We start from the raw sequence: 139,917 nt of genomic DNA on the forward strand, positions 1-139,917 counted from the left end.
CTGTGTACTTATGTTAAAATCTCTCTTCATTTTAAACCTCCGAATTGAGGTCTTCTTCAAATCAAGTTCAGAGTTGTGAGTTCACCTCAGGGCTTAGTAATTCCCTTTCCCAACTTTACTGTCTGTCTGAAGATAGATTACTCAATATGGCACAGAATAAACAATCATGCACCCTGTGAGAGAGTACAATCAAGGATTAAATGCACCAGAGGCTTCCTCTCATTTATTCGATCTATGACTTATGTAGCTGACTATTGAAGAGTCAGTAATCATTCCTCTGGGCTGAGCATTAAACACTGAATCAAGAATCCATCTGACAAACTACAATTATAACTATAAATGATGTCAATACTTAAAATTTAACAATGCATTTTCTACTGAATTAGTGTCCTGATTAAAGGTCTTGGCCAGAAATACTGACTGTTCATTTCCTGACTCTTTTGAGTTCCTCCAGCACTTTGTGTCTGTTGTTCCACATTTCCAGCATCTGCAGAACTGCAAAGATGCTTCCAAATCATATCATATAACCATATAACAATTACAGCATGGAACAGGCCATCTCGGCCCTTCTAGTCCGTGTCGAACGCTTACTCTCACCTAGTCCCACTGACCCGCACTCAGCCCATAACCCTCCATTCCCTTCCTGTCCATATGCCTATCCAATTTTACTTTAAATGACAATACCGAACCTGCCTCTACCACTTTACTGGAAGCTCGTTCCACACAGTTACCACTCTCTGAGTAAAGAAATTCCCTCTCGTGTTACCCTTAAACTTTTGCCCCCTAACTCTCAATTCATGTCCTCTTGTTTGAATCTCCCCTACTCTCAATGGAAAAAGCCTATCCACGTCAACTCTATCTATCCCCCTCATAATTTTAAATACCTCTATCAAGTCCCCCCTCAACCTTCTACGCTCCAAAGAATAAAGACCTAACTTGTTCAATCTTTCCCTATAACTTAGGTGCTGAAACCCAGGTAACATTCTAATAAATCTTCTCTGTACTCTATTTTGTTGACATCTTTCCTATAATTCGGTGACCAGAACTGTACACAATACTCCAAATTCGGCCTTATCAATGCCTTGTACAATTTTAACATTACATCCCAACTCCTATACTCAACGCTCTGATTTATAAAGGCCAACATACCAAAAGCTTTCTTCACTACCCTATCCACATGAGATTCCACCTTCAGGGAACTATGCACCATTATTCCTAGATCATTCTGTTCTACTGCATTCTTCAATGCCCTACCATTTACCATGTATGTCCTATTTGGATTATTCCTACCAAAATGTAGCACCTCACACTTATCAGCATTAAACTCCATCTGCCATTGCTCAGCCCACTCTTCGAACTGGCCTAAATCTCTCTGCAAACTTTGAAAACCTACTTCATTATCCACAACGCCACCTACCTTAGTATCATCTGCATACTTACTAATCCAATTTACCACCCCATCATCCAGATCATTAATGTATATAACAAACAACATTGGACCCAGTACAGATCCCTGAGGCACACCACTAGTCACCGGCCTCCAACCTGACAAACAGTTATCCACCACTACTCTCTGACATCTTCCATCTAGCCACTGGTGAATCCATTTTACTACTTCAATATTAATACCTAACGATTGAACCTTCCTAACTAACCCTCCATGCGGAACCTTGTCAAAGGCCTTACTGAAGTCCATATAGACAACATCCACTGCTTTATCCTCGTCAACTTTCCTTGTAACCTCTTCAAAAAATTCAATAAGATTTGTCAAACATGACCTTCCACGCACAAATCCATGTTGACTGTTCCTAATCAGACCCTGTCTATCCAGATACTTATATATACCATCTCTAAGAATACTTTCCATTAATTTACCCACCACTGACATCAAACTGACAGGCCTATAATTGCTAGGTTTATTCTTAGAACCCTTTTTAAACAATGAAACCACATGAGCAATATGCCAATTCTCCGGCACCATCCCTGTTCCTAATGACATTTGAAATATTTCTGTCAGAGCCCCTGCTATTTCTACATTAACCTCCCTCAAGGTCCTAGGGAATATCCTGTCAGGACCTGGAGATTTATCCACTTTTATATTCCTTAAAAGCGGCAGTACTTCCTCCTCTTTAATCGCCATAGTTTCCATAACTTCCCTACTTGTTTCCTTTACCTGACACAATTCAATATCCTTCTCCTTAGTGAATACCGAAGAAATCGTTCAATATCTCTCCCATCTCTTTCGGCTCCACACATAGCCGTCCACTCTGATTCTCTAAGGGGCCAATTTTATCCCTCACTATCCTTTTGCTATTAATATAACTGTAGAAACCCTTCCGATTTATTTTCACCTTACTTGCCAAAACAACCTCTTCTTTTAGCTTTTCTAATTTCTTTCTTAAGATTCTTCTTACATTCTTTATATTCCTCGAGCACCTCATTTACTCCATGATGCCTATATTTTTTGTAGATACCTCTCTTTTTCCTAACCAAGTTTCCAATATCCCTTGAAAACCATGGATCTCAAACTTTTAACCTTTCCTTTCAACCTAACAGGAACATAAAGATTCTGTACCCTCAAAATTTCACCTTTAAATGACCACCATTTCTCTATTACATCCTTCCCAGAAAACAACTTGTCCCAATCCACTCCTTCTAAATCCTTTCGCATCTCCTCAAACTTAGCCTTTCTCCAATCAAAAATCTCAACCCTGGGTCCAGTCCTACCCTTCTCCATAATTATATTGAAACTAATGGTATTGTTATCACTGGACCCGAAGTGCTCCCCAACAGATACCTCCGTCACCTGACCTATTTCATTCCCTAACAGGAGATCCAACACTGCCCCTTCTCTAGTTGGTACCTCTATGTATTGCTGCAAAAAACTATCCTGCACACATGTTACAAACTCCAAACCATCCATCCCTTTTACAGTATGGGCTTCCCAGTCTGTGTGTGGAAAATTAAAATCTCCCACAATCACAACCCTGTGCTTACTACAAATATCTGCTATCTCCTTGCAAATTTGCTCCTCCAATTCTCGCTCCCCATTAGGTGGTCTATAATACACTCCTATAAGTGTTACTACCTTTCCCATTCCTCAATTCCACCCAAATAGCCTCCCTAGACCTCTAATTTATCCTGCCAGACCACTGCTGTAATATTTTCTCTGACAAGTAATGCAACACCTCCCCCTCTTGTCCCTCTGATTCTATCACACCTGACGCAACAAAATCCAAGAATATTTAGTTGCCAATCACACCCCTCCTGCAACCATGTTTCACTAATAGCTAAACATCATATTTCCAGGTATCAATCCATGCTGTAAGCTCACTCACCTCCTTATGATGCTGGAGCCTCTCTAGCAAACATACCTGCAAGAATATTTGTCCCCCTTCAGTTCAGATGTAAACTGTCCCGCCAGAACATGTCCTACCTTCCCTGGAAAACTGCCCAATTATCTATTTATTTATTTATTTTTCTATTTGCACAGTTTGTTGTATTTTACACACTGGTCGAATACCCAAGTTAGTGCAATCTTTCATTGATTCTACTATGGTAATTATTCTATGGCGTTATTGAGATGCACACATGAAAATGCATATGGTGCCATACATGTTCTTTGATAATGTTTACTTTTGACTTCCAGAACACGTTGACAAAACACAGAAACCTGTACCTGTATCACAATGGCCAACTTCTACTAATTACATGATTCTCCCCGTGTCCCTTGATCCCTTTGTCATTAAGAAATACAGTGGCCACTGAGTGTATGTTCATGGTCTTCTGCTGCTGTAGCCCGTCCACTTCAAGGTTTGATGTGCTGTGCATTCAGACACGCTCTGATGCACAGCATTGTTGTAGCACGTGGTTATTTGAGTTACAGTCAGGTTGAACCAGTCTTGCCATTCGCTTCTGACCTCTCTCATTAGCAAGGCATTTTTGCCCACAGAACTGGCGCTCACCAGCTGTTTTTGTTTTTCACACCATTCTCTGTGAACTCCAGCGACGTATGTGTGAGTTCTCCCCACAACCACATGGGTTTGCTCCCTTTTCCTCCTACATTCCAAAGCTGTACGGGTTGGGCTAGTGCCAGGGCAGCAAGTACTGGCTTTGCTTTGTTGATGTTGGAAGCATGGCACCACTTGTGGTCTGTCCTCAGAACAATCCTCACTGATTTGATTACACATTTCACTGTACTTGTGCCAAATAAGCTGATCTTTATATTTTTCATAAACCTTTACTCCTGATCTCACTTCTAAATAACTAGCAGAGGATATGTGTTTCAGACTCCCCAGAATCAAGACTGTTCTCCCTGTACGTTGTCCTGATAAAATTTTCTAGGTTGCTTTGAGATCTCTTAACATCCTGCACTCCAGTGTATTTACCCAACTCAGGACTGATGATGGGTCTCAGCCCGATACGTTGACTGCTTGTTCATTTCCATAGATGCTGCTGGACTTGTTGAGTTCCTCCAGCATTTTGTGTGTGTGTGTGTGGGGGGGGGGGGGTACTCTGAATTTCCAGCTTCTCGTGAATCTCGTTTTTATTTATTGCCCGTTACTGTCGTGGTTTTTCGTGCCTCACAAATGACCAGGAGACGCAGAAGGTTCTTCAAGAAGGGTTAAACTTTAATTTGCAAATCAAAGCTGAGACAGTCAGTGAGCTAGTCACCGATTGCCCACCGATCCTTGTAGATAGCATTTTTATAGCAATCTCCTGGTTTAGTTGCATTAGCATATCCAATCAGTCTATAGGTGCATATCACAAGTACATCCGCCACTATTGTTTCTACCTATTGACTTATTCATGTTCTAGTCTACATCTCTTAGCTACCTCTCATTAACACACCATTGTCTCCTACATTCTTAAGATTTCAAATAGCAAGTTCAAACTACATAATCTACATCAAGGCTGACTACATAGTTTTGGTTACACAGCAGACAAGTTCAAAGCAAAACATCTCTTAGCTACCTCTCATTACCACACCATTGTCTTCTACATTGAATTGGATACATGCATAGCACATAGCAAACTTCAAAGCTGACTACATCTCTTAGCTACCTCTCATTAACATATATTAACACACCATTGTCTTCTACATTCCTAGCATTTCACATAGTTTTGGTTACACAGCAAATAATACAAGTTTTATACTCCATAATATTTTATACTCCAATATATCCCCCCTTTGAGACACAGAGAAAGAAGACTAAGAGTCCACGCACAAAAACCCCAATAAACTCAAGCACTTATTCCCAAATTTCGGGTTAAACTATAATTTTCTGCGCCAAGACCTCAAAGTATTCTCTCCCTGTTACCCTGGGTCGCTGAGCCAAAAACCTGTCCCTTTGTACCTGAGACAGGGAAAAAGACTCAAAAGCCCTTACAATCTACTCCCACACTGTCATTTTGCTCTTGTTCATCCTGCAGGTGTTGTAGGCTGTAACGATACATTTTCGGTGTTTCTTTCTCCACTAAGCTAGCTTCAGTAATTGCCACGAGCATCGGATATTGTTTGGTTGCAGCATGCACTACAAGAGATTTGAGACAAGGAAGAAAACAGCACAGCACAAGCACACAGCTCAACAACACAATACTGACAGTTATTGCTACTTTAGTCATCCATGCTCCCCATCCTCCGAGTCTACTTTCTAACCAATCAAAAAACTGATGTTCAAATCCTGCATTCTGTCTGACCTCCGTCCGCAGATTCTTTAATTTATTCATTGCTCTGGTGAAAGACCTGTCTGGGCTAGTATTGTTCGGTATGAAAGTGCAGCATTGTTCTCCAAACATTACACACACACCCCCTTTTTTTGCCAAAAGCCAATCCAGTACCTGTCTGTTTTGCCACACCATCCTGCTAGTTGCATCTAGCTGTTGCCCTAAGGCCTCCAGTGCATCATCGGTGTAGTTGATGAATCTCTGCTGATTATAGTATATATAATTTATCCATTCAACATTTTTGCTCACCCCTATCACAGGTATGATAGCTTCCCAGCCTGCAGCAATCTCATTTCATGCCTTGAATTCGTTAGGTATACCTCTCGGCTGCCCTATACTGTCAATCCGGATCCTGAGGATCTTGAGGCCTGTCCTCAGAATCAAAAATTTCCCTTACTAATTGATCAAACTCCTGCGGTGCAGTGTCAGCTTCTTGTTCCCCCTGTCTGTCTCCCGCTAACTGCTCTTCCGCATCACTTACCTCGGACACTTCACCTGATTGCCTTTGCAGGACTGCCCTCGTGCAATGGTTCAGATGGTACCAGGTGGAGCGGCCTTCTACCTGAACTGCGGTGGGTGATGCCTTGGTTACCGTAAAGGGTCCTTCCCTTCTTGGCTCTTTCCACTTTCTCCAAAAAACTCGCACGTAAACCTGGTCTCCTGTTTTAATCGGTCCTTCCCCTTGTATAGTCTCCGGTTCTTTCTGTTTTTCCTGGGCATAAATAGACCTATGTAACATAGTTAGCTGCTGCATGTATTGTTTCAATTCTATTTCCAATTGTTCCAAATTAGGTCCCTTATACGGCCCTCTCCAATGGGGCACTGGCATGGGCCTCCCAGTGAGCATCTCATGCGGTGTCAGGCATGTGATTTGATTAGTTTGCATGTGGTAACTCATCAATGCTAACGGTAAAGCATCGACCCAATTAAGTTTAGTGTCTGCACTAATTTTGTTTAGTTTGACTTTTAGGGTTCCATTAATTCTCTCTATCATGCCCTGCGACTGAGGGTGGTATACACATCCAAATCTTTGCTTTATCCTCAGCGCCTGTAGTACCAGTTTGACCACTTTCTGGATAAAAGCTGAACCATTGTCTGAGCTAACTTCTGTAGGTATTCCAAACCTTGGGATCACTTCATTTGTCAGAAATTTTACCACTGTCTTTGCCCCGTGATCTCCTTTGCCCATAGCTCCTCTGCCCCCCGCCTTGGGATTTCCAGTCCTGTCTGGGCTGTTTGAATTTAGTTTGTTCCTGATGGAACATTTGTGAGGATGCTCCCTCAAAGTCAATTATTGGCATGGGGTTTTCCAGCCCTTGTCTTACAGTATGATCGGTCCCTCCATATAGTAGTGCTTTGTCCAGTTCGATGGCTGTACTCGAACTGGTGGCTGTTGGCAGCATCTTTTTGTTTTTCTCTTTTTCCTTCTTTTTGAGTTCTTCGAGCTGCATTTGTATTAACTTTCTTTGCACCGCTTCCTGCTGCTCAGCCAACCTTTGTTTGTCTTTCCGGTATTTCTCAACCGCATGGACTACGTGGTCTCTAAATTCTTGTGGGGGTCTTTGACGTTAGCCCAACCACTTCCTCCAGTTTGGATTTTACTTTTGGCGGCATTGCATCCAAAATGCTATGTCGGAACAGTGAGGTCATAAATAAGCTATTCTCCACCTCTTGCTCAGTCTCCAGTCTCCACCTTTTCAACTGGTTTTCTACGTAGGCTGCTGGGTTTTCAGTGTCTCCCAGTGGATTCCCTTTTAAGGCTTTGGGGTCCACTTTGGGTGGATAAAGCTTTCTGAGGGCCTGCCATACCCTCTGCCTCACTCTGTCAAACCCATCTCCATCCGTTCTTGGGTCATTCGAGTTTACTATGCCAGCCATTTCCATTAGTTCGTTAAATTTGGAGGTTCCCATCAACCTTATCAACAGTGCCTTCAAATCTCCCATAGCCAATAATCATCCCGCTGTTTCTTCTTCAAAGGCTCTAATCCATTTCCCTGCTCCTTCATGTAAATTGGGCAGAGTGTTTTTCAGCCCTTCTAGGTCCTGGGATCCCCAAGGGATATACTGCACTTGTCCTGATCCTTTAGCTAACAACGGCATCATTCTTCCTCCTCCTTCCCACCTGCCCTGGCTTTCCTCCTCACCTGACTCCCCATCTGTCTCAGGGTATGTCTTTACTGCCTCCCACACAAATGTCTCCGGGGTCCTCTTCTTCCCTCGGTCTCCCTGTGGAGTCCTTCCTTTCTGTCTTGATTCAATACTTGGTTGGCCCCTGGAGTATTTTTCGCATCTCTCCTGGCAATCCCCTCTCAGTAACTTATCTGGCTCTCTCTCTACTTCCGCAAGTCGCTCACCTATCGCCTCCTTCTGTTCTTCTAGGCTTCTGCCTCCTACCTCTTCCCCACAAATTCTCACATCCTCTCTCTCTCCACTTAACTCTTGCTCCTCCAATGAGTCACCTTCTTTTCTAGTCTGTCTATTTCTATGGTATAATCGATACTCCTCATATTCCTTTTCCTCTCTCAAGTATTTCATCCGTTCAATCTGTTCTTGCATTTCTCTCTGTACCTGTTCTATCTTTATCCTTTCTGCCTGTATCTCCTGCCATATCGCCGCTTTTTCCTTCTCATATTGTTTTTTTTCCTCCTCATTATCCCAAACTTGGACTTCTCCCTGCATGTTTACTGTTCCTGTCAGCAGGGGGCACTGCTTAGGGGTTCCTTCCTCATTATAGGGAGGGGGTTTTTCTGTTTCTTTCGCATCCGGGTACGGAGCCGAAGCCAGCTTCTCACCGTACCCTCCTCTCTCTCTAACAGGCTGTTTCTCCAGCACCTTAGTGTCTTCCTCGCTTGTAATCAATATTCTACCTGTCCTCCTCAGCCTTTCTCCCTCCGTTCTAAAGAGTTTTAGCACTTCCATTTCTCGTTCTCTTTTTTGCTCTCTTTTCTTAGATTTATCTTTTGATTTGTAATTTTTAATTAGTCCTTCCATTTCTTCGCACAAACTTACATCAAACGTTCCTTCTCTTGGCCACTTTGTGACCAGGTTTTTGGTTCTTTTTTTTCCCATTTTTCTGAAGTTTTTGTGATCTCATTTTTAATTAACGGGAATTTTTTGCTCAGAATCTCTACTGCCGTTCCTTTACCTGTCATGTTGTTCTCTCTTAAGGTATTTCAGAGATTCACAGTTTGTTTACTGGATAATATTATTTACTCTAATTCTACACCTAGTCCTAGTCTAACACCACGTGGACTTTTTCTTCACTAAACTTACTCTAATTCTACGCCTAGTCTAACACCTCGCCCGTTCAGACCCTTATCTCTTAAGGCGGTATCCACGAGGATTTTCTACTCTAATTCTATTCTATTTTCCTTTCCCTGCCCGTTCAGCCCTTTGTTTCATACGAAGCGATACCCACAGGGATTTACCAACACCACGTGGACTTTTTCTTAACTTAACTTCTTATTAACTTATTTGTACTTACCTTCACTGCAGTGTTCTTGATCAATCCTCTGAGCCTCCTCTGTTAACCCCCAATTCTGCCAGATTCTTTGGACCGGAGAGACCCTTCGGCAGTGGTTCCACACTTCTGAGACTCCCAGACCTCCCCAAAGCCAACAGAATTCTTAGTCCAAATTGTCGCAGAAGCGCTTACCTTTTGTTTGGGTGCACCGTTAATTCTGTTAGCCTTGTGGGGTCCCGGAGGACTGGGAAGCGTCCCCAATCTGCCGTTTCCTTTCCGCGGGTCTCTTTCCGGTCCTGCCGCGGTCGCCAATTATGTCGTGGTTTTTCGTGCCTCACAAATGACCAGGAGACGCAGAAGATTCTTCAAGAAGGGTTAAACTTTAATTTGCAAATCAAAGCTGAGACAGTCAGTGAGCTAGTCGCTGATTGTCCACCGATCCTTGTACATAGCATTTTTTATAGCAATCTCCTGGTTTAGTTGCATTAGCATATCCAATCGGTCTATAGGTACATCCACCACTATTGTTTCTACCTATTGACTTATTCATGTTCTAATCTACATCTCTTAGCTACCTCATTAACACACCATTGTCTTCTACATTCAATTGGATTCATGCATAGCAAACTTCAAAGCTGACTACATCTCCTTAGCTACCTCTCATTAACATATATTAACACACCATTGTCTTCTACATTCCTAGCATTTCACATAGTTTTGGTTACACAGCAAATAATACAAGTTTTATACTCCATAATATTTTATACTCCAATATTACTTGTCCTTGGGAAGCTTGTTCTTGAGCTGCCTCTGGGGAGCTGCTGCGGCCCTTCCAGTGACAGTACTTTCTCAGACTGTTAGGTGCAGAGTGCCAGGATTTATATTCCCATTTCAGGATTACGTGCAACCTGCAGAGGAACCTTCTGTTGCTGGGACTCCCACACATCTGTTGTCTCCGTCTTTCTGAGCAGTAGAAGCAAATAGCCTCAGTGATGCTAGACACCACATCCCCTGTGCCAATGGCTGAATGAAGGCTTAGGGGGCCAATCCTTAACGCGAGTTGTTGGCACTGCCCTCATCCATGTTAGCAGGAAGTTTTACTTCACGCTGAGGACGGTGGAAAGGCACTGAGGCATCCAGGAAGAGTCACTCACAGTTGGATTTCAGGTTCAGCCATGGTGCAGCAGAGATTGTGGTCAATGGTGACTCCCAAAATACTAATGGTGGGTGACTCATCAATGGTAATTCCATCAAACATCAGAGTTAGTGGTTAGATTCTTTTCAGCTGGTGATGGACATTGCCTGACACTTTGTGGCATGGGCATTACTAGCTATCAGCTAATTCCCCAAATTCTCCCTTCATTCAGGTGCAGCCAGCATCGTTCACTGAGTTGTGAGTTGTTTCACCATCAGTAAACATCTCCACATTTGAGAGCTCATGATGGAAGGAAGGTCGGTGAACAAGTAGCTGCAGGTTGGCCCTAGGACGTGACCCTGAGAAACCCCTACAGTGATGTTTGGGAGCTGGGATGATGGATCTCCTTCAACCACACCCATTTTTGTTTCTGTGGGGTTGGAGTCTGGTCATTGGAATATCTTTCTCGATGTTCGTCGGTTTCAATTTGATCACACTCAGTAAAATGTTGCCAAGGTGTCACGGGCAGTCACTCTCACCTCATCTCTGGACTTCTGCTCGTTGGGCAATGTTTGGCCCATCAAACAGTGCAGCACACTCTCATTGTTGTGCCAGAACCTCTGGAAACAAACTTGAATTTAGTCTCCTGATACAGGAGAGAGTACATTACTTTTAAGTCAGGACTGACACCCAGTGGAACATGACTGGGCAGGCAGAGGCTTAAAGTGATGCAAAAATATTTTGCATAAAATTTGCAGGCACACAGAACCACAAAGAAATGGAGATACTTCCTGTGATTGGTATCAGATTTGTTTCCATCTACATTATGAATAACTCTCAAGTTCAGGCAACACGGTAGCATGATGCCATTACACTGCCAATGACTCGGTTCAATTTTACTGTTGTCTGTAAGGAGTTTGTACATTCTTCCCGTGACCAAGTTTCCTCACACATTCCAAAGATATACGGTTGGAGTTAGTGAGATTTGGGCACACTCTCGTGGTGACCCTTGATGGCAGCCCGGAACAATCATCACTGATTTGATTTGATGCAAACGATGCTTTTCACTGTTCATGCTGTATCTCTGCATACTGAGTAAATAGCTCACTTCTTTCAGTCCTGGATTGTTTCTGACCAACCGCAAGGTAGACCAGTGTGCACCCTGTTGCACTTGCCAGAGAATGTGGTCTAACAAGGCAGGGCTATCTGACGATGTGCCCACAATGATTTCAGCCAGAGCAGACCCTTCCTCACCCATCCAATATTCCCATTCCTCACGAGTCAGCTGAACTCACCAGGGTCAGGATGTGCAGGATAGCCCGTTCCATTTACCCATCGTCTCCTTTCACTGTGACTTCACAGACAGGGCAGTTGTTTCATCCACCAGCTCAGAGGAGACATCACAAACTCCAGCTCCAATGATTCACCCATTACACTTCACCATGATCGCCTCAGACTGAGTTCATTCAGAGAAACAAATCCCGCTGGAAGCTGGAGGTTTTGACAAAGAAAACTCAAGAAGAGTCCACATAATATTTGTCTTGTTGATGATAAGCACACTTAATGAGTGTAGTCAACCAACTGTTGAGGGTCAGTTTGTTGCTAGGCACTGCATGAGGTCACAAGAGGCATTCCAAATCATTGGTCGAGCATTATGACATCAGCCACGGTATAAAAAATCTGCAACGTGTGTACCAGTGCAGTGATGTCAAGCACCTGAGCCTCTCATGTAATGAAGAGGTTAAAATGAATGGAAATGTGGAGACCTGAAGCCTAACAATAAAATTATCAGTTAAAAGTGAACATACTTGTTAAAACAGAGGGTCATCTGAGAGGTTTCCAGTTGTGGGGAAAGACCCAAACAATCGGCCACAAATACAAGAACATAGAACAGTAGACCCTTCAGCCCACGGTGTTGTGCTAACCCCTTGACCTACTCTAAGATCAACCTAACACTTCCCTCCTGCATAGCACTCCATTTTTCTTTCATCCATGTGACTAAGAGTCTCTTCACTGTCCCTAATGTCTCAGCCTCCACTACCGCATTCCACTCACCGTGTAAAAAACCTGCTTCTGACCTTCTCCCCTATACTTTTCTCCAATCACCTTGAAATTATATCCTCTCGTATTCACCTTCCATCCTGGGAAAAGCAGGGCATTGACTGTCCACCTTATCAAATCACCTCATACTCTTCTTTGAGCCAAACAGAAAAGCCCTAGCTTAGTCAATATTTCCTCATAAAACATCTTCTCTAATCCAGGCATCATCCTGGCAAATCCCCTCTGATCCTCTCTAAAACCTTTAATACTTCTGATATTCCCCCCCACTATACTTTCCTCCAACCACCTTAAAATTATGCTCCCTTGTATTAGTCGAAACTGAATAATAACTTCAAAGGAAACTGGAACGTCATCCTCAGCCAAAGATCAGCTAGAATATGGCATATGCTGCAACAAGAAGTAACTGAAACAATGAATCAGCCCAGATAACACTCAGTAAGCATGAAAAAGGATGTGGACTCCGGGGCACGTCCCTTTGGGGAGAGATAAACTAGACTGTGGTTAAATATTTTGAAATGTTAACCTTACAGATAAATACAGACTCAAATTCTTAAAGATCTCGAAATGGTAAACATAAATGTTTCCTAAAGAGGTGCCATCTAGAACCAGTGATCTCAAAAGGGGGTTAGCCATCCAGGGATGAGACTGTCATCAGAAGGTAGTGAAACTTTGCAATTCTCTACCCAAAAGGGCTGTGAGGACTCCACTGCACGGGATCACAAGAAGCTGCAAACTCAGCTAACTCCATCACAGGCACAACAATCCAACATCTTCAAGAGCCGATGCCGGGCAGCAGGATCCAACATTACAGCATCTAGCAGATGCCCTCTTCTTGTTATCACGATCAGGGAGGAACGACCCACACAATGAACTAGGAACAGCTCTGCAAGCAGATTTCTGAACTGGCTGTGAAGATGTGAACACTATCTCAATACTCCTTTATCTGCACTATTTATTTTGGAATTTATATTGCGTCTTTACATGAGATTGCCGACACAAAACATACACACCTCACACATACAAGTCAGTGATAATAATCCTGATTCTCATTCTGAACTCAATAAAGAGCGGTACAGAGGCAAATGTTCAAATTTCAAAGTATGTTTATTATCAATTTATGTAAACTGCATACAACCTTCTTGCAGGTTGTCTTCTTGCAGCCACTAAACAAACACAACTCATTTAAAAGAAAAAAAATCACACAAGACTGTCAAACACCCAATGTTGGTAAAACAAAGAACAAGCCGCACAATCAATAAAAAAGTAGACAAATAACACACAGAACATTAACCACGGTGTCCCTGAGAGTCCACGGTCACAGAGCTAGTTCAGCGCTGAGGTGAGTGCCAGTGGCTGCAGGCCACCGCTGCAGAGAAGGGTCAGTGCTGAAGCAGCTTGATCAATGGCATAAAAAAAGGTAAACAAAAACACATGGAACATGAATGAACAGCAGAGTCTTTGAAAGCGAGTCCACATCTGCCAAGTTGGTTCAGCACTGAGGTGAATGAAGCCCGTCTAGGAGCCCAATGGCTGCAGACAACAACTGCTCCCAAACCTGGCGGCATGGCACGCGAGATTCCTGCATCTCCAGTCCAAGTCGTAGCAAGAAGAGAGAGAGACCGGCCAAACGCAGGCAGAGCGTGCTTAACACCTGCTCTCATCCTCGCTGCACACCTGCTCGACACTTCAACTAGCGCGAAGTAATGGAGCTGATCACGGCTGCAACTTCCGCTATCAGACATCGACACAGCCACCCCCTGTGATGGCCGCCTTGCTCTCTGTACCTGCACTTCCGCCATCATCCTCGCCAAGTCCCCCAGAAGACCACAAAAGCGCCAGGTAACTTAGTCGGCTCAAAAGTACATCCTTAAAAGGGAAATTATAGGCCGCACTCGACTGTAGTTCAGAAGAAGAAAAAAAGAAGAGGACCTTCTGGTTTTGTGAGCTGTCTGCAACATGTCATCATTGTCACGGGTACCAACTTGCAATGCTCCTACTGAATGGCAGAAAATACCGTGTGGCTCACCCCAGCTTCTTAAACTAAAAAGTTGCAGTACACTCTTATAAAAGAACACAAACTCTTTGTAGCCATACTGAAAATTTATTTTCCAAAATAACTTGAAAATTCTGTAGACTCACTTAAAAAAATAAAAACAGCATAATTTTGTGCATTGCAACCTTTTGTTAAAGCAGAGCAATAATATTCAAGTCACTGACACATTTCTGAAGACTCAAGTGCGGGGCAACAGAATTATAACCGATATTCCCTGAGGACAAGTTCTTTGACCAAAGATTCAGTCCTGTCCTGAGGTAGCTCAACTAACAAGAGAACTTACGTTTTCTTTGGTTAAAGACTTTAACGTGAAATACCAGACCATAAACCTGTAATTTGCAAAGCACAGCTAGCCCATATTGGACAGCTGATCTTCCCCTTATTCTGTACACCATGAAGCAATACCAGAATCTAATCCTAAACAAATGCACCATCATCAAAACTATTTTATTTCTAAGAAATATGTTAAAACAATTTACAGTGGAAAGTTTGAGTTTAGAGAAATAGATTACACAGTCAGACTGACTTAAGTTTAAGCCCATCCGTAAGACATCCAATCTCCTCTCACAGGAGGTGTATTGCCAAGTTGCTCCAAGGGAGAGGGGGAGGGTGGTGTTAAATAGCTTGACTAGCATTAACCCACAGATGTTCATCTCTTTAATCCTTCCAGATCATAGCTTCTTGCCTGAGAAAACAAGCAAAAAGGCAGAGGTAAGTTCTAAATATATGATGGCATCATACGATTATCATAAAAAGATTCCTAAAATCTCATAAGCCACATTTTGTCTCCAAGGCCCACGGAGACAGGGTCTAACTTGACCAAAACTCTTCAAATTCTTTCAAATTCACAATTCTTTCCTCTCCAAACCTGAGGTGCAAAACCAAGTTGCTGTGGGCAAGAAAGGTCATGGGGGCCAAACCTCCAAAGCATGTAATACGAAAACTGATTTCAAAAGGCAGCATTTTCATCTGTACAAACCACAAAGACAGTATTTATGATCATGACTTTTATTAACATTTTTATATATAGTTAGTTTATGGCCTTAGCTCAGTTTTGAGAGTTCTAAATCAATCATATCTTTTTCCTTTAAAACACAAGTATGAGTTGCAGCAGTTTGCTGCTTTAGAAATCCTTTAATTGGAAATTCTATCACCCTGCACTACTTAACACAAGAGACAGTATAAATACAAGAGACAGGTAGTGAATACTCCATTTTCCATAAACAAAACAAAGTACTTAATACTCTCCAGTGACAATTAGTAATCTTATAAATTGTCTATAAATCAAAATTCTTTCATTTGCATCCCTTAAAGAAGGGTGGCAGATATAAATTTACAACTTATTCATAAATTAAGGGCTAGATAAAGGAGTTGCAAAGCAAAAACACAGCCAAGGTTCAAGTGATAAATAAAAACACAATTGAGACATTTCTCCTAAAGTTTGAGATTGAAGAACCAGGTGGTGTGTTAATGCCAGATAACTCACTTTACTAGCCTTTTATTCTATACAATGTATAAATTAATGGCGGGAATGGCTGTTTCACACAACAACAATCATCTTAGCACAAACTAGTGCAAACAGCCAAAAAAAATTTTTTTGGAGAGGATAGAAGAAAAAAAATTGAAAAATCCTAACCATACTTGATCACTGTAAAATGTAAGCTGATGCTACATGCTACTATTTAAAACTGTGGTAAGAATGGTGAAAGAGATATATGCAACTCAATTAATACAATTAATTTAAAGACTCCGCAAAGAGAGAAAGGCAGCTTCAGTACACGTATGATCTTCAGAGTACTAAGTCAGAGAATTCATTGAATCTTTCATGAGAAACTGTCCATTTAATTGGTATTTGATTTTCAAATGGCATAAAGAAATAAAAAGATACTTCCAAGTTGAACATTTCAAAAGTTCAATTGATACAAATACCAAAGTTCAATAAAATTGAGAACATTACAAAAGGGGGTAAACTTTTATGTACAGCGATAAAATTGATACTACAAAACACTGTAAATGTGGCTGCACTTACATAAATAAACTCATCTCTAACATTATCACAAAATATTTTTGATACATCTTTTGATACAGAGCTAAAATATCAAAAACATTAACTTCTATAACAAAAACTACAAGTTACACCAGACCACATGTAATTTCATGTGCAAGAGTAGGAACCCTGACAGAAACTCATTCAAGTCTGAACATTTATAACCAAAGGAAAGCTTTATAAATCATAAAAAGACATTATATAAATTTTACTAAGCAAGGTCCAAATCTTTATCACCAATAGAAAATTCTTGAACTGTTTAGTGTTCCATTTCCTCATCAATAATGCGTGACTGACTGGGGTGATTCAGACCTTCACACAAGGGTTCCCAATAATCGTGAAGTTTTCCCTAAAGAAATATTATACAAAATGTCAGAAACAGAGGGACTTACAAAATGTTAACATTTTCACTTATACAGCATTGCTAATCTAAAACTGCATGGACTGTCTATATTCTATTTGTCATGGCAAAGCAGCCAACGTAGTCAAAGATCCCACTCACCACAGACATTCTCTCCTCTCCCACCCTCACCCTCGGGCAGAATGAACAGAATCATGTAATCCTACACTCAAGGACAACTTTTATCCTACTGTTAAAAGATTATTGAATGGCTTTGCAATATATTAAGATGGACTCTTAACATCACAATCTATCTCTTTGTGGCACGGCACTGTCTGCCTGCACTACACTTTCTCTGTTACCAAAACAGATTCTGCATGTTTTACCTCAATGCATTACTGAAATGAATGGATTCTGTATGAATGGTATGCAACACAAGATTTTCACTGACATTACGCTACCGTGTGCTGCCCTTATCTGACTCTAGTAATGAATCACCCAGTGGGTGGGTGTGAAGAAGTTATCCACGGCCAGCAGTGTAGAAACTTGAAAGAAAACCATAGGCTCTGGTTGGTCATATTTTGTACACATACAAATGTAATTTTAATTACATCACTCCAGCGCAGTCTTAGTCTTTCCTCTTCTTCAAAGTTTCCCCAAAAGGGGCTAGATTTGCTTGCAAATTTGGTCAAGTTGCCAGCTTTGTTCTTGTGCTATGCTTCGTAACATGTGTAGGTAAATGGTGCAAAACCAACAATGATGAACAAGTTTGCTAAAGCTCCCCCTAGGAGTCCATGGTTTTGGTTGGCCTTGATGGTTGGCAGCTGGTAGTACTACACGCCCATTAAGAAGTGGCATACCATTCTGGTGCATTTCTCCATCAGGGATAACATCGGGTAAAGGCAGAGCCTGCGCCCTGTTACTTAGTTCTTATGCCCGTTGCTTTTCTTTTATTTCCTCCACTAAATCTGGGAAGAGCTCACAAAACACTTTAGATTAAAGGCGCTGCTTTGGGCAGCAAGTTGTCTTTTTGTATATTCTGAAGTTTCAATACTGCCCAGTGTAGGGCCTTTCTCCACCATGAAGATAAGGAGACCCGTCAGGACTGTGGAAACAGACCAGGCTGGGTTCTAAGTATCTGGATGGAAATCAGTGATTGAAAGACATAACCGGGTACTACACTTGAATCTTCCATTAGGTGTAATCATATAAATACTAGGTGGTTTGAATGGAAATTCTCTTGGGAAAACTAGCTTCCCATGATAAAGACCACCCTCATACAGTGTTTTCTCAGGGCCTTGAGGATCAATCTCTCTTCTTTTTTGATTTGGCTTCACCAACTCTCCATGCCACAGACACTTCTCCAGGCTCAAGGTTGGTTGCTGGTCATTGAACCTTCTCCTGGAGAGATCAATGCAAACTGATCCGTGTTTCCAGGGATGTACCATGGATCGAATTGTTGGGAAATGGTAAGGAATCAATCCGTGTCCTTACACAAGGTTGCACCCGAATTGTCAAAAATTCCTTCCTCTCCCCACACATGTCTGACTGAGCTCCTCTGTTTGATGGAAAGCATCTGCCGCCTGTTGCAGAATAGTCTTGCTCAGTGGTAACAGATTCATTGATGAGGGAACTGTGGTATATGTGCAATTCAAAAAAGTTGTGCAACCATTTTGGTAACTATTCTGATGAAGGACCTTAGTCTAAAGCAGTCCTTCATCATTTAGTTCACTGAAATGCTTTCAGTTCAGCTTTAAGGTTTGCACAAATAACTAAGGGTAAAGTATTTTGGTTTTACAATGTCCTACCAATTAACTCCACTCCTTGCTGGAGGTGGGGTATTGCATTAAAGAAAAACAGACTGATGCAACAAATCTAACAGACCAAAGAACCAATTGTGGACTTCAGAAAGGGTAAGATGAGGGAACACTCTGCATAGAGGAGTGAGCAACTTCAAATTCCTGGGTGGCAAGATCTCGGAGGATCTAAACTGAACCCAACATATCAATGCAGCCATAAAGAAGACAAAACGGCCGCTATATTTCATTAGGAGTTTGAGGAGATTTGGTATGTCACCAAAAGCACTTGCAAATTTCTACAGATGTACCATTCTAACTGGCTGCATCACCGTCTGGTATGGCGGGGGATGCTACTTCACAAGATGGAAGTAAGCTGCAGAGAGTTGTAAAATTAGTCAACTCCATCATGGGCACCAGCCTCCAGAGTATCCAGGACACCTTCAAGGAATGATGCCTCAGAAAGGTGGCATCTGTCATTAAGGACCTCCATCACCCAGGACATGCCCTCTTCTCATTGCTACCATCAGGAAGGAAGTACAGAAGCCTGAAGGCACACACTCAGCAATTCAGAAACAGCTTCTTCCCCTCTGCCATCCGATTCCTAAATGGACATCGAACCCATGAACACTACCTCACTACCTTTTTTTATTTCAATTTTTTTTCAAGATTTGCACATCAGATGCGTGGAGGGGTTGTAGGGGGAAAAGCTTGCTGCATGAGCAATATCTTGCTTTCCATATCCAACTGCCCAGACCTGTGTATCTAGACAGCTAGGACGCAATATCCATTGTCAACTCTGACCGACGGAGGCCCTCACCTCACTTAATTTAACAATTTTATTTATATATACTACTTTAATTCAGTTGTTTTCCCTCTTTTGTATTGCATTGTCTACTGTTGCAAAATTAACAAATTTCATGACATACATTGGTGATATTAAACCTGATCTGATATAATTATTATGCCAACATATCCATTTATTGGGCTTCCCAGTTCTTCAGCTTAATTGAAATATGAATCATTATTGTTATTAAGTGGTAACTAACAATCCACAGCTTTTTTGAACCATTGGTCATCACACAAAGGAGATGAATATCATGTTGCCAGGTTAATTACAAGTTCTGAAATCAAATCCCAATCATAACTTAAGTTTTCAATGCCCACCTAAAACTCAAACGGCATTATCAGAGCTGACTTTTCCTGCACCACATTACCTGAATTGGCCGAGAACGCTGCAGCAACTCTTGCCATTTTGCATGTGTTCTTGCTTCTAAATCTTTCACCTAGAAAAAAAACAAAACAATTAGTTTGGTATAGATATATTTTTTTCAATATATCTGATGCAGTCTCACTTCTACTTTGAAAAAGGACCACTCGACAACTTCATGTCCAAAGGAACAACTTTATCTGGGACGGCAAAACCGATATTTACATACCGAGGCTTTCACTGAACCGTACTGCATGGCAGAGACGCTATACACATGCACACCGGACAAGAAAACGGAAGAGAAACACCCCCAACCCTGGATCCAGCCCCTCTTTACAAACAGCTTCCCCTCGCAGGAGTATTGCTATATTACCACTATCCTGTTGGCGCGTGGCCTAGTGGATAAGGCATCGAACTAGTAACCTGAAGGTCACTGGTTCAAGCCTCAGCTGAGGCAGCATGTTTGTGTCCTTGAGCAAGGCACTTAACAACACATCGCTCTGCAACGTCACCGATGCCAAGCTGCTTGGGTCCTAGTGCCCTTCCCTTGGACAACATCGGTGACGTGGAGAGGGTAAGGCTTGCAGCTTGTGCAACTGCCGGTCTCCCATACAACCCTGCTCAGGCCTGCGCACTGGAAACCTTCCATGGTCTCACGAGACTAACAGATGCCTATCACTATCATTAACTTATCTTTATAATGCTCACATTACAACAGTCTCCATAAAAAAAGCAAGATTGAAACAATTGGCATGTGAACATGCAGAAACTACCCTCCAGAAAACTTTCACTGGATACTTGAACACTAAGGAGAACATTTTCATTTGATACGTCAACCCTGAAGACTTTCTGAAGTCTGATAGTTTTCACTAATATTGGCTCGGGCTGGGTTTTTGCTTCCCCTGAAGCGTCAGCATCATTTAGAGCCTTTAAATTTCAGGAGTTCATAGAATCACAGTACTTGTGACAAATTCAATGTTCTGGAATTCCAAGTTTGCTGGTGGCTAACATTTATACAACATTTTGTATTTTCCTAGCAGCACACACACTAAGAACCTACATTAATTTAGAAACCACACTGTGGCACTGTTTAGGAGTGCTAACAAGATTAGGTAACGTACTCTAAGTCAGAACCACAGAAGGATACAGCACAGAAACAGGACATGATCTACATTATTTTCCCCACAGATCTTACCACTCACAGTGACCCATTCACTTACTGACTCACACAGCTTTCAGAGGTCACTGGAAACTAGAGTACATGCAGAGGTCACAGGTAGGAGATGCAAACTCCACCAGACAGCAGAGGTGAGGATTGAACTTGGGGCTGCGAGGCAGCGGTTCTACCAGGAAGTAATTCCACCTTCTCCCTTCACAACACCAAGCATTCATTTAGGCTCAACTTAAATTCAGAAACTTCCCAGTGAACTTCCCAGGCCTAATGCCCGATCACTCAAATTTACACTTGAATGCTACACTTGACGTTACAGTCAAGAAACTTTAAGAATAATTCAGAGATCAACTCTTCGCAGTTTTACACCAGAGAACAGCATTACCCTTTAGGACAGTGGTGAGGAAGCATTTCTTTAGTCAGAGGGTGGTGAATCAATTGCCATAGACGGCATTGGGTATATTTAAAGCGGAGGTTGATGTTCTCGATTAGCAAGCCATCAAAAGTTTATGGGGAGAAAATGAGAGGATGGGATTGAGAGGGATAATAAATCAGTCCTGGTGGAATGGTGGAGGACCCGATCAGCCAAATGGCCCAATTCTGCTCCCGTGTCTTATGATTGATTGCTGTCTTCTCAGTTTTACACAAGCCTCCTCCACATCCTTAATGATTGAAGTACAGCCAATGTGCTTTAGCAGAGGCACCAGACACAACACAAGGATACAAACTGCACTGTATCTTAGCTGCTGACACACAATAAAGCTCGCTGGTTTCAATAGATTTAAGCTACAAGGCAGGCAGCCTGAATACGTCAGAATTAAGCACCTTGCTTCGGTAAAGTAGTTTGGGGTCCTCCCTTATGTCACATTTGATGTACTTTTCTATTTCAGCGCAGAGCTGTATAAGATGGCCCTAAAATAAAACAAAATGCCACCATCAGTAAGTACAGGCAACAAAAATGAGAGTGAAATATGTCTTTGAAATGAACCCACAAAAGTACAATCACCCAGAAGTGTCTGTAGACAGAAGGGAGAGACTTACCCGTTGACTGGGAGGAACATCTTCTGTATGTAGCACCTCATTTGCCAAAACCAGTAGGTTGTAGCACAGGTAATATGCCTAGTGAATAAAATTCAAAAATAGTTAAGTACTACAAAACTCTATCAATTACCTTTCTTTTTTTAAAATAAAGCCTGTTTCCCTATTGGCATCAAGTTGGTAAACATGGAATTAATCCAAAACAAGAGTTAGGTGGGGTGGCGAGGCGGAATTTTGCATCAGAGTTAATATCAAAACCAAGTCATCAGTTAGAGGCACTTCTACTGCCTCTAACTTTGCGTAATGTGTTTCAACCCCAATTCAGAAGGGGATTAACTACACAGACACAACATTTCCATTTCCCCATCCGGCACTGCAGTAGAGTTACTCCACCAAATGAGTGCTAAATTAAGCAATATAATTCTTTTCCGCATTCTTGTACCAACAGGGAATGGAATTAAGGTTAGGAAAACAAATTTCACACAGGATCAACTGGATCTGATGAGCATGGAGCAGTCAGCTGCCAGTTCATTCGAGCAGTGCTACTTTGACGTGAACTATTACACGAGTGTGAATGGGCAGGCGGGAGGGAAGAAAGGGTTTTGTTTTGCTGGTGCTGTTGATGATTGTGTTGCTCTGCTGAAAAGTGTGAACGTGCTATGTTGGCAACACTTATGGGCTGCCCCTATTTTTAAATGGAAATACAGCATAGTAACAAGTCCTACTGGCCCAGATGAGCCCCATGTGACTATTAACCTACTCATCTGTAAATCTTTGGAACGTGGGAGGAAACCAAAGCAGCTGAAAGAGGAAACTCACACAGTCACAGGGAAAATGTATAAGCTGCTCATAGACAGCGGCGGGAGCTGACCCCAGGCAGCTGGTGCTGTATTAGTGATACACAAGCCACTACACCACAGTGCTACCCCTTTGTGTTGGTTGTGAATGCAAACAACGCAATTCACTGTGTGACAGATAAACAAATTTGAATAGTTATTATTATAAATGCAATAAAATTTCCCAATAGAGCACATATAACAGTAAAACATAGTCACAGCTACCTAGGCTATTCCTCTTCCCACCCTGTTACTTGTAAAAATGCCATCCCCTTCTCTCAATTCCTCCGTCTCCGCCGCATCTGCTCTCAGGATGAGGCTTTTCATTCCAGGATGAAGATGTCGTCTTCCTTTTTTAAACAAAGGGGCTTCCCTTCCCCCACCATCAACTCTGCCCTCAAATGCATCTCTCCCATTTCACGCACATGCTTTCACCCCATCCACCCGCCACCCCACTAGGGAGAGGGTTCCTCTTGTCCTCACCTACCATCCCACCAGCCTCCGTGTCCAACATATAATTCTTCGTAACTTCCGTCATCTCCAACAAGAACCCACCACCAAGCACATCTTTCCCTCCCCACCTTTCTGCTTTCTGCGGGGATCGTTCCCTACGCGACTCCCTTGTCCATTCGTCCCCCCATCCCTTCCCACCGATCTCCCTCCCGGCACTTATCCTCGTAAACGGAATAAGTGCTACACCTGCCCGTACACTTTCTCCCTCACCACCATTCAGGGCCCCAGACAGTCCTTCCAGGTGAGGCGACACCTCACCTGTGAGTCTGCTGGTGTGATAAACTGTGTCTGGAGCTCCCAGTGTGGCTTTTATATATTGGTGAGACCCGACGCAGACTGGGAGACCGTTTTGCTGAACACCTACGCTCTGTCTGCCAGAGAAAGCAGGATCTCCCAGTGGCCACACATTTTAATTACACGTCCCATTCCTATTTCAATATGTCAATCCATGGCCTCCTCTACTGTTGAGATGAAGCCACACTCAGGGTGGAGGAACAACACCTTATATTCGGTCTGGGTAGCCTCCAACCTGATGGCATGAACATTGATTTCTCTGACTTCTGTTAATGCCCCTCCTCCCCTTCTTATCCCATCCCTAATTTTTTTTTCTTTCTCTCTGTCCCTCTCACAATCACTCCTTGCCTGCTCTCCATCTCCCGCTGGTGCTCCCCTCCCCCTTTCTTTCTTCCAAGGCCTTCCGTCCTATGATATTCCCCCTTCTCTAGTCTTCTATCCCTTTTGCCAATCACCTTTCCAGCTCTTAGCTTCATCCCTCCCCCTCCCGTCTTCTCCTATCATTTCGGATCTCCCCCTCCGACTTTCAAATCTCTTACTTTCTCTTTTTTCTGTTAGTCCTGACAAAGGGTCTCGGCCTGAAAAGTCGACTGTACTTCTTCCTACAGATGCTGCTTGGCCTGCTGTGTTCCACCAGCATTTTGTGTGTGTTGCTCACACTAAAAAATATATTATAGCCCAAGTCACTGAGTAACATGTCCTGTAAACTGTTGGTGCATGGGTGTTATAAGCAAGGACATGCAGCTCTCAATAGTCTACCAATGAATGTGCACAATCCAGCCTGTCATTCTACCGATCATACACTAGAGGGCAGCACCGAGAGGGCCAGTCCAAACCAGCATGGATACCACACTGCACAACCCTGGACTGCAGTAACAGGCTTAAGCCCTAGTCCTTGCTACGACCAAGGCCACGCAGCTTCCTCGCCATCCATCTCATCAGTAATCAAGGGAAACGGACTTGCAGCATTTTACATTATCGATGTCCAACAGGGTGCCGTCATCACAAGAGAAACGTTCAAGACAATCACTTGCAGTTAGACTGGACGATGCCTTCACGTACCGACCCCAATGCCTTCCTGTAGGAGGCAGTTACATGGTCTACACCAAAGCCAGTTCCACCGTCAACGGGCAGCTCACTGATGGGGTAAACCTGTAGCACCTGAAGCTCTTAATGTCCAGCATCGTCTTGTGATCGTAAAAAAGACATTTAAAAAATACAAAAACACCCTGGGTTGTCCCCTGAAAGGCTGCTGCATCCAAAGATGCCGCCATCTTGCCCCTGTATACCTGCCTATTAATACAAATATCTATTCAATCATGTGGCAACTCAATGCATAAAAGCATGCAAACACGGTCAAGAGGTTCAGTTGTTCAGACTGAACATCGGAATAGGGAGGAAATGTGATCTGTGTGTTGGTGCCAGACAGGGTGGTTTGAGTATCTCAGAAACTGCTGATCTCCTGGGAATTTCACACACAACAGTTTACAGATAATGGTGGGAGAAACAAGAAACAACCAACGAGCAGCAGCTCTGTGAGCGAAGATGCCTTGTTATTGAGAGAGATCAGGGGAAAACGGCCAGACTGGTTCAAGCTGACAGAAGCAGTGGTGTGAAGAGCATCACAGAACACATTGAAACTTGAAGTGGATGGGCTACAGAAGCAAAAAACCATGAGCCTAAAAATACATCAGCATTAAAAAGTAAGATTCCTGCTTGACTGAACAGAATGAGGTCTCACAGCCTCTCAGGCCTGCTTCAACGCTCAACCTCAGTGCCAATCCTGCACTTCAAATCCTCTTTGCTGTCAGATTTCCCTGCCCTCTTTCTCTTTAGTGTCCAAAAAGCTATTAACCCCTTCAATCAACAGGTGCTATGTCCGAGCTGAGAACTAATTGCTGGTTATGGGTAATTAAATATAACTTTAAAAACTAAATGGAAATCATTTTTAAAAATTACATTCCTAATCTTCAGCTATTAAACAGTATCAAACAACTCAAAATAGTTACTTCTCCCAAGCCATCAGGCTGATCAATATCTCCATCCATTAACTCACCTCACCTCTACGTTCTACATCCAGAAGAGACACTTTATCATTTTCTGTCAGTCATTTTATACTCCGATATTCTTGCACCTAGTGTCACTTAATTCACATAACGGACACACAGAACATTCAGCACCAACACCACATACTGGTCATGCACAAACAGGTTGTCAACTTTGTACAATATTGTACTTGGGCCTTCTGAAGAACACCACATTTTCCGGCATGTTAAGACATTAACTGTAATCAAAGGCATGGATTTTACAAGTATTTCCAGAATATTTTTTGAACAATCTACATTCTGTGGTGCGACCACTCAAGTTGAGTATGATGTTCTCCGATCATGAACTTAACGTGGAAAGGCTTAAACAAGGGCAGTCACTGCAAAGTCCTCTTCCGATTGGCATAGCATCCAAGATGCCCGGGGACCTTTCACTGCTACAGCCTTCACTATTGTTGTAATGTGTTATTATCTTCTGCCAGCTTCGCTGTTGAGGTCTTGGCTGGACTGTTCTTTGTCTGCAACCTCCCCCTTGACCTTACCGCTATGGGCGATGACCCCCATCAGCAGCCAAGCTTCAGACTGTATTGCTTGCTGGATAGCAGGTATTCAAGCCTATCCACCACGACAAGGTGGCAATCCCCAGAGAAATTACATTCTATAATCACTTTCCCGGTCCTGAACTGCCCCCAGCGAGGACTTGCTGTGGAACTCAGCACTCCAGTTCATTGCGAATAAAGCAATACCTGCTGATCCAGCTCTGTAAGTGGAATTGCCTGATGCTCCTCCCCCTGTCTGGATTTACTTTCCTCTTCAATAGTTTTTAACAAAGAAGATGGCTTCATCATGTACAAGAATCGACACAGATTAGAGATCTGCAGAGAACAAAAGTGAAACTTTATTAAATCACAACAGAAATTATATCTGCTCCTACTTGACAACTTTCTCTGTAGACCAGGCTCATGCAGCTGAACAGAATAATTCTAAAATATCCCTTCAGTTAGGGATGCAAAGCACTGGTCAGACCACATTTGGAGCACTGTGAGCAGTTTTAAGCCCTTCTCTAAGAAAGGGTGGTATTGGAGACAGTCGAGATGAGGTTCATGAGAATGATCCCAGGAACGTAAAGATTAATGTATGGGGGAGTGTTTGATATCTCTACGCCTGTATTCACTGAATGAGGGGGATCTCATTGAAACCTATCACATATTGAAAGGCCTAGATGGGAGTGGACATGGAGATGATGTTTCCTATAGTGGGAGAATCTAGGACCAGAGAGCACAGCCTCAGAATACAAGGATGTCTATCTAGAGATGAAGAGGAACTCCTTTAACCAAAAGTTCATGAATCTGCGGAATTCACTGCCACAGACAGGCGTGGAAGCCAAATCATTAGGTGTATTTAAAGTGGAGGTTGATGGGTTCTTAACTAGAAAAGGTATCAAAGGTTAAGGGGAGAAGAGGGTTGAGAAGGATAATAGATCCGACATGATCAAATGATGGAGTAGATTTGATGTGCCAAATGACCTTATTCTGCTCCTACAATTATTGTTATGGCCTATGGTCTAATTGCAGTGGGAAGTGCTTCCAGCGTCATGATGACATTTTACTGCACTCCACTCGTGCAAAACATAACCGATGGTTCTGCTATCTACTCAAAATCGGAGAATATTATTCCAAAATAATCAATATGAGAATGGATTACTTAATCTTTAATTGAAAATAAAATGGTTCTTAGAAATAAATCTGTATCAATGGCATACATTAGTTTTTTTTTAATCTTTGACATCTCTTTTTTTCCCCTTTCAAGGTCCTTTTGAAGACCCTGACCTGGAGCTACACGCTGACTTCAGTTCTTTGCGGGAATGGGACCTGCTTTCAGGGCCTCACGACTGGTCACTTTTCTATATGCCAAGGACGCGTCCTGGAAAACTAGCTCACCTTCAGGGTGCCGGATTTTCGTGGCTCTGGAGGCGGGTGCCACCGCCTGATGTATTATGAGAGTACACAGAAGATCGAAAGCAGTGAGCTGGCTGCTGGCTGTGTGCCCAGAGACCCGAGTTCTTTGGGCACAGAGCTCGGAAAAAGCAACACAACAGATTTTTAACATCATTAATCAATGAGATGTTTTGTTATGTCTTCCCTCCCACTGTGAAATGGGGACACCTCTTTTTCCCTTATTAGGGAGAGAGAGCGCCTATGGTATGTCAAATTACCGGGTGAATAAGTAGTCTTTGGGATACTGCAAGTCCATGTCTTTGCTGATGCTTTGCTGCACGTTTGACTGCTTGGTGGGGGGAGGGGGGGAGCACTGATGCTTTTTTTGCTGGTGGGGGTTCATGGGAGGGGGAAGTTGAGGGGTGGGGTTTTGGGGTTCTAACATTTAACTGTCATTCATTCTTTGGGGCACTCCTCTGTTTTTGTGGATGGTTACAAAGAAAAAATTTCAGGATGTATAGTGTATACATTTCTCTGACATTAAATGTACTTATTGATACAAATGATAAAGCATACACTGTGGTGTAATTTTTTTCCAGTATCTATTGAGTAAGCTTACTTATAATTTTCATGAACAATTCTAATTTACACCCTGCAGTTACATATTGATATATTCCTTTATATGACAATAAGCTATGTTTTAGATGTAACCATAATTGCAGAGCAGATACAAGGAAGACAAAAGAACTTTTATCATCAATCATAATGATGTTAATACTCATTCATCTAAGCTTAAGAAATCACTTTCTTATGCCCATGACGAATGGCTACAGTCGTAGAGCTTATACAGTTCTACAGGCCCAGCATGGTTATGCCAACCAAGTTCGCTAACTAAGATGGTCCCATCTGTTTGCCTTTAGCCCATATTCCTCTAAACCAGGAGCTCCCAACCTGGGTTCCATGGACCACTTGCTTAATTGTATTGAACCAAGGCATAAAAAAAGGTTGGGAACCCCTGCTCTAAACTTTTCCTGAGCCTTTTAGACCATAAGACTTAGGAGCAGAATTAGGCCATTCAGTCCATTGAGACTGCTCAGCCATTCCATCATGACTGATTTATTATCCCTCTCATCTCCATTCTCCTGTCTTCTCCCCATAACCTTTGACACCCTGACTAATCAAGAATCTATCAACCTCTGCTTTAAATTTACCCAATGATTTGTCCTCCAGAGAAATCGGTGGCAATGAATTCCACAGTCACACAGACATTGTAATCATACCTGCTTCTACTGCTTCCTGAAAGCTCCACTTGCTTACAGTGCTCATCAAAACATTTCAATTATTTGGTTGTAAAGGTCATTATCAAATACTTGCTTGTAAAGGTCATCATAGATTCTGCACTCACTGCTGATTGCAATGAAGCTTTCTACACCATGATTACCTCTGTAAGCGAATAATTTAAGCTCACATTTTACCAAATTATAAATCAATGGTTTTAATCATTAAAATTATATCCTTCCAAAATTGTGGAGAGCCTCTGTCAAGTTTTGCTTTATCCTCAACTTGTAACTCATGGTCCTCCTGTTCTTGTGATACCAACTTTCTGCACTGATGGAACATCCTTTCTAGAGAAATGCAGCCAAAACTGGGAATAATATTTTGTTGGCAGTGACATAGATTTTTATCCCCTCAAGGACAAAAGACCAGAGATGATGGCAGCAGGTGTAGACCATTCTGCCCCTTTCCTGCTCTGATATTCATGACTATGGTTGACCACTTGCCTCGGTGCCATTTGCACTGATCCCGTATCTCTTCACAGCCTCATATCTAAAAGTTATTTATCCCTGGCGTTGAACATACTTGGTCACTGAACCTCCACATCTGACCGGGCAGGAGAATTCCAAAGATTCACCATACGCTAACAGAAGAAGTTTCTTTTTTGTTTGGGATAGATGTACTGTTGATTTGAGACTATGCCCTCTGGTCCTAGACACCCCAGCTGGTGCAAACATCAACATTGCATCTATCCTGTCAAGTCCCAAAAGGATCACGTAAAATTCCTGAGAGCATAGACTCAGTCTGTTTTCTCTCATGGGGAAAATTACTCCCACAAGTCAATTTAATGAACCTTCATTGTACTCCCTCAGAAGCAGGTACATTCTTCCTGAAATACTTAGACCAGACCTGACAAAATATTCTAAATATGGTCTCACCTGGGCTCCATCCAACTGGAGAAAAATTTCTATTCTTGTACTGAAAACCATATTAAATAAGAGCCAACGAACCCTTTCCCTTGTTGTTTTCAGTAATAGGATATCATGACACTCTGAACACCAACTTTTAATCTCTCCCTCTCACATTTCCCCATATTACATTCCGTATGCCACCAAGTTTAAACGCATGAACTATTTTGCATTCAAGTCTGCTCTATACAAAATCCGCTAGATTTAATTTCCCTATCATAAAGTTATGGCGACTCTGCCCAATTATATATGCCCCATTACCACTTAATAATAGATTATTGTGCTTTCTCTACTATGAAGTTAGGTTAATTGGTCTGTAGTTTGTGTATTTCTCTCCTACACCCTCCTTTTTTTATACTTTTTAAAAGAAACATTGTGGTGTCACATCTATTAGTTTTCAATCTGTGGCAACCATTCTAGAATGGATGGAATTTTGGAAGATGACAATATATTTGACCTATGGTTAAAATGGCTACACACTGTATTGGTGCGCGTCTTTTATTAACATCTTTATCAGCTAATTTAAAAAGTAATGGTCCCCTATCTGCTGAATTATTATTTAACATACAAGTAACTCATTCTTCCTACTAAAATTATCCTCAAAACTTTTTTGCATAAATCTCATCTTTCTGCCCAAACTCTATCTGACATTACGACCTGTTTCAATATTCAATATACTTAACACTATATGGAATACAATGATTAATTGCAATTGAGCATACTAGAACTGTGACCTGCAAGCATGCAACTGGTGTCACAACGAAACTGTACCCCATACCTTCAAATCTGTATCCTTTGGTATATACATATGTTCTTTGTCAAGAAGCTTTGAAATGATCACCAAACTAAGGTGCCTTCTGAGTTGCCTAGAAGCATAATAGTATGTTAATTTATAACACTGTTCCTGTACAATTAGATAACTAATGCCTTGTCAATGAGTAAAAAAACAAAAGTGCAAACAAAGAGTAAAGCTATTATTCTTAGTATTCAATATGTGGAGCAAGATAAGCCAGGTAATTACAAGCCAGCAAGCTTGAGCTGAGTCACAAAAAATTACTGGGTAAAAGTCCGGAAGAGCAAGATTAATCTGCATTCGGAGAAGCAGAGGTTAGTGAAGGACTGAATAAGATTCTAAAGTGTGGGTTGGCATTGAAGGACTAATTTGACTGCATTTTTCAGAGGTAACTGATAATGTCAATAAAGTTAGTGCAATTGATGCGGTCTTCATGTTAAGCTGCTCCAAATGGCATGTGACATTGGGACCTAGGACAAGTTAAAATCCAAAAGTGGCTTGATAATAGGAGGCAGAGAATGAGAGATGAAGCCTGTAACTAATTGAGCATGACAAGTATTCATGCCAAGACTGTTTCACATCATGGAGGTGTGATTACTAAATTTGCAGATGACATGAAAACTGATGATGTTGTCAATAGTAACAAAGAGGTAGTATTCACTTGGCACATGTACATCAAAGCATTCAGTGAAATATGTCATTTTGATCCAATTAGTGAGGATTGTGCCAAGTAGCCCACAACTTACTGACTTACTGTATGCCTTTGGAATGTAGGGGGAAACTGGAGCACCCAGTGGAAATCCACATGGTCACGAAGAGAAGGTACAAACTCCTTACAGAGAGTGGTGGGAATTGAACCTGGCTCATAAACACTGCTCTAACTGCTGCTCTACTGGACTGCCCGGAAAATGTGAGATAACTAGGAATGTTGGGTGGAATATTAAGGCAAGGACATGCATAATGAATGGTTGGGCCATTAATGAATAGCAGAACTCTTGGATCAGAATCCATAGAGCCATAGAACACCACAGCACAGTACAGGCCCTTCAGCCCTCCATGTTGTGCTGACCCATATAATCCTTAAAAAAAAGTACTAAACCCACACTACCCCATAACCCTCCATTTTTCTTTCATCCATGTGCCTGTCCAAGAGGCTCTTAAATACCCCTAATGTTTTAGCCTCCACCACCATCCCTGGCAGATCATTCCAGGCACTCACAACCCCCTGTGTAAAAAAAACTTACCCCTGATGTCTCCCCTAAACTTCCCTCCCTTAATTTTGTACATATGCCCTCTGGTGTTTGCATTTAATATTTAATATTTTTAACTTAATGGCACAGTACAATGAAATACAAGATAAATAGCTATAGAGAAAAAATGAGTTACATTAAGTATATGTGTCTATTAAATAGTTAAGTTTAAATAAGTAGTGCAAAATAACAGAAGTTAAAAAGCAGTGAGGTAGTGTTCATGGGTTCAATGTTCATTTAGGAATCGGATGGTAGAGGGAAAGAAGCAGTTCCTGAATTGCTGAGTGTGTGCCTTCAGGCTTCTGTACCTCCCTCCCGATGGTAACAGTGTCAAGACGGGCATGTCCTGGGTGGTGGGGATCCTTAATGATGAATGCTGCCTTCCTCCTTGGATACTATCATGGAACCCATGATAGAGCTGACTAATTTTTGATGTACACATTCAAGGATAAAGATTGTAACACTCTTAACATATCTGACCAATGAGTGACAACAGAAACATCCAGTGGAAGTAAGTCATTAAAACATTCTGACTTCCATTTCCCTCTTCATGGTTAGACCAAGTAGAGAGCATGGCATACACTGCGGCGCTGCCATACACCCAACACCTTAGCTCAAGATGCCCCGAAAGCCAGGGACACAAACATATTGAGTTTGAGCTTGAATGGGTACGAGGTCAAAAAAATGAAGTTAAAATACAGATCTTGTTCTCAGAGCAGACTTTTGTGTCTGAGTGACATACCTGTGCTCCTAAGAGTTGTGGAATCACTGTGGCATAGGACATATGAGAAAATATTAATTCCACTTTATAGTAAGTAATCAGCATTAGTTTAACCCTTACTATACTGGAATCTGACTAATTCTTTGATAGAATGGATTGAAGAGACTGGTTTTATTGAGAAACAGGAGATAAATTGCTGCAGCTTTAAAAGAGAATCAACAATGTTCAAATTGAGCACAACGTATTACCTTCCTCGCGTACAGAAATCAGGCAGCAGCTGAACTAGGTACAGAAGATTATGATGGTGATCTGATAAGTCACTTATTATCTTGCAGAGTTCGAACATCTGTTTGAAACAAAGATAGCTTGTATTTGCATGTGGGTTTGACAAATTCAAGCAAAAAAAACAACTGTAACGTTTGCAAATATCTGGTTCCCTGACAAACAACACAGAACCTAGAACAACACAGCAGAAGAGGCCCTTTGGCCAACCTTTTAACCCACCCCAAAGTCAATTTAACCTTTCCTTTGTGTGTTTACTCCTTTTCTGCTTGTTATCTTCAAAAGCTTAAAGGATCCAAATAATTGAGTATGAATAAATCTGAAAATGAAAATGGATCCTGAACCCGGAAAATGAAACCCAGGGTAATGTATAATGACATATGCATACTTTGATAATAAATTTACTTTGAAATACACATGAAATTTATAACCAATTAAAAGGTAAGTGTTCACAAACATGCTGAACCACTTAAATTCACACTCCCATGGAATGGGAACGATTAATATTTCAAAGCTTCTGCTCCTCAGCATTCTCTTTATTCCAGATCACTGATGTTTCCTGCTTGGTCACTCCCTGAGGTACTAGTTTGAAGCAACTGTAGAACTTTTTAGATGGCTTGACAAAACTGTAATGTATTTGATTATAATAACTAATTGTACTCAAGGTTTTAAAAAAATATACAGAAACACAAAATTGTTGGTATAATGAAAAATAATTCTTGATAACCAGAAAATACTATTTGGCTGAGAGATCCCCATTGAAATACGGTGATTAATTTATATATAAAGTTGTTTAACACAAATTTACTAGTGATTCAGTGGAGAACAGATGACATAATCAGTTTAATTGATACCTCTGTGTAATCACTTACGATGTCACCTTATCAAATCACTTTAAGAAGCAAACAAGATCATCTGACTAACACACAGATGATTGTTTACAACACTGGTTCAGCTTTTATATGCACCAGTCCAGGACAACAGGCAGAGGTTAGGCAACAGTCAGCAATTTAAACAAAAGGCTTATTCTGTAGTTCTTTCTTCCAAACCAAGTTTGTGGTGATTATTTCATTATTATTCCCATGGCTTTAACAACAATACTTCAGTGAATGAATGAAGCTCAGGATGATACTGATATACCATGAAAGAAAAATCATACTGTGCTGTTCGAGTGACCTCCTTTCGCCAAAAGCACCAACTTGGAGCCACCTGTTACATTGCCGAACACTCAGAGGGAAGTGAAGCAAGGATTTGGCTGGGAATACCACTTGCAGTATTTGGGGTAAAATGACAGAATGTTAACAGGGCCTTTGGCCTAACTCACCCATGGAGACCATCAAGCTAATCCTATTTGCTCACGTTTGACCAATAGCCCTCTATACCACTCCTATCCATATACTTACCCAAATATCTATAAAGAGAATGATAATTGATTTGTCATATGTATATCAAAAGATACGTCAATGACCAACACAGCCCTAAGATGTGCTGAGGGAAACCTGCTAGTGTCACCAAGCTTCCAGCACCAAAATAGGACCTGAACCCCAGTTGTCCCATCACTGGCACTGTAAAGTGTAACACTAAGCACTACGCCGCCATGCTGGCCTCTAAGCTAGCGTGCTGCCCATGTCTTTGCAAATGTATCTCAGAGCATGACCCAAGAATGACAGCTGCACTGCTATGAAATTCACATCTCATGAAACTGGTAGTGGAAGGACACAGACTCAGAATCAAGTTTAATATCACTGGTATATATGGCTTTACAGCAGCAATACATAATTTTTAAAGCCTATGAATTACAATAAAAAAGTATAGTCAATTCCGGTTAACTGGGACACATCAGGACCTGTATGTTTTGGCCTAATTAAGTGCCTGACCCAACTATCCAAAGTTCCATGGAAATGGTTAAAAATGTATAATAAAGGCAAACTACCATTTAACTGAATAACAAATTACGTATTTAAAAGAAATACAGACAAATTAGAAACTACTAGTATTATTACTACTGTACTATAAAATTCTATTAGTTTGAAATGGTTATCGACAGAGGAATTCATTGAGTGTACGCAGGCATAGTATTCGATTGGTAAACAATCCATTCTTACTCCCTTAAAGCATCAAGGTTTAACACTTTACACAATAACCAACAATTTCTTATCAGTTCCTGTCATATTTAAACATCACAACACTGTCATGTGACCCATTGCTTTCTTTGAACCCGATAGTATTGCATGTTTGTAGCAAAGGGAACCATCTGATGTGTCATGATTAAAAAAAAGGACCCATTTCATTGGCATTGTAGATATGATCTGCACAAAGTTTTTGAAGTACGCTGGGTAGTTTTGTAGATTTCCATGTTTTTGCACTTACAGCATCAGCAGTATCTTTCTTGAATTTAACATGGTGCTAACACTTCCATCAAGACAACCATCTATTGCTTTAAAATCTTCATGACCGAGCCTATTAGCTAGCTCCTTTGACTTGTTTTTTCCACACTAGTTCACTGATACGCACACTTTGTCCAGTTAGAACGGAAGACCACTGACTGACCACTTCAACGCTTACGTTTTTGGGATGTTCCACGTTGTTCCTTGCACGATGCATTCTTCTCACAGCTTACCTGGCTGTTGTAACAAGCGTACATTTCAGCACTCCAGTTGTTACTGCCAACTGATGATGAGTGGTGTTAGGCAATGGCTTTTAATTTCGTCTAATGGGGCATTTTTTCAGTTAGTGTCTTTTCATGGCAAAGCTCTCAAAATTTTTTTTAAAAAGACAAAATACAAAAAACCCCAGAATTATCATTGTCCATTGGCCCAAATGATTAGCATAACACAAGCACACTCAGCTGACACAACTGTTTGCTCAAAGCACGGTGTAGTGTCCAACAGCTACATGAGTGCATGTGGTTGATGATCACCAACCCTAATTAAGTGGCAGTCTCCCAAATAAACAAAGGGAATCCTTGCTATTTTCTGAATTTGTTTTGTTCTTTAAGAGTTGTCCCAAATAAGTGGTTGCCCTAATTAACTGATAGCCCAATTAACAGGAGTCCACCGTATACATTAAAAATGAAATTAAGTAGTGCAAAAAGAGAGCAAAAAATAAAAGAAAATATTGTGATGTAGCATTAATGGATTCATTGTCCATTCAGAAATCTGCTGGTGAAGGGGAAGAAGCAGTTCCTAAAATGCTGTGTTTGTATCTTCAGTCTGCTGTATCTCCTCGATGGTAGTAATGAGAAGGCAGCATGTTCTGGGTATTAGGGTTCCTTAATGATAGATGCCACCTTTTGAAGGTGTCCTTGATGCTAGGGAGGCTAACGCCCACAAGGGAGCTGGCTGCGTTTTCACAACTCCTTGTAGCTTTCTCACAATCATGTGCAGTCACCCCTCCATTCCAGGTGATGGAACCAGATAGAATGCCCTCTACAGTATATCTGTAGAAATTTGTTAACATACCAAGTCTCCTCAAACTCCTAATGAAATATAGAGCAGCCATGTCTTCTTTGCAATCTGGGCCCAGCATCAATCCTCAACAGATGCTGACACCGAGGAACTTGAAACTGCTCACACTTTCCGCAGCTGATCACTCAATGGAGGCTGGTATGTATTCCTGCAACTTCCCCTTCCTGAAGTCCACAATCGGTTCTTTGGTTTTACTGATGTTGAGTGCAAGGTTGTTGCTGTGACAACAGTCAGCCAGCTGATCTATCTCACTCATGTATGCCTCCTCGTCACCATCTGAACTTCTGCCAGCAAAAGTTCTGTCATCAGCAAACATACAGATGTGCTGAACCACATAGTCAAGGATGTAGAGAGAGTAGAACAGTGGGCTACCCACACATCCTTGATGGGGGCTCCTGACAGCGACGAGGAGATGTTACTTCCAATCCATACTGATTGTATTGCGTGTAAGAAGTCAAGCATTCAGCTGCGGAGGCCCAGGTTTAGCAGCTTGTTGATTAGAACTGAGGGTATAATTGTGTTGAATGCTGAGCTGTGCCAATAAACAATTAACAGTAAGTGTTGCTATTGTCCAGGTGATCCAAGGTCGAGTGGAGAGCTAGTGAGACTGCATCCACAGTATTGTGATGATAGGCCAAGTGCAGCAGGTCCAGGTCCTTGAGTTGATTCTGGCCATGACCAACCTCTCACAGCACTTCATCACAGGAGATGTGAGTGCCACTGGGCGATAGTCATTGAGGCAGCTCACCCTGCTGTCCCTGGGCGCTGGTATGATTGTCAGTCATCCATTTGAAGCAGGTGGGAATCTCTGATTGCAGTAGTGAGAGCTTGAAGATGTCCTTGAACACTCCCAGTTGGTTGGCACAGGTTTTTAGTGCCTTACCAGGGACACCATCAAGAGGGATCACCTCCGACGCCTCTGAGGCAGAGATCACAGGGTCACCAGATGCTGCAGGAATTCGTACAGGTGTAGTTTTAAATCTCCCTTTCAAAGAGTTCATTTAAAAAATGAGGGAGAAGTAGAGGCTGAGGCTGTAGATTAAAAGGAATGACCTAAATTTAGGCAGGGCCTGGCACAGGTAGTGAAGGACGGACGGACGGACGGACGGACACACACACACACACACACACACACACACACACACACACACACACACACACACACACACACACACACACACACACACACACACACACACACACACACACACACACACACACACACACACACACACACACACACACACACACACACACACACACACACAATGTTATAAGACAGGATTCATTCCACACATGACCCGAAGTTTATCCAAGGATTGTATGTATACATGTCGTTCACCTATGCAGAACATCTATTCAAATCTTTAAAGTAATAAAGCATCCATTAAATCACATACATCACTCACTAAAACTGATCTTACCCTGGTGCTCCAGTGCCTGATGTTGTTGAGAAGGTTGTCCAGCAAACACTGCAAGTCTTTCAGAGGCGTTAGCTGTAGCTCTTGTTCAAGGCTAATTCTACCCAACAAGCTTATCAGCAGTACTAGCTCTTCATCAGAGTACACTTCAAAGCAAGTGGAGGTACACAGCAGAAGAAACTAATTGAAGTAAAATAAAAATAGACATTACTCTAGAGGTGAGCAAGATCAACAAAGCATAAAATATTCTAAATCGTCTAGATCTGAATTTGCCTATAGACACCATGAATTTCCAACTAATGATTCAAACCTTAGAGAACCCATTTCATACCAAGCAACATTATAGTCTGCACAATTATTCTGAAGTCTTTTGAAACTTATTTTTCATTTCAATTTTTGTACGTCTATTCAAGTACTAACTTAATTCTGTTTAAAGCTTAACAAGATTACCGGTACATACTAATTTGCCAAAGGGGAAAGAGGACACATTGGCAAATCATCCATTAATGAGCATTTATAAGAATCAAGTGGGAAAATAATGGCTCAGACTAATTTGACTGGATTAAAAGAGGAAGTCAACCTAATTAGTGTCACTAAATTGCAGTCACCTTTAAAACAATTAACTTGCTCTGTTAATATACTTACGAAGCAGTTTTACCTTAACTACATTCTTTATGCCAAATTCTGGCAGAGTGTTGAAGATGGGTTCTGTTTGAGAGGTTGGCACATTATCCTTTGAATGATTTTCTTTATTATTATGCAGCCCAGACCTAAAAAGAAAACAAATTATATCATTTTAAAACTATCAATCATTAATGCAAATTCACTGCTTTTAAAGATAAAGCTTTATTTGTCTCATGTACATCGAAGCATACTACTGAAATGCGTCATCAGTGTCAAATCAACTCAGTGAGGATTGTAGTGGGCAGCCCACAAGTGTCACCAGACTTCCAGCGCCAACAAAGCATGTCCACAACCCTAACCCATACATCTTTGGAACATGGGAGAAAACCAGAGCACTCGCGAAAACCCACATGGTCACAGGGAGAAAATACAATTTCCTCACAGAGTATGGTGGGAATTAAACCCTATCCAGTACGCTGACTGTTTGAACTGATTTTAAAATTTAACAACTTGGTTTCCAATGGTATCTTCTCCAAAGTGGATTGTTACAAGAGTACATTGGCAAATGCTTTTGAAAAAAGTGTAAGTGAATTCAATAGGTCTAGAGTAAACTCAATCAGGAGAAACAGTGCAGGCAGTCTTTTAAAATAATGGAAAATTGTCTATGTATCACTTCAAATTCTACCGTAGCAATATGTTCTAGCCACACTCACACACACCCGTCCTCAGGTAATGAACGAGTTCCATTTTTTCAGGCATTCATCAGTTGATTCTGCTGATAAGTAAATTTAGGAAGGACAACAAAATTCTAGGGGTGTATAGCCCAATGGGAGTTCAGGGAGCTGGGTTAAGCACAATAGGCAGCCATTCAAACAGAGAGAGGAGAAATGGGCTAAAAATTCTATATCTGAATGCACAAAGTGTCAGAAATAAGGCGGATGAGCTTGAAGCTCAGGTGCGAATGGGTAACTATGATGTTGTTGGGATAACGGAGACATGGCTGCAGGGAGATCAGACCTGGGAAATGAATGTTCAAGCGTATACGTGGTATCGTAGGGACAGAAATGTGGGCAGAGGGGGTGGGGTGGCCCTGTTGGTGAGGAATGAGATTCAGTCCTTTGCAAGGGGAGACATAGGGTCAGGAGAAGTAGAGTCTGTGTGGGTAGAACTGAGGAACAGTAAGGGCAAAAGGACCCAAATGGGTGTTGTCTACAGGCCACCAAACAGTAGCATGGATATTGGGTGCAAGTTGAATAGGGAGTTAACATTGACATGTGGCAAAGGTAATGTCGCAGTAGTTATGGGGGATTTCAACATGCAGGTGGACTGGGAGAATCAAGTTGGTGCTGGACCACAGGATAGGGAGTTTGTAGAGTGCCTAAGGGATGCATTCTTGGAACAGCTTGTACGAGAGCCAACCAGGAACAAGACTATTCTGGATTTAGTGTTATGTAATGAACAGGATTTGATAAGCGATCTTGAAGTAAAGGAGCCATTAGGAGGTAGTGATCATAATATGATAAGATTTTATCTGCAATTTGAGAAGGATAAGGGCAGCTCAGAGGTGTCAGTGTTGCAGTTGAACAGGGGAAACTATGGATCCATGAGGGAGGAGCTGGCCAAAGTTGACTGGACAGATAGCCTAGCAGAAAAGACAGTGGAACAGCAATGGCAGGTATTCTTGGGAATAATGCACAAGGTGCAAAATCAATTCGTCCCTCAGAGAAGGAAGGATTCAAAGGGGGGAAAGGGCAACAGTGGTTGACAAAGGAAGTCAGAGATTGCATAGCATTAAAAAAAAGTAAGTATGACAGAGCTAAGGTAAGTGGGAGGACAGATGATTGGGAAGTTTTTAAGGAACAACAGAACTTAACTGAAAAGGCAATATGGGGAGAAAAAATGAGGTACGAATGCAAGCTAGCCAGGAATATAAAGGAAGATAGCAAAAGCTTTTTTAGGTATGTGAAGAGTAAGAAGATAGTTAAGAACAATGTTGGGCCCTTGAAGAATGAATTGGGTGAAATTGTTATGGGAAACAGAGAAATGGCAGAAGCATTTAATGAGTACTTTAGATCTGTTTTCACTAAGGAAGACACAAGCAATCTCCCAGATGTATGGATGGGCCAAGGACATAGGGTAACAGAGGAAATGAAACAGTTTGACATTAGGAAGGAAACGGTGCTGAGTAGACTGATGGGACTGAAGGCTGACAAATCCCCAGGTCCAGATGGTCTGCATCCTAGCGTACTAAAGGAGGTGGCCCTGGAAATTGTGGATGTATTGGTACTCATTTTCCAATGTTCCTTAGATTCAGGATCAGTTCCTGAGGATTGGAGAATGGCTAATGTTATCCCACTTTTTAAGAAAGGAGGGAGGGAGAAACCAGAGAACTATCAACCTGACAGCCTGACATCGGTGGTGGGGAAGATGCTAGAGTCCATTATCAAGGATGAAATAGTGGCATATCTAGATAGCAGTGATAGGATTGGGCCGAGCCAGCATGGATTTACCAAGGCTTGACTAATCTATTGGAGTTTTTCAAGGATGTAACCAGGAAATTAGACGGGGGAGATCCAGTGGATGTAGTGTACCTCGATTTTCAGAAGGCATTTGATGAGGTCCCACATAGGAGATTGGTGGGTAAAATCAAAGCTCAGGGCATCGGGGGGGAAGACATTGACATGGATAGAAAACTGGTTGGCAGATAGAAAGCAAAGGGTAGCGGTGAATGGGTGTTTCTCGGAATGGCAGGTGGTGACTAGTTGGGTGCCACAGGGCTCGGTATTGGGACCACAGCTGTTTACAATTTACGTCATCGATTTAGATGAAGGCATTGAGAATAACATCAGCAAATTTGCAGATGATACTAAGCTGGGTGGCAGTGTGACATATGATGAGGATGTTAGGCGAATTCAGGGTGACTTGGATAGGCTGGGTGAGTGGGCAGATACTTGGCAGATGATGTTTAATGTGAATAAGTGTGAGGTTATCCACTTTGGGAGTAAGAACAAGAAGGCAGATTATTATCTGAACGATGTAGAGTTAGGTAAGGGAGAAATACAAAGAGATCTAGGTGTCCTTGTTCATCAGTCACTGAAGGTGAATGAGCAAGTGCAGCAGGCAGTGAAGAAGGCTAATGGAATGTTGGCCTTTATTACAAAGGGAATTGAGTACAAGAGCAAGGAAATCCTCTTGCATTTGTACAGAGCCCTGGTGAGACCACACCTGGAGTACTGTGTACAGTTTTGGTCTCCAGGGTTAAGGAAGGACATCCTGGCTGTAGAGGAAGTGCAGCATAGATTCACGAGGTTAATTCCTGGGATGTCTGGACTGTCTTATACAGAGAGGTTAGAGAGACTGGGCTTGTACATGCTAGAATTAAGGAGATTGAGAGGGGATCTGATTGAAACATATAAGATTATTAAGGGATTGGACAAGATAGAGGCAGGAAATACGTTCCAGATGCTGGGAGAGTCCAGTACCAGAGGGCATGGTTTGAGAATAAGGGGTAGGTCATTTAGGACAGAGTTAAGGAAAAACTTCTTCTCCCAGAGAGTTGTGGGGTTCTGGAATGCACTGCATCGGAAGGTAGTGGAGGCCAATTCTCTGGATGCTTTCAAGAAGGAGCTAGATAGGTATCTTATGGATAGGGGAATCAAGGGATATGGGGACAAGGCAGGAACTGGGTATTGATAGTAGATGATCAGCCATGATCTCAGAATGGCAGTGCAGGCTCGAAGGGCCGAATGGTCTACTTCTGCACCTATTGTCTATTGTCTATAAGTCAGAAGTTATATAAAATCTATTGTAGTCATATCTCTATAGTATTGTAATGAATGGCATCAAAAACACAAAAGACTGATAAGAAAGCATAATTACTAAAGGTGGAGAGAGAAGGAAAGCTAACTATGTTGTTTGCATACATCAGGCTTTTGAATTATGGGAACTCATTCAAGTGCATAACCCAGAGATGGCATGCACTGTCAAAGAGACTTACAAATTAGCCATCCTGAAATTCATCAACGGAAAGAGAAGCAGCACTCAGAACCACCATTTTTAACTATTTGATACAAATCACATTCATTGGCAAGCTTCTGAGAAAAAACAGCGAACTGTGCATCCACCGTTCCAAAATCTCTCACTCTTTTCCTCATATCTAGGTCTATTGCACATTTATTGTTTGGTTAATTAACTTCATTATGGAATCTGTTAGGATAGTAGAGAGCAAAACAAGTGATCTGTTATCATTCTTCATCTTGCCATTTTTGTTTTCCTTTGGAGTTTGAGGATAAACTTCAAGCCCCAACAGAAATGAAAATCAAATTGCTTCTATAGATTTATAATTGACATATACCCATACCTACCAATGCATTGGAAGGGTTAAATACACAACTATGGTGCAGTGATCAAAGTTTATTCTGAGACAAAATAACTTCTAATAAGAGCTTTCACAACAATAATTTGCTTATTATGCCCATGAGTAAAATAATACATGTTAACTTACAGTATGTCAGCTTCAGTGAAGTCTGGCTGAAGGTTCCTCAAGGGAAACAATGTGTCAAACTCTGCTCCTAGATTGAGAAATACAGCCACTACGTCTTTGAGACTTGGAGTCCAAATCTTAAACTCACTGGAGCCACCGTTAACTAGCAAAAATTAGGAAAGTACGGTTAAAATTTATTTCTGCCTTGCCATTTTTGAGCCACAGAAATATAACCGGTACATAGATTTTACTGAAACAATCATGGATTGTGGTTTTTAGCATTCTGCATCAAGTGAAAGAGAAAACAGTTTTGGCCACAGATCAAAACAACATTTTGGCTATAAGAATAATCTTCAATCATTTTGCAAAATTGCTTCTAAAATAGACAGGAGAAGTTGATGGACTAGGACAGAGGTTTCAGGAGGAAAAGGAGGTTATTTCATGCTCAACTGACTCTTAATAACCTTAGCTGTGAAATTCAAAATGGATTAATTTTCAACCTTCTGGAGCATGACAGCCAATATGCGAAGTATAATTCATCAGTATACCATGTCATGTATTTCCTGAATGGAACTTCAATTCTTATACTGTCTGTTCTTAACTCTGCCATAAGAATGAACACATTTTTTCTATTTCATCTTTTATGTTCTCAGCAGGCATTCCCAACCTTTTTTATGCCATGGAGCCCCACCATTAACAGAGAAGTCGGTGAACCTCAGGTTGGGAAGCCCTGTTCCTCGGTGCCCACTTTACAGTTCCAATGACAACAGTTGCTGTTATGCACAAAGGCAGTTCATCATAGAAACTTATAAACTGCCATCGAATATCTGCCTCCTCCGCTAGATCTATTATCGGTGAGAAATTTTCCAATGTGATAGCTCGGCCACTTCAATGAAATTACTGTTGCTACATGCAGATGTTCTACAACAGTAATTAAAGAGGAAGTCTAATCCACAGCTATCACTGTGGGCAATCTCCTGCAAGTCACTGTGACTGCTAAGTCCCAAACAGCATGTATTTTCTTTTAGACCAATGGTGAAATAAATTCCATCTCTTGCAATCATCTGAAATACCAGAAAAGGAAAGGGGACTAAAAGGGATTATCAGTAAAATTATTGAAAGATGCTGAGGTTTTACAAGGCATTCATCAAACCACAGTTAAGAGTATTGTGTGCATTTTTGGTCCCCTTATCTACGAAAGAACGTGCTGGCATTGGAGAGAATCCAGTGGAAGTTTCAAAGAATGATGCCAGGAACACAAGGATTTACATTTGATGGCTGTGGGCCTGTACTGTACTCACTGGAGTTTAGAAGAACGAAGGAGGACCCCATTGAAACCTATCAAATACTGGAAGGCCTGAATAGAGTGGATGTGAAGAGAATGTTTCCTATAATTGGGGAATCTAGGACCAGAGGGCATAACCCTCAGAATAAAAGGATATCCCTTTAGAACTCAGATGAATAGGCATCGCTTTAGCTACAGGATGGCAAACCTGTAGAATTCATTGCCACAGATGGTTATGGAAGCCAAGTCATTGGGTATATTTAAAATGGAAGTCGATAGGTTCTTGATTAGTCAGAGTGTCAAAGGATATGAGGAGAAGGCAGGAGAATGGGGTTGAGAGAGATAATAAATCAGCCATGATGGATGGCAGAGTACACTGGACAGGCTCAATTCTGTTCCTATGTCTTATGGCCAGATATTTCTATTTCAATGGAACTTCTGAGAAACAAACACCGATTGAGGTGTGCTTTTCCTGCGAAGCTCAGCGAGTGGAAACTGCAGCTTTCCTTCTGCCATGAGCCACCTTTGCACTATCTGTTTACTCCCCTACTGTCAGAGAAGTTTACAATCGCCAATTAGACTTAAACAAATACAAAGACCCCAGTATTCAGCTTAACTACTTCATTACACGATCACAGAGAGCCAACTACCACTTTGCCAAAGTGAGCACAAGCATCATGGTCTTTTATACCTTAAAATACACGCAGTTCAGCAGTTTTCACAGGTTCCTGCTTAAACCTTATCGAAAAGGTTCCGGATGCTTCCATACCTTACACAAAATTAGACATGGGGTCCCCACATACACAATAAATTCTCCATTGTTTAGAAGAAACCAAGCCATTAGTCCTGTAACCTTGAAGACCAAAGGGTCCACCCCATTAATTATAAGAAACCAGCCATTAATCATGTAGCCTTGAAGGCCAATGGTTTCTCCCCATTGATTATAGCCATGTAGCCTTGAAGGCTAATGGTTTCTCCTTACATATAACATCCATGTGTAACCAGTTCTTCATCATCAGCAGGACTTATTACATCTGTGCGTTACTAGTTCTTTATTTCTAACAGGATTTAGTGCTAATTAGTGCAAGGAGACAGACCCCCATCTGCTTCTTACCCTGCTATTCTCATGATTTTATTAACCCTTAATTCTCAGGCTTAATTTTCCCCCATACCCACAGACAATAAACAAGAACACCAACTTATAGGAGTTTTCAGTCAGTAATTGTGCACTAACCTAGTCTATTGGCAGCATTAGTCCAGATGTCCCAAAGTGATTTGAAAATATGCAAAGAAACAATGTAATCAGAATGAACGCTCATCATCTGCAAGGCAAAATGGAAACATTTATTAAAAAATATACAGAGTGCCAAGTTTTGCATCAACTCCTGGTAATTTACATTACAGCATAATGAGCCCTCACTGCTAAATAATGCCCATGTGACCAATTAACCTACTAACAGGTCTTTGGAATTTGATACCTTCACGTATCATTTTCATTTTGTTTGAAGACCTTTGTTGAAAATCTCAAGTGCCCAAAGAGTCACTTCGGTTGAAATATCAACTTAAAATGTAGCACACCCAGGTGGGGTTTCAAAATGCAGAATGTGACAAAAATTGATATCTAGTCACAGAAACAGATACAAAAATAGGGCACCAACTTGTGCATCAGGTTGACCAAATTCCCACTGCCCCAGAATGCTGACACAAGAGGATACATAGAGCAGTACAGCATGATTCAGGTCCTTTGGCTCATGACCTTTCAACCTACTCCAAGATCAACCTACAATTAAACCACAATTTTAAAGTTCTATACAACAAAAACCATCATTTTTGCTGTTCATCTTCCACACTCATACACCACCTAAATGAAATTTTAGTTGTGTTATGTATGTTTAATGTAATGTACCATATATTAAGTACTTAAAAGAAATGAAATGCCAGTGTAACAAAACTTAAGTTTTATACTGTTAATAGCATGACTACACAACAGCTAATGCCAGTGAATCAGAACTTGCTACAAGATGGAAGTTTGCAGTTTTCCTACCCAGCACAGAAGCATTTCAAAAACAAAAAAGAACAAAAGTGAAAACTGTACACATTTGTATGTCAGCACAGGAAACAACAAGGTCAATACCCCATGGTCAATTCTGACTAATGCTAATATCAGTGTCAATTCTATATAAAAATAAAGTGCTCTATACCTTAAATAAGAACTTGTAAACTGGCTCTGGACATGGTGATGCATAATAGGTTTGGCTTACAATCCCATTAGTGAATAAAAATATCTGCTGACTTGTTCCAGAACTGAAAGGCAAAAAACACAAACACATTAGATAACACTACACCAGCTAGTAGCATCAGAATCAGATTTAATATCACTGGTATATGTCATGAAATCTGTTGTGCTGCAGCAGTACACTATAATAATAATATAATACAATAATATAGTACAATATAATAATAAAAATAGTAAATATATATATTTAAAAAGTGTAAATAAATTAAAGGAAAAAAAAGTAGTCAGATAGTGTTCATAGGCTCAATGTCCATTTAGAGGGGAAGAAGCTATTCCTGAATCGTTGTCTTCAGGCCTCTGTACCTCCTCCCTAATGGCAGTAATGAGAAGAGGGCATTTCCTGGATGATGGGGGTCCTTAATGACTTTCAGGCATCGCTCCTTGAGGATATCCTGGATTTTGGGGAGGTTAGTGCCCATGATGGAGCTGACTGAGTTCACAACTTTCTGCAGCTTATTTTGACCGTGCAGTAGCTTCCCCTCCACCACCCCACCCCATAGCAAACAGTGATGCAACCAATTAGAATGCTCTCCACAGTATATCCCTAGAAATCTGCAAGAGTCTTTGGTGACATACCAAATCTCCTCAAACTCCTAATGAAATATAGCTGCTGTCTTGTCTTCTTTGGAACTGCACTGATATGCTGGGCCTTGGAGGGATCCTCAGAAATGTTGATACCCAGGAACTTGAAATTTCTTTTAACTTTCTACTACTGATCCCTTGATGAGGACTGGTGTGTGTCCACAATCAATCCTTTGGTTTTACTGACATTGAATGCAAGGCTGTTGCTGCAAGACTACTCAACCAGCTGATCTATCTCACTCCTGTGTGCCTTCTTGTCGCCATCTGAAGTTCTGCTGATAGTTGTATTGTCAGCAAATTTATAGATGGCATTTGAGCTGTGCCTAGCCATACAATCATGGGTGAAGAGAGGGTAGAGCAGTGGCTAAGCATGCATCCCTGAGGTGCGCCAGAGTTGATCATCTGCGAGGGGGAGATGTTATTTCTGATCCACACAGACTGTGGTCTTTCAGTTAGGAAGTAGAGGATCCAGTGCAGAGTGAGGTACAGAGGCCCAGGTTTTGGAGATTTTTGATCAGAATTGTAGGAATGATTGTGTTAAATGCTGATTGTGTCAATGAATAGCAAGTGTTAGTATTGTCCAGGTGATCCACAGGGGCATGAGAAGCAATGAGGTCGCATCAGCCGTAAATCTACTGTGGCAATAGGCAAATTGCAGTGGGTCCAGGTCCTTGCTTAGGTTGAAGTTAATTCTAGCCATAATCAGTCTCTCAAAGCACTTCATCACAGTAGAGGAGAGTGCTTCTGGACGATAGTTGTTAAAGCCATTCACCCCACTCTCCTTGTGCACTGGTATGATTGTTGACCTTTTGAAGCAGGTAAGAACTTGATGAGCAATGAGAGATTGAAAATATCTTTGAACACCCCTGCCATTTAGTTGGTTTCCTCATGACAAAATCATTACCATTGTTCAGTGCAAATATCAGAAAGGGGAAGAAATATGATCTAAGTGACTTTGACCATTGAATCCCAGATGGGGTGATTTCTCAAAAACTCTCAATTTCCATGCACAATAGAGTTTAGAGAGAATAGTGTAAAAAAAACATCTAGTAAGTGGCAGCTTTGTGAGCAAAGATGCCTTGTCAATGAGAAAGGTCAAAAGGTTCAAGCAGACAGGAAGCAGCCAGTTACTCAAAAAACCACACATTACAACAACTGTGGAGTGCAGAAAAGCATCTCTGAACACACAACACATCGAACCTTGAAGTGAATGAGCTATAGCAGCGGAAGACCTCACCAAGTTCCACTCCTGTACCTAAGAATGTGGCCACTGAATGCCCTACAAGAAAGTAAATATTTTTGTTGTGTAAAATAGCAAACTGACATTTACATTCACTTGCGTATAGGCACATACTTTGAAGTGTCAATCCAGTTCCAAGACAGTACTCATCAGACATTCATTAAAAGGAATATGTTTCACTCGATTGTTGAGAAAATGTACTATACTGCTTCCTTACCTAATGAGAGTTTTCTCCACTAGGTTTTGAGGTGTTAGTTCACTCTGAGTCAATTTGAGATTGAGCTGGTTAAAATGTTTTCCAGCCTCCAATACATTGAAAATCTTTTCTCCAGGATGCAAGTCTGGTATTCCATCAGATTTTACAGAGAATTTGCATAAGAACTCCCTGCACACAAAGTGAAGGAAGATAATTGATTAGCACACACAATTTTATAAACACTTCTAAAGAAAAAACTGTTTTAAAAACATTAACTTTAGTCCTGAATCATTGCTAAAAGAAGTGCACGTGCATTTCTCTCCTCTGGTTTGGAGGGAGGAGTGCTGCTTCAATTTGCAGACAAGGAGATCAAAGAAGATTATGTGCATTAACCAACTTGTTGGTTCTGCCCTTTCCTTCGTAAGCTTTCATTTTATAGACTTGCCCCTTCATACATTTACTTATTTTCTGAAATACAACAGTTCTTTTACATTATGAATTACAAAAAGAGTTCAGGGAGATGAGCAAAATGTGAACTGTATACAACAAAATGCAGTTTATCTAGCAGGTTCAGGACTTTGTTGACAACTGAGTTTCTAAACTACTGAATTTTATTCTATTTAATATTCACTTTTAATTCACTTCTAACTGTCACGCGACAGGATAACAAGCTCTGCAGCAAACACAGAGAGCTTACAAGTGTGGGCATCAGGGCCCCAATGAACCAGCTTATCAAACCATCAGGATTTTCAAACAATCTGATAGTGGGTTATCACAGTTAAACAAGGCAATCAATAATGAACATAAAATTAAGCTTTTTAGATGAATATGGACATCAAGTTTACCCAAAAAGCAAGTATTAAATACGGAGAGAAACCAATTTTACACATAAGAAATATATTTTCACAGATTTAATATATTACTCTCCATGTAACTGAAATAGCCATTACTTAGATCATGCCTCAATTTGCTGGTTAATGTTTTACTAAGAAAAAGGCAATTCTGCAGTCAACAGCCATTTTAAAATATTTGCACAACATAAAATGAAGTAACATCAACTGGTAGCAATAGGGTCAGAGATCCACAGTCGAAGTGCTGAGCAAAACCACAGCTTTGGTTGCTGCACTTTGTTGTGGAAGAATGCCGTACGGTAACAAAGACTTCTCAATAACATTTGCAAGTGCAAACTCCGGTTGTTCTGTGTTCAATGACTTCATTGAACATGCAAATCTCAAGCAACCATACAAAACAAAGCAGCATCTACATTTGAAATCCAATTAAGACACTAATGATTGGTGGGAATTCATTGAAGATACAGAAAAACAATCTTTGTATGAAGAACTCAAGTACTAAGATATCCTGGCAGCCACCAATTTCAATTCCACCTCCCATTCCCACACCGACAGACAGACAGACATACTTTATTGATCCCAAGGGAAATTGGAACATGTGCATCCACAGCCTCTTCTACTGCCACACAGGGTGGGAAGAACAACACTTCATATTCTGTCTTGTTAGTTTGCAGCATGAGTCATTGAATGGTTTATTGTACATAAATTTATTTTTGAATAAAGTATATTTTGATTAAAAAACATTAAGTTCTCTAACTTCCAGTACCCAGTCCCCTGTTCTACCCCCCCAACAAAATTGTTTTTTCCTCATTCTGATGGCCTTCCCACCAGTTCTTTTCCCCTCCGCTGTCCTCATGACCTGCCCATCACCTCCCTCTGGTTCTCTGATCCTTTTCCCTATATTTCAGGGTTTAATGTCCTCTCCTATCAGATTTCTCCTTCTTCAGGTCTTTTTAACCTATCACCTCCTAGCTTCTAGATATCAATCACTTTCATTCCCCTCCCAGATCTACCTACCACTTCCCTCAACTGGGCTCACCCACTACTTCTCAGCTTGTATGCTATCCTCTTACCCCACTTTTTATTCTGGCTTCTACCCCTTTGCTTTTCAGTCCTGATGGAATGTCAGCCTGAAACGTTGACTGTTCATTTCCCTCCATAGCTGCTGCCTGACCTGCTGAGTTCCTCCAGCATTGTGTGCATGTTGCTCAACCCTTTAATGAATTGAAGTGATAATACGGACTACAGTTCTGATCTCCACACAATTTTTCCTCAATGGGAGCAGTCTAATTCACTTCCTGAAAGAAAAGTGGAAGGAAAAGCATATAAAGAGCCAGAAACTTACAAGAGCTAGAAAATGCGATTAACCAAAGTACAAATCTTTTGTCCAGCCCAGCGTGAATATAGGCAACAATGACACTTCTTGTGACAAAGTTTAAATGATTCCACAAATTCTGAACTATCATCTATAGTATTTATCACTGGTGCTTCAAATGTTGGGTGTCACTAACCTGTGTTCCACAGTAATTTGATCCATGCCTTCATCCATGCCATGTTCATCATCTTCCTCAGTTAGACAACTAATGTCATGCGCTTCACTGAGTTGATCCTGCATATTTTTAAGGTCCTTTAGTGTTTCACCCAGTCTAAGGATGGTACAAAGTGGTCAGCATTCTATTAAAAGGCAGCTTTTCCCCAAGTGGTGCTTGTGATGCAACTTTAAACTGCGTATCAGCAAAATTAACCAAATCCAAGGGTACAATGCAAGAGCATAAGCAAGACACAATGTGACATGGCAGCATAGTGGTTAGGGCAGTACTTTACAGAGCCAGCAATCAAGGTTCAACTCCCATCACTGTCTCCCCGTCATCATGTGGGTGCTCCAGTTTTCACTCACATTCCAAAGGTGGGCGGATAAGAATTAACAAGTTGTGGGCATGATATGTTGATGCCAGAAGCATGGCAATACCTGCAGGCTGCACCCTCCCCTCAGCACATAGTCAGACCGTGTAGGTGTTGATACTAAATAACGCATTTTTCTGTATGTTTCAATGTACATGTGACAAAGTTTAAGATTCTGGCACGTTAGTAATATAATTTGTACAAAAGGCAATCATTAGCTAGCCTGATCAGTTTTCCTTTGTTAGTACCAGTGTTAGAGATTCACAAGGTACTTGCCTATGCTCCTTCCAACTTTAACACATAGATATCTACCCCAATATTTTTGATGCCACTGGGCCCTAATTGCTGTGGAGCTTCTGCCTCTCCATTTATCAACTGAACAGGACATTCTACAGCACAATTCACTGCTGGCTGACACTTCAGTGATATTACTGACACACAGGCGGTATTTACATTAGAATAAAATCTTTAAAATATTAAATACAGATTTCAGAGAATGACTGAGTTATAGAGGTAAGATCAAAATAATGTTTATGAAAAGGCTTTTAACTTTATCCCCAAAAAAACAATGAAATAGCTCCAAGAGTACAATTGTAAGACCATAGACATAGGAGCAGAATTATGCCATTCAGCTCATCAAGCCTGCTGCACTATTCAACCACGGCTGATTTATTTTCCATCTCACCCCCATTCTCCTACTTTCACCACTGATGCTCTTACTATTCAAGAATATATTAACCCAATGATGTGGCCTCCCAGGCTGTCTGTGGAGATGAATCCCATAGATCCACCACCTTCTGGCTAAAGAAATTCCTCATAACTTTGTTCTAAAGGGATGTCCTTTAATTGTGCACCCTGTACTAGACCACCCTCCCACTAATAGAAACATCCTTTCCACATCCACTCCATCTAAGCCTTTCAATATTCGGAAGGTTTCAATGAGATCTCCCCCCCCCCCCCCCCCCCACCCCCGCCACATTCTACTAAACTCTAGTGAGTACAGGGCCAGAACCAAACATTCCTCATACATTAACCCTTTCATTGCCAGAATCATTCTCGTGAACCTTGTGTAGGGACATGTTTGGCACAGCTTTGTGGGCCAAAGGGCATGTATTGTGCTCTATGTTTTCTATGTTTCTAACCTCCTCTGGACCTTCAACTCAGCACATCCATTCTTAGATATGGAGATCAAAACTACTAATAATGCTACAAATGTGGTCTGACCAATGCCTTATAAAGTCTCAGCATTACAGCTTTGCTTTTATATTCTAGTCCCCTTGAAATGAATGCTAACATGCATTTCAGTTCCTCATTATGAACTCAATCTGCAAGTTAGCCCCCAAGTTCTCTGATTTCTGAACTTGCTTCCCATTGGAGCCAGAGTAGAAAGATAAAAATAACTCACCTCTCTGACTGCTGCTTTTCTTTAAGGAGACGATCAAAACCATTTGAATAATTTGTCTGTCTGCTATTTTTTAACTGTAATTCAAAAGGCACACTTGTAAAGGACTTTTGGAGAAAAACAGATTAATTGAAAGTTTTACACACTGGTAAAATAGACTAAGCCACAAGTCTAGTAGCAGAGAACATCTGATTGGCTTGTGAATTAATCTTACGTTCTCCTTACAGTGCTATTGCAGTCACAGAACATGGAGACTCGGAATAATGGCAGAGCAATTCAAATATAAATATAAATAAATTCAAATATTCAATCGTTAATTTTCCACTACAGCGAATCAGTAATTACTTGTTCCCCAATTCTCCCTTCATTGGTTAGATTAGGCTGTGCACCTAATTCAAATGATCATTGATCATATTAAACTGCAAAGAGTGGGTTTCTGCCCATCACCAGGAATCACCACTGCCCCTCTCCATCATCAGATCAAATGATCAACTGAACTAACTTGAAGCCCTAAGGTACAGGGAAAGGTTGAATAGGTTAGTGTTTTATTCCTGATGCTTAGGGGAACGAGAGAAGATACAAATTATGAGGGGTATGGACAGTGTAAATGCAAGTAGGCTTGTCCACCGAGGTTGAGTGGGACTACAATTAGACATCATGGGTCAAGAGTGAAAGGAGAAATATTTAAGGGAAACCTGAAGGAATCTTCTTCACTCAGGTAGTGGTGGGAATGTGCAACGAGCTACCAGCAGAATTGGTGGCTGTGGGTTTGATTGTTTGTCTAAGTACATGGTTAAGAAGGGCACTGTGGGTCTTGATACAACTGCAGGTTAATGGGACTGGGCAGAATAGCAGCTTAGCATATACTAGATGGACCAAAGGGCTAGTTTTGTGCTGTAATGCTCTATGAACTGTCACACTAGCTCACCTACAGTATCTGAATCCACAGATTCATGCACCACGCTTCTCCTTTCTCTTTTAAAGTAAGCCAATTCCCATCCCTCAGTTTGTGCTTACGAACCAAGAAGTTCCTCTATCTAGTGACCATTTTACTGAACACACTTCCAACATCATTTTCAACAGTTTACTCTAGATCATCTGACTTCAGCATTGGCCACCACAGGTCTTCAAATCAGTTCTGTAATTAATAAGCGCAATGGTAGCGTGGCCATCACTGAACAAATAGAATATATTTTAGTCAGATCCTGCAGTTTAGCTGAATGGCTTTATCTGCCATTCGTGTTCGAATCTCTGCTTCAACCCTTCGGTTCTTGCCAAACAGTTCCTTTGACTTTAAGATGCATCCCAACAGGAAAAAAGGATGATATTAAATTCTTGGTTGATTGGTCTTGAAGTGTATAAATTGGCTTCTGAAACATCTCCCAAATTCCACACTCAGGTTGCCTAAACTAGCTGAGCAGTTGTAGGCCCATATGCGTAACCATATATGACTGGGTTTCTCAATTGGCTGTCTATTGATATACGTAGCAACTTCTTCAATAGTCTGCTCGAGGTAAAATACAGGTACGTGCATTTTTCTCCAAACCTAATTGAAGCCCAATTTTTTCACTAATCTATAAAGTCATAGACAGAAGTCAGGTTCTCTTCCTAGCAGGAGAGCTGCACACAGTAGATCTTCATAAAGTTGAATAATAATAAATTATTAAACTTGTATTTCAGGGCCCAATAGATCCTCAACTACACTTCTACCCCTTAGAGTCATACTTCATGGAAACAGGTTCTTCGTCCAAGCTCATCCATGCCAACCATGTGCCGGACTGAGCAAGCCCCATGGGCCCACTTTTGGTTCATAACCATCTAAACTTCTCCTACTTATCAATATGGCTTTTAAATGCTGCTAATGTGCCCATTTCAACCACTATTTCTGGCAGCTCATTCTAAACATGCACCCCTATTTGCATGAAGCGGTCTTCTCAGATCTCTCTTTTTAAATTGCTTGCCTCTGATCTTGACCCTATGCCCAGTAAACCCTCCCAGTGAAAATTTCTATGTACTTTCATCCTGTCCATGGCCCTTATGTATACCTCTAGCAGATCACCCCTTGATCTCTTACCTTCCAGCAAATAAATTCCTAGCCTATACAAATTCTCCTTACAACTCAGACCCATACACCCTCTCCTTGCGGCTCAGTTCTCATCCAACTGCAGCACTTGTATGATTGATAATTCTTTCCTTTACCAGTATTAGCATAAATTATTATAAACTTCAGGCTAATTTAAGAGATGGACACAATTACAGTATAATGTTTAAAAGATGTGGGTATCTACATGGATAAGAAACATTTAGAAGGATGGGAGCCAAATGCAAGAAAAATGGGACTAACTCAGGAAGGGACTTCGATGGCATAGACATTTTGGACAGAAGGGTCTATTTCTGTGCTGTATCTTCTACAACTCTATGACCATATACTGTGTGAATGCCTATAAACTTTTTTTTTGAAGTTACACTGAACGTAGTTGGTAAAAGCTCAATGTTTTAAAAAAAAGAAAACTGGAGTACACAAATCTAAAGCCATTAAATATTTGCAAACTTACTGTTGTCCAAGCTACTGGCGTGGTTGGGGCCGATGACTTCAAGGAAATGTCAGATTTTTCCGGTGTGGCAGATATCGGTTTGTTCTGTAAACTCAGGAGATCATCCAAAGCCAATAAAGTTTCATCTTCTTCATCGCTATCTAAATTGCAGCTGAGTTCATCGTCACTGTCCATACCACTGTAACTGTTTCGCTGTTTCTTCTCAGAGGCTTTAGTACTGTCTGACAACGGGAGAGAACTGTATGGTTCCGACTGTCTCTTCTCTTGAGAATGTAATGAAGACCTAGAGTCCTCATCCAAAGGCAAAACAGCTAAAGAACTAGATTCAAGTCTTTGCGTCCTTTTGCTATCTAATGGAACCAAAGGGTGTCTACCCAAGAATCCAGATCTATTTTCTTTAGAAGAAATTGCGCTGTCTAGGACTTTATCCTCTGCAGGCAGCCTTGTGTATGAATTTGGAGAGAGGTGACTGGACAGCTTCTCATCCAGCAACGAATCTAAAGGCAAACAGTCAGTTTCTGGAAATTCATCAGCCTCTAGGACTGTATTCTCATTTTCCAATACACCATTATTGTGATCTTTCAAAACTCCAGTGCAATTATTTTCAGTCACACCAGTTATCCTGCTTTCACAGATTTTCTTAGGGAAAGGTGCATCCAGGTGCTGTGACTTCTTTCTCTGAATGCCCTCATCTACTGAATTATGCGCTCCTTTCTCCTTTGAGCACGAGATGGGCAGGCTGGTTGGAAACCTGGCTTTCAAGGCACTCATCGAGCTTTTCTTATCTGTACAAGCAGGGAAGGAATGGTGTCGCTGCACTGCCTCTTTACGGCAAATTTTCAGAGAGCCTGAAGGCAGGGGCTTTGTTACGAGTTTTAAAACTGAATCATTCTGTGTAGAAATGCTGCTACTCCCTAGAAGAAAGAAAGGGAGATTAATAAACCTGCTTAAACAGACAAAAAACAATGCTGGAAACAAAGCTAACAGTACACCTGAAATACAAATGTTGAGATACTATTTGCAGTAAGCTGAAGTCTACGGTTTATAAACATCTCAATATAATTGCACTGTCAGGTGTCTGCAAATTTCACCTCCATTAGCTAAGATGTAGAAATACCCAAAGAAAAAGAACAGGATTTCCCTCCCCCCACCCAAGTTGAAAAGAGGGGAAATTTTTTTAAACAAAAGCATTTTGAATAGAGCAGGATGAAAATATAATGTGTAAAACATTGCTCAGTAGAATTCACAAAACTTTAACCCGAGCCACACAGATATTGGACAAGCAGGTTTTAAAGAATATCTGAAAGATAGAATGACTGATAAGGGGAGAAAAAGATTAGAAGCTGGAGGAAAAAGGGGGGGGGGGGGGTCCAAGGCATAAAAAAGGGTTGGGAACCCCTGCTCCAGATGTTACTAGGAGCACCACATAGGCCAGAAAATCCATCACACATCATTGCTGGAAACAGAGCTAACAGTACACATTGAATGCCTTACAAAAATACAAGAATGACACTTTGAGCATTTAGAAATCCATCAAACCTATTTCCCCAAGATTCAAATTCATCAAATTAGGACAACAATGAAAGCAGACACTAAGTACACTCATTTTATTCTAACCCTACACACATCCCTTGGACCATCTGGATAACTAAGACACTCATTTAAGACTAGTTATTGACTATCGATCCGTGTTCAATACTACCATTCCAAACAAACTCACCTCCACACTACTAGACTTGAACTTGGCACCTCCCTCTGTAACCAGATACTTGACTTCCTGACCAATGGAATGCAATCAGTAAGGATATAACACCTCCACTGCAATCCTCAACACTAGTTCTCCACAAGGCTGCGTCCTCACAACTGTGTGGCCAAATTCTGCTCTAATTCCATTTACAAGTTTGCAGGTGTCACCACCATAATGGGTCTGATTTTAATAACAAGACAGAGTACAGGAAGGAGCTTGGGCTTTCTGTCCGGGTCCAGTCACGTCTACACTATGGTCAAGAAAGCACACTGCCCAGTCAATGACAAAGAGAAAGAGTTCACTACAATGGCTCTTGTCTACATTTCCCACTACCTCCGGAACGTGTACGCAGCCAAATAATCAATGATCCCTCCCACCCCAGTCATTCTCTCTCCTACACCCTCCTGTTGGGCAGAAGATACAAAAGCTTGAGAACATGTACCACAGACTCAAGTACAGTTCTATCCCATCACACAAGTTCATTGCCATTCAACTGTAAACACGTACAGTACTGTGTCAAACTCTTATGCACTCTGTAAAACAAAAATGCTTTCAAAAATAATCAAGTGATATGTTTCTGAATATCAAAAAAATTACTATAAAGAGGCAGTAAACAGTAAAAAAAATTAATCAGTATTTGCATCAATTCCCTTAAGCACAATGTCAAGCAGTCTTATAAGAGAATCGGCTGGTAGGCTGTTCCAAGCATCTTGGAAAACTTGCCATAGTTCTTCTGCAAACTTTGGCTGTCCCACTTGCTTCTGTCTCTCCAGGTAATTCCAGACAGCCACGATGTTGTTGAGATTAGGGCTCTGTAGAAGTCGTACTATCTGAAACCATATAAAAATTCTAGGGTGCCCAAGACTTTTGCACAGTATTCTGCACAACACAGTCACAGATGCATAACACAAAGTAACATCACCACAAACAAATAATAAGGTGCATGTAAGATACAAGTTAAAAAAGTAAACAGTATAACACTACTGGCACTTGAAATGTGATGAGACCTGAATGGTGGCAGGGAGTTCAGTAGTCTTAAAGCCAGGGGGGGAAGGAGCTATTTCCCATCCTATCAGTTCTTGGTCTAATGCTATGTATGGTAACCCTTGCCTGATGGTAGAGAGTCAAAGAGATCATCAGCTGAATGGGAGTGATCATTGACAATGCCAAGGGCCCTACTTTGATGGGTGGAAGAGAGACCCCAATGCTTCTCTCGGCAATACTCACAATCCTTTGTAGGGATGTGCAGTCAGGTGTTTTGCACTTCCCGTACTAGGCAGTGATGCAGCTGATCAGGACACTCTGGATGGAGCTCCTGTAAAAACTGGTTAAAACAGGAAGGGAAGTGGTGGGGGGTGGAAAACAGCCGCACTCACCTCCATCTACTCAGGAAGTGGAGACGCTTCAGTGCTTTTTTTGACCAAAGAGGTGATGCTGTTGAAGGATACGGTGAGGTTACATTCATTATGTGCACTCCCAGAAACTTGGTGTTCCTAGCTCTCTCCACAGAGCAGCCATACATGTACAGTGAAGAATGATCTGTCTGTACCTTCCTAAAGTCCACAATCATCTACTTGGTCAGTATCCATGTTGAAACTCAAGTTGTTGTGCTTGCTCCATTCTACCACTCTACCTCCTCTCCATATGCCATTTTGTCTTCATTGTTGATGAGACCAACCATTGTTATGTCATCCGCAAACTCAATGATTCAGTTTGACCTAGACCAAGCAGTGCAGACATGGGTCAGCATGAAGCCCTGGGAAGTGCTGGTGCTCAGTGATGGAGCTAGAGATGCTTCTGCTAACAGACTGTGGCCTTTCTGTCCAGGAGTCCAGGACCCAGTTAGAGGAAGAGTTATTGAAACCCAATAAGGACAGTTTACCAACCAGTTTCTGAGGGATTATCAAATTAAATGCTGAGCTGAAGTCAATAAACAGCATCCTGGTATGTGGCACACTTTTTTCCAAGTGGGACAGAAGAGACTGCGGCATCATCAGTGGACTGATTTGAGCGAAAAGCAAACTGCAAAGGGTCCAATGAACCAAGAAGGTGGGATTTAATATGACTGCCAAACTAACACCGTGCATGATAAAGATCTTGATCTCCCAAACTATTTCATCATGGTCTGTATCCTTTATTTGGTAACCTGCACTAACTGATATGGCAGATTGTTGTGCCATATACCATACACACATTTCTGTTTGCCCTTCTTCGGGTTACAAAGGAAAGAAAAGTTTCCAAACTCAATCTTTACTTCTTAAATTTCTCTAAATACCAAATCCTGAAAAAAATGGAAAATAGAGAACTACTCCTGCAGTGGTACATAAACATTTCCACCTACCTTGAAACGCTCAATTGTTTTTCAAGTTTTACGCTGGCCAGTTGTAAATGAAGTCCTAGATGTTAGTGAATAGGCAAATGCTTTGTACTGAAGGCTACTATATCTACTTGCTTTATAATTAATGCTCATCTTCCTTTTACTCAAATATTAGGTGTTTTAGTTTCACTTCTATTTTCTCCTTTCAATTTTGTAGATACACTACTTCCATATTTCAACATTTGCAGTTTAAAACCAAACTCATTTTCTAACTTGCATTGTATGGTGACCATACTCAAGTCAAAACCCTCCTCTAGACAGTGTTTTATATCCTTTGTGCACAGTTAATTACAAACACACACACACACACACACACACACACACACACACACACACACACACACACACACACACACACACACACACACACACACACACACACACACACACACACACACACACACACACACACACACACACACACACACACACACACACACACACACACACACACACACACACACACACACACACACACACCATTCACAACCCTGCTCAGATATATTGCACCATATAGTCAAGCATCCTAAAGCTGGGAAGGAACATTAGCTGATCCAAACATAATCTTAAAACTGGTGAGCTTTAATAATCCTTGTACTCCAAGATGGCGTCGTGTACGGCGGCCGTGTTGCGAGCTCTGTACCAACTTTACAGTGTACTGCTAATTTCTGCAATTTCCTTCACATTTCTTGTTCAAGAAGCTGATAGTCACATCAGATATGATTATCTTCCTTTTCTAAACATCAGGAAGACAGCATTTACCCACAATGTGCTGCCTTTTCTACATTGGGAACCCCTGCTTACACGGTCCATGGGAGGCTCATTTACTACACAGTCGCTACCTCAGAAGCAGCAGCAGAGGCGAAGGAGAAGGGCTGGTGTCCTGGTGAAGTTGTGACGGTGTGCTAACCGGCTGCCATTCCCTAGCATACACCTGCCTACCGTTCAGTCCCTGGACAATAAGCTGTGCAAACTGAGAGCCAGAATCTCCTTCCAGCGATAAACAAAGGAATACAATGTTTTGTGCTTCATGGAGACCTGACTGACGGAGGAGTTACCGGGTCATGCCATCAAACCCTCTGGGAAGAGTAAAGGAGGTGGGGTATGCTTCATGGTCAATAATGCTTGGTGCGACCCGCAAAATATGCATGACCTCAAATCTTTTTGTCCCCTGGATCTGGAGTACCTTGTGCTGCTGTGTCGACCTTTCTGCCGGCCCAGGGAGCTCACGGCTGTTAGTATCACAGCTGTGTATACTCCACTGCAGGCTGATACTGACCTGGCTCTTAAGGAACTATATGAGACCATCAGCACCCTGGAGATTGCACACCCAGGCGCTGCCTTCATCGTTGCCGAAGACTTCACTGGAGTGTCACCATCTAAGGTCTCTCCGAAGTTTCATGAACACATCCAGGTGAGCACAAGGGGAGATAGCATACTCAATACTCTCCCTTCTGCAACGTTTACAAAGCACTCCTCCACCTGGCCTTTCGAAATTCAGATCACTCCTCCATCTTGTTTCTGCCAATGTACAGGCAGAAGCTGAAATAAGAGGTGGCCATAGTTAAAACCGCCCACTGCTGGTCTGAACAATCAGTCTCCAAGCTACAGGACTATTTTGATGACGTCAACTGGAATGTCTTTCGTGTTGAGGATGTCTCTGAGTTTATGGATGGGGTCAAGAGCTTCATCTGGAAGATGCTGACTCCAAAGATTGGTGACAGTCTATCCAAACCAGAAACCCTGGACCGGCAGTTCCATTTGAGCAGCACTTACTGTGCAAGACAGAGTTTACATTGCCAGTAATGAGCAGGAACTCAAAAAATGCAGGCACGATCTGTGCAAAGTCATCAGGCAGCAAAACGACATACAGGGACAAGATCCAGATACAACTCTCCACCAACAACACACGCAGCTTATGGCAAGGTCTGTACACCATCACAGACTTCAAAGCTAAGCGCAGCGGTGCTGCCAACATCGTTGCCTCTCTCCCAGAGGAGCTAAATCTTTACTTATGCTCGGTCCGATGTCGCCAAAACCGAGCCCACGAAGCAACCTGCACTTTGATCATCTCTGAGCCTGAAGTCCTGAGGTGTTTCCAACGGACAGTCGCAAGGCTGCGGGACGGGATGACATCACAGGGTGGGTACTCACAGTGTGCACGGCACAACTGGCAGGTGTGTTTATAGACATTTTTAATCGCTCCCTCTCCCAGTGTAGAGTGCCCTCCTGCTTCAAAACATCCACCATTGTCCCTGTACATAAAAAGACCGAGGTAACATGTCTGAGTTGTGTCATACTCTCCTCAATAATAAGCAAATGCTCTGAGAGGCTGTTCCCGCAGCATTAAAGCCAGGACTAACAGGCTCTGGGACGGCTTCTTCCACCAGGCCATCAGACTGATTAATTCACACTAAAACAATTATACTTCTGTTATATTGACTGTCCTGTTCTTAGATACAATTTATTACAAATTGCACATTCAGACAGAGACATAACGTAAAGACTTTTACTCCTCATATACATGAGGGATGTAAGAAATCAGTCAATTCAAGAAATGAAGAAATGCTGTTAGTGTATTGAAGATGGTAGCAAGTGGAGCTTGAAGCACAAGGTGATTGTGCCTGAATGGGTATCAAACCCTCAATGTGAAAAGGCAGAAAAACAAACACAAGGGTGACTTAGTGTACTTGTACCCTATTTTAAACCTGGAAAAATGCTGCAATCGATTTTTTTGGATTCAACCTGTGCTGCAGACTCAGTTCCACACACCCACTCTGCCTTGCAAATTTGTACTCAATTAGTTTTGGTGGGTTTTTGATTTACTATTTATTGGCACAAAATTGTGGGCTGAAGGGCCTGTTCCTGAGCTAATTATGTTTGTAAATGGCATCCCTAATCAGTTCGATACATTTGAATGTTATTCATCATCATAGTAAATATATCTATGTATATTCATCCTAGTTGAACACGATCCAGTGTAAAGTAGTCCGTTTGACTGTGCTTTGGTGATGGATGAAGCCATAGCATAGACCATGTACAAAACACACACTATCTGCTCCAACAAGGTCTCTCTACACCATGACCTCTTTCACCAAGGATGGCAAAGACAGAAGATATATCAGAACACCAGCACATGCACATTCTGCCAATCATATACTATACTGACTTGGAAATATACAGTCACTCCTTCATAACTGGGTCTACACCTTGGGAACCGCTATCAACAGTAATGCATCTTCACCAGGCCTGCAGCAGTTTGAGATGGTGACTCACCTCCTCAACTACAAATAGAAATAGATAACAAATACAAGCTTTGTCAGTAATGTCCACATTCACGAAAAAGAAAAAAAACACAAAAGGGACCCAACAACAAATTTACCAAACAGCATTTACAAAGCGGGTTATTCCTTGGAATACACAAATTGGGAGATGCTTGCTTCACCTGTCCCTCTCCAACAGGCAAAATATAGTTTAGCAAGACAAAGCAAGAACAAAACACTTACTCTCAATGGAATGAGGACTGAAGTCAGCCAAGTCAACCATGCAGTCAAAAATCATATAGAGCAAAGACAGGCTCTTTGGTCCAGCAAGGCTGTGTTGGCTATGAAGTTACACAAATACTACGGTAATACCATTGACTCCACAATCCCATAAACTTCACTCATCTACGTACTAATGCCGATTAACCTACCAACCTATATACCTTTGGGCCATTGAAGGAAACACACGCAGTCACAAGGTGAGTTGTAATTGAAATTGGTTTATTACTGTCCCACATGCCGAGGTACTGTGTAAAGCTCGTCTTGCATACTGCTCATACAGAACAGATGACAGCACACTGAGGTAAAATGTGCAACTCCTCACAAGAGTCACTAGTGGCATCAATGTGCTGCACAATCCTTTTGGGAAAAGTGTTCCACCAGTGAATTTTGACCCCACTTTGAAAGAGTAACTAACTTCCACATGGAGGAGTTCCTATGTATCTATTGCCATTGGCATTCCTAACGTTATAAAGAATAAAGCACATTGGAAAGCTGCTGTACTGTAGTCTCCTGTGGTACAGGTTATATCAGTGATGGAAGAGTGAATATTTGGAGTGGATAAGGTACAAACAAGCAAGCTAATTTCTCCAACAGGAATATGGACAACCTTCTCTAGTTCAAGATAATTAGGGAGTGTATACACTGGCCACAGGCTCCCTGATGTTTACTCCGCTATGAGCTGAACTCTGGCTGAGGGCCTGCTCCATGTCTGCGGACTCACCTTCATTCTAAATGCGATTTGCTTAGCTTTATTGTTTGCATGATTTATTTTTCCCCCTCTCTGCATATTGGGTGTTAGTCTTTTTTGTAATGGATTCTTTTGGGTTTCTGGCTTTGTGGCTGACTGTAAGGAGATGAATCTCAAGGTTGTATAACATATATATACTTTGAACTTTGCTAGCAATGTATTCAATCCCACAAGATGGACACAGAAAATTAAATAAATTTATATATTCTATCTGCAATGGTGGAAATTGTACTCAAACTTCTGATCATAACTTTTGGGAATATTACCTACAAAACTACCACATTCCTCTAAACACTGAGCAAAGCACACCTGTGATCTTGCATACAGACATTACCAAACAGCAGAACTATCTTCTGAAGCTAAGTGCCAAGAATGAGCATAACCACCTGCATCTCCAAGACCTGTGAGTTATGGATCTTTATGATTAACAGATAAACTAATGCACCATACTCCAGAATCAGAATCAGGTTTATCACTGACATGTTGTGAAATCTGTTGTTTTGTGGCAGCAGTACAGTGCAAAAACAAAAATCATAAATTACAATAATGTGGATTCCAGTTAATTGGGTCACATTAGGACCAGTGTATCTTGACCAAAATTAAGAAGCTGCTTTAATTAGCCAAAGTTTCATAGAAAAAGTTACAAAAGGTACACAAAGAAAAAAACTACCATTTAACTGAGTAACAAATTATGTATTTAAATGAAATTCAGAACAAATTAGAACACTGTGGCGACCCACTTTCTGCGCAGGCGAACCGGCTCACAAATAGACAGCACGCGGGGGGAGACTTTGGTAATGCATCTCTGACGTCATTTCAGCCCGGAGAGGGCGGGCGCTAGGGATTTAAATGCCAGCGCCGCGAAGTTTAAATAAACTAGTCTCGAAACGACTTACCGACTGCGTGTCGTTATTTCAGCGCTGTGTGTAGCACATCGCTACAACACTACCAATACTATTACCATATTATAAAACTGTGTATCACTTCCTAATAGTTACCGACAGCGCAATGTACACTGCTGTGTTCTTTTGGTTCACTGTAAATGAACAAAATCAATACAGACAACACCTAGTGCATATAATGGGCTGCCTTCAGACAATGCTTTCGACAAATGTGCCCTCCAATATTCAGTTTTTATTAGAACATTCAAGATGATTGCTGATACCTTCAAATTCTTCATAGTTGCTAACTTGAAGTAGTTCAATCACTCCATTTTTACTCCCAACCTCACATCTGAGCCTGAATGCTTGAAACCACAGTGAACAAAACAGTTCTGAATTGTCTTACTGCTCATTTCTCGTCAACTATCAGTGACAAAATCTTTTTTAACACGAACACATGCAGCTATTTAAAAACCATTCATTCCAAGTACAATGTAGAGTCTATTGGCCGCATAAGTGTGTGTGACTGATGCTATTTAAAAACTGTTTGGCAATAGTTGTAAATCCATAACCTCATCAAGTCTTTTTGTTAAACATTTCATTGGGAAATATTTAACTTAAGACAGAAAACTTTGTTCCGCTAAGCTCTGCAGATTCTTTTGTGACAGTGACATTAAGCTTCCTCCCTTTCACAGACTAACAGTCCATCACATGACATGCCCTCCACTATACATACCAGTGACCCAGGTTCAATACCTGCCACCACCATGACTATGTAGATTTCCTCCCACAGTCCAAAGATGTACCAGTTGGTAGGTTATTTGGTCATTGTAAATTGTCCCATGATTAGGCTAGGGTTAAATCTAGACATTGCTGAGTGGCGTGGCTCAAAGGGTCAGAAGGGCCTATTCCATTAGATGGATGAATATAGATAGATAGATATAGATAGATAAATTAATAGTTTATTAGGATGACCAGACACACACACACCAAATTGAAGTGAATGCTACTTTAGGCTATTTATGCTACAAAAATACCTGTTAATGATGTTGAGGGCAAAGAATACGATCGCTTCAAGGTACTCTGCAAGAAACCAAAAGTGACAGTCAGTAACACAACATATATAAAATACAACCGTGAATGCCATCAGAATCACCATTAAAACAGATTTGTTCTTACAATTTTACAAAGCCTACTTTGCTCTTCAATCTTCCAAAGGAGATAAAAATGGGGGCATCTACATTAAAATCTACACACTCAGTGCCCACTTTATTAAGTACAGGAGTGGAATCTGGTGGTCTTCTGGTGCTGTAGCCCATCCACTCCAAGGCACAACATACTGTGCATTCAGGAGATGCTCTTCTCCATACCAGTGTAGTAACGTGTGGTTATTTGAGTTACTGTTCCCTTCCTGTCAGCTAGAAGCAGTCTGGCCATTCTCCGTTGACCTTTCATTAACAAGCCATTTTCAACCACAGAACTACTACTCACTGGATTTTTTTTTTGTTGTTTTTTCGCTCCATTGTTTATAAACTCTAGAGATGGTTGTGTCTGAAAATCCCAGGAGATCAGCAGTACTGAGATACTCAAACCATCCTGACTGACATCTATAATTATTCCATAGCAATTTAAATCATATTTCTTCCCCATTCTGACGTTTGATCTAGGCAACAACTGAACCTCTTGACCATGTCTGCATGCTTTTTTGCATTGAATTGTTGCCATATTAGATATGATTAGATAACTGTATTAATAAAGTGTACCTAATAAAGTGGCCACTGAGTGCATATATTTATATGTGTGCAAATGAACTTGTAATACAATGGTTAAACTAGTTAAACAACTGTATACCAACTTAAACATGCAGGATTATTCAGTAATTAACTAAAGAACTGACATCAACACAAACTCTGATAACATTTTGCAGAAAATGAGAAACAGATTGTTTCTACTTCGTTAGAGAAGACCTACATGCCAATTCCAATCTGCGTCTTTTGTCCAAATATACAGGTTCAGAAATTAAAGTTATCAAGTAAATAACTATGTACTTACTCCTGATATAAATTTTCAATATCAACAGGATTTTTAAAGAGTTCATAGACAGAAGTAATTGTGATATGGAAACTATTTTGCTCAACTTGGATGCTTTGAAATAAAAGTTTAATTGTCTTGTGCAGTTTATGGAAAATATTATGCTAAGGCCATGAATGCAGCTCTACTCATTGCATCTATGGCCCAACCATTTATCCTACTCAGATACCATGAAAATAAATTATATTGATCATTATCATTACATAGCATAAATACCCATAATATCTATTAATATATTAATAAATGCCCATCAATATCTTAGACAATAGGTGCAGGAGTAGGCCATTCAACCCTTTGAGCCAGCACTGCCATTCACTGTGATCATGGTTGATCATCCACAATCAGTACTCCTTTCCTGCCTTCTCCCCAAATCCCTTGACTCTGCTATCTTTAAGAGCTCTATCTAACTCTTTCTTGAAAGCATCCAGAGAATTGGCCTCCACTGCCTTCTGAGGCAGAGCATTCCATAGATCCACAACTCTCTGGGTGAAAAAGTTTTTCCTCAACTCCATTCTAAATGGCCTACCCCTTATTCTTAAACTGTGGCCTCTGGTTCTGGACTCCCCCAACATCGGGAACATGTTTCCTGCCTCTAGCATGTCCAATCCCTTAATAATCTTATCAGGACGTGGATAATAAAAATTCATTACGAGGCCATCTTCAAAAGGAGATGCCTCAAAATGGCAGTATCCATCATTACGATCCTCATCACCGGACATGCCCCCTTCTCAGTGCGACCTTCAAGGAGAAGGTACAAGAGCCTGAAGAAGTATACTCAACACTTCAGGAACAGCTTCCTTCCTTCCACCATCAGATTTATGAACAGACACTACTTCTCTACTTATTGTTCTGATTTTGCACAATTTTTCAATTTATTTTTTAATTCTATATTTCTTAATGTACTTTATTTTTTTTATGTATTGCAGTATACTGCTGCAGTAAAACAACAGATTTCATGACATATGCTAGTGATATTAAACCTGATTCTCATTACAGTCTGACGATAAGTGTTCATTGGACTCCTGTAATAATGCTTTGAAAACCACCCACACATTTAATCCCACACTATCAAGATCAAGAAGGTATTCTCAAAACACCATAAGGATCTGCTCCAAATATATTATGAAAGTCTTGATTTGCTGATCTCATTCAATAAATAATACTAATATTGGCTTTTCTGCTCTAATTTAAAGAATGGGTAAGAGAGCAATGAAAAATCAGATCAGGATAGAACCAATCAGGAGCAAATGAGAGGAATCAACAGGATTTGGGAAAACATTTTGCTGCTATAACACAAAGTTCAGGTCTCTCAAATTTTAGTGGTAAGATCAAGTGAGGAAATCTTGAATTGGCTCAAAATGCTACAAAATGGATGCAGCCACCTTCAGCCCTATAACAGCTTTCTGTAAATTTAAATCTGTAACCACTACTTAGCTACAGTCAGTCACAACCATGAAAGGCACAAAGACTGAATGCATAGTAAACATTGCATGCACACTGAAGCAGAGAAGCACAACATGAAGATCCTGGTTACTTACCTGATTCACTGTCCTGTCTGAATAAGGATCTGGTGAAGAATAAGAATGCTTTCCTTTTTGCAGCCTGATTTTCCTCAACTCTCGTGCCTTCTTATAGTCTTGAAGGGTACTCTGAAATTTATCATTGAATAATCCATGCTGGAGCCTTCTAGTGGATAGTCGAGGTCTCTTGTACCAGGGCATATCTACTGAGTTGCTCGTGTCCTCGGAAAACTTTAAGACGTCAAGTGACGGCGGTAATGGCAACTGTTTGGGTAATGAGCGCTGCCATAAAGCGGTACTTCTACAGTCATCTGTATTGTATTTGAAACACAAATTGTTCTGCCTTGCCGAGGCATCTTCAGTATGAGAAGATTGTTTAATGGCTTCTCCTTGGTCCTGTAAAATAACACTTTCTGAAGGATACTGACTTGAAGGCAAAAACAGTCTTCGTACTATCACACGTGGAGAACCAGGATAATGGGTAACCTGGCATTTAACTACACCACCCATATTTCCTCTTTTGTCTGACTTTAAGACACCTTTCACAAAAGCCTCTAGCACAGGACTTCTCTGAGGCGAGGGCAAATGCATGGATGGTTTGGATTTAAATGAAGGCGTCTTGTTGACATGTTTCTTAAATGGTTCAGCCTTCTGTAACAGAGAAGTGCCACCTGTGCCACCTTTTCGTGGTGAGCCCAGAATTAATCTATCATTTCCTAGTGGCACAAAAAGCAGAATTAGAGGGTGAGCAACCACAGAAAGTGCTACAAATACTAACGTTAGCTAGAAATATTACTGACAAAGACAGTAACATACATTTATATGCCAATCTTAATATAAAACACAAAATGGGTCTTTACCAAAAGATGATTAGACAAAAAGCAACATCAAGCCATAAGGAGTCGCCTCATTAACCGAGTGGTCTTTTGCTTTAAAGAAAAAGCAAGGCAGAAATTTGGGCTGGGAATTTCAGCTGTAATTGCCAATAGCATAAAGCAAGTGCTGGGTGCTTAGTGCTCAAGACTGAAGATGCAGGGAATATTGAGATCAGATACTACCGCTAAATCATAGCTAACATGAGAGCAAAAAGATGCACCTAACTTTCAATCATTGTATTATTCTGGTAAGAAACCAAATCTTTTTCATTCAAAGGTTAAGATAATGGAAAATCATGTGGCACCATGATCCTGAAAAACGCTGTCTCATTTTTACTGTGTACTGTACCTGCAGTTATGGTCGAAATGACAATAAAAAGTGACTTGACTTGACTTGAAACTCATCCAATTATGACATTACAAAGACTATCGATATCATGACCATTATTATGCAATCTTGAGGTCACAATGAGGTAGGTAAAGTGGGGAAAGGGGGTGGTAACAAAGGTAATGGACAGAGTAGGGGCAGAAAGTTTCTAAAATAATACATTCAAATACAGAATAATACATGCTGATTTAGAAGCCTGTAACTTTGAAAAAGATTCAATGGTGACTACAATGAGTACCTATGAATAGATTTCAAAAGACGCTCTGTTTAATGTGGGGAAAATATCCTTTAAAGCAAAATAGTTTAAACCAAATCTGATATTAAAAAAGATGCCCATTTAGTTAAAAGGATTGTACAAATCAAAAAGGCCTCCTCAACCCCTCTGATCGTGCTGGTTAAAATTACATGTATTGATGTCGGATCCATTGTGCGATGGGTGGGGGGTGGGGGGGGGGGGAGGGAGGACTGTGCTGGGAAAGGCATGGTAGATCTAAATTAGCTGATGCTCTTAACTGAAATTTTTTCCACAGAAGCCAAAGGAGTGATGAAACTTTTAAAAGTCATGGACTGTCAAACTGAAGTTCTTTACAAATAAACTTTTACCAATGCATTGTTTTGAACAGCATGCCTACCATTCCACCACAGTCCCTAGGTTTTATCCTCATCTACTAATATTATAGATTCTTTATGTCACTATTCAAACATCATTCCTCTAATATACTTCAATTTGACAGATTTCAACTGAATATCAGGTTGCCATCTTCAAAATAAACGCACACCTACCAACCTGTGACTGGATTTGGCATGAAGAATTTCGTAATGACCTGGCTGCTGCAAAATAAAGAATATAAAATTAGTAGAATGCATGATATTGATGACACAATATATCACAAATCAAACATTTGAGGTCACAATTTATCGACCAGTACTGTTACTATTACATCATCAAAATACAATATGAGGCACATCTTTATCATAACTCTAGTTGAATGATGAAAAATGCCCAGAAGCTGCTGGCATACATTTCTTCATCCACATTTGGATGAAGTGCTAACAAAGGTAATTAATTAAGCCAATAAAGTCCTGCCAATATCAAATCTATTCACAATACTTACTACACCACAAACTTCACCTATTCATTAGCATCAAACAGGCTGAACAAAATGCAAAAGCTTTTTGATATCTTGTCGTTCGACGTCCTTCAGAACAAAGACGAGGATGAATTTCTTTAGCCAGACAGTGGAGAATCTGTTGAATTCATTGCCACAGGTGGCTGTGGAGGCCAAGTTATTGGGTCCACCTTATCCTCGTTATATGCGTCTTCAGACAATGCGGATTCGCAGTTATGCGCCGAACCTATTTGTACCAACTTCTCCTTATATGCGCCCAATACACAGTTATGCGAGGCGGCTGGGATGAGAAGCACCGCTTTCCCGCCAATACAAGTCATGTGCGCATGCCTCACAGTCTCACTCTCGCCAGTCTCGCATTGGTTTTGGCAGCATGTGGATGTGCGATCTTGCACTCTTAAACTTTTGTTGTTATTACCCAAGGTGCACTGATTTTGTGCTTGAAATATTTAACTATGCCTCCTAAATGTCCTATGTCGAGTCCTGTGCCATCAGCCAAGCAGCAGAGAACTGCTTTAACACTTGAAAAAAAGTTGGAAATTATAAACAGGTCAGGTGAAGGTAACAGCTCTGGGACGCTATTTGGGCCTGGGTGAGTCCACAATCAGAAACATAAAGAAAAATACTGAGAAAATAAAAAGTGCAGTGATTGATTGATCATCACAAGTGTCTTCAAAGATTGTTACCAAAGTGCGTAACCCGATTATGACAAAAATAGAGAAAATGTTGAGTTTGTACATTGAAAAAAAACAACACTCAGTTCCTATCATCTTCGTGTGAAAGCTTTGGAAAATATGGTTGCTTTTGTTCAGAGGCTAGTGAGCAAGTGTCAAGTGATACGTTAGCTTTAGCGCAAGTAGGGAATGGTTTTCTAAGTTCGTTAATTGTCACAGGCTTCACAACTTAGCTGTGCATGGTGAACAAGCTAGTGCTGACCACGAAGCTGCTGAACACTACCCTTTGCAGTTGCAGGCTATGATAGCAACACACCAAAGCAGGTGTTCAATGCAGACGAGACCGGGCTTTTTTGGAAGCGTATGCCAAAACGCACTTACATAAGTAAGGATGAAAAGACTGCGTCACGTTTCAAGGCAGCAAAGGATAGGCTGACTCTGCTTGTGTTCCAATGCCAAAGGAGACTGTAAGATGAAGCCTCTTTTAGTTTACCATTCACTAAACCCTCATGCAGTTAAGGGTCTAGTATGTTAACTTTCTATGGTTTATTATGTTGAATATTACCTTAAATTAATGAAATATAATATGAATGTTGCCTTGCAGTATTGGTATGAAAATGTGAATAAATTAGATAAAACATATTTAGGAAGCCCTCCAGAATGCATCCATTTAAATAATTATTCACATTAGACATTTTCCATACTATGCGTCGACTGTGAGGAACATATCGCCCACATAAAACGAGGATGGGGTGTATACTTAAAGTGGAGGTTGAGAGATTTTTGATTAGTAAGGGCGTGAAAGGTTACAGACAGAAGGCAGGAGAATGGGGTGCAGAGGGAAAATAAATCAGCCATGATCAAATGGTGGAGCAGACATGATTGGCCAAATGACCTAATACTGCTCCTATGTCATATGATCTTACCTAGAGAAAGCTGGAATCACAAAGTTTCAATCAATAAACATTGCTCACCCAAGGCCATTGGAGAAACATCAGACTATCTACTCCTGTACTATTAAATGTTTAATTATTAAAATTTCAGCAAGTTCAAATAAAAATAGATCCTTTATGTTCAAATGGAGCATCACATTCACATACAATTAAAATCTCCAACTGCTTTTGAAAAAATACTTTTCAATACATTCCCTCTTAAAACTCAAGTCAAGAAGACAGTCTTCATTTAACTTACAATGCAATTATGTTTTAAAAGCAAGTGTTCATGCCTGCATAGAAATATACAACACCAAAATTACTGAACCTGGAAAGCAGCTGTACAACAGAAAAGTAGTCTGGTCAAGTTTAGTCCTTGGCACAACTACGCTGACGTACAAGTACAAAGAAAAACTTTGCTTGCAGCACCAACTTCATAGGCATACAGGTTCAAACAACATAAACGTGAATTATACAAGAACATGAATTGATAACAAATGCTACTGAGCCATAGTTGGCCAGGAAGTTCACATTCCGAGGATACACAATGAACAGTGCAAATCACATTTCTTCATGTAACCTCAACTATTAAGACATGCAGTAAATGGGAGGTCACTAAGCAATGACGAACAAAGGGACTTTTCAGATTCAGTCTACGGTAATTGTCCCTTAAAATGACAACACAGGTATTAAGGCTGGTAACGGGAACATGGCACGCTTACCTTCAGGGCAGCAAATATAAAAAGGTAGGATGTAATGTTGCAGCTTTACAAAACACTGGCTAGACTACACTCAAGAATGTGTGTGTAGTTCTGGGCACCATACTTTGAGGAGGAGGTACATGCAAAGGAAAGGTGCAGAGAAGATTCACTAGCATTTGATTGGATTAAAGGACTTTAGTTGTGGAGAGAGATTGGATAAGTTTCACCAAGAGCAAGTTTCATCGCTGACCTGATAGAAATATTAAAGAGTGGGAAGTATAGATAGAGGATAGAGATAGAATCTTTTCTCTGTAGCATGTGTGTTAGAAACAAGACAGAACTGGCTTAAACTGAGAGGAAAAGGAACTTGAGGGCAAAGGACGTTTGAGGAGAGAGTGGATCATCTGGATTTCACTACCAGATGCAATGACGTACAATTACTTCAGTTAAGAGACATTTATTCAGAATGCAAGAAATGAAAAGTACAGGTAAATAGGGCAAGTATAGATGAGCAAACAAAAGCTAGCATGGATGCAGTGGGCTGAAAGGCCTGTGCTGCTATGACCCTACTTCATCAACTCTCAGCTACCAAATCTGGATGTTCCATACATTCTAGTTCTATTAAATGCAGCTCTCTTCAAAATTCGATTTTAATTCTATGGCTTCAAGTATATAAGAAAAAATAGCTCACATTCATAAATATGAAATTAAGGCAATAAATCAAAAGAGCTCAAACATGAGGAAATCTGAAGATGCTGGAAGTTCAAGCAACACACATGAAATGCTGGTGGAATGCAGCGGGCCAGGCAGCATCTATAGGAAGAGGTACAGTCGACGTTTTGGGCTGAGACCCTTCGTCAGGACTGACGAGTCCTAACAAAGGGTCTTGGCCCAGAAGTCAATTGTACTTCTTCCTATAGATGCTGCTTGGCCTGCTGCATTCCACCAGCATTTTGTGTAAATCAAAAGAGCTTTACATTTTCAAGAAAATTTTACCCCATCCATGGTCTATATTCCAAGATTTATCAATTAGTGATGGAAAAATAAAGTACAATTTGTTGCTGTTATTTCACTGAAACAAATTAAACAACGGTGTACAATAGTTCAGGGCAGATTTATGCTTGAAAGGAAACATAAGTAGTTGGAGTTACAAAGGAATATTCTTCAGGTAAGAGCATCTCTAACATAATCCAGCACTAAGCATTAAAGAATAGAAGATTGTGTTTTGTCAAGTGAGTCTAGTTCAGTGATTGGGTAAGTGAAGTTGAGGGGTAATAACTGTTCCTAAACCTAGTGGTGCGAGTCCTGAGGTTCCTGAACCTTCTTCCTGATGACAGTAGCGAGAAAAGAGCATGGCCTGGATGGTGGGGTCCTTTATGATGGATTCTGCTTTCTTGTGACAGCACTCCACATGGATGTGCTCAACGTTGGGGAGGCTTTACCTGTAAATGGACTGGGCCAGATCCACTAACTTTTGTATTTCCCATATAAGGACTTTGGTGTTTGCATACCAGGCTATGATGTAACCAATCATCGCACGCTCCACCACACACCTATAGAAGTTTGTCTAAGTTTTAGATAACATGCTGTGCTTTCTTCACAACGGCACCTACGTGGTGGACCCAGGACAGAGCCTCTGAAATTATAACACTGATGAATTTAAAGTTGCTGACCCTCTCTACCTCTGATTCCCCCCAGATGAGGATTGGCTCGTGGACTTCCGGTTTCTTCCTCTTGAAGTCAGTAATCATCTCCTTGGTTTTGTTGACATTGAGTAGGTTGTTGTTATTGCAGCACCACTCATCCAGATTTTCAGCCTCCTTTCTTTATGCTGATTCATTACACTTTCCATTCAGCCAACAACAGTTGTGTTGTCAGCAAACTTAAATATGCATTGGAGATATGCTAAGCCTCACAGTCGTAAGTACAAAGCAAATAGAGCCAGGGCCTATGCATACAACAGCATCTCTTTCACCTCTGATGGTTGAAGAAGTTTGGTATAAGCCCCCCAAATACTAAAAACTTTCTATAGGGGCACTACTGAGAGCATCCTGACAGGCTGCATCACTGCCTGGTATGGGAACTGTACCTCCCTCAATCGCAGGACTCTGCAGAGAGTGGTGCAGACATCCCAGCACATCTGTAGATGTGAACTTCCCATGATTCAGGACATTTACAAAGGAAGGTGTGTAAAAAGGGCCCAAAGGATCATTGGGGACTCGATTCACCCCAACTACAAATTGTTCCAGCTGTTACCATCCAGGAAATGGTACTGCAGCATAAAAGCCAGGACCAACAGGCTCCGGGACAGCTTCTTCCACCCGGCTATCAGACTGATTAATTCATGCTGACACAACAGTATTTCTATGTTATATTGACCATCCTGTTGTACATAATATTTAGTATAAATTAATATAAATAGCACATTTAGATGAAGATGTAACGTAAAGATTTTTATTACTTACATCCTTCATATACATGAGTAAAGTCAATTCAATGCAATTGTGCTGCACCTACGCTGAGGGAGATTGTGGAAATGTTATTGCCAATCCAAACTGACAAGTTTCTGCAAGTAAGGAAATCCGAGGTATTGAGGACAAGGTCTTGAAGCTTATTCATTAGTTTTATTGAAGACTACTGAAAGATCGAGGCGAATGCAGATGGCAAGAGTTCAGCACCGACTCTTTTCCTTTTGATCACTACCAAAGAAAGAATCTGTGATCAGACTATCGCTGTGTCCCTCACTCTGCCTCGTGTGGTGTCCCTCTCTTTTGATGAATGTCATAGGATGACTCTGCGTTTATGGATTATGGACTTTTTCCAGACTTGCGGTTTTTAATATTCTGTATCTTTAAATCCCCCCTTCCTTTTCTGTTTTGTTGTGCAAGTGGACGGTGTTTGTGTGTTGATGTTCTGCTGCATTGATAGTTTTTATTTAATGCAGGGGAGGGCTTGTTTTTGGGGTTGATATTCCTGTTCCGTTTTTGTGTGTGGGAGGGTGTGTTTGATGTCTCTCTCCAAATGGTTTCATGTTCTTTCCTTGATTTGTGGCTATCTGGAGAAGACACATTTCAGAGTTGTACATGGATAAATGCTTTGATTATAATAAATGAACCTATCCTGATGAAGGGTTTCAGCCCGAAACGTCATCACTACCTCCTCCCATAGATGCTGTCTGGCCTGCTGAGTTCTGCCAGCATTTTGTGTTTTTATTTATTTCCAGCATCTGGAGATTCACTTGTGTTCTCTGTATCTTTTAGTTTTGAGGATATGATCGTATTGAATGCAGAGCTGTAGTCAATGAAGAGCATCCTGATGTATGCATCTTTGCAGTCCAGATGTTCCAGAATTGAGTGAAGAGCTTCTCAGAAAGGACTTAAAATGTTTCATCTCCAACCTCCTTTTAGGAACAGTTCATCCCCTCCACCATCCTATTTCTGAACGGCCAAAGATCCAATGAAGATTACCTTGCTTTTTTTTTTCTATTTGCACTACTTATTTAATTTTTAATATACATTTCTTATTGTGTTTTATAGTTTTTTATGTTTACACTGTACTGCTGCCACAAAAAAACTAATTTCACAACATACAGTACGTCAGTGATGTTAACCCTGATTCTGAACCTGTATGTTTTTGGAATGTGGGAGGAAACTCACGCAGCCAGATGAAACCCATGCACTTAAGTGTACAAACTCCTTACCGACAGTGGCAGAATCAAACTCCTATTTTACAGCTGGTGCTGTAAGGCGTAGCACTAACCACTACGCTACCCTGCCAAGAGTACATCATTCTCATCCTCTGATCTGGTTTTGGCTGCTTTAAGATGTCACAGGCCGCTTTTGGCTTTAGGTAAAGAATCAGAATGTCAATTATGTGCAGGGGCTGAAGGTTATGCAGTGACATGGATGGGGAAGGATCAATAGTAAACAATGGATACATGAGTCATGTGCAGATTAACAATCAATAACCAGTGGTTTGCTACAGGGATTACTAGTGAAGCCTCAATCTATATTCATGATGCACAAAAGGATAATTGAGTACAACCAAATTTGCTGATGATGCAAAGATAGGTGAGTTAACAGCTTGCAAAGATGGCACACAGACTGCAAAGGGATATAGGGCAACCAAAAAGTTGGCAGACATAATGCAGCAAATTGTGAGGTTATTTGTTTGGAAAGAACAAATGTAAAATAGATAATGCAACAGCAGCATGGTAGTGTAGAAATTAACACAACGCTAGTCCAGCACTAGCGATCTATGTTCAATTCCACCAGTATGTACGTCTTCCTCATAACTGTGAGTGTTTCTTCCAGCTGCTCCAGTTCCCTCCTACATCCCAAAGGCATATGGGTTAATTGGTCACGTGGCTGTAATGGCAGCACAGGGTGTAAGGTTCTGTATCTCTAAATAAAACAATATAAATAACACATTTCTGGAGATTCACAGTGGGCCAGGCAGCATCTGTGGAAGAAACAGAAATTGGAACTGTTGACTAGCTCACCTGTCCAGCATCCATCTGCAGTCTAATGTGCTTCCAAATGAAAAAGAAATTTACAATGCTATACAAAGGGACCTAAGGGACCTGGTGCACAAGGGATCACAGAGGTACAGGAAGTGATTAGGAAGGCTTATGAAAGTTGCCCTAACAGAAGGGGTATTAAGTACAAGAGGAGGAAATTCTAATGGAATTTTGTGGGATGGTGGAGACTACATCTGGGAATTCAGAGTAGTCTTCCAATTTTAAGGAAAGACATTTGTGCCCTGTATGCAACGCAGAGAAGGTTCACCAGGTTTATTCTTGGGATGAAATTGTTGACTGCTGAAGAGAGGTTACACCTGTATCACTGGATTTGAGTAACATAAAGAAGTGACATTTTTGAACCATAGAAGACTCAGGATTAACAGGGAGATGCTGATGGAATGATTCTCCTAATATCAAAAACAAAGGGTCACAGTTGCAGAATCACCCACTTAAGATGGATATGCAGAATAATTTCATCTCCAAAGGTCACATCTCTTTGAAATTCTCTATCCCAGAGAAGCACGGAAGTAATATGCTCAAGTTGGAGATTAACAGATATTTGAACTCTAAGTGGGCCAGAGATGTGAGAAGGGAGCAAACAGTGGTCAGAGCTCACCATGAGATCAGCCATGATGTTAGTGGCAGCATAGGCTTGAGGAGCCAACTGCTCTACTCCTGTTTCTCATCTCACAGTCCCAAGGAGAGTTCAAAACCTGCTATATATTCTGGTTTGCTACCCGATGCTGGCTGAACCACAGGTTACTTCAAATTTCTGGTGTTTTTTTTTTAAATCATCCAAAGTTAGAAGAGTCAGGCAGAAAGATCTATCCAAATGCCAAGATACATCTGAATGCCCCAGTAGCAGATAAAAGGGCATCAGGGAATATTACAACAGAATAAATCTCGCTATCAAATGAGAACACAAAGCACAAAAGCCATAAAAGAAATCCTTCAAACCCAGCATCTATACTTTCCTGCACAATTTAGCCCCCACATACGGCTTTGTTTAATAACCCAGTTTTTTTTGGGAGGGATAGTTGAAAAAATAAACAGCAAATTGAATTTACAGTAATATTTTTTCTATGCAAAATATTTTATACACACTCATTACATATATATATATATATGTGTGTGTGTGTGTGTGTGTGTGTATATATACACACACAATACAACCCTGAGATTCATTTTCTTGTGGGCATTCACAGTAGATACAAGAAACAGAATAAATAAAATCAATGAAAGATCACATCCAACAGGATGGACAAACACCCAATGCGCAAAAGGCAACAGACTGTGCAAATACAAAAAGAAAAATATAACAATAATAAATAAATAACTTTCAAAAGCATGATGCAGTGTTTCAAAGCGAGTCCACAGGTTGTGGGAACTGTTCAGTGATGGGATGAGGGAAGTTGAATGAAGCCATTTCTTTGGGTTCCAGAGCCTGACCATTGAGGGGTAATAACTGTTCCTGAACTCCATGGTCCAGAGGCTTCCGTATCTCCTTTCTGATTTGATTTATTTAGTTATGGTATTCAGAGATGCAGTGCAGATGGGCCCTCATAACCCTTCGAGGCATGCCACCAGCAACTCAACAATTTAACCTTAGCCTAATCACAGGACATTTTGCAGTAGCCTATTAATCGGTATCAATGGCAGCGGTGAAAAGAGAACATGACCTGGGTGGTGGGGGGCCTAGATGATGAATGCTACTTTCCTGCGACAACACTCCATGTAGATGTGCTCAGTGGCGGGTAGGGCTTTATCCATGATGGAGTGGGTCATATCCACTACCTTCTGTAAAATGTTCCATTCAAGCACATTAGTGTTTCCATACCAAGCTGTGATACCAGTCAATATATACCGTACTGCACATTATGTCAAAGTTTTTGAAAACATGACAAATCTTCACAAACTTCTGAGTAGTGGTGTTGCCATGCTTTCATCGTAATGGCACTTACATGCAGAACCCAGGACAGATCCTCTAACATAATAACAATAATCTACCTCTGATCCTCCGCCGAGAACTGGCTCATGCATCTCTGGCTTCCTCCACCTGAAGTCAATCATCATCTCCTTGCTCTTGCTGACGTTGAGTGAGAGGTGGTTGTTGTGGCACCGCTCAGCCAGATTCTCAATCTCCTATATGCTGATTCATCACCATATTGATTGGTCAAGTCATCAGCAAACTTAAATATAACATTGGATCTATGCTTAGCCTCACAGTCAGAAGTGTAAACTGAGTAGACCAGGGGGCTAAGCACACAGCCTTGTGGTGCACCTGTACTGAGGAAGATTGTGGAGGTGATTATGTGCCAATCCGAACTGACTGGGGTCTACAAGTAAGGAAATTGAGGATCCAATTGCATAAGGAGGTATTGTGGACAATGTCTTGAAGCTTATTGATTAGCTTTGAGGGGTTGATAGTATTGAATGTTGACCTATAGTTGATAATACAGCACCGTGATATATGCATCTTCGCTGTCCAGTTATTCCAGGGCTGAGTGAACAGCCAATAAAATAACATCTGCTTTTGACCTGTTGTGACAACCAGCAAATTGGAGCAGTTCCAAGTCACTTCTCAGGCAGCAGTTGATATTTTCATTACCAACTTCTCAAAGTTAACTCAACTTCATCCCAATAGATGCAAGTGCTACTGGACGAAAATCATTTAAGCAGGTTACCACGTCCTTCTTAGGCACCGGTATAATTGAACCCGCACCTCAGAATGCCAAACTGAGAGGTTAAAGATATCTACTGGTGGGCATTCCAGCCAGCAGATCAGCGTGGATCAGCAAGGTCTTTAGTACTCAGCCTTAACTGGGCTGGATGCTCTCATTTCAGCCTCAGAAACTGAAATCACAGAGTCAGAATCAGAATCAGGTTTATTATCACCAGCATCTGTCATGAAATTTGTTATGCAATACATAATATAGAAAAAAAGATAAATCAATTACATTATATGTATATTGAATAGATTAAAATTTCATGCAAAAACAGAAATAATATATATTTAAAAAGTGAGGCAGTGTTCACGAGTTCAATGTCCATTTAGGAATCGGATGGCAGAGTGGAAGAAGCTGTTCCTGAATCGCTGAGTGTGTGCCTTCAGGCTTCTGTACCTCCTCCCTAATGGTAACAGTGAGAAAAGGGCATGCCCTGGGTGCTGGAGATCCTTAATAATAGATGCTGCCTTTCTGAGACACTGCTCTTTGAAAATGTCTTGGGCACTTTGTAGGCTAGTACCCAAGATGGAGCTGACTAAATTTACAACCCTCGCAGCTTCTTTCAATCCTGTGCAATAGCCCCCATCCCCCATACCAGACAGTGATGCAGCCTGTCAGAACACTTTCCACGGTACTTTCTGGTATCACAGCCTGATATGGAAACACCAATGCGCTTGAATTAAAATTTCTACAGAAGGTAGTGGATATGGCCCAGGCCATCATGGATAAAGCTCTACCCTCCATTGAAAGTTTGAGTGTTTTTGTTGACACCAAATTTCTCCAAACTCCTAATGAAGTATAGTCACTGGGGACTGTGGGAGCTCGTGGTGACTCTACGTTTTGACGGTTAAAGCAAGCATAAGAGGCATTGAGCTCATCTGGAAGTGAAACTTTGATGTCACTTATGTCACTTGGTTTCACTTTGTAGGAAGTTAATAGCATTCAAGCCCTGCCATATCTGTCGAGTATCCTTCAGTACTTAAAGTTTGGTTCGGAATTGCCACTTCACACGCAAGATGGCTTTCTGGAAATTGTACCCAGACCTCTGGTAATTTACGTGGTCGTCAGACCTGGATGCCACGGATCTGGCCCTCAGCAGATTGAGTCTTCCCCAACCAGAAGCCCTGGATGAACCAATGATTTTGTGAAGACACAGTTGTCTATGACTGTTTTTATAAAGTCTGTGACAACCATGGTGTATTTGTTCAGATCCTCTGATGAGCCCTTGAACTCAACCCAGTCCACCAACTTGAAGCAATCCTGCAGCCGCTCTTCAGCCTCCTACAACCACCTTATTTTATTGCTCTCATCTCTTTTGCCCTTGCTCTTTATCCTCTGCCTGTAAGCAGGTAACGGGAGGACAGATTTCCCAAAATACAGTCAAAGCATGGAACGGTAGGTATTCCGAGTACAGCAGTGGTGGAATATATTGGGACCGTGGTGCTGCAGGTGATGAGTTCCTAACATTCACCACAGAATATCTATAAATCCCCCATTACTCCTGTATTGTACACAACTCCTGTGTAGAAGGTATGAAAACATCCAGGTCAGTAACAAAGATATCATACTCCTGTCATAAATATCACTAGCTGCAAAGATGGCATATGAACTCTGAACTGCACATCCATATAGATGAAAAGCTAGTCTTTTAGTGTCCCAACAACAACACACACAAAATGCTGGTGGAACACAGCAGGCCAGGCAGCATCTATAGGGAGAAGCGCTGTCGACATTTCGGCCCAAAACGTCAACAGCGCTTCTCCCTATAGATGCTGCCTAGCCTGCTGTGTTCCACCAGCATTTTGTGTGTGTTGTTGTTTGAATTTCCAGCATCTGCAGATCTCCTCGTGTTTGCTCTTTTTGTGTCCCATCATTTAATACACTAAAATATCTTCATATTGCAATCATTTCCTCTCACAATGTCCTTCTGGGAGTATATTGTTACACCAGCATAGCATCTGTAAGCAAAAGAGGAACAATGGCAGAAAACAACCACATAACCCCTATCAGCAGAGATCATCAACAGCAAACAGACACAAAAAATAAATAACCATTCACAGTCAATTTCCAAATCTTCCATCATCTTAGAATAACTGGCCAGCTATTCTGACAATAGTCATCATTTTTAAGATATATCTTGCAAGTGTAATCCAGAACTGAAACAATACCAAGCAATTACCTAAAAAATGGTCTATTGAGAAAATACCACTCGTAATATTGCAGCTATCATGCCATTTTGCAAGTGCATCACCAACCTGCCCCTCTCCATAATTTAACTGTTGCACAGGTAACCAAACGAACATGAATTAGCCATGATGAACATAACTGTTGCATCATTCACAGTCCTACAACTGAACACAAATCAGGCATGACCAACTATTGCATCATTCACACAGGGAAATCTGGAGGGAAAGGAAGCCATCTGGGTTCAGAGTACACTCAAGGGATAAGTGAGGAGCATAGTATATTGATCTTTTAATTATTTTAGCAGTTACTATCCTGGGTGTTCCGTCGTTCAACTGGATTTACAATCAGCAAGATTTAATACGTTATCAGATCAAATTTCTACTGCAAAAGTGGTTAATGTATGATAAAATAATGATTAAAATGCGAGTGGTTAAATATAGTTCTTAGGAGCAGGAAGAAAAAGGTTTACCTGAAACAATTTGTCAGGCTTTGTTTGTGTGCAGCTTTACACTGATTCTAATGCATTTCTTTGTTCTACTGTGAATGCCTGCAAGAAAATTAATCTCAGGGGACATTGACATACTTCCATAATAAATTTACTTTGAACATTAATTAATGGAAAAGACTCGAAGGGCTCCTGGATTTAATTACCTGTGCTGTGAAACAGGAAATAGAAATAACAGTTCACATAAAACAATTTGCATACAATTGGCATTCGAATCTAAATAGGAAGGTGGAAAGTAAGAAAGCAGTCAGTCACCAGGGTTTCCGATCCTGACCTCTATCCAGTGACTAAAAATTGGATGTGTGTGGCTGCTTCTGACAAAACCAGATTCTTACTGAGACTTCATTATGGCTAAATAACAGCCATCATTCATATTTAAGCTTTGAATGACTAGATATAGAGCAAAGTAATGGGCACAAATCAGGAAATCGGTCAGCAGCAGGGAGAAAGTATACCATTTTACATAAAAGTTCAAAGTTAATTTTAATATCAAAGTACATCTATGTCACCAAATACTACCCAGAAAATCATTTTCTTGCAGGCATTCATAGTAGATCAAAGTAGTATATGAAAAACTACAAAGACTGACAAATTGTGCAAATACAAAAATAAACAAGTAATAATAGATAGATAAATAAATAAAACCGAGAAAATGAGTTGAAAGTGAGCTCAAAGGTTGTGTTCAATGATCAGTTCAGCATTGCAGTGAGTGAAGATGTCCACCCTGGTTCAGGAGCCTGATTTTTAAAGGGTAATTACTGTTTCTGACCCTGGTGTTCTATAAAGCTCCTGTACCTCCTTCCTGATAGTAGCAGAAAGAAGAGATCATGTGTATCATAGACATATAAAAGACACTCAAGTAATGCTTTGCATTTTTACCAACAGAACAAGGTCACATTTAATGTGCCGAGTTGTTTCTCAAATAATGCCCTTCTTTTAAAAACAGTATTAACTAAAAATCAATCAGACCATTCACCATATGGCCTGCAATTAATTAAGCTTTGCTTATCCAGACGGATTTGCTGTCCTGTCTGTAGATACAATTAAGATTCCTCTGTCTGACATTTGGTTGCTTACTTTCATTTAGCAATTTCCAAATCAGAATAAATTAGTCTAACATAAAAGTAAATTTCAAATATAAACTTTTAAAACTAACTTCTTTAATGTCACAGAAAGAGAATGCAAGGTCTAACTTTATCATCTTCAGCTCCAAATTACACCTCACCCTATCAGACATATTTTCACTGTTTAGACCACAAGATATAGGAGCAAATTAGGCCATTTGGCCCATCGCATCTGCTCCTCCATTTTATCACGGCTGATCCAATTTCCCTCTCAGCCCCAATCTCCTGCCTTCTTTCTGTATCCCTTCAAGGCCTGACTAATCAAAAATTTATCAACCTCTGCCTTAAACATACATTAAGCCTTGGCCAAGGTGACTGCGAATATTGATAGCTCTGGTTGAGGTGTTTGATACCGCAGTGTTCGCCGAGCCGGGCAGTTAGCTTGCAGTCGTTTCATCACCAGTCGAGGTGACATCCTCAGTGTACAATTGTCGGTGTTTCTGTCTGGGAGTGCTCAGGTGTATATAGATGGTCCTGACTGGCTAACCCTTCAGTTGATCTTTGAATTCTATTGGCTGGCATTTCTTTTGCTCCGAGGGGTCCATTGATAGCATCTATTTCCATATATTGGTTTACAGAAGAGAACCACGCTTCTAAAAGTTTTCGGGCCTGCCTCGTGTTTGCCTGCCCCTGACCTCTGTGGAGCACGTCTTTGTGTACCAAGATCAGTGACAGTGGATCATGTCTCCATACTGTGGGCTTATGGTCCTGTAAATGAGTTGATAGTTTACATCCTGCCTGGCCAACGTGGTTTTTGCTGCAGTTTCCAGAGGTGATTCTGCACACCACACTGCTTTTGTGGGTGGCCTTGGTTCCTGAGACAAGCTTCCTTAGAGTCACTGTTGGTTTATGAGCGACTGTGATGCTGTGAGATTCGAACTGTTCAACTGTCATTTCTGAGATATTCTTGATGTCACACGTTTAGATATGCATTGAGTAAGGTCTGAACAACTTTCTCTCCTTAGGAAAGATCTTCTGATGAAATTCCGCATGTAACCGTTGTTCAGGAGCACTTTCAAAGTGCTTCTCTTTCCCAGCCCAAAGTTTGGTGGTGTTGCAGTGTGTGTGTGTTCTCTTAAATAAAGAGGTGCAGCTTCTGTTGTGACAGGCTGGGAAGCTGGGTGGATGCTGTGGTTGAATACTTCCACATGTGCACCCTTCCTAAATGAGCACACACTGCAGTTTAATCGAATGAAGATCCTTCAACAGCAAAACTTCTATTGTTTTACAAATGAAGCATCTGTTCAGATGTGACTGCAGATTCAAGGAGCTGACTTTGGAATTCATTAACACATTAACCTTTTGAAGAGTGTGGAAAAAATAATGTTCATTTCATTTAGTCAATAAATATGACAATGCATGTGCAATTTATCCTTCAGGAAGCTGTCAACAATTGGACACAGTCCAACTGTCTATTGAAAGAATTAACATTTAGTTCTGTGCAATTTAGGTTCCTTGTTGCCATGGCACTTATCACCAAAAATTGCAAAGCTTTGTTACAAATACTATAATCAACAATTAAAGTAATGAGACATTTAAAATATGCCAACAGACACATCCAAATGACCAACTTATTACAAAATACCTCAACAATCTTGATTTCATCAACAAACAGATGCCAAAATTTGTTGCATTAACGAAATGCTGTTTGTACCCATAATTTTTCCAGAGTACAAGCTTTATACTAGAACATTGTCTGGCTACAGGTTTGAGTCAATGAGTTTGCAGCCACATGGTCACGTTGTTCAGGGAAGTTGCCAGCTGAGAGGGGAAGAAAAAAATAGGCACAAAGTGTGATTACAGGAACAGAAAGTGCTTACAAAGACAGTCCTACTTTAGCTAAAATGGAGGGAAAAATCTAATACCAGTTAAAATACCAACTTTAGAGTTGCAGAAAACTCAAAAAAAAAAGGAAAAAGCCATATACTGTATATTAATATCTACTCAGTTTATGGATTAAGTGACAGTACTAGTAGATACAAATTGGGGAAATGTACATGGAATTAGACTGGTTGTCTGACTTCACTTCTTCTGCACAAAGGTAAGCGTCACAGCTACCAAGGTCTCAACAAGTACTGCAACATTGTAGAATATGGATACGACTTGGCACCAACATCAGCCCACAGCTCAGGAAAAAGCAGCATAGTAATACTAAGCAACACACACACACAAAACGTTGCAGGCCAGGCAGCATCCGTGAAATAGAATAAACAGTTGACATTTCAGGCAGCAACCTTCATCAGCCTCGACCCAAAACATCAACTGCCATTTCCCTCCATAGCTGCAGCTTGAGCTGGGTCTTCCCACATTTTGCGTTGCTCCAGATTTCCAGCATCTGCAGATTCTTGTGCCTTCATCATCTCCTTTATGTTTCAAAGGCTTATTTTGTTATCAAAATATGTACTCTTGAGATTCATCTTCTCCAGACAACCATGAAACATAGAAAAACCATGGAAGTCCTTGAAAGAAAAGACATCAACACTTCCTCCTGCATGGAAAAGAAACAAAACTCTCAAACCCCACCAGCCTCTTCCTCACACAGATTGCCCACACGGATATGGCAGCTAAAACATCAAACCCTCAAGCCCTCACACACAGCGAAAAACAGCAACAAGTTGCCAACACTGAAAAATATAAACGACTTGCAGCATGAACAGCTAACTGTTTGTTTTAGTTAGAACTTCCCCTTGACGATAGGATAGATAGACTGCCTACAAAATAGATGTCTCCAGCTGCAACCTGTTTCCCAGCATTACATTTTATTTCATACTAAAATCATGCTTCTTAAATATTCCACCCATCTCAGACCTTTTCTGTGCCTTAAAACTCACTTTATCTGATTCATTCCTGTTCTGATAGGTCATAAACCTTAAATATTAATTGCTTCTTTCACCATGCATAACCCCTGACCTGCTAATTATTTCTTGCATTTATTAATTTCAATTTGGCTTCCTTTATTTTCAGCTATGATGATGGCACGGTAGCCAAGCGGTTGGCACATTGCTTTATAGTGCCAGCTTCTTTATGAGTTTGCACATTCTCCCCGTGACTGCGTGCTTCCTCAGGGGACTCGTTCTTTCTGCACTCTAACATGTACAGTATGGTTAGGTTTGGCATTCTATGTTAGTGCTGGAAGCACAGCAACACTTGCAGGCTGCTCTGCACCATTCTCGCTGATTTAATTTGATGTAAAGCAAGGCATTTCACTGCACGTTTTGATACTTTAGACTTACTTGTCAAACTCACATCAATGTTTATCTTTATTTCAGTCCTACACCATTCACCATCTCATCACTATGCTCCTGATCAAACTGAGGACTGCAACCTTAATGGAATTAAATGAACATGGAAAGTTGTATAAACGCAAGTGTGGGATTTAGCAGCACAGCAAGGGTTAAAGCAGTGTGCAGGTGCTCATAATAAAGCCCTTGGAAGAACTAATTCCCGAGAACTTATGAAATACCATGGATGTTTGGTCTGCCAGGTCAGCTTACAAGATAAAAATGCAAATGAAGGATTGAACAGCATGAAGTTTCTATTGATCACTAATGCCAGCAAAGTGCACACTGTGATTGCTGAATTCTATTATTTTGTATGCTAATAGAGAAGTGTGTAAAAATTTCAATAGGTCAATACCTATATAAACCTGACAATTCAGAGTGGGATTCTTCAGAGCAGTTCAGTGACAGGGCTTTGTGCACAGTAACTAGCATTCACCTCCGTTAATATTTATCAGAGTCCAACAGATTGGAGATGACACAAGCCTTCATAATTGTGACCCTATAATGCATTTCTGTCCTTTAGTTTGAAATTGTGGCTTCCAATCAGTCAAACCAACTTTAAGAACCCCATCCAAGAAAGCATCGAATTTTCATCGTATTCTTTCTAGATGTCCTCGACTGACAACGTGCACAAACTGTCTTTTTCACATTGGCTGTTTGGCAGTCTTTCTCATGTATATTTTTCTCATAAATTCTATTGTCTTTTATACATTTTCCTCTGAATGCCTGCAAGAAAATGAATCTTGAGTATATAGTAAAATATAATCTAGTAATAAATTTACTTTGAACTATCCATAAGTGGCATTGAGCAACCAGCCAGTTGGTTGCTACAGGGCCTCCAAAACACACCTCTGTCACCCAAATCACACAAAAACTGAATAGCTGTTTCTAAGCTGTGTAACTCCATGCCTCCACGTTGGATGAATATCACTACTCCTTCATTAAAAATCTGGAAATTCCTACCTAATAAGCCACTGTGACTATGATCTCTATCTCTAGACAGACATTGAAGCTGGTGATATAAAGGTCTTCATTCATGATGACAAGAAGACATTCTCCTGGAGACCCTCTTCCCCCCCCCCCCCACTGTGGAGTCCCCCCAAGCTCAAATTACATCATATTTTTTATATCTTAAGATCAAAGGTAACAGTAGGTGATTCAACACAGTTTCAACAGTTGCAATAACATTTACTCTAATACTTTGTGTTGACAATGCTTCTTTTCAATTACATTATCTACAGTGGAAGACACTTTTGAATATTCAAACACTTTTGCTGGGACACAGCAATTCACAAAGATAGCCTCAAAAGCTTCTGGAGCACAGATCACAAACATCCAAAATTAATGTTGTCAGAGCTGATTCAGATTACACAAATAAGTGTTTGATCAACTGTACCTACAATCATGTTTGGTGTGCTAACTGACAATATCAATCTGGTCTGCCAGTTTCCTTGTGCTAAGTTACCTGCACCACTGTGACCGAGTTCATGTTGCCTGGTTTGATACAGGCCCCACTGTCTTAAACAAATAGTTGATCCAGTTAAGAACATCTATTTCGAAGTCACTTCACTTGGCAAAGTCTCTGCTCTGCACACAATGCTGTTTGAAAAGTTACCCTCTTAACTTCAATCTGATTACTGCTTGCATTTTACATTAAGAATTGCAGACTTGTTCACTTGAATTTATACTATGTTCATATAATTTCATAGCTCCATAAATAATCATTAACACTGGCACTTCACAATACAGGCTGCAGTAATTCAAGGCAACAGCTCACCACCTTATGAAGGGAGATTAGGAACAGCCAAGAAATATTTTTAAAAACCACCTTCATAGGTTTCAATATCAACGTGAAAAAGATGCCAGTCCTGCAGAAGTCTATCACTGATCTTTAATATTCTTAATTCTTCCCCCCACCAATTGAGCAGAAAATACAAAAGCCTGAAAGTAGGTTCCAGGAAAGCTTCCATCCTGCTCTTATTAATATTGAATGGTCCTTTAGGACGATATGATGCACTCTTTGACCTCACAACCTACCAAATTAAGATCTTGCACCTACATTACACTGTCTTTGTAACACTATTCTGGATTGTTCTCCCCCCCCCCCCCCACCGTACTACCTGATGAATTGATCTGTATCAACAGTATGCAAGAAAAACTTATCACTGTATGAGACAATAATATACCAGTAACCAATAGTCCAGGCCTCTGAACCCACCCCAGAGATCTTGCCCTTCAAGTTCTCAGTGGACAGAGGGTGGATAACTTCACTCACCTCGGCTCCTGACTGATGCCACAACCTGCAGTCTCACTTTCAAGGACTCTACAACTTACGTTCTCAGCATTGTTTGTTTATTTGCACAGTTTGTCTTCTTTTTCACACTGGTCATTTGTCAGTACTTTGATAACAAATTTACTTTTAACTTCAAAACATATTCCTCAAGCCATCTTTATGGAAAAGTAACTATGCTTTTAAGGTTATCCCACTCTTCCTCATCAGTAGCGAGAATCATCAGATTCATCTTCACCCATCCATGATATTTATTCAGAATGCTGTACATGCAGGGCCCTTAGCATTCATCCAACAATCTCCTTGACCCTCTACCATCCGTCAGGAGGGACCAGGGATTAAGACAAGAACTGTTAAGATGGGAAACAGCTTTTTCCCCCAAGCATAAGATGACTTGCAATCCCTTGCCACTATTAAGGTCTCATCACAGATGAAGCAACAGTAGTGTTATTATGTTTACTTTTTAAACTTGTGTCATAAATGCACCTTATTATTCATTAATGCATTTCTGGTTGTATTACTGTATGTGTTATGTGTGTGAGTTACATGTACTGTGTTGTGCAGGAACAAGCAATATAAATGTGTACGGTTGAAGGACAATAAACTGAACTTGAACTAGAGCTTGATACTACTCAGATTCATTTTCTTACAGGCATTCACAGTAGAAATAGAATAGAATCAATGAAAAAACTACACACAAAAACTGTGATAGCCAATGTGCAGAAGACAAATAAATCAACAAGCAAACAAATACGAGTTGCAGAATCCTTGAAAGCAAGTTCATAGATTATGGAAACGGTTCACTGTTGAAGAAACTGAAGTTATCAGTGCTGGTTTAAGAGCCTGATGGTTGAAGGGTAATAACTATTCCTGAATCCTAAAGCTAGCATTGAAGTGAATTCTTAAAAAAATACAGCGCTTTGTAAAAGTAATCAACCCCATCCCTTCATCCTACATAAATGAGTATAACAGGGATTTTGTTCAATTTAATTGAGATTTTTTATTTAGGGATCACATGCTCCTCCCCCCCCCCCCATAGAGCCCAAACAACAGGGAAAATTGCAAAGAATGAAAAAGTAAATATTCGAAGACTGTAATGTCAGCAGTTTAAAAGTATTATCTCCCTTTACTCAGTACTTAATTGAACTACCTCTTACAGCTATTATAGCCAGTAGTCTTTTTAGATGTCTCTATTAGCTGAGCACAATGTGATGGAGCAAAGTGTGCCCAGTTCTCAAGTTGTGCTGGCTTAGTTGGGGGGGGGGGGGGGGGGGAAGAGGTGATGGAGGACAGCAATCTTGAACTCTTGCCAGAGTTGTTCAGTCAGGCTAAGCTCAGGAATCTGACTAATCCACTCCATTGTTGCTCTGGCAGTGTGCTTTGAGACACTGTCTTGCTGAAAGACGAACTTCCTCCCCAGCTTATGCTTTCTGGCAGAGGCTAGCAGGTTTTTGTCCAGGATCTCTCTATATTTAGCAGCATTCACCTTCCCATCTATCCTGACCCTACTGCTGGATTACCTACCTGGCTGATGTGCAGTATTAGATCACATCAATACTGTACTGTGAACAGCTTAGTGTTGAGGCCAAGTCTCATCCGATTACAAGACCTTCTTTCACATCTTTATAGTATCTTTAAGGTGATGCTTCGCAAAGTCTTTACAGGCAAGGATATACTTTTTTTAGCCAGGGCTTCTTCCTTGCCACTCTTCCATAAACACCCTTTTTGTGCAAAGCCTTAAAGACTGTGAAGTCGTGAACTTCATTTCCAATTGCAGCCACTGACTTCTGCAGCTCACTCAGGGTGACTGCTGGCATCACAGGGGCCTCTCCTTACAAGTGCCATTCTTCTCCTGCAACTAAGTTTAGAGGGGTAGCCTGATCTAGGCAGTGTGGCTGTGGTTTCATATCTTTTCCACTTTTTCCCGATGCATTGCACTGACTACCGAAGTATGTTCAGTGTCTTTGAGATGGTCTTGTACCCTTCCCAGGACTTGGGTTTCCCTATTACCATTTCCCTCACTTGTCCAGTGTGCACTTTTGTCTTCATTTTGGTTTGGTCTGTTGAAAATCTACCATACTGTAGGACCTTACAGAGAGAGGGGGTATTTATCCCCCTCTCCTTCTTCCTTCAATATATTTTAATTTAGAAAATGAGTCAGTAAAGTGTGAAAATAGTCGTGGGGACTGAATACTTTATCAAGGCACCGGAGCAGCAATGAATGAATCAGTATCCCAAAGCTATCAAGAAAATATCAAAAGTCCCTGACTTGCTCAACAAAGCAGCAAGTCCCTAACGTCAACTGCATTAAATAAAGGCACTACTGACTGTACATGGCCTCAGGGATACATGAAATTGCACGGACTCCAAAGTACAATGTCACCAACCACTATACAAGCTAAACCAAAGCATTACTGGGGAAATCAAAATGGTATCACTCGAATCATTTTGAAAGAACATTTAGAAAACGGGTAAGTTAGGCACGGCTACAAATCCCAGTCAGAGAACACCCTTGTGCCTGGCACCTGCATACACGCATAGTTAATGAAAGTAAACTAGAAGGTACTGAAAGTCAGTTTAAGGTATTAATTTTATAACTGATTGCCAAATGAGCATTGCACAGAAAAAAAACACTTAACAGCTATGTAATTAAATCCTAAATTGCTACAGCTTCAATGGCAGCACATGGGACAGTATCAGAAGGACATATGTTCGACTTTCACTCCAGAGATTAGATTTAGGCAAGCACATCACTGTACTAATGCGGGAATGCTTCACACATACATAAAATATTCCCATCTTCAGGAAGACTATGATGTGATTTCTCTGAGAAAGGCAAGGAATATTCAATGACATTATTCTGAAGTGAGATCTGCCATGTCCAAACATGGGGTGTGGTCCATCTGGTCCAAGTGACTAATCTACCTTCAGACTTTTCACTTCCCACGCACCTTCTCCTCTGTAAAATACACAAGGGCAGGCAGTCAAGATTAGGACAGTATAGGCACAGGGATGATTTCACTTGCAAAACAAGGGAACTGGGACTGCTAGAGATCAGAGTTACACAGAAATCCAATAGGGAATCACAAGTTAAAATTAAAAATAGATTAAAAATGCAGGAGTAAAATCCAGAAAGAGAAAAATGATGAGTGGAGAAAGGCATTGGAGTAGAAACAGTATAAAATAGATTCCCTCTGTCTTATCTGCTGAATATTAACAGTGTTTCTTCTTTTTAAGTTCAGCAGGACAAGAGGATACTCTAACATAGGCTTTTCAGACCAAATATTTCTATACCATAAAACAGTAACACCAAATTACAGCCGGTCATCAGCAAGGGAAATTTAAGGTTACTACTTAAGAATTAAGATTCTAGAAGAAATATTTGCACAAAACATGTGACTTGAACAGCAACTTCGCATTAACGAACTATGGACTCTGGTGAAGCAGAGTTTGCATGTCATTTTAAAGGGAAATTTGGTGGCAGCAATAGAAAGGATTACTGGTACTATGTAACAGCAGGAAAATGGATTGGTAGCAAACATTAAATATTGTGCTGGAACCTCCCTACAAATACAGCAAATGGCAAAAACAAAGCATCAATAAATTACATGCAACCTCTAAAAATGTGAATTTCATACCAAAAGCAACCCCCATCCCCCCAAATGTAAATTAAATGATTGTAGATTTGAATTAACAGCACAGACTCTCAAACCATGTCATAGTCATGAAAAGGTGCAAGCCGATTTACCTAATGCAAAAATCAAAACAGGCATTAGGGGGATTCTTGAAATACCTGCATCATTTCAGTTTTCTAAAATGCCAGCAATGGCAACTAAACATTTAAAGAAAAGTTAAGGAAGTAAAAGAACTCGACAAAAACTGCTATGGAAATATTTCAGTAAGAATAGGCTACATCAATTAGTATGACTAGGCCATTCAAAGTAAATTATCAAAGTCAGTATGCATCACCTTATATTACCCTGTAATTTATTTCTTGCAGGCATTCAAAGAAGAACTAAGAAATACAATCCAATCAATGAAAAACTACACACAAAAGCTGATGGACAACTAATGTGCAGAAGACACTTTGCGCAAACACTGGATAAATAAGCAAATAAAAACTTAGAATATAAGCTGAAAAGTCCTTGGAGGTAAGTCCGTAGGTTGTAAAATCAGTTCAATATTGAGTGAAGTTATCCACGCTGGTTCAGGAGGCTGATATTTGCCAGGTAATAACTGTTCCTGAACCTAGCAGTGTGGGACTCAAGGCTCCTGTACCCCTTTCCTGATTCAGCCCCTTAAAACTGCTGCACAATTTAATGAAATCACAACCAACCCTAAAAAGTAGTATCAATTTCCACATCTATTAGAACACCGCACCACAGTCTGCAAGGAGTTTTTAACATTCTCCCCATAACCACGTGGGTTTCCTCCAGGTGCGTCAGTTTCCACAGAACAATCCAATGATGGACCAGTTGGTGGGTTCATTGGTCTTCATAAATTGTCCTGTGATTGGGCCAGGGTTAAATCGGGGATTACTGGGTAGTGGCTAGAACAGCTGGAAAGGACTATTCTGCACTGGCTCATTATAATAAAATAGGAAATAACAGGATGGCTCTCTAGAGTTATTTCATTCAGACCTTGGTTGATCTTTTCGCTGAGCTCTGCTTAATGAGAGCTACACATCCATCATTTCTCTCAATATCCAAAAGATCTGATCTGAGATCAACTCAATTACAAAGCCTCCACAGCCAGTTAATTTAGAAAATTCTCAAAATTTACTGAGTGAAGAAATTTCTCACTGCAGTATTGAATGCAAAAATTGCTGATGATTGGTTATTGACCTAAAATCTGTTTTGTTTGACAAGGATGCTGCCTCACCACTGAGTATTTCCAGCATGTTCCATTGCTCCTTGCAACCGTGACCTTTGGCTCCAACCCTTTGAAATGCTTTGTGCAGTGGCAGGATGAAAAGGAAAATGAACTCTCTATAAAAGAAGGTATTGTGGGGCAGCCTGGTCATTGACTTCTCAAAATAGAGTTTTCTTCTAGGGCCTGACAGGCTAGACACAGGGAATCATAAACTAAGAGATTCTGTGGATGCTGGAAATCTTTAGCAACACACACAAAATAGTGCAGGAACTCAGCAAGCCAGGCAGCATCCATGAAGGGGAATAAACAGTCCACATTTCAGGCAGGCTGCAAAGGGGGCAGAAAACGGGACTTGAAAGGAAGGGAGCAGATGATAGACCAAAATATCCACTGTTTATTCGCACCATAGATGCTACTTGGCTTCCTCCAACATTTTGTAGATGCAGGGAGGATGTTTCCCCTCACCATTCATTCAAGCCAAATATCAAGAATTCTGAATACCTGACCAAGGTAGAGATCAACCATGTTTTTAGTGAATGCAGAAGTGTCAAAGGCTCAGAACTCCAAATGCATTCACAAAGAAGGCATGCTAGTGCCTCTACTACTTCAGAAGTTTGAGGAGATTTGGTATGCCAACAAAGACTCCTACAACACACACAAAATGCTGGTGGAACACAGCAGCATTTTGTGTGTGTTGTTTGAATTTCCAGCCTCTGCAGATTTCCTCGTGTTTGCATTTTTAAAAAGACTCTTACAAATGTTTACATTTCCTGCTGTCACGGGAAAGCAGGCAGCATAATCAAGGACCCGCCTCACACGGTCTTCATGTCTCTGCTCCCTTCAATTAGGCAAATACAAAAGCTTGAGAACACATACCACTAGTCAAAGACAGGTTCTTATCCTGCTGTTGTATCCTACCACCAGCTCTACTTCATTAGGAATTTGAGAGTTGGTATGTCACTGAAAACTTTTGAAAATTTCTAGAACTGCCCAGTGAAGAGCATTCTGAGCGGTTGCATAGTAAGCAGGAGTGTAAGAGGTTGCAAAGAATTGCGGATTTAGCCATCACATGGGCACAAGCCTCCCCACCAATGATGACATCTTAAACAGGCTTTGCTGCAAAATGGTGGCATCCATAATTAAGGACCCTAACCATCTAGAATTCTTTTTATTTCTACTATTTCCACAGTTAACAATACAGGAAAAGCTTCTACCATCACAATGTTCAACTATCCAGGAACCTTTTCTGCACTATTTATTTAGAGTCACTTTATGTCTTTACACTGCACTGTTGCTCCTGCAAAGCAACAAATTTCAGATCAAAGTCAATGATAATAAATGTTATCTGGATTCCGAACTGGACAACTCCCAGTTCCAATGTTCGAAAAACAAGGTACAGGGGCACCATGATACAGAGATGGCAGCTGACTTGCTGAGATAATTAACATGCTGGCTTTTCTGCTCTGCTTCATTTTACTTTTTATATAGACTCTGCACTAAACTACACCTTCTAATACATGATAATTAGCTTGTACCCATTTTGCACAGGGAAAGGAAAAGTACAAGTTTGGAAAACTGAGAAACTACTAATTGCTTCTGGAAATTCACATCTACTTAACTCTGACATGATAAACATAATGCTTCAAAACACTTACTGCATCTTGTTATAGCTAATAAACCCCTCATAAAATGTAAAAGTAATCAGATTATGAAATACACAATCATTCAGTCTTCACAGGAAAAAGGTGTCTAATAATGTGCACACACGTTGTTGCCTTTAAAACAACAGGAAGTGTTTAGGCAAAAATCAAACCAAATCCACTCACGACACAGGATTAAAGGCACACATACTCATGCTTCCTGTTCACAAAGGCAGAACTCTAAAGCATAACAGCTTTGGTAATATCCTTTGCAGACACTTATTGTGTCTCTTCCTTGCTAAGTAATTTGATAAGACATACACAAAACAAAAATAAAACTGAATAAAGCTTTACCAAAAAACTCTGCAAGGTTTTGAGAGATTACTGTTGGTCAAATACAATGCCATTAAGTACATTAACAATAATTTAAGCAAACTATACAATTTTAAATAAAATGAGGCAACCAGAAACCCACAACACCAAATTACAATTAAGAACACTCTATGCAAAGGTTGCTTATTGCTAGAGAGACAAAATTAAACCTCAATTCCTTCAATGGTGCTAACAGTTGTCATTCTGAAGCGTTGCTGCAAATGCCCGAGTCAGAAATGTTAGACATCAGCTCAGCCCCTAGGGCTCAGTGTCAGCCAATCACAACAAGTGTTGTGGCAACAGCGTATTTACATATTCTCTATCGCAGTTTGCATCGAGAGTAGAGGCCAACCGTAACAAAACCGACTCCGAAGGAAACAGATGACAATGACTGGGAGCGTCCGGTGAGCTGCTGGTGATAGCAACAGGTTTTGGTTGCAGGGAAGTCAATAAGGATCACGGGCAGCAATAAAGAGAAATGTGAGAAGATCAGAGAAGATGAAAGAGCAGTTAAAACAAGGGAGAAAAACAAGAGATGATAAAACATGCTCCAAGGAGAGATGCTAAAAACAGATAAAGTTGGAGTGGGAGCAGTGAACTAGGTGGTAGGATGGACCACTGATTCGTTGAGAGATGAAGTGGGACTGGTATTGAGGAGGGTGGGCCGGAAGGCCCTTTATTTTCTATCTCAAACGGCTCACAGGGGGCCAAGGGCTCCGGGAAGTTAGGGGTTAGGTGGGTCACATCCCTGATCACAAAGGAGATGGGAGATCAGGGTTAAACGCACTCCTGGCTGTCAAGGAGATGGACAGGTACTCAACCAGTTATCAATAAGGTGGGGCGGGCGGTGAGGGTATAAGCAGCCATTAAGGGTTGGGGGGGGGGGTGAACACAACAGCTGTCAAAGGATATTGTCAGGGAGATCAGGGCCGCAACATGAAGAGATGGGTAGGGCGAGGCAAAATGACCGTCATCAAGCGACACGTTGTTATCAAGGGTTAGGGACACGTCAGGTCATCAAGGACATGTGGGGAAAGGGGTGCAGCCACTCCCGGCTGTCGAGGAGATGGGGGAGCGGGGGAATGGATGGACAAAACCAGTTGTAGAATTGAGAATGGGGGCAACACGACTGGTGGTGGCGGGGGGGGGGGGGGGTGTCATGCACCTGACTGGCAAAACAAAACTGGGAGAGGGAAAGACACAGAACTGACTGTCAAAACAAAAATTGGGGACTCACACAAACAGATTTGGGGGGGGTGAGAGGTTAAATACTGGTCGTCAAGGAGACGGGGAGTGTGACACGCATTTGGTCATGGGGGGGTTCAGGGGTTAAGTACTGGTCGTCAAGGTGAGGGTGAGAATGAGGGGGATACGCCGGCCTGGTCGCCAAGGAGACCGGAGTGGGGATTCAAGCATGTGGGACGGAGGCGGCGGTGCCCCGGGTTCCCGGAGGAGGAAGTATGGAGCAGTAACCGGGCAGGGGTGCAGTTGGCGTGCCAGGAGGAGGGAGGGAAGGCCGGAGTCAGGCGGGGAGCGGTGGGACGCACTCTGCTCTGGATAACACCCCCACCTTCCTCGCGGCGACCCAATCCAGGCCAGCATGCAAACTACGGCCGCCCACAGGGCCTCCGCCCGTCCTCACCCTCTGCCGGGAGCCAGGGACTTGCGCCGCTTCATGGCTTCCGTGTCCTGCAAAGGCCGGACGCCGCCATCTCTCCTCCGAAAACCACAGGCCACTGCGGTGTATTTTAATTCCTCTTTTTCTTCCTCCTTTCTTCAGCTGACGACTTTAACCTTCATTTCCCGCCTTGCATTAACGCAGCGACCTCGCCTCCAACCAGCTGACCCGGCCTCTGCTCGGTTCCCTACCCTCCTCCACTAGCTGTCGCGGGGTGTTGTAGGAATTGTAGTCCTCCGTTCGGAGAAGCTGTCGGCGGTGGCCACGCCGCCTCGCAGTCGGACTACAAGTCCGCCAATGCAGCGGATAACTCGGAGTTCACTGTAATGCTTCTCAGCGGACCTCTTTTAGAAGTACAAAAAACATGCAATCGTCTACTCCAAAGAGATCTTTTTATTTTAATTTGTATTTATGAGATGTTGTTTGTGTAGTAAGTTTAGGATTATTTCATTAAATAATTGGGGGTTTCTATAAAATCACTTTCCTCCGAATGTCAAGAATTAAGGTCATTTAATGTCCTATCCCGTAAAACGAAGGAGAGCGAAATATTTGTTACTCCGAATACATGTTCCACAAAAATCGCAAAAGATAAAGAACACAATAATAAAACAACACAATTAAGATAGCTTTATATACTTAGATTGATTGTATGTCCATAAAATAACGCTAGGCACAGAAGTGTCCGTACATAGGTGATTCACGGGAATTGATACAGTAGTAGTGTTGTTGGGGTTGTGGAGTCTGCATTCTAGGCTTGTCTTACATCGACCCTCGGAACCGCAGATGGCCTTTTCATTCCAGGTTCGTGGTACTCCAAAATACTCCGCATGGTCTGAATTAACTGATGAAACTAATACCAGACCTGCACTCTACGCCACAAAGGATCAGGAGAAGACCGATAAAGCGAGCGAGTGAATGCAGTGCTGTGTTTGAGACTGTGTGCTCTTTCTGCCATTTTCATTGGCCCCCTTGTGCTCCTGCTGATGAGGCTCGAAATTCTCGGTGTCGTCCTGAATGGCCCTTCCATATTCTGAGCAGTCATGAGCCAGAAAGGCTAACAACCTGGTATAGGGTTTGCAAGGAACCTTTGTAGATCATTGTTGAATCAGTTTATCTGTCTCTTGCTGTGATAGACATGAATGCTGATGAAAGGTCTCGGCATGAAACTTCAACCGTTTATCCCTCTCCGTAGATGCTGCCTGACTTGCTGAGTTCCTCCAGCATTTAGTGTGTGCTATACATGGAGTAGTTTGGCTGCCTTGAAATCTGGTGTCAGGTAGGCACAGACCAGAAATATAATTCACACCTCCTTGCTGGGCAAGTTGACCTTTGCAAGGATGCTGAAGCTGTTTTGCTTCTTGTTCATGGATTTGGAGCATTTTCTGGAGTTAGTATTGGTGGTACCTCTTCCTGCTTTGATTTGCCTGTTGCAGTACATCCATGTCTCTTAAGGCTACAGATCTCTAGTGTCATAAACTTAATCCTATTCTGAGGTCCTAAACAGATGGTCAAAGACTGTGCCGGTCTATTGGAGGCAGTGGTGAATTTCATCTTTGAGGTTATTAATTTACATTCCTCTGAACCTTTTTTAAATTTATCTAATTACATCTATATAATTACTTCTATGTGTCTATATAAGTACATCTATGCATTATGTCTACATTCAGTGGTACCTCCTGTACCTAATAAAAGTGGTCTTGTGCTGCAATTGCAAATCCACTGCAAGGCTTGATACATTCTGCATTCAGAAATGCTCTTCTGCACACCACTGTTGTAATAGATAGATACTTTATTGATCCCAAAGGAACATCGAGTTACTGTCATCTTCCTGTCAGCTTGAACCAGTCTGGCCATTCTCTTCTGACCTCTCTCATTAACAAGGCATTTTCACCCACAGAATTACAGAATTGCCACCTACTACGTTTTTTTGGGGGGGAGGGTGGTTCATACCATTTTCTGTAAACTCTAGAGATTGTTGTGCATGAAAATCCCAAGCGATTAACACTCTCTGAGATACTTATCCACCCTGTCTGACACTAACAATCATCCCACGGTCAAAGTCACTTCAATCACATTTCTTCTCCATATTGATGTTATGAAGAACAACTGAACCTCTTGACCATGTCTGCATGCTTTTATGCATTGAGCTGCTGCCACATGATTGGCTGATTAGATACTTGCATTGATGCCCCTAATAAAATGGCAACTGAGAGTATGTATCTTGCTGTGACTGACAAGATGATATGAAATGTAATGTATGGAACTGCTGCTTTATAAAGCTACTTTTCATGGCATTTCTACCCTGGGTTTGTAAGCCTGCAACTTGAACTTGAGTGTATGAGTGGTTTGTTACTGACTCATTCTTCTCCAGCAGTTCCCATCATTATATCCCCTATTCCTTGGTGCTTGAGAAAAATTTGTGAATCCATTCTGTTTATGTGGTGTGCAGCTCTGTGACAAACTCGCTAGAAAAGGAAACAAACCATACCTTCTGGAAAAACATAATAATTAGTCAGCGGAATGGAATTGGTCGGAGTGCATAGTTCTATGAAGTAGTGGTACTGTGCAATGGCAAGCCAGACACAAAAATGTTGAAAAACTAGAACCTAAGTACACAGGGAGAGTGTCTGCATGGTGAATATGGAATTAACCATGAAGGATTTAGAATGTATTTCAGCTAGATTCAATCCAAAAACTGAATTTCAGTAAGTATATTAAACAGTTAAATTAAAAATAATGTAAAAACAGAAATAATATTTAAAAGGTGAGGTAGTTTAATGTTCATTTAGAAATCGGATTCCAGAGGGATGTCACAAAGAAATGCATTTACTACTTTCCACAAACATTGTCTCAGAGAACGAAGAAACAACATTTAAGAGAAGCAACCTGAAGTCAAAATTGTGCTCTCTGTTACTGATTGCTATGGTGACAAGTTCTTGACCAGCAGATGAGCTACCAGGCTCAACAGTGATGGCTCTAGAATCAAGTAACCTCTCAAGGTGCACTTGCTGGATCCACCCATAAAGAACACCCAGGCAGTCCAATGAAAACTTGAGTTGCATCTGTAAAAGAAGTGAGATCTGATGTGCATTTCTATTATTTTTTGGATTTCTCTCTAGGATGAGAGATTAAGTAAAGGGAAACGATTATATAAAAAAGACAGCTCTCTTTTCATTGCTGCTATCAAGGAGAAGGCACAGGAGACTGAAGACACATAGCCAACATTTCAGGATCAGCTTCTTTCCCTCTGCTATTAGATTTCTGAGTGGACAGTGAACCCATGAACACCACCTCACTATTTCTGCTCTCTTTTTGCACTACTTAATCAATTTAATTTTTCATATATACTTCTTGTAATTTACTGTGACGAGAGACTTAGGTGAGGATGGATGGGACCCAAGTGCTGGAGTATCAGAGACTAGAATCGAGACACAATACGAGACTGAAATGAAGATGGGGTTCTAAACTCAACACTCGGCGAGAATCCGAAGTTGAGCTGATGATTCAGCACTGAAACTCAGTTCAGGTGTTCATAAAATATTAAAATCCTGGTGTCCAAATATGGCCACCATATTAGCAGGGTTGGGCTGAGTCTTTAAAGGGGCCATGCCAGCTATCCATATTTCAGAGAGTTAGAACGCCTGAACCCCAGAGGCTGGCACGGTCGGGTGCGCATTGTAACAGGACCCCCTCCCCTATGGCTGACTCCTGACGGCCCTCTCTGCTCAGAGACGTGATGATGATAGTCACACCATATCCAAGATGTCCCTTTCCAGAACCCAGCAGTGTTCCTTGGGCCCAAATCCTTCCCAGTCTCCACGAGGAACTGCCAAAAACTCCAAACAGTTTGTGAATCCAGATTTCTTTTTACAATGAAGATCAGTTCCCCCTCGGCCAACCTGGGCGGTGGGGCTAAAGGAATCAGAATCAGGTTTATTATCACCAGCATGTGACGTGAGATTTGTTAACTTAGCAGCAGCAGTTCAATGTCATATATATTCTAGCAGAGAGAAAAAAATAAACAAACTAAAATATAATAATAAACAAGTAAATCAATTATGTATATTGAATAGATTATTTAAAAATGTGCAAGAACAGAAATACTGTATATTTTTAAAAGTGAGGTAGTGTCCAAAGCTTCAAAGTCCATTTAGGAATCAGATGGCAGGGTGGAAGAAGCTGTTCCTGAATCGCTGAGTGTGTGCCTTCAGGCTTCTGTATCTCCTACCTGATGGTAACAATGAGAAAAGTGCATGCCCTGGGTGCTGGAGGTCCTTAATAATGGATGCTGCCTTTCTGAGACACCGCTCCCTAAAGATGTCCTAGGTACTTTGTAGGCTAGTGCCCAAGATGAGCTGACTAGATTTACAATCTTCTGCAGCTTCTTTCGGTCCTGTGCAGTAGCTCCTCCATACCAGACAGTGATGCACCCTGTCAGAATGCTCTCCATGGTGCAACTATAGAAGTTTTTGAGTGTATTTGTTGACGTGCCAAATCACTTCAGACTCCTAATAAAGTATAGCCGCTGTCTTGCCTTCTTTATGACTATCAATATGTTAGGACCAGGTTAGATCCTCAGAGATCTTGACACCCAGGAACTTGAAGCTGCTCACTCTCTCCACTGCTGATCCCTCTATGAGGATTGGTATGTGTTCCTTCATCTTGCCCTTCCTGAAGTCCACAATCAGCCCTTTCATCTTACTGACGTTGGGTGCCAGGTTGTTGCTGCGGCACCACTCCACTAGTTGGCATATCTCATTCTTCTACACCCTCTCGTCACCACCTAAGATTCTACCAGCAATGGTTGTATCGTCAGCAAATTTGTAGATGGTATTTGAGCTATGCCTAGCCACACAGTCATGTGTATACAGAGAGTAGAGCATTGGGCTCACATACCCCTGAGGTGCGCCAGTGTTGATCGTCAGCAAGGAGGATATGTTATCACCATTCTGCACAGACTGTGGTTTTCCAGTTAGGAAGCTGAGGATCCAATTACAGAGGCCCAGGTTCTGCAACTTCTTATTCAGGATTGTGGGAATGATGGTATTAAATGCTGAGCTATAGTCGATGAACAGCATCCTGACATGGGTGTTTGTGTTGTCCAGGTGGTCTAAAGCCGTGTGAAGAGCCATGGAGATTGAGTCTGTCATTGACCTATTGTGACAATAGGCAAACTTCAATGGGTCCAGGTCCTTGCTGAGGCAGGAGCTCAGTCTAGTCATAACCAATCTCTCAAAGCATTTCATCACTGTCGATGTGAGTGCTACCAGGTGATAGTCATTAAGGCAGCCCACATTATTCTTCTTTGGCACTGGTATAATTGTTGCCTTCTTAAAGCAAGTGGGAACTTCTGACTGTAGCAGTGAGAGGTTGAAAATGTCCTTGAATCCTCCCGCTAGTTGGTTGGCACAGGTTTTCAGAACCTTACCAGGTACTCCATCGGGACCTTCTGCCTTGCGAGGGTTCACTCTCTTTAAAGACAGTCTAACATCGGCCTCTGAGACAGAGATCACAGGGTCATCAGGTGCAGCAGGGATCTTCACAGCTGTAGTTGTGTTCTCCCTTTCAAAGTTCATCTGGTAGTGAAGCATCACTGCCATTCATACTATTGGGTTTTGCTCTGTAGGAAGTAATGTCTTGCAGTCCCTGCCGGAGTCGCCGTGCATCCACTGTTGCCTCCAACCCCATTCAAAATTATCCCTCCACCCTTGAAATAGTCCTCTGCAAATCATACCTGGCTTTCTGGTACAGGCCTGGGTCACCAGACTTGAATGCCACAGATCTAGCCTTCAGCAGATGACATACCTCCTGCTTCATCCACAGCTTTTGGTTCGGGAATGTACAGTAAGTCTTTGTGGGCAGACACTCATCCACACAGGTTTTAATGAAGTCGGTAACAACTGCAGCATACTCATCCAGGTTCGAAGATGAATCCCTGAATACAGTCCCGTCGGCGCTCCTGTGCTTCTCTTGTCCAAACCTCCTTGGTCCTCACCACTGGTGCTGCAGTTTTCAATCACTGCCAATACTCAGGGAGTAAAGTACAGCTAGGTGATCAGACTTCCCGAAGTGAGGGTATGGAATAGCCCGGTAGGCATTCTTGATGGTAGTGTAACAGTGGTCCAGTGTGTTGTTTCCTCTGGTATTGCAAGTGATCTGCTGATGGTAGTTGCTTAGTGAATTTTTTTTTAGACTGGCCTTGTTAAAATCTCCCAACACGATGGCGAAGGCGTTAGGGTGGCTGTTTCGTGCATGTTAATCCCATTGCTCAGATCATCTAAAGCCTGCTTGACATTGGCCTGAGATGGAATGTAAACTGCTACCAGAATGACCCCAGAGAACTCCCGTGGTAAGTAAGAAGGACGGCACTTTACTGCTAGATATTCCAGGTCTGGTGAGCAGAATTGGGACAGCACTGATATATTCGGCAGGACCCTTGCAGCGTCGGACAAGATCTTTAGCCACAGGAGCACCAACCGTGGCCTCCTGCTCAGAAGATTGGCAGAGAATACCCAAATTAGCATTTGAACAGGGACACACTATATATCAAATGCTGTAAAAGGTTGTGGGTGACCTGTGCCCACATCAAATGATCTCACCACTTGTTTGGTTTTTCTGAGGCCAGGCATCTTGGGGTCCATTCCATCTTCTGATTCACCCACTCCATATGGCCGTTGGACTGTGGATGAAACCCAGAGGAAAGGCTTGCTGTTGCCTCAATCAATATACAGAATGCCCTCCAAACACACGACGTGAACTGAAGACCTTGATCTGACACAATGTCTCCAGGAAATCTATAGACCCCTGACAACCTGGTTATTGACATTTTCGGCCGTCTCCGCCACAGACGGTAGTTTGTCCAAGGAAATGTATTTGCAGGCCTTTGAGAAACGATTTACAATTACCATAATGATGCTCTTCCCCTTGGAAGGCAGAAGACCCGTGACAAAGTCCGTGGAGATGTGCGCCCGTGGTCTGTCTGGAGGAGCCCCTGAGGCTGTGTGTGGGGCTTCTTGTTCCAGGTGCGTAGATCACATGCCTGCACATATTGTCATACCTCCTTAGCCATTCAAGGCCACCAGTATCTTCTCCTGATGAACTCAAGGGTCCTGGCTATCCCTGGGTGAGCGGTCCTTCTTGACGTGTGTGCCCTTTGAAGCGCCAGAGACCTGACGGAACTTGGGACGAACAGACCATTCTTCGAGATCTCCCCTTGTGCCTGGGCCTTGTGAACAGGTGTGCTGATTCCCCAACAGATTGGCTTGGCACTGTCACCTAAACGGCAAAAAGTGGTGGTAGGCTGCTGCTCTCCTTCGGGTTGTTCGAACTGACAAGACAAGGTATCTGGTTTCTGATTCAATGACCCCAAGCAATAGGTCAGGACATAATTGAACGGTTAAAGAAGAGAGATCACCTGGCCTGCCTGAAATTCAATCCTTTGGCCTCCTGAATATAAGCCAGGTTCTTGTGGTCTATCCATACAATAAGGAGGTTCTTTGGCCCTTCAAGCCAGTAACACCATTCCTCCAAAGCCAACTTGACCGTGAACAGCTCTCTATCTCCAATGTCGTAGTTCACCTCTGCCAAGGACAGCTGCCTAGAGAAGAACGCACATGGGTGTGGTTTATTATCCATTGAGACAGCACTGCACCCATTCCGATGCCCAAGGCGTCCATCTCCACGATTAAGTAGAGGTCCGGGTTACGTGAAACCAAAATGGGAGATGTCATAAACCACACTGTTTGAGCTTTGCAAAAGCAGCCTCCGCTTCAGTAGTCCAGACAAAAGGACCCATGGATCTCTTAGCACCATCAGCAGGGGCATCACTGAACTGAAGTTTCAGTAAAAGTTGGCATCTCCCAGGAATCTTTGGACTTGTTTCACACTGGATGGTTGTGGCCAATCTCTGACTGCCTGTCTCTTAATAAGGCCCATCTTGAGATTGCCCTTAGAGTTGATAAAACCCAAAAATGAAACCATGGTTACGTGAAATTCATATTTCGCCAGCTTGACATAAAGTCCATGATCGAGAAGCCTCTTTAAGATATCTCTAATGTGAGCAATGTGCTTCTCCATGGAGTACGAAAAGATTAGGCTATCTCCCGAGTAGATGAAGGCATGCTTAAGGAGAGCACCCTGAAGCACAACATTTATAAAGGCCTGAAAACTGCTGGTACTTATGGTGCCCTGTTGGTGTGTTGAATGTCGGCTTCCACTTGTTGCCCTCCTTTGTGTGGACCAGATTGTACACAATCCACAAGTCTAGGTTTGAGAATGCTCTTGCCCCTTGGAGACCGTGTTCATGAGTGGAAGAGGGTAACACTTCTTGGCCGTTATGAAATTTGGCCCCCTATAATCAATGCCTGGCCACAGGCTCCTGTCCTTTTTCAGTACGAAGAAGAAGCCTGCATTGGCTGGTGAGATGAAGGGTCGAATGAATCCCATGGCAAGAACTTCTTTTCTGTATTCGTCCATTACGCTTCTCTCCAGGCCTGAGAGCACCCGAGGAGGGCAAGTACCAGGCAGTAGGTACATAACACAGTCGTAGGGTCAGTGCCGTAGAAGAGTTGAAGCATTTCCCTTGCTGAAGACTTCTTCCAAACCCTTGTAGACAGAAGGGATTTTGACTGGTTTGGATGTTGCAACTACCCCCAAACCTCCCTCTGAGGACAACTTCTGAGGCTGCCCTTGGAGGTAGGACTCCAGGTTACCCAGGACAAAAGTCTGCCTCCTCGTCAGCCACTGGTGTCGGGAGAGTCTGGGGGTGGGAACACCAAGCATTCAGAGTCTGTGGCAGTACAGAGTGGCCAAAGCTCTGTTCCAGCCACTCTCATCGGCCGAAGTCCAAAATTGAATAGCGTAGTCAGTTGCTGATCAACTACCCTGATGCACATTCATAATACCATGTGAGCCGCTGTTTGCTCCAGTGAGATAGTGAAACACCCTCTTCACACTATTCATTAATTCCTTCAAATCTTTTCTTTTCTTTTCAAATCTTTTTATTAATTTTTAAGAAAAACATAAGTAAAATATAAGTACAAAACATTTGAGAGTACATAATAGATTAATTAACAATCAGATATGTATTAATCAATACATAAAGTCTCCCAAACTCATAGTATTAATGTAAAGGAATTAAGAAAAAAGAAAACCCCCCCAAAAAAAAACAACTAAAAAAAAACTAACCAACATGGGCAATTGCATAATGTTAAATACATACAGTAGTGCCGATGACTCCCAACCTCCATCCACACAATTCAGGATAGTAACAATAAGGTTCAGGATCAGACCATTTAATTCATATGAAAATGTTGATTATTGGTGAAGACCGAAGCTAAAGGTTTCTGATATATTAATTTAATCCATGATATAAATTTTGAACTAAAATTAAAATGTTGCAATGTATTAAATAAATATGACCATTCGACTCTATCAAATGCTTTTTCGGCATCTAAAGAAATGACACATTCTGGGATTTTAGATGAAGAGGTATAAACAATATTAATTAATTTTCTAATGTTAAAAGATGAATAGCGATTTTTAATAAATCCAGTCTGATCCTCAGAAATAATCCGAGGCAATATATTTTCTAATCAAATAGCCAAAATTTTACTAAAAATCTTAAAATCAGTATTCAGCAAAGATATAGGCCGATAGGATGCACATTCAGTAGGGTCTTTATCTTTTTTAAGAATTAAGGAAATAGAAGCTTCATAAAAAGATTGTGGTAGTTTACCTATACTTAATGCATCTTTAAAAATTTTACAAAGCCAAGGAGAAAGTATGGAAGAAAAGGATTTAAAAAATTCTGCAGAAAAACCATCTGGACCCGAAGCTTTACCCGAGTTCATTGAGAAAATAGCCTTTTCTATTTCAGACTCCGTAATAGGTGTATCCAAAAATACACTATCCTCAACAGTTACTTTTGGAATATTCAATTTCCTTAAGAATTCATTCATTATAGAAGAGTCCTTAGTACATTCTGATTGATATAAGGAATTATAAAAATCTTGGAAGGCTTTATTTATCTCTTTATGATCAATCGTCAAAGTACCATCTTGTTTGCGAATCTTAGTAATTTGTCGCTTATCCGAAACAATTTTCAATTGGTTAGCTAGTAGTTTACCAGACTTATCTCCATATGCATAGAATTGAGCTTTCGATTTAATTAACTGACTTTCAATCGAGGATGTTAATAATAAACTATGCTCCATTTGAAGTTCCACTCTTTCTTTATAAAGTTCTTTACTAGGGGTCAATGAGTAGATCTTGTCAATTGCCTTAATTTTATCAACTAATGTTAATATTTTAGAATTAGTTCGTTTCCTAACTCCGGCAGAATATGAAATAATCTGTCCACGAATATATGCCTTAAAAGTATCCCACAAAATTCCACTAGAGATCTCTGCTGTAGAATTTATTGAGAAAAACAAATCAATTTGCTGTTTAATAAAGTTAACAAAGTCAGAGTCCTGCAGTAAAACAGGATTAAGCCTCCAACCTTTAGTACTAATATATGAATCCGTCACCTTAATAGATAACTTCAAAGGTGCATGATCAGATATAGTAATAGAGTCATATTTACAATCCATAACATCTGTAAGTAAATGCTGATCAATGAAAAAGTAATCAATTCTTGAATAATTATGATACACATGGGAAAAGTATGAGAACTCTTTGTCATTAGGATGTAGAAAACGCCAAATTTCACAAATAGCTGAATCAATCATAAAAGAATTAATAAGAGAAGCCGATTTATTCGGAAAAGTTTGAGTGGGCTTGGATCTATCCATCAAAGGGTATAGACAACAATTAAAATCCCCGCCCATTATCAATCTATATTGATTCAGATTGGGAAAGGATGTAAATAAGCATTTAAAAAATTCAGGACAGTCAGTATTTGGAGCATAAACATTAACTAAAACAACTTTTTGATTAAAAAGTAAACCAGTAATAAGCAAAAATCTACCTTGCGGATCTGAAATTGTTTCATGATGTATAAAAGCAGTTGATGAGTCTATAAAAATAGAAACACCTCTCACTTTGGCTTGCAAATTTGAGTGATACTGTTGGCCCTTCCAAAACCTAAACAACCGCTGACTATCCACCTTCCTTACATGAGTCTCTTGTACAAAAATAACATTAGCATTCATTCTATGGAATACTTTGAATACTTTTTTTCGTTTGATCGGATGATTTAAACCATTAGTATTCCAAGAAACAAAGTTAATAGTCTTATCCATATTGACAATATATATTACAGTTAACATATAAGTTTGAAAGAAAAGTGAACTCATGAACCCAGAAGAAGGAAGTAAGTTCAAAGGGAAACCGGAAGTCACAGCACCGCAGCCATTTTTGTAGTTTCATAAAAGCCCATGAAATAAAACTAAGCAAAAAGCAAGCGAAAAAAAAGAAAAAAAAGAAAAATCCCCCTCCCACCACCCTCAAAACCCCAGGAAAAAAGCCAAAAAGAGGCAAGCGAGCGATCTAATACTAAAATTACCCCCTTGTCTCAAGACGGCAACTCGAACGTAACAAAGTTAAAAAAAATACAAACAACCCACATTATAAAAAAGGGTTGATATAGCAAAAGTTAAAATATAAAATTAGTGTTATAAATGTATATAAACAAAAGGGTTAAAAAAAAAAGAATTAAAACAATAAATGAAAGTTTAAAACTTTCAAACACATCAAAACAGTTATGACGCGCCAAACACTGGAGTCTGTCGGGAAGAAGAAACGCCATTTTATTTTTTTTCCCCAATCTTAATATTCAAATGTTAAAAGTGTAAGAGAGAGCGTATATCGATTTAAAAAAAAGAAAAGCAAAAAAGAAGAAAAAACCCTAATAGGTTATTTTCAACGCTAGTAGATTAATAATATATAAAAAAAATATAAAGTCAGAATAAACCCAGCAAAAAAAAGAGCTTTAACCGTATGTAAGAAATACATGTAAACCGTATCAAAAAAAACCAAACGTCAATCTATAACAGATCCAAATCTATAGGCTAGATTACATTGGTCAGCCCGATAGAATGTCATTGTTCCAGGAAAACTTGAGCATCCGCTGGCGATTTAAACAGCCGGACAGATCCATCTTGAAGGGTGACTCTCAGATGTGCTGGAAATAGCAGCGCTTGCTTGTAGCCTTTCTGGTGAAAATTCGACATGACCGATCTAAAAGCCAGCCTAGCCCGTAAGACCTCTGGGCTATAATCCTCCAAAATGCGAAAATTAAAAATTTGATGGGTTATCATGCCTTTTTTACGAGCTGCCCGGATCAAACGTTCTTTGATATGAGGATAATGGATTCGGAGAATTACGTGTCGTGGTTTCAGACTTGAATCTGCCTGAAATCGTGATACCCGATGTGCCCGATCGATTATCGGAGGATTATCCAGTACCTCTGAGCCCAGGACATCCACTAGAAATTTAGAGAAGAAAATGGTAAGATCACCGCTTTCAAATTTTTCCGGGATCCCAATTAACCGGAGATTTTGTCTTCGAGAGTGCTTTTCCAAATCAGTAATTTTAACTTTATAGCGATCCATCTGTTGGAACGTCGAAGTTTGCTCTTCTTGTATTTTTCCGATTATACGATCCTTCTTAAGAGCGGCTTCTTCAAGAGCCAAAATACTTGCTTGTTGTTTTTGTGATTCCAGTGAAAGGGTCAGGAACTTTTCTTCGAGTGATTTCAAACGTTCGTCATACTGTGAAAACTTTGCGAATATTTTTTTCTCCAGATCTTCAAATTTGACTTCTATAAGCTTCACAACTGTTTCTAAAGTTATCGGTTCTTTCGTCTGTTTCGGTTCTTTTGCTTTAGACATTTCAGCAAGTTGAGAATAATTCAAATAGTTTAAAAAGAAGAATTCTGTATGTTTAGACCCCTTTAGAATAAGTTGAAGGGGTGTTTGTAGGTTAAAAAGACGTAAAAGGTTTGGAGCAAAGCCTAGATGCGGTTTACTCCATGAGCGCCATCTTGAGACCCTAATTCCTTCAAATCTAAGCAAATCTTTGACCTCTGCTCTCACTGTGGATGGCCCATGCTAGGGCTCTCCTGGTCCGGAGAGAGGTCATGAAGACTATCTTTCTGTGCTCTGCAGGGAACTGGGAAGGCTGGAGTTCAAACACCAATGAATACTGAGTGAGGAAGCTGCGGCAAAAGCACGGGTCACCACCAAATCTCTCCAGAGTCTGAAAATGGACTGACTCTGCAGGTGACCGACAGCCTCAACCCAAGCAATTCTGGCTTCCCCTTTCAATAGTTGGCACGTGGCGACCTGGAGATCGAGTATCTCCAGGCTCTGAATAGAAATTTTCTCGCTGTGGCTAGCCACAGCTGACAAGAGGCTCTGATACTCCACTGGGTCTGTGTTTCTTTCTATCACACTGTGACCAGAGACCTAGGTGAGGATGGTTCAGACTCAAGTGCTGGAGTATCCCAGACGAGATCGAGGCATAACACAAGACTGAAATGAAGAAAGGGTTCTAAACTAGATGCTAGATGAGAATCCAAAGTTGAGCTGATGACTGAGTGCCAGCACCTCAGTCCAGCTACTCTTTAAATATTAACATCCTGGCACCAAAACATGGCCGCAATTAGCTGAAAAGGCCTGAATCTTTAAAGAGGCTGAGCCACCCACCCATGTTCCGGAGAGGTAGAGTGTCTAAACCACAGGGGTTGGCGTGCATGTTGTCACATTTGTAGTTTTTTTTAAAGTTATGTGTTCTAGGCTTCAGGAGTAAACCCTGAGGACAAACCCGGAGCTGGAGTCCCTAAGGCAGTCTGACCTCATTCTGCCAACTCCTGCGACGACAATGGTGCCAAGCTGAATCGGCCCTTGCCCTTCCCTTGGACAACATCAGGGTAATGGAGAGGGGACACTTGCTTCATGGGCAACTGCTGGTCTTCCATACAACCTTGCCCAGGCCTGCACCCTGGAAACCATTCCAGGTGCAGATCCATGGTCTCGTATTGCTGCCTCAAAACAACAAATTTCAAGACTGATTCCAGTGATATAAAACTTGATTCTGATTCTGATTCCAAACAAGAGATAGGAACAGAAATATTCCAGGATCATTTTTCATAAATCATTAAAAGGGAGTTGAAAAGTGAACCGAAAGCATTTGGGATGTTCTATAAATACAATAAAAAACAACAAAGTTATTATGATGAACTTAAAACATAATTTGGTCAATGTTGTGTCTAGTTCTGGTACTGACTTTAAAAAGGATGTGAAGTTTGTCAAGAGAGGGCGGATAAGGTTTTCAAGAATATTTTCAGGAAGGAGGGAGTTCAAGAAGAAAGTTGGTTATATTTCACTAGAAGTTTAAGGAGATTTGGTTTGTCACCAAATACTCTAGCAAATTTCTATAAATATACCATGGAGACTATTCTTACTAGTTGTATCAACGTCTGGTATTGAAGGGCCAATGCACTGGACTGGAAAAAGCGGCAGAGGTTGTAAACTCAACCAGCTCCATCATAGGTACTAACCTTCCCAGTGCCGAGAATATCTTCAAAGACCGTGTCTTCCCCTTTGCCATCAGATTTCTGAACAGTTTATGAGCCCACGTGCATTACCTTGCTACAAAGATTAACACAATCCTGACTCTGGTCAAAGTACATGTTTGACTACGTCAGCTCAAAAAAGTAACGGTCATTGACCATGTTACTGCTGTTGCTTACATAATCTAAGTCAACATGGACCGGGAATCAAACCTGGGTGGTCTATCTGGATCTTCAGTACATTGAAGGTGAGCATTGTAAAAAGTCAGTCATTAATCAGCTCTGGCTGGGTTAAAAGCTGTCTAATCCCTGTGTTTATAGGCTCTGGTTTGTATCCCACTTAAGAAACATGGAGAGCTAGAGAGGCATCTCTGTGCAGAAACAAGGGAATTGCAGATCTATCTTTTGGATAAATAATTAATGTAACAGCCTCACATCAAACACAAATGGTTCTCTGACTTGAGAATCGGCAGCAAACTCACCAGTCAAAGAGAGAGAGAGAATGATATCTCGGTCCACAGCATCTTGATGTTCCTTCTCCCGCGACCCCTCAGTCAGCGGCAGCAGCTTGGAATCAATCGTTCACGGGGCTGCACCCTGACATCTTCCTGGAGAATGTCAGAAAATGGCCGGTCGGATAGCTCCAAGAACAGGAACTCATCCACTGTGAAAAAGCACAGTCTGAGTGCTGCTGCGGATCAACAGAACCCCAGCCACCTTGAAAGGCAAAAAAGAGACTTTCAGGAAGGATTTTAAGCTGTTTCCGCAGAGGAGCTCATGAAGAAGCAGCCATTTGTCACCATCTTAGCTCCGTCCAAAAGAGAAGAGCCTGTCTACTCCTTTAGCATCAGAAAAGCCAGGACCTTACTCTTGGTGTCTGAATAATTTTTCACCAGCATTGATTGTGGGATCTTGCTGTGTGCAAGTCAGCCACTACGTCTGCTGCATTGTAACAATACTTACTCTTTTAAGCTAGTTAATTTGAAAGCACTTCTTTTCATTTCTCGATCATGGAAGACCCGATAGAAATGCAAAAGTTTTTTCATTTTATAACTGTATGCTAAACAAGTTGCAGTTCATTTTTTATATATTCTGTGTCCCCGGCACAGTTGCACAAGACAGAAAATATGAAGTTATTTAATCCTCTCTGGTAGTTCAGAAATCTGATGACAGAGGGGAAGAAACTGTTCCTGAACCCTTGAATGTGATACTTCAGGCTCTTCTGCCTCTTCCCTGATGGTGGTAACGAGGAGAGGGTCTGTCCCAGATGGTGAGGGTCATCATTTTGCCTCAAGGACTCATGCTTTGATGATGGTGGAGAGGATTGTGTCGGTATCTGCAGCCTTTTGTGATCCTGTGCATTGGCCCCTCCGTACCAGACTGTGATGTAACCAGTCAGAATGCCCTCCACTGTACACCTGTAGGAATGCTGACATACCAAATCTCCTGAAGCTCCAACGAATAGAGCCACTGGAACGCCTCCTTTGTGATCGCATTGATGGGTCGGGCTGGGATGGATCCTTGGAAATGTTGACACCCAGGAGCCTAAACCTGCTCTCCTTTTTTCAACACTAGCCCCTCAGTGAGGACCGACTTCCCCTTCCTGGAGTCCACAATCATGCAACCAGCCAATCTGCCTTACTCCTGTACACCTCCTTGTTGTCATTTGAGACTTTATCAGCATCAGTGGTGCCACCCACAAATCTATGAATGATGTCACATTGTCATGAGAGTAGCGAGAGCAGAGCCGTGGGCTAAGCACACAAACCCTGGGTGGGGCAACTCTGATTTGTCCACCCTCTCCCAATTGCACATGCCCTCTAATCCAGGGAGGATCCTGGTAAACCTTTCTGCACTCTCTCCATAACTTCATGACTCTTGAACTCAATAACATGAAAGATAATGTAGATTCTGGAAATCCAGAGCAAGAGGCAAAATTCTGGAGGAGCTTATCAGGCAGCATCCAGGGAAGGGAATAAGCAGTCAATGTTTTGGGCTAAGACCCTTCAACAGGTCATTCTGCTGCACTCCTCTTGAACTCATTGCTTTAATTAATAAAGGCACCTTTTTTTTAAAGCACAATATAGTGGAGTTCTGCAGTTTGTGACATCTGGCATTTTGTAGTGGATGATAATGAATTGGAATTAAACGTGCTGGGGTGGTTTGATGGATATGGGAATGACAAATGGAACTCCATCCACAGAAGTAAAATATAATGCATCTGGGGACTGCAAACAAAGCAAGGAAATACGAGGATGTCTGGAGGACCACACTCAGTCTCGTCTCTACTCTTTGACCTGTTTGGCACGGGTGACCCTACCAAGAGCCAAAGCACAAGGCCCTGACTCCAACCAACATAGCTCTCCGGGTCAAGCTTCCAGACCCTAACAATGAGGTTGTTTGGAGGAACAGAGGGACTTTGCAGTGTAGTTCCACAGATCCCTGAAGGTGGACAAAGCAAGTGAATAAGTTAGTTAAGATGACATCTGAATGCTTTTATTTGCAAGCCATTGAATGCAGCAGCAGGAAGTCACAACAAGTATATATAAAACGTTACAGTTCACAACTAGAGCACAGTGTAATTTCTGGTCACCACATCACAGAACGGATATGGTGGCACTTGACTGTGTACAGAGAATATTCTGAGTAGGTTACCAGGGCTGGAGAATTTTAGGTACAAACAGGCACCATTAAAGCTGTAGTTGTTTTCTAACACAAGCAAGGAGATCTGTCTGAGGTGCATTTAACTGCTATGTATTCTGAGAGGTCTAGGTAGGGGGAAGAGGAATTGAAAAACCAAAAAACTACTGATATTGATTTATTAAAAGAAATAGAGGGAGTAGGTGAAATACAATCACTCAACAGTTAGGGAGAGACTGGAACTCACTGCCCAAAAAGATGGTGGAAGCAAAATCAGTCAACGCACTTAACAAGGAGAATTCAAGAAGAATCATAATAAATAATGCCAAGATGAAGAGCTGGAAAGTGGAATTGATTATTATTGGCAAACATGGCTGTAACAGGTCAATACTTTTCTTCTGTGGTATACACTCAGTGGCCATTTTATTAGGTACACCTCATTAGAGCAAATCAGCCAATCGTTTGTTAGCAACTCAATGCATAAAAGCACACAGACATGGTCAAGAGGTCCAGTTGTTGTTCAGATCAAATATCAGAATGAGAAAGAAATGTGATCTAAGTGACGGATTATAAAATGATTGTTGGTGCTAAACAAGGTGATTTGAGTATTTCTCTGAAACTGTAGATCTTCCGGGATTTTCACACCCAACAGTCTCTAGAATTTACAGAGAATGGTGTGGGAAAAAAAAATCCAGTGACTAGTAATTCTGTGGGCGATTATGCCTTGTTAATGAGAGAGACCAGAGGAGAATGGTCAGACTGGTTCAAGCTGACAGGGAGGTGACAGGAATTCAAATAACAATGCATTGCAACAGTGGTATGTAGAAGAGCATCTCTGAATGCATAACACATCGAGCCTTAAAGTGGATGGACTACAGAAGACACTCAGTGGGCAGCTTATCATGTATAGGAGGTACCCAATAAAGTGGCCACTGAGGGTAGCCTCATGTGATTCGAAGACAGTCATTCAGGAAACACACAGGGTATTCAGAATGAGATAAGTCACTGTTTACAGGCACAGGAAGTAATTTCATTAAATAATACGTAGTGAAGGATAAGGGCTTAAAGTCACATGGCTGAAGCCAGCCCATCCTAGGTTTATTACCATGGTGAGTACCTGGCTGCCCATGCAGTGAGGTAAGTTGTACAAGTGGAAGATCGTATAACTTACAGAGCCACAAATGCAATGTTAATGCAAAGTTTAGTATAAGGTGTACTAAATCTTCAAGGCTGAACACAGCTTCATCAGTTACCTAGTTGGAAAGAATGTAAGATGATGGCATAAAATAATTGATTATATGGAACCCATGTTTATGGGTCAGAACTGTTCAAATATTATGTTATAGTCAAAGGAGTGAGTCCTGCAGCTGTGAACATGAATTTGCAGCTGTTTTCTGAGAAGTTCCCATTATCTGTAATAATCAGCAATCAGACCATAGCCAGTAAGGGTTGTCAACAACACCTCTGACGTGATTATCCTCAAAGCTGCTGCTCCATAGGTCTGTGTTCTCAACCCCCTACTCTCTCTACACTCAGGACTCTGTTGCCAGATTTTGCTGTAACTCCATCTGCAAGTTTACAGATGATGTCATGGTAGCGGACTGACTGAAAAGCTGGAGTACATGCTTGGATCCAAATGATGTGGTGTCAAAAGACAATAGACAGTAGGTGCAGGAGTAGGCCATTCGGCCCTTCTAGCCAGCACCGCCATTCACTGTGATCATGGCTGATCATCCACAATCAGTACCCCGTTCCTGCCCTCTCCCCATATCCCTTGACCCCGCTATCTATTAGAGCTCTATCTAACTCTCTCTTGAATGCATCCAGAGACTTGGCCTTCACTGCCTTCTGGGGCAGAGCATTCCACATATCCACCACTCTCTGGGTGAAAAAGTTTTTCCGCATCTCTGTTCTAAATGGCCTACCCCTTATTCTTAAACTGTGGCCTCTAGTTCTGGACTCACCCATCAGCAGGAACATGCTTCCTGCCTCCAGTATGTCCAATCCCTTAATAATCTTATATGTTTCAATCAGATCCCCTCTCATCCTTCTAAATTCCAGTGTATACAAGCCCAGTCGCTCCAATCTTTCAACATATGACAGTCCCGTCATTCCGGGAATTAACCTTCTGAACCTACGCTGCACCCCCTCAATAGCAAGAATGTCCTTCCTCAAATTTGGAGACCAAAACTGCACACAATACTCCAGGTGTGGTCTCACCAGGGCCCTGTACAGCTGCAGAAAGACTTCTTTACTCCTATACTCAATTCCTCTTGTTATAAAAGCCAGCATGCCATTAGCTTTCTTCACTGCCTGCTATACCTGCATGCTTGCTTTCATTGACTGATGTAGCAACAAACTTTCCTTCACAATCAGCAATACAAAAGAGCTGGATATTGATTTCAGGAAGGGGAGTGGTGCACATACTCCTGTCTACATCAATGGTCCTGAGGTTGAGAGAGTTGAAAGTTTCAAGTTCTTAGGAGTGAGCATCAACAATAGCCTGTTCTAGATCACCCATGTAGACTCCAGCTCAATGTCTGAACTTCCTTAGGAGGCTAAAGAAATTTGTCATATCCCCTTTGACCCTCATCATTTTTATAAATGCCCAGAGAAAACATCTTGTTTAGATGCATCACGGCTTCATATGGCCCAAGACCACAAAAAAGTGCAGAGCTTTGTGGATGCAACTCAGCACATCATGAAAACCAGCCTTTCCTCCATTGACTCTCACCCATACTCCTCACTGCCTTGGTAAAGCAGCCAAAATAACCCACCCACTCTTCTCCTCCCTCCCATTGGGCAGAAGATACAAAAGCCTGAAAGGTCGTACCTCTAGGCTCAAGGACAGCTTCTAGCTGTTATAAGGCTACTGAAAATTCCGGCATTCAGCACATTTATATGGAACACTGCCACAATAAAGAAACATCAATTATCAAGGACCCCCACCATCCAGACCATAGCCTCTTCTCACTACTACCGTTGGGCAAAAGGTGCCGCACCACCAGGTTCAGGGACAGTTATTACCCTACAACCTCAGGCTCCTGAAGCAGCCATGGATAACTTGATTCACCACTACTCTGAACTGATTCTGTGAACTACAAACTCGCTCTTAAAGTCTCTTTATAACTCATGTCCTCAGTATTATTTTTATTTACATAGATTGTCTTCTGCACATTGGTTGTCAGTGTTTGTTTATTAATAGTTTTTTTGTAAAATATGATTGTATTTCATTTTTCCTATAAATTCCTGAAAGAAAACGATCCTTGCAAAAAAATGAACATATATGAACAAACACAAACTTTGAATATAAGGGAGCGTTGATCTTTGAACCCTAGTATAATGAGATGGATCTTGGTCTCACAGTCTAGTTCAGTATGGCTTTGCACCCTTTTGTCTCCCTGCACTGCCCTTTCTCTGCCTTCTCTTGGACTACATCACTGTTGCAATGAAATTAACTATACAGGTGGTATGCAAAACCAACTGTCCCTCAGTAATAAACCAGTTACCAATTTACCAAGCTGAAACGTTCCTCATTTATTAAATGAATACGGTAGTTAAAGAACAGAGATAGTAGGGACAACAAGGTAGGGGCATAGCAGAGGGTAGGAGCTGGTAAGATAGCGTAGTGGTTAGTGCAATGCTTTACAATACCAGCAATTACCGATCTGGGTTCAATTCCTGCTGCTGTCAGTAAGGTGTCAACTATAATTTAGACAGTATTGATGACATAGTCAAGATGGGCTGAAGGGCCTATTTTCTATACAGCTGCTATATAACTCAGGATATCCATTCAAGGAGAGTGAAGAAAGTTTAGGGGAGATGTCAGAGATAGATATTTTATACAGAGTGGTGGGTGCTTGGAATGCATTGCTGGGGATGGTGGCAGAGGCTGATACAATCGGGACATTAAAGGGGTTTTAGATAGGCACATGGACATAAGAAAAATGGAGGGTTATGGGAAGGGTTGGACTTTTAAGATTAACATCAGCTTTGTCACGTGTGTTGAGACTTCACAACATACAGTGGAATGCGTCGTTTGTGTCAACAGGGAGGTGGTGGTGGCAGTCCACAAGTGTTGCCGTGCTTCCGATGCCACCATAGCATGCCCAAAACTTACCAAGCCTAACTTGCACGTCTTTGGAATGTTGGAAGAAACTGGAGAACCCAGAAGAAGCTAACGTATTCACAGGGACAGTGTACAAACTCCTTACAGACAGCAGTGAGGATTGAAAACCCAATCTCTGGTGCTGCAATAGTGTTACCCTAACTGCTACAATACTGTGTTGCCCACGATCATGGAGTAGGTTTAAATAGATCAGCACATCTTGAGCCAGAGGGCCCATATTGTGCTGTACTGTCCTACATTCTATAAAAACCAAAATTAGGAAAAAGCCATCAGCCACTTCTGGATGTGTCCCCATGCACATCCACTGAGACATTCTACCTCAATGTCTTTTGTCCAGCATTGATTCCCTTAATATCCAGAAATCTTTCTATCTGTTTTGAATGGGTTAGAGAATTCCAAACATCTGCCACTCTCTGAGTGAATAAATGTGTCCTCATCTGACTCATTGGCCTATCATTTCTAGACTCCTCGGCAAGGGCAAGCATTCGTCCTGCATCCACAAAAATTCAACTCGCACAAAATGCTGGAGGAACTCAGCTGGCCAGAAGGCATCTATGGAAAAGAGTAAACAGTCGACGTTTCAGGCCGAGACCTTTCTTCAGGACTCCAGCGTGTTGTGTGTGCTGCTTTGGATTTCCAGTATCTGCATATTTTCTCCTGTTTGTGTTTACTATTTCCTGCGTCCAGCTTGTAAGAATTTTGTAAATTCCAATGATATCACCTCCCATTCTTCTGAAGGCTGGACAATAGAGGCCTAGTCCACTCAACAGACAAAATGCTGGGGGAATGAATAACTTCACTCAACTTGACTGCCCCATCACCGATCTAGCCCCACAACCTATGGACTCACTTTCAAGGATTCTTCATCTCACGTTCTTGATATTTATTGCTTATTTATTTATCATTATTATTTAGTTTCTTAAAAAATTACTTAAAATTTTACTGAAGATTTTTTTAACTGATGTTAGTAATGAAAGAAGGCATGTCCTGGATTGTGAGGGTCCTTCACAATGGACGCCACCTTCTTATGCTTTGCCTTTTAAGGCTGTCCTCAATGTGGGGAGGCTCGTGCCCATATTGGAGTTTTTCTGGTCCTGTGCATTGACATCTCCATATCAGATGGTGATGCAACCAGAGCATTCTCCATGATGTATATGTAGACATTTGCTAGAATCTTTGATGACATACCAAATTTCCTCAAAAAACTCATAATGAAATACAGCTACTGGTGTCTTCTTTGTAACTCCACCAAAAGTTTGGCCTGGGATAGATCTTCTGAGTGTCAACACCCAGGAACTTGAAGCTGCTCAACCTTTCCACTGCTGACTGTGTGTTCTCACAATTTCCCCCTTCCTGGCCAGTGTCAATTGCTTGGTCTTGCTGACATTGAGTTCACAGTTGTTGTTGTGACACCACTCAACCAGCTGATCGATCTCATTCCTGTATGCCTCCTCATCACTATTTGTGATTCTGCCAAGAGCAGTTGTGTCATCAATGAATTTATACACTGCGTTTGATCTGTGCCTAGCCATGAAGTCATGAACATTGCAGCACTAACACACATCCTTAAGGTGTGATTATCAGCGAGGACATGTTATTTCCGATCCACACTCATTGTGGTTTCCTGATAAGGAAGTCAAGAAAGAAGCTTTCGTAGGACGCTGGGTATTCTCAGCTTTGTATCGGGCTGCTGCTCAGGTCATGTGGGATTACTTCTGGCATTCCCCACCCTTTCTCCCCAAAACAAGCCAAGTGTGTAGAGTGGAAGAAATAGATAATAACTTAAATATTGTAGGGAGGGTTCCCACCAGAGAGCAAGAAAGATGAAATAAGATTAGCTTTATTCTGCACATATATGTCGAAACACACGGTGAAAAAGCCTGAAAAGACAGGATGTCAGGATCTGGGACAAGAGCCGATTTTGGTCGAGCTCCACGATGGTCACTCCTCTCTCCATGGCTATGAAGACTGCCCCAACTGCTGTGCTCTGTGCCCGCTCTATGAAGAACTGTTAAATGAAGCTTTGAGCCTATTCGTAGAAACATAGAAAACCTACAGCACAATACAGGCCCTTCGGCCCACAATGCCATGCCAAACATGTACTTACTTTAGAAATTACCTAGGGTTACCCATAGCCCTCTATTTTTCTGAGCTGCCTGTACCTATCCAGGAGTCTCTTAAAAGACCCTATTGTATCCGCCTCCACCACCGTCGCCGGCATCCCATTCCACGTACTCACCACTCTCTGAGTAAAAAACTTACCGCTGACATCTCCTCTGTACCTACATCCAACCACCTTAAAACTGTGCCCTCTCGTGTTAGTCATTTCAGCCCTGGGAAAAAGCCTCTAACTATCCACATGATCAATGCCTCTCATCATCTTATACACCTCTATCAGATCACCTCTCATCTTCTGTCGCTCCAATGAGAAAAGGCCAAGTTCACTCAACCTAATCTCGTAAGGCACGCTCCCCAATCCAGGCAACATTCTTGTAAATCTCCTCTGCACCCTTTCAATGGTTTCCACATCCTTCCCATAGTGAGGCAATCAGAACTGAGCACGGTACTCCAAGTGGGGTCTGACCAGGATCCTATAGAGCTGTAACATTACCTCTCAGCTCTTAAACTCAATCCCACAGTTGATGAAGGCCAATGCATCATATGCCTTCTTAACCACAGAGTCAACCTGCGCAGCAGCTTTGAGTGTCCTATGGACTCAGACTCCAAGATTCTTCTGATCCTCCACATTGCCAAGAGTCTTACCACTAATACTATATTCTGTCATTATATTTGACCTACCAAAATGAACCACCTCACACTTAACCTGGGTTGAACTCCATCTGCCACTTCTCAGCCCAGTTTTTCATCCTATCAATATCCTGCTGTAACCTCTGACAGCCCTCCACAACACCCCCAACTTTTGTGTCATCAGCAAACTTACTAACCCATCCCTCCACTTCCTCATCCAGGATATTTATAAAAATCACGAAGAGAAGGGGTCCCAGAACAGATCCCTGAGGCACACCACTAGTCACTGACCTCCTTGCAGAATATGACCTGTCTACAACCACACTTTGCCTTCTGTGGGCTAGCCAGTTCTGAATACTCAAAACATAGACCTCTTTGTTCCCATGCCTACTTACTTCCTCAATAAGTCTTGTATGGGATACGTTATCAAATGCCTTGCTGAAATCCATATACACCACATTTACTACTCTACCTTCATCAATGTGTTTAGTCACATCCTCAAAAAATTCAATCAGGCTCATAAGGCACGACCTGCCTTTGACAAAGCGATGCTGACTATTCCTAATCATATTATGCCTCTCCAAATGTTCATAAATCCTGCCTCTCAGGATCTTTTCCATCAATTTACCAACCACTGAAGTAAGACTCACCAATCTATAATTTCCTGGGCTATCTCTACTCCCTTTCTTGAATAAAGGAACAACATCTGCAATCCTCCAATTCTCCGGAACCTCTCCTGTCCCCATTAATGATGCAAAGATTATTGCCAGAGGCTCAGCAATCTCCTCTCTCTCCTCCTACAGTAGCCTGGGGTACATTTCATCCGGTCCCAAAGACTTATCCAACTTGATGCTCTCCAAAAGCTCCAGCACATCCTCTTTCTTAATGTCTATATGCTCAAGCATTTCAATCCTCTGTGAATCATCCCTACAATTGCCAAGATCCTTTTCCATAGTGAATACTCAATCAAAATATTCATTAAGTACCCCTGCTATGTCCTCCAGTTCCATACACACTTTTCCACTGTCACACTTGATTGGTCCTATTCTCTCATATCTTATCCTCTTGCTCTTCACATACTTGTAGAATGCCTTGGGGTTTTCCTTAATCCTACTCAACAAGGCCTTCTCATGGCCCCTTCTGGCTCTCCTGATTTCTTTCATAAGCTCCTTCCTGCTAGCCTTATAATCTTACAGATCACTATCATTACCTAGTTTTTTGAAACTTTTGTAAGCTCTTTTTTTTTACTAGATTTTCAACAGCCTTCAGCACCACGGTTCCCGTCCCTTACCATCCTTTCCCTGTCTCATTGGAACATACGTATGCAGAATGCCACTCAAATATCCCCTGAACATTTGCCACATTTCTGCTGTACATTCCCCTGAGAACATCTGTTCCCAATTTATGCTTTCAAGTTCCTGCCTGATAGCTTCATATTTCCCCTTACTCCAATTAAACGCTTTCCTAACTTGTCTGTCCAATGCTATGGTAAAGGAGATAGAATTGTGATCACAGTTCTGGGGTTCAGATCTGAGGATTTTGGTTTGGAATATTGTTGTTCACTTTAATTTTTTGAGAAATTTGTGTTTTTTCCCTTTCTCTTGCACATCAAACGTTCGTCTTTTATTTTTATTTTTCTTCTTTTATTTCTTTAAATTTCTTGCGTTGTGGCTACCCGTTAACAAGCAAATCTCAATTTGATAATAAATGTGCTTGAATCCTGAATCTTGAATTCGTGTCAAATCAAATCAGCCCGCAAGGGTCGCCACGCTTCTGGGCCCAACATAGCATGTCCACAACTCACTAACCCTAACCTGTATGTCTTTGGAATGTGGGAGGGAACTGGAGCACCTGGAGGAAACCCAACGGTCAAGCAGAGAATGTACGAACTCCTTACAGGCAAACCCTGATCTTACATCCAGCGCTGTAAAATGTTGCACTTACCACAATGCTAACACGCAGCCCCACTAGAAAACCTCAGGAAGCAACAACTCCCAGTAGACAAGGCACAGCTGGACAACAGAATTGGCGGCCTCTCACACAGAGCACAAAGGACTTCACGTCAATTTATTTTCCAAGGTTCACAAGAAAGAAAGGAAGATAGAGTCTTTTTTTTGTGTGTGTCATGCAAATGCAAAAATTACATGGATCATTTCTCTATCTAAGTGTGTAGTTTCAGCACCCACCCTCTCAATGTTGTTTGCTAATATTGGCAGGTACCCAACATTTTTGAGGGGCCATAGAGGTATACATAGAGATGGGAATACATCGGGATGCAGAGGGGTCAGGCTATGAGTTTACCTTCATGGGAGTTGTACTAGAGATACAACTATTGAAACTAAGTATTCATTTCACATCTGAGGTTTGAAACAGATTCCGTAGTGCTGTATCACAGAAAGCCCAAACCAAGTTTTAGTGCATCCGATGAAAGTCACAACTGCTGAAAGTGTTGTCAATAGGAAAACATGACCAGACCACCATAACTCAAGACCAGACCACCACAAAGCCAGACCAGACCACCATAAAGCCAGACCAGACCACCATAAAGCAAGACCAGACCACCATAAAGCCAGACCAGACCACCACAAAGCCAGACCAGACCACCATAAAGCCAGACCAGACCACCATAAAGCCAGACCAGACCACCATAAAGCAAGACCAGACCACCACAAAGCCAGACCAGACCACCATAAAGCCAGACCAGACCACCATAAAGCAAGACCAGACCACCACAAAGCGAGACCAGACCACCACAAAGCCAGACCAGACCACCATCATTCAAGACCAGACCACCATGACTCAAGACCAGACCACCATGACTCAAGACCAGACCACCATAAAGCCAGACCAGACAACCACGAAGCCAGACCAGACCATCATCATCCAAGACCAGACCACCATGACTCAAGACCAGACCACCATAACTCAAGACTAGATCACCACAAAGCAAGACCAGACTGGATTATAATTTCACATAAAGCGGGTTTGGGTGGAGCTGGGGCTCAGAGATGATTAGGATAAGAAATTCTTCCAAAATGAGATATGGATAGATTTCAAAAACTTTTATAGAGTCAGGCCTTCTCCAGTTGCAATTCCAGGAACTAAATGATGTTAGCAAGCAGGTTAGTGGGTGGCTAACAATAAACTATCAATAAAACTTTCCTCTTGGTTCTCTGAACATTGCTTTTCACCTTTCCAGCTAAACAAAAGCCTTGGCAGTTCTTTGCAAAATGATTGCTTAAATTATCTTCAGTGGATTTTCTCCAAAACTGAGTGATTATCAATAATTGCAGCCCTGAGCACTCTTATATTTTAAGAACATACAACCAGAGCTGGCCTTTCACCATGAGCATAATTACTTTAAAAGCTCGCTTGTGGGAAATGCACTTCACATCTCTTCACAACAGAGTGGGAGAACCTCCCGAAGAGTTGATGGCTCGTAATTATGTCAGAGAAGAACTGCAGGACTCTTGACATTAAGTAAATGTCAATGGTGAGCAGTCACCTGCAGTCAGTACGAGGGGCTGCTAATTTTCTATACAGTTTCATTCTCTCTGTCTCTGCTTCATGCAATTGTAATGGCTGAGGGGTGTCGAATGCTCTCCAGTTGTCAAACATTTTAAAATGATTGCTAGCAGGTAGGGCAGTAACAATGGAGCATGTCATGTTGAGCCTGAATACGTCCCCCCATGTGGCTAATTGTACATTCAAATCTTTCTTGTTAAGGTTGTGGCTGTTCACCTATTTCCCATTCAATCACCAGATCACCTGATTAACAACGTCATGGCCAAATTTTTTTGATCTCAGCATCCTATTTCATGATAGTTTCACAACATATACCGGTGATATTAAACCTGATTCTGATAACAGAGAAGGTGGCCATTTGGCCCATTGAGTATATGCAGAGCATTCCTACTAATCCATCTTTTCGACAGTTCCCTGTAATCTCCTTGTTACGCATCAAATCCATTCTAATTTTTCAACCTTCACTAGGGATAATTTACAGTGACCAATTAACCGTACAATTAGTTCATCGTTAAGATATGGGAGGAAACCAAATACACACATGGTCACTGGGAGAACATGCAAACTCCAACAGCGTTCAGGACTTAACCCAGGTTTCCAAGGCTGTGGACAGCAGCACAATTACTCAAGAACCTTGACTATACTCAATACCCAAACCTTCAAAGCCCTCAAAGGTTAATTGTGAACAATATTAAAGGAAAAAAGGGGTCATGTTTTCAATTGCTAGTCACATTCAAAGTTTCTGTTAATTAAAGAGAAAGCTTCACAGCAGATAGATTGAGGAAATTAAAATTCGTGTCATGTCCCAGTTTGCAATTCAGATGAGTGGAGAGTTGAGTGTGGTGAGAACATGCAACCAAACAGGTTCAGTATCTGGTAAATCAACAAATCAAAAAGTTATCCCTAGTGAAGGTAGAAAAATTAGAATGGATTTGATGTGATTACAAGGAACTAAGTCAAAAAGATGGATTAATAAGATTGCTCTGCTTATACTCGATGGGCCAAATGGCCACCTTCTCTGTTATGAGAATCAGATTTAATATCACTGGTATATGTTGTGTACCTCAATAGCCACAATCGACGCTGCTCGACAAACCAGTGACTACCAGAGGCGCAGTACCCATGGTTAACCACAACACTAACGAGGCCACACACACACACACACACACATATACAAACACACACACACACACGCATATATATATACACACACACTGATATACTGTATATATACGCTCTGTATATGCTCAAATCAAATGTTGACTGTTTATTCCCCTTTATAGATGCTGCATGGCAGGCTGAGCTCCTCCAGCATTTTGTGTGTGTTGCCCAAGATTTTCATGGAGGTAGAATGAATTCGTATCAACATTTTTGCTTGGGTCAGATAGCCTATGGTTCCAAATCCTATACTAGAGTTTTCAGCATTATGTTGAGGCTGATTCTCCAGTGTTGTAAATGAATGCCTAAATGTGTATATAAAATTCTCTGATCCCAACTCCCAACATAAGTCATCCTTTGTGCCCTGATCAATATTTATCCCACACCCATCCCAAAAGCATGGCTGGTATTCAAAGTTTTCTGCAGGCATTCACAGTAGAACAAAGAAGTACAACAGAATCAATGAAAACTATTCACAAAGACCGACAAACAATCATTGTACAAAAGAAGACAAATAATAAGTAAGTAAATAAACAATACTGAGAACGTGAGTGTAAAGTCCTTGAAAGTGAGTCAAGGTTGTGGAATCAGTTCAGTGTTGAGTTGAGTGAAGTTATCTACTCTGGGTCAGGAGCCTGATGGTTGAGGGGTAATAACTGTTCCTGAATCTGGTGGTGTGGGACCTGAGGTTCCTGTACCTCCTTCCTGAGCGCAGCATGAGAAGAGAGCATGGCTGGGTGGTGGGGGTCCTTGATAATCAACGCTGCTTTCTTGTGGCAGCATTTCTTGTAGACATGCCCAATGGTGTGGAAGGCTTTGCTGTGATAGACTGGGCTGTGTCCACTATTTTTAGTATGGTTTTCTGTTCTTGGGCGTTGGTGTTTCCATACCAGTCTGCAGCCAGTAGAATACTCTCCACACTTCTTTTATAGAAGTTCGTCAAAGTTTTAGATGACGTGCCAAATCTGTACAAACTTCTAAGAAAGTAGATGCACTGCTGTGCCTTCTTAGCAATGACATCTATGTGCCGGTCCCAGGACAGATCTTCTGATATGATGAGAGTGTTATGCAGGATTTCTGGTTCAGAAACTTGTTCGGAGACTTACACAGCATAGAAACAGGCCCTTCAGCTCAACTTGTCCATGCTAACCAAGATGTCTATTTGTGCTTGTCCCATTTGCCTGTGTTTGTCTTTTCTAACCATGTTCCTGCTCGAGTACTTTTAAACACTGTAATTATACCCACCTGCCTTGCTTCCTCTGGCAGCTCATTCCATCTACCACCACCTCAGGTGCCCTGAAATCTTTTCCTTCTCACCTTCGGTCTGTACCCTCTAGTGTTGGTCTTCCTATACCCTCTAGTGTTAGACTCCTCTACTATGGGAAAAAGACAGTGAGCATCCAATGTCTCTGTGTTTCTCATGATTTTATATACAGGTGTCCCCCACTTTACGACTGTTCGCTTTACATCACTTCGCTTTCACAAAAGACCTACATTGGTAACCTGTTTTCGCATTACAAAGAGAATTTTCGCTTTAAAAAAACTTTTCCCATATAAGTTAATGGATCTTTGCTTTATGCCATTTTGGCTTAAGAAAGGTTTCATAGGAACACTCTACCTTTGTAAAGGGGGGCATACCTATAACTCTATAAGGTAACCCTTTAACCTCTTCAACTCCAGGGCTAAAAGCCCCAGTCTATCCAGCCTCTCCTTATAACTCAAGCCCTTCAGTCCCATGAACATCCTCGTAATGTTTTTCATCTTCTTATTTACCACATGTACGTAGTGAAAGGCTTTGTTTGTGTGAACAACTAACACAGCTGAAGGTGTGCATGGGGCAGCCCACAGGTGTCGCCACACGTTCCAGCACTAACATAGCATGCCCACAATGCTTGGCAGAACAACATAGAACACAACAAAACAACTACGGTAAAGCAAGCCCCTTTCCTCCATCCCTCCCACCAACACACCCAAACTGTCCTCCAGTCTCCAGGCTTCGGTTATTGGGCTTCCAATTCTGGACTGATGATAGTCCTGGACTAACCGATGACAGAACCCCAAACTCCAGGCCTCGAATTCCATCCTCCCCACCTCACGGACACTCATGTGGACATCCCGACATCCAGAATGTTCTTTGTCACGTGTCCACGTCTCTGGCCTTCGAGCATGAAGCAGCAGCTAGACTATGGATATCCTTTGTCACATGTCCACGTTGGTGGCATTCGAGCATGGAGCATGGACCCGGAGTAGGCATATCAATCTACAAAGATTAAATGACTCTCTGAAGTTCTCAATAAGATACAAATTATTATTAATGGAAAGATTGCATGAGATCACTTTGTTATAAACCTCTTGTGTTTCATTGTAAACAGGATGAGAATGCACGGTGGTTTTTCCTGAAGACTTACAAAATGTCATATTGACTGCATAAGAATAACCTGGCATGCAGAGATTAAAGACATAAACACAGAGAAGAGCATCCTGTCACCAAAATCCAAAGCACATAGAACAGTTGTTTGATTATTTACGTTAACATTGGGTATTTACTGAGTGGAAGTCATTTATAATGGGAATAGAGATTAATTTGGCACAGTGTTACTGAATATCATCAGCAAGTAAAATCAGAAATTATGATATATGTATACATTGAACATCTCATTCTTAAATTTATTTGGTCATTCGCAATCAAATGAAGTCCCTTGGAAAATTTAATGATATTAAAGCATTGACAAATAAGTCAACAACAACCTTACACTCAACGTCAGTAAGACCAAGGGTTGATTGTGGACTTCATGAAGGAGAAGATGGGAGACCTCACACCAGTCATCAGCAATCATCAGTGGTCAGCTATGGAAAAGGTGAACAGCTTCAGGCTTTTGGATGTCTACATCACTGAAGATCTATCCCGGGTACATCGTACTGATGCTAATTATGAAGAAGACACGAGAGTGGCTATATTTCATTAGGAGTTTGAGAAGATTGGTATGTCATCAAAGACTGACAAATTTCTACAGATGTACAGTGGAGAGCATTATCATCTGGTATGGAGGGTCCACTGCACAAGATCAGAAAAAGCTGCAGAGGGTTGCAAACTCAGCCAGCACTAGCCCCTCCACCATTGTGGACACCTTCAATAGGCAGTGCCTCAAGAAGGTGGCATCTATCATTACGGAACCTCCATCCTGAACGTGCCCCCTTCTCATTACTATAATCAGGGAGGAGGAGCTGCAGGAACCTAAAGAGAAGCACACATTTTAGGAACAGCTTCTTTCCTTCCACTATCAGATTTCTGAACGGTCCATGAACCCATAATCACTAACTTATTATTGTACTGTCTTTTTGCACCACTATTTTTCGTGGTACTTTTTATGCATGGCACTGTGCTGGTGCCACAAAACAACAAACCTCACTGCATAGGGTACGCCAGTGATAATAAACCTCATTCTGACTCTGAACAATAAGACTGTAAGACATAAGAGCGGAATTAGGCCATTTGGCCCATAGTATGTCCACGCCATTCAATCATGGCTGATTTATTTTCCATCTCCACCCCAATTCTCTTGTCTTCTCCCCACAACCTTTTCCCTCTTTTCTAATCATAACCTGCCAATGACTTGGCCTCCGCAGCTGTCAGATTCTACTGATTCACCACCCTCTGGCTAGAGAATAAAAATGTGATGGAATACCCCACACATTCTGCATTGCAGTTCCAACTATGTTAAAGAATGATGATTTTAACTCAGCCTGGTGCTGTTGTAATATTGCATAATATCCGCCAATTTAGACAGAATTTCCTCCCTTCACCATTGCATCATCGCTGAAGTGTGTAATATCTGTGGCATGAAGTGGCTAAATGTCAATGGCAACACCTTCCAAAGCCACAACTTTGACAGTATAGATAGACCAATAGCATCATCGCCTCCAGGTTCAAAGTTCAAAGTGAATTTATTATCTGTGTCATCATATACAACCCCCAAGATTCGGGCACACTCAATAACTCTATAGTAAAATAACAACTATAATAGAATCAGTGAAAGACCACACCAACTTGGGTGTTCAGCCAGTGTCCAAAAGACTAAGGGGACAACTTTTATCGCCAAGTGACAGATTCCACCATCCTAACCAGAAAACATATCACCATTCACTGGGTTTGAGACCCTGCAACAACGTGGGAATATCTTTACCTCATCGAGTATAGACAATTAAAGATGGGCAGTAAATGGCACTCCCTGCCGCAGTATCATATTATAATATTGTCTCTGTGAATTATTGCTTGGAAGAACATTTAGTGAACAGAACAGTACGTGCCCTTTAATCCACAACCCATACAAAACTTCTCCACATAGTCCTTCTCTCCCACACAGCCCATAGCCCTCCATTTCTTCTTATATCTGTGGGACTATCTTTAAATGTCCCTCTTGGATCACCCTCTACCACCACACCCGGAAATGTGTTCCACACACCCATGTGTAAAAAAATTACGTCTGACATCCCTGCTATACTTTCCATCAATCACCTTCAAATGATGCCCTCTTGTATTTGCCATTTCCACCCTGGGAGAAAGGCTTTGGCCGTCCGCTCGATCTATGCCTCAACACCTCTGTCACGTCACCTCTTATCCTTCTTTGCTCTAAAGAGAAAAGCCCTATCTCGCTGAACCTATCCCCATAGGAAGTGCTCTCTAATTCAGGCAGCATTCTGCTCAATCTCCTCTGCACCCTTTCTAGTGCTTCCATATTCTTCCTATAATGAGGCGAACAGAATTGAACACAATACTCCAAGTGAGATTTAACCCGAGGTTTACCAAGCTGCAATATGACCTTGTAGCTCTTACACTCAATTCCCTGACTACTGCAGGGCCACATTCCATACTCCTTAACCACCCAATCAACCTGAATCAGTATTTCACTCTGTGAATTGTGGGAGGCACCTTTTAAAGAATTTGGTGAAAACATAGGAACACCCACCACAGCTTGTGTTAAAAAACATAAATTTCCCTCCACCACCCCTAATAGATGTACTCTGGTATCGGCTTTTCTTTTCTCTTTGCTTTAGACCTGTACATAAGACATAGTGACAGAATTAGACCATTTGGCCCATCGAATCTGTTCTGCCATTGAATTTATTTTATTTAGAGATACAACGTGATAACGGGGCCTTGCAGGCCAACTTATTTTGCCTCTCAACCCCATTCTCCTTCCTTCTTCCATAACCTTTGACACCCTTACTAACCAAGAATTTATCAACCCCTGCTTTAAGCATACCCGATGACTTGGCTTGCACAGCCATCTGTGGCAATGCATTCCACAGATTCACCAAATAAATTACTCCTCATCTATTTTCTAAAAGCATGTCCTTCTATTCTGAGGCTGTGCCCTCTGGTCCCAGACTTTCCCACTATTGGAAACATCCTCTCCATGTCCACTCTGTCTCAGCCTTTCAATATACACTAGGTTTCAATGAGATCCCCCCCTCCCCAATTCTTCTAAACTGCAGCAAGTACAGGACCACAGCTATCAAGCACTGTTCATACAAGAACATTTTCATTTGTGGGATCATTCTTGTGAAATTTCTCTGGACAATCTCCAATGCCAGCACATCTTTTCTTAGATATAGGGCCCTGAACTGACCCTGAAGACGTGTGAGTGGGTATTTAGTCACAGTAATTCCCCCTAGTCTGAGTGTGAATCACAATCAGAATCAGGGTTAATATCACTGGCAAATGTCATGAAATTTGTTGTTTTGCAACAGCAGTACATTGTGATACAAAAAATTATTAAAAGTAACAAGAAGAAATATAAAAGCAAAGAAAGGAACAAATGAATAGATATCACAGACACAAAATGCTGGAGGAACTCAGCAGGCCAGGCAGCATCCACAGAACTGGATAAACAGTCAACATTTCGGGCCAAGACCCTGCTTCAGGACTGGATGAGTAGATTTAAAAGGTGGGGGAGGGGAGAGAGAAACACAAGGTGATAGGTGAAGCCAGGAGGGGGAGGGATGAAGTAAAGAGCTGGGAAGCTGATTGGTGAAAGAGACGCAGGGCTGGAGAAGGGGGAGTCTGATAGGTGAGGACGGAAGGCCATGGGGGAAAGGGAAAGGGAAGGAGCACCAGAGGGAGGTGGTTGGTGGGCAGGTTAGGAGATGAGGTGAGAGAGGGAAATGGGAATGATGAAGGGGGTGGGGGTAATTCCCGGAAGTTTGAGAAATCGATGTTCGTGCCATCAGGTTGGAGGCTACCCAGGAGGAATACTAGGTGTTGTTCTTCCAACCTGAGTGTGGCCTCATCATGACAGTAGAGGAGGCCATGGATGGACATAGCGGAATGGAAATGGGAAGTGGAACTAAAATGGGTGGCCACTGAGAGGTCCCACGTGTCCTGGTGGATGGAGTGTAGGTGCTCAGTGAAGCGGTCTCCCAATCTACGTTGGGTCTCACTGATATACAGGAGGCCACACCGGGAGCACCGATCACAGTAAATGACCCCAACAGACTCACAGGTGAAGTGTCGCCTCACCTGGAAGGACTGTTTGGGGCCCTGAATGGTAGTGAGGGAGGAGGTGTAGGGGTAGGTGAAGCATTTGTTCAGCTTGCCAGGATAAGTGCTAGGAGGGAGATCAATGGGGTGGGACAAATGAACAAGGGAGTCACGTAGGGAGTGATCCCTGCAGAAGGGAGAAAGTGGGGGGAGGGAAAGATGTGTTTGGCGGTGGGATTCCATTGGAGATGGTGGAAGTTAAGGACAATTATGCGCTGGATGCACAGAAGCTGGTGCGTGGTAGGTGTCAATAGTGCAGACTGTGACAATAGGCCTGTTTCCATGTTGTTTAATTCTGAATCTCTCTCTCTGAATAACGTACCAAAATCCTATTTTTATTACTCTTCTCTTAAAGGTACATTTGCTGTTACAAACATTGCATTTTCCTTGGAATTCACGTTTAGGAGAAATGAGAGTCACAACCTTTCTGTGGAATTGAATCATCAGGCAGTGCTGTTACATTCCATCAGGGCAAGTCTCCACTCCCACAGCTTCCTCATTTCTGAGAAAAATGAGAAATGTCAACCAGGAAAAGTGAGTTAATCGACTAGAAACCAAAGTGTGCCCTTTGAAACAGCTCAGTTCAGAGACTGCTGTCCTTCTGAGTGGAAGAGCTCAGCCAGATCTGCTCCTGCTGTCGGTGTTTGCCAGTGAGTACTTTTCTCTCAATCTCCGGGCTCATTGAGGTAGCCGATCCCAGACTTTAGCTAGCACTTCTACTGTTAAAAGTATTTTCTGTCTCTGTGTTCAGTCTGAAGCTGCAGAGTTTCTCACATTTGAGTGACCCAGCAGAATTTATTTTTAATTTGTACTACTCGTAAGAAAAAAAATACTTTTTAAATGGCATAAAAGGATTTTGGGAGGAGTTATACTAATTATGAATATACTGTAATCTTTTTATATTGCCCCAGTGTGTGGCCAAATTGGAATAAATAGCAGAATACGAGTAATTCAGAAAATGAGAGATATGATTGAGAATGGGGGTGAGAAAACTGTAAATTATTTTAGTTGTATAAAATCATGAAGACTTTTGATGAACTATTCCCAGCAAGTGGAAGGTAAGTTATCAGAGGGTGATTGATAAAAGGTTTGGGGACATGAATATCCCTTGTTTGGACAACTTGAGGTACGGTTTGGAAAGTGCAAACTTACAGAGTGGTGGGAACAGTAACTGGAGCCACTGAAAAGGAAGCTCTATTTGGTAATTGGTTTACTACTGTCACATGTACTGTGATACAGTGAAAAGGTTCACTTGCATGCCATACAGCAGGTCGTGTATCAAGGTAGTATAAAGGAAAGAAAACAGAATATAGTGTAAAAGTTACAGAGAAAGATACATCTTGTGGACTATTAAGGTGTAAGAACCAATACGCGGTAGACTGAGAGATCAAGGGATTATATTTATTATACGAGGTTATTAAGAATTTATTCTAGAAAGGGTAATTAAGAATTGAAATTCTGAGAGAGAGAGTAAGGAGATATCCACACAAACTGTGCCTCACTGCATTGTTGCCACCAACAGCAAACTTCGCATCATTTAAGTCTGTGTTAATAAATCTGACTTGGATTCTGAACCTCACCTCTGCATTCCTTGAAATGGAAGTTGGTTGAATGCAAATTTAGTCTCCTCATGCTCAGTGGGGTGAGGTTGTGGCTTTGTGGGATGGGTGGGCTTGAAATCCCTGGGGATCAGAATCAGGTTTACTATCACTGACAAATAGCATGAAATGTGTGGTTTTGTTAAAGCTGTACAAGATATAAAAGTTACTACTTACTAGTTAATCAATAGTGAAAGAGTAATAATGAGGCAAAGGGGATAGAATAATGAGGCAAAGTCTTTTGTAAAACACTGAGTGTGGTTCTTCAGGCTCTTGTACCTCCTTCCCAGTGGTAGTAATGAGAAGAGGGATGTCCCGGAAGGTCAGAACTGATTACAGAAAGATTAGCTTTATTTCTCACATGTATATCAAACATGGAAACATACAGTGAAATACATTGTTTGCATCAATGACCAACACAGTGTGAGTTGGTGCTGGGGGCAGCCCGTAAGTGTTGCCATGCTTCCAGCGCCAACATAGCCTCCCCACAACTTACCAACCCTGACCCGTATGCCTTGGGATGTGGGAGGCTCCCGGAGCACCCGTAGGAAACCCATGGGGTCAAGGGGAGAATGTACAAACTCCTTACGGACAGCGGTGGGAATCGAGCTCTGTTCGGTGCTCACTGAATACAGGTCACCAGCACTGTAAAGCATTACGCTAACCACCATGCTACTGAACTGCCTTAACTCAAACCTCAGTAGTGTTATTGAAGAACAGGGAGTCAGGGTAAGAAATCCTTGTACGTTGGAGGATTGGGGGGGAGGAATCAAGGACTTGTGTCTCAGAAGACTATGAGCAAGAGGGGGATGGGACAGGGAGTCAGTACTTTATTGCGCGGTGCCCTGAAGAATTAAAGACAAGTAGGTACCTAATCTCACAAGGGTCCTCAAGCAGCATCTCAGCACTGAAACGTAGTTGTCCTGGGAATGCCTAAGGTGATCACCCATGGACAAGTTCCCAAGACAGCAAAGTCTCTCTTCAATTCTCAAAAAAGGATCACTCCTTGGGGAGTTATCTTGGCACAGAAAGGTGATTAGTTCCAGGAAGATTCTGATCACACAAAAGGACACGGCGGTTACACTATTTCACTTGTTCTTCGCTGGCTGGAAAACCATTTGGAATACTTTTATGTAGTTAAAGACACCAAAGTCTAGAAATGCAATCGTGTAATACATTTTATTCTAAGTTCAAAGTTCAAAGTAAAAGTTATTATCAGAGTAGATACGTGTTGCCACATACAACCCTAAGATTCTTTTCCCTGTGGGCATACTCGGCAAATCTATAGAACAGTAACTGTAAACAGGATCAATGAACAACAAACTGTGCAAATGCAAATATAAATAAATAGCAATAAATAACAAGAGCATGAAATAACAAGATAAAGAGTCAAAGTGAGACCATCAGTTGTGGGAACATCAGAAACAGAATGAGTGAAGTTATCCTGTTTGTTCAAGGCCTGATAATTGAGGGGTAGTAACTGTACTTGAACTTGGTGATGTGAGTCCTGAGCTGTGAGAAAAGGGCATGGCCAGGGTGGTGGGGATCTTTGATGACGGATACTGCTTGTCTACGGCAATATTTGTGGGGGTGGAACTGGACTCTCTGACAGTGGTGTCTGAAAAGAGGATGCTGTCCAAGTTGCATGCCATCTTGGACAATGTCTCCCATCCACTCCATAATGTACTGGTTAGGCCAGGAGTACATTCAGCCAGAGACTCATTCCACCGAGATGCAACACTGAGCGTCATAGGAAGTCATTCCTGCCTGTGGCCATCAAACTTTACAACTCCTCCCTCGGAGTGTCAGACACCCTGAGCCAATAGGCTGGTCCTGGACTTATTTCCACTGGGCATGATTAACTTATTATTATTTAATTATTTATGGTTTTATATTGCTATATTTCTTCACTATTCTTGGTTGGTGTGGCTGTAACAAAACCCAATTTCCCTCGGGATCAATAAAGTATGTCTGTCTGTCTGTATTTCATGTAGATGTGCTCAGTGGTTGGGAGGGTTTTACCCATAATGTACTGGGCCGAATCCACTAGCTTTTGTAGGATTTTCCACTGACAGGCATTGGTGTTGGCATACCAGGCTGTAATGCAGCCGGTCAGCCCACTTTCCACCACACATCTATAGAAGTTTGCCAAGGTTTCTATGACATGCTGAATGTCCACAGACTTCTGAGGAAATAGAGGGACTGTGGTGCTTTCTTTGCAATTGTATTTATACGATGGGTCCAGGACAGGTCCTCTGAGATAGTGACACCCAGGAATTTAAAGTTACTGACACCCTCCACCTCTGATCCTCTGGTGATTTCTGGCTCATGGACCTCTGGTTTCCCTCTCCCGAAGTCTACAATCAGTTCCTTGGTCTTATTAATATTGAGTGAGAGGTTATTGTTACTATACCACTCAGAAAGTTTTCAATCTCCCTCCAGTATGTTGATTCATCACCCCCTTTGATACAGCCCACAACAGTGGTGTCGTCAGCAAACTTGTATATGGTGTGGGAGCTGTACTTAGTCATGCAGTCATAGGCGTAAAGTGAGTAGAGCAGGGGCTAAGCACACATCTTGGATTTAGGGTAATTAAAGAATCAACGTTAAAGTACAAGGTGAAAACAAAATGGGCCAATCAACATGAGTGAACAATGAAACAGAGTTAATGTCTCAGATCAACATTCATGGTGAACCCACCTGCGATCAGAATTTCCATCAAGTCTTCGAAGAATGGTTACCGTTTGAACTTCGGCACTTCAACATTTTGAACTAGGGCACCAATGTTTTTATGTTGATGGGGGTGGGGGTGGTTCGTTGCCTTGCTTCTGCGTGGGAGGGGGAGCTGGGGGGGGTTTCTAACATTCAACTGTCATTCATTATTTGGGTCACTCCTCTGTTCTCGTGGATGTCTGCGAAGAAGAAGTATTTCAGGATGTATATTGTATACATTTCCCTGACATTAAATGTACTTTTTGAAACCTACTGATTTGAATAGCAGGCACATCGTGCATTGCGTCAATTGGCAGTTCACTGATGGAGGAATTAGTTGGAGCACAGCAGCATTTACTTCAAGGCAACCATTTGCATAAAGCTTGTCCAACAAAATGGAGAAAGTTAAGGAAGGTTTAGAACATAGAGCAGTACAGCACAATACAGGCCCTTCAGCCCATGATATCGTGCTGGCCTTTTAATCAAAACCAACATCAGTCTAATGCTTCCATCCCAGAGAGCTCTTCAATTTTCTTTCATCTATATGCTTACCTAAGAGTCTCTTAAATGTCTAATGTATGTGTCTCTCCCACCACCCTGGCAACACATTCCATGCACCCACCACTGTACCTACTGTGTTTACCCCTGTGATTTCCTCCAATCACCTTTAAATTATGCCCTCTCAAATTTGCCACTTCCTCCCTCGGAAAATGGCACTGCCATCCACTCTATCGATGCCTCTTATCATTTTGTACACCTCTATCAAATCACTTCTCACCCTTCCTCATCCAAAGAGAAAGGTCCTAGCTCACTCGACCTTTCAAAGTTTAGTAGGTATGGTCGAGTTTCATGGGGGAGGGGAGTTGGGTAGGACTGATAGAAAAATGATCTCATAAGCTCATCAAGATTTTCAAGGTGTATGTGTACTGTACTCTGAAATTCAGTTCCGTTGTTTTTGGTGGAAAATGCAGTGAAAATAGCTCTTGCACAAATTTTGGCACCTGATTTTCTTCTACCCCTTTCCTGTCGTAAACAAAATAGAATGGTTCAGGACCGTTCTCCAAACCACCGGGCTGTAACAAGCCTGGAACACGGTCTGTCCAGAATCCCTAACTAGGGTGAAGTGTTAATGGTTGCTGCAGAGTAAGCAGATCATTGGGCTGTATCAGTTCCAGGATGAGAACACGCCACAAATATGTACTTGTGTCAGAGAGTAACTCATGCAGTCCAGCTGAGAAACACTGACACCAGCACTCATCCCCTTGCCCCTGAAACTGGAAGTGTCCCAACTTCTGAGACGCATGCAAAGTGCTGCAGGAACTCAGCAGGCCAAGCAGCATCTGTGGAGGGGAATAAACAGATAAAGTTTTGCTCCAAGATCCTTCAGCGGGAATGGAAAGGAAGGGGACAGAGGCCAGAATAAGAAGGTGTGGGGAGGGGGAAGGGGAGGAGTACAAGCTGGAAGGTGATAGGTAAGACCAGGTGTGTGGAAAGGTGTGTGGGTGGGGTGGGGTGACGTAAGAAGGTGGCAGGTGATAGGTAAGACCAGGAGTGTGGGTGGGTGAAGTAAGAAGCTGGAAGGTGATAGGTAAGACCAGGTGTGTGGAAAGGTGTGTGGGTGGGGTGGGGTGACGTAAGAAGGTGGCAGGTGATAGGTAAGACCAGGAGTGTGGGTGGGTGAAGTAAGAAGCTGGAAGGTGATAGGTAAGACCAGGAGTGTGGAAAGGTGCGTGGGTGGGGTGGGGTGGGGTGAAGTAAGAAGCTGTAAGGTGATAGGTAAGACCAGGAGTGTGGAAAGGTGCGTGGGTGGGGTGGGGTGGGGTGGGGTGGGGTGAAGTAAGAAGCTGGCAGGTGATAGGTAAGACCAGGAGTGTGGAAAGGTGCGTGGGTGGGGTGGGGTGGGGTGGGGAGAAGTAAGAAGCTGGAAGGTGATAGGTAAGACCAGGAGTGTGGAAAGGTGTGTGGGTGGGGTGGGGTGGGGTGGGGTGGGGTGAAGTAAGAAGCTGGCAGGTGATAGGTAAGACCAGGAGTGTGGAAAGGTGCGTGGGTGGGGTGGGGTGGGGTGGGGAGAAGTAAGAAGCTGGAAGGTGATAGGTAAGACCAGGAGTGTGGAAAGGTGCATGGGTGGGGTGGGGTGGGGTGGGGAGAAGTAAGAAGCTGGAAGGTGATAGGTAAGACCAGGAGTGTGGAAAGGTGCGTGGGTGGGGTGCGGTGGGGTGGGGTGAAGTAAGAAGCTGGAAGGTGATAGGTGAGACCAGGAGTGTGGAAAGGTGGGTGGGGTGGGGT

At 41.6% G+C, this 139,917-nt stretch overlaps 1 protein-coding gene and 1 pseudogene across 7 annotated transcripts; both read right to left on the reverse strand.

Moving 5' to 3' along the window:
* Window positions 1-13,471: 13,471 nt before the first annotated feature.
* Window positions 13,472-98,265, reverse strand: slf2 (SMC5-SMC6 complex localization factor 2). Of its 7 annotated transcripts, XM_073026898.1 has the most exons (21): window positions 98,030-98,265; window positions 70,219-70,262; window positions 68,187-68,884; window positions 65,595-65,640; window positions 55,260-56,173; window positions 52,708-52,781; window positions 50,912-51,046; window positions 48,571-48,738; window positions 46,437-46,539; window positions 45,470-45,557; window positions 42,972-43,113; window positions 38,502-38,613; window positions 37,847-38,023; window positions 32,922-33,019; window positions 30,688-30,775; window positions 26,476-26,604; window positions 22,045-22,122; window positions 21,829-21,915; window positions 19,840-19,908; window positions 16,724-16,835; window positions 13,472-15,124 (listed from the first exon to the last, which is right to left on the reverse strand). In XM_073026898.1, the coding sequence occupies exons 1-20, from the start codon at window positions 98,062-98,064 to the stop codon at window positions 16,746-16,748; spliced, it is 3,375 nt and encodes a 1,124-aa protein (XP_072882999.1). In that variant the 5' UTR covers window positions 98,065-98,265; the 3' UTR covers window positions 13,472-15,124; window positions 16,724-16,745. The 7 variants fall into 7 exon arrangements, with proteins under 7 accessions (XP_072882999.1, XP_072883000.1, XP_072883005.1 ...); XM_073026899.1 differs by lacking the exon at window positions 13,472-15,124 and having other exon boundaries at window positions 15,432-16,835; window positions 70,219-70,259; XM_073026904.1 differs by lacking the exon at window positions 13,472-15,124 and having other exon boundaries at window positions 15,432-16,835; window positions 70,215-70,259.
* Window positions 16,843-19,825, reverse strand: LOC140715138 (ubiquitin-conjugating enzyme E2 J2 pseudogene; annotated as a pseudogene).
* Window positions 98,266-139,917: the final 41,652 nt, after the last annotated feature.

Source organism: Hemitrygon akajei, chromosome 23 (genome assembly GCF_048418815.1).
Source record: "Hemitrygon akajei chromosome 23, sHemAka1.3, whole genome shotgun sequence".
Classification (NCBI taxonomy): Eukaryota; Metazoa; Chordata; class Chondrichthyes; order Myliobatiformes; family Dasyatidae; genus Hemitrygon; species Hemitrygon akajei.

Coding starts and splice junctions, on each gene's coding strand:
- slf2 (XM_073026898.1), bottom strand. CDS start 98,064: ATGAAGCGGCGCAAGTCCCTGGCTCCCGGCAGAGG. Junction 30,776..32,921: donor GATTTCTGTACGCGAGGAAG/GTAATACGTTGT, acceptor TTATGCTTCTAG/GCAACTCAGAAGGCACCTTA. Junction 19,909..21,828: donor AACTACTTTACCGAAGCAAG/GTGCTTAATTCT, acceptor TTTTTTTTCTAG/GTGAAAGATTTAGAAGCAAG.